Source organism: Parasteatoda tepidariorum, chromosome X1 (genome assembly GCF_043381705.1).
Source record: "Parasteatoda tepidariorum isolate YZ-2023 chromosome X1, CAS_Ptep_4.0, whole genome shotgun sequence".
In the NCBI taxonomy this organism is placed as follows: domain Eukaryota; kingdom Metazoa; phylum Arthropoda; class Arachnida; order Araneae; family Theridiidae; genus Parasteatoda; species Parasteatoda tepidariorum.
Genome location: NC_092214.1, coordinates 24,271,756 through 24,415,934, shown reverse-complemented (window position 1 = coordinate 24,415,934; position 144,179 = coordinate 24,271,756). Strand labels below are relative to the sequence as shown.

The 144,179-nt window shown below is 28.6% G+C and overlaps 2 protein-coding genes and 1 long non-coding RNA gene across 11 annotated transcripts in view; 2 read left to right on the top strand and 1 right to left on the bottom strand.

Moving 5' to 3' along the window:
- Positions 1-26,138, top strand: part of LOC107449700 (zinc finger protein rotund) — a 558,914-nt gene extending 532,776 nt beyond the window's left edge. For 2 of the 5 annotated variants that reach the window (XM_071187671.1, XM_071187675.1), the window contains 4 exons: positions 6,693-6,877; positions 7,104-7,236; positions 19,718-19,915; positions 24,654-25,632. In XM_071187671.1, coding sequence (XP_071043772.1) covers positions 6,693-6,877; positions 7,104-7,236; positions 19,718-19,915; positions 24,654-24,958 — 821 coding nt within the window. In that variant the 3' untranslated portion in view covers positions 24,959-25,632. Of the gene's footprint in view, positions 1-6,692; positions 6,878-7,103; positions 8,438-19,717; positions 19,916-24,653 lie in introns of those variants that run through there. The other 3 variants (XM_071187674.1, XM_071187676.1, XM_043043922.2) reach the window with 3 other exon arrangements.
- A 16,074-nt stretch (positions 26,139-42,212) lies between these two features.
- LOC107447897 (uncharacterized) lies at positions 42,213-89,015 on the bottom strand. Of its 5 annotated transcripts, none has more exons than XM_016062938.3 (8): positions 88,678-89,012; positions 87,009-87,149; positions 78,844-78,934; positions 76,069-76,126; positions 72,261-72,338; positions 68,873-68,980; positions 56,425-56,515; positions 42,213-49,512 (listed from the first exon to the last, which is right to left on the bottom strand). In XM_016062938.3, exons 3-8 carry the CDS (start codon positions 78,892-78,894, stop codon positions 49,446-49,448), a joined length of 453 nt encoding a protein of 150 aa, XP_015918424.1. In that variant the 5' UTR covers positions 78,895-78,934; positions 87,009-87,149; positions 88,678-89,012; the 3' UTR covers positions 42,213-49,445. The 5 variants fall into 5 exon arrangements, with proteins under 5 accessions (XP_015918424.1, XP_042899853.1, XP_015918423.1 ...); XM_043043919.2 differs by lacking the exon at positions 87,009-87,149 and adding an exon at positions 86,054-86,101; XM_016062937.3 differs by lacking the exon at positions 87,009-87,149 and having other exon boundaries at positions 88,678-89,007.
- A 45,535-nt stretch (positions 89,016-134,550) lies between these two features.
- Positions 134,551-144,179, top strand: part of LOC139427062 (uncharacterized) — a 117,114-nt gene continuing 107,485 nt past the window's right edge. The window contains exon 1 of the long non-coding RNA XR_011638220.1: positions 134,551-134,984. This is a non-coding gene — a long non-coding RNA (uncharacterized lncRNA). The remainder of the gene's footprint in view (positions 134,985-144,179) is intronic.

The following is a 144,179-nucleotide window of genomic DNA, read 5'->3' as shown; positions in this document are numbered from 1 at the left end:
TTTTCACGATACTTCGATATTATTTAGATTTTTTCTTTTAATTTACTTAAACATTACTTTAGAATTTTGACTTTAATGATTAATGTCTAAAAATGAACTCTTTAAAATTTATCTCGATTAATTTACGTCTCCCTCTCAATGCGAAACATGATTTGGTTTGTTTCTTATAAGATCTTCTTGAAAAGTTTTCTCTAGACCTGCTGCTGCCATCTGTTATCGTCATGGAGAATTTGAATTTTATTTATATCCTTTTTTTCTTTTTCTTTTTTTTCCCTATCTCAAGAATTTAAATCAATACTGAAATCCCCCAGGTTTCCCATAAACCTCTTGCAAAGTAGGATTAATTAAGGAAAAGTAACTTTTATAAACAGAAATTACTTAATTTTCATTATTGATTATTTACAATTATTCTTTATTTTCTAAAACAATTAAATTTAATAGAATAAAAAGTTATATGCTTTAAATCAAATAATGTACATAGCACTTTAAAAGGTATTTTTGAAACTTTGAGGAAATTGCACTTTATTTTATTCAATTCATTCATTTTTTAGAAGAGAGCTATATTAACATTCTCATTAACTTTTGTTTAATTAAATATATTGCTATTGTTTAATTGGACATAATTTACCAATATTTATGCTTAGTTTATCTTTTTCAATTCATTTTTCATAAGTGTCTGTATTAGGAAAAATTAACTACTTCATACTTTTTTCAGATATTATTGACCTTTTGAACGGAATTCAATTTTGTTTACTTTCATTTGAACTAAAATTGCTTTTACCTATTTAAGTACTTTTAAATTACTTTATGTTAAAATAACCATATTAAGTGCAATTAATTCTTTTGACTTTAAAACATTGCTTGTTAAGAGTTAAATGATATGTATCGAATTATGAGTCTGTTCATTTTGTAAAAAATCAAGATGTCATCAATGAGATATAAAAAGAATTGATTTGCAGATATTTGTTTTAGTAAATTGAATTGTTCTACATTTTATTTAAATATTGTCAATAAATAACTGAAAAGTAAACATGCATGACATTTTAGCTTTTAACACCACATTCAATCTTAAAAATTAGGAGTAATTTAATCTGAAATATACGTAGAGAAAATTTTACTTAATTTATGCACAATACGCTACGCATCTTGTAACAATTTGCAATAAATTCTGATGCAGAAATAAATATATATTTTACGAAAATATATCTGCATAATCGGAATTACGAAAAAACAGAATCATTAGTTTTTATATTATAAATATCTAAACTTTCATATATGAGTTATTAAATATCGAATCCCGAATGTTCTTTTATATTTAAGTTAGCCTAGTCTCCTGAGGGTCCTATCGTGGCGACGGGTCGAACCCTTATCCGAAAACTCCTCCGGGAGTAGGTCGATCACTATTAATCTTGTATTTGAGTTAAGAATATCGATCTCGACTTTTTTATGTTTGAACTATCAATAACTAAAATTATATGCATGATGTGCCTAAATTGACTAAGACATAAATAAGTTCAATTATTTGCAAAATAATTTTAGATTTTTGTAATAATCTGAAAATTTATTAGAGGAAGAGAACGAAAAGTAATAATTATCAACAAAAAAATTTATAAAAAAATTATATTACTTTTTGGTTTCTCTGGTATTTTAATTAACAAAAAAGCCCTTTAAAATCCCCATGATTGTGTTATGGTTCGAATAGCTGTTTAAGGCATTCAAATGCCTAAACATTTCTGAAATTCTGCTGTATTGTTGAAGTTTGCTTTTTGCGTAGAAATTAGGAATCATTAAATGTCTAATAGTGACGCATGCGCAGTTATTTCATATTAAAGTATTTAAACTAAGAAAAATAATAAAATTAAGAAAAATAATACCGCATCCTTCTTTCTTTTTTTTTCCCTCATAACTCAACAACATTACTTTGTGAGAAAAAAAAGACCTGAAATATTGATTTAAAGTTTTGAATTAATCATTGAATTAAAAATATATATATTTTCCTGTATTTCTTGCATCGTATAGAGAAAAATTGCCGAAATAAAACCTCTCCTAAATCATACCACCTCGGATTTCTGAAAAGGCATTGTACAGAAAACGCTCTGGCAGATAAATTACGTAGTTTTTTCAACATAAAGATCCTTGTGGAAGAATCAAGTTGCTTAAATTTAAATTAATCGGTTTTACTAGTTGTCAGAGTAATTTCTGAGCATCCCGTATTCAGAAATTACGCAGACAAGGATATTGCAGAGGATACAGCAGAACTACATTAAAGATTATTTAGTACACCATATACCTGTTACCCAACTTTTTCTGTTATGTTCTACTTGTTTCTTTGCTAGTTAACTGTTGCTTAAAATTTGGAATAACACTTTGTTTAAAACGTAGTTGCCTAAATCGTATCGTTACGAGAACTGAACTGGGCGAGTTTCAAGCCATTTTAGCTCTACTTAACTCAAACTGTAGAAAAATGGGCGAGAACAATTTCGAAATTGACTTTCACCCATTATTATGGCCTGCGTTTAGGATTTCAAATTATTAACTAGTAAATTTTCCAAATATCAAAACTATTTGTTAATTTTCAAAAGTCTTCGCCAAATGCAAATCTTAACAATTTTTTATAATAATTTTTTTCCCCATAGAAAACTATTTTTCGGTAGTTTGTTTCAGGCTTATATTATTTGGACCAAATTCTAATTGGTTATGCTAATTGGTCTCTATCGGTTATTGGTTAGAAAAATTCATTTAAACGTAATTTTGAGGATCGAGTTATATATATATATATATATATTTTCTTTGCAGTGAAAAAAATCATTCGCCAATACTTTCACCAAAACAAATTTTTATTCGCTAAATTTACGATTTTATCGCATTTGGCGAGGTGGCGAATGCTTAGCGCATGTCATGCATTATCAAATTTCTCATCTCGAGATTGAGGCTTAGACTGCATAAATTAAAATATTGTTCAAAGGGGTTTAACTATTCTGATGCGTCATTATTTAATTATTGACTGCAGAAAACCCCAATCTATATTCGATCAATCGGAAAGAAACGATACCACTTAGAAGTCTCAGTTGAACTTTGTAGCTCGTAACATTATTTTCCCTTAACATTTTATTAACTTATATGGTAAAGCTACAAGTGTAACAGTTCAGAAATTTAATATCACATTTCTTATTATGTTATTAAACAATTGTTTTGGGTTATATCTTATTCACTTAATCATAAATACTCAATATATTACGATTTAGGGAGCAGGTCGTATGAATTAGACAGCCAACGTCCTAAATCGTACCACTTGCAGATCTTGCGAAAACAATTATTTTTCCGTACTCAATGCGCAAATATTATTACCAAACAAGCATCATAAATAACTAAATGACTGTATTTTATTTTAAAAGTACTTCAAATGTAACTGTCAGTGATTTGTGACTGATAAAAATTTAAATGTGAAAAGTGGTACGATTTAGTACTTATACTGCAAATTTTTTTAATTTCAAATTTTATGAAGGAAAATGTCGGATTGTTCAACCTCATATATATTTTCTTCTTCTTTTACAATATAAAGTATTATCGTTCATAAATAGAAAATTTCACCTTTCTTTTCGTTTAAACTATTCGAGCGTTTTGTTCAAAACTTGAGTTTTCTCATGTTAAATCACATTATTAAAATATAAATTTTACGCCTTAAACTTTAATTTTTTTTACCCATCGTTACTAAAATAAAAATGAAAAAATAGTTTATGAATTAAAAACACGTTTGAATTAAATTCATAACACGGTTATGAATTAAAATTTTTGCACGTAATTATTTCTTGATGAACGAGTCTTATAGTTTTTTTTTTCGTAAATAATTCCGAACCTATGATTACTTTAAGGCAAAAAGTAAAATAAACATTATTGAGTTCATAATTTAAATAGCTCTCTTGACTAAAATATTCGAACCATATTTTCTAGATTTCCAGCAATATATTTTGAGGATTACAAATCCAAATCCTTCGAGGAAAAAAAAAGAAAGGTAGGAAGAATGACGAAGTACTTTTTTGAGTTTTTGTAGAGTTTTTTTTAACTGAAAATGACCCTCTATGCGCGATTAAAAACTATGAAAACCTTCCACTGTTAGCTCGATTGTAACGGGACTTTAACCCGCTACCAATGGAGCAATTTTAAGCCCCCTGGTTAGTCAATGTACGCAATTCGAACCTGAGTGGCCTGTATCATAAGCGAAAGTCTTTAAATTACCCCAGCCTTTTCAATTTTATTAAATAATCATTTAGGATTAAATTTCCTAAAATATAATAATTTTACAAATCTTATTAAATTAACAAATTCTTACACATCTATGCACTTTTTGAAAGTAGTTGATGGCTATTTTTCTTAACATTATTTTACCTAGCTCTTAACATTATTGAAAAGATAGCCTAAAGTTCAAAGAATTAAAAAAAAAAAGAAAGATCTTTTATTTTAACAATAATCGCTTCTATATCCATTCTATATCCATTAAATATTTTTTCCCCTTCCTCCATTAAATCTTAAATCATGTGATTTCTTAGCTGCTTCTAAATAGTTCTTATGAGTGGAGATTTAGGTTTTTGCAGCGACGACGGACCAAAATCTAAGCAAAGCACCATCATTTAAAATGCCGTCAGGAACAAAAATAGGAGAGCCTTATCGGCAAAAGTGGTGTTTATCCTTCGGAAAAGGTAGGCCTTCGGAAAAAACTTTTTTTTGTTTGAATAGAGAAAGGGACAGGTATAGGCAAGGGGGGTGATGGTATCTGTGCGTCAGCAGCTCTTTCCCTTAGGACAACATCTATTATTCTTTCATAGATTAGCTCGGCACTTTTTGAATTTTTGTGTTTTAATTAAAGCGAGGAGATGAGAAGGAGTGAACGAGATAAAGCGACTTATTCCGCACAAAACCCACCCCCACACATGAAGAAAAGGGAATGAATAGCGGTAGTTCAAAGACAACGATGACGAAAGGATCTGGCGCTATTTGTCCCTTCTCTTTAATTCCCCTGTTAATTACTCCTGATCCTCGCAGGTTTGTAATTACAGAGTAACAGGGGGATGGGAAGGGACTATCCAAAAGGAGACGTGGTGCTAAAATGCAAATCTCCATTATCCTCTAATTAGTTCTATCGGTAGCTTCCCAGAAATCCCCGGCCGGGGATCCTCTTTTCTCTTACTTCTGTCTTCCCCGTACCGTGGGGGTGCAGCTGTTGCTTGCTGACATTTTCTCTGTAGGCAAAATCATATCTCCTAGGCAACCGTGAAAACAATGAAACCGTGTTTGCTTATCCCTTATAAGTTAATACTCTCCAATTAACCTAGTCCGTTGATATTCAACTCTTTCTATCTTCGACGAGGTTTTACCTGGGCTTAAACACCCCCTACAGAACACCCCCTCACTTTAACGTGCCAAGCAATAAAATCCTAACTATCTAAGAAAGGAGCGATGGGAAAGTGTGGTATGTTCTTCGAAGTGGGGGTTATTTGCAAAAGGATGAACTCTACACAAACAACGTTAAGTAGAAAAACCTTTTGGAGTGAATTTTAAAATTGGGATAGACTCAACGAAGCAATACCATGAGCTTAAATCTGCTATACTTTGTCTTTCAATACAAAAACCTTTTGGGGGGAGGCGCTAAATCAATAGATCAGAGTGGTGTTATTTATCAAAGTACCGTTTCCTGCTGCTTTATTGCACACAAACACGCTTTGTGAATAAGACAAATATCTCATTAAATGATTGCTTCCATAGAAGAAAAATCTTTTCATTTTTACAACATCTCCCCTCAATCAACAAACATAATTTAGAAATTTCCCACGATTTTATAACACTATCAAAGAGCATGGTGCTTAATGGAAATCGTCAATGAAAACATTTTTCTAGCAAATCATTTAAAATTCTCTTTCTCGGCCCCTATGAGTTACCGTTTTCTTACGTTTAATTTGTGCACTTACAAATGTTTGAAGATTTGTTTGCGTCTTTTTTCTTCCAGCAGAATAAAATTATAGTCTTACATGCAAGAATTGCTTTATAATTTAATGGAATCCATTTAAAATTCGAACTTTCGATCGACTATGGATGAAAGGACTCCATTGGCTTTATAAAGTAGAATTTTTTTTAGAATATTTTATTCTCGGGTAGGAGGATGTGAGATACTGACTTATTTGTAATAAGAAATTATGAGTCAGTTATTAGTCTTGCGTTGATTTCTATTAAGTCTGAACCTTTTTTCTTCATCATAAGTCGCTGTAGCAAAAGATGAAGAGAATGGCTTAAAAACCAACTTCATTCATTTTTTTCTTCTTGAAGAAACTCATACAGGTTGTTTTTTTTCATCACTTCTGAAACCACCGTGGGCAACTTCTGTTAAAATTCAGTTCCTATTCTTCGGAAAGAGACCCTAATTGTCTGAGAAATGTTTTTCTGGTTCAAAATGTCATCTAGCTTTTGTAAAAGTTCTAAAAATAAATTGGGTTGGTTTTACAGATCTATAATTCGATGATTGGTATGATCTAGTTTAGCAGGATTAAGAAAGTTAAGATCAATAAATGAATTTCTTGGAGCATTGATTTTTGTTTGTAGAATGCATAATGTATTTTTGATATTTTTAAATTGTATTGAAAATTAATTGTAATACAAAAACAAAGCAAATAATACTTAACAAAATATTTATTTAATTGCAGGTGAAAGACCATATAAATGCCATTTACCAGAATGTGGTCGAGCGTTCATACAGTTATCTAATTTACAGCAACATTTAAGGAATCATGACAGTCAAATGGAACGTGCCAAAAATAGGCCTTTTCATTGTAACATCTGTGGGAAGGGCTTTGCTTCAGAAAGTAGTCTTCGAACGCATAGGTCGAAGGTAAGAAATATTAAAGCTAGTCTCTGTTTTTTATATTATTTTTTTAGTCTTAAATTTAGCCCATTTCACAAACTAAACTACTTTTCTACGATTTAACTCAATAAATATTTGATAAATAAAGGAATAACTTATAAACTAATTTTCTGGAGCCAGTTAGCCATTAACTATTCTTTGAAATTCATATATTTTTTTAATTAAGAGTCTAAAATATTAATTTTCTTTTCAGCAACATGCTGCTCTCATCGGCGGAGCTAATTCCCAATCTTGTCCAGTATGTCACAAAATCTGCCTGAACGCAGAAGCCTTGATGGATCACATGCGTACCGCCCACAAGGATCCGAATGCTTCCGGCACTCCAAGTAAGAGAAAACGGGGCCGTACCCGCTTCCGTACTGAAACCATCATCACCTCGACATCCAATTCAATTATAGGGCACACTTCTACCCCTGGCAGTGCTAATTATCCTAGTAGCCCTAGCACCAGTCCTGGTCCTCATCCCAACACCAGTATAGCTATGTCCGCTGCCTCTTTTGGTAGTTCTTTGACGAGTACCACGGCCACTCTGATGTCCCAAATGGGAATAAGCATGGGCCCTTTTGTGGTACCCCAAGTAGTAGGCAGCCACCATCCTGGTCATTCTTTAAGCTCCCATCACCTAAACCATCCCCAAAATCACTTTGCTCATCATCCTTTAGCTGGCAGGACACAACCCTCTTTCCTCAACCTTTAAATGTTTTAATAGCACTATGAATAGTGGATAAAGGCAGCTATAAATATGCGATTATAACTGTTGCTCAGAGCGCTTTACAACTGTTTACAGTCATACCAAAAGTTCCTAAACAACCCAAAGTAGTACGAATAAAAATGTCTTTTCATCCTTTCTTCATTTATATCATTTCTGAACATCACTTTATAATCGTTTTTGATTAATCAATTCCTTAAAAGACATTATTAAACTTTATGGGAGACCCTGGTCTGCATGCATCTTAGACCAGTGTAGTTATTTTTGCACCCAGTAGATGAATTTTGCATTCAGTAATTAGTTGATGCCTGTAACAACAGGTAATATCTGCTGTGTTTGTGACAATTTCATACTTTCTAGAGCCGGAGAACTTTTTATGATTATTTAGTAGACGAATATATTATTTTTTCAATTAACTTAATTGAAAGCTCACATTTAAAAATGTATCTAAGCACCAAAATGTCATTCTCTTTAAAATAAAATATCAGTTTTATAAGAGAAGTAATTTTTTTGTTAGCCATAGCAAAAAAGTGCATGCGTGTCGTACCTTGGATCAGACTCTTTTATACCTTAGCCGAGTATCAGCATTGTAAGTTGAACCGGTCCAAGGTATCTGCAACAGGTTCACTTATCACAAATATATTTTCCTGTGGACTATGCCAAGCACAATATGTAAATTTTTTTATGTTCTGAGTTTTGCTTTAAACTTTTGATATCTTCTTTACCATTAAGTTTATGACTTTATTTATTTTAGCTGCATGAAAAATAAGTTTTAATTGCAAGAATATTCAATCACCTAACAAATATAAGAGAAAAAACTCAAAATGAATATATCCAAGGAATATAAGATCCAATGATCCAAGGTACAACATATGGTGGTCTAAGGTGCAACATCTTGTACCTTGGACCAATTTTTCTTACTTTAAAAACAATTTTTTTAAACTATAAGGCAAAATTCGTTGGCAAAAAATTATATTAATTGACAAACTTAGAATGCATTTCTCACAAAACTTCCAGTTTATTTAAATTACAACTTTCTGCATAAAATAGTGATCTAAAGTACAATTCTCTACGCGACCAATCAACATTGCATGGTGCTTATTTAATCTCCAACTTTAAAGATACAAAACGGAGATTCATCTAAGATCAACATTTTCCTCGACCGTCAACGGTTTTTTAATTATAATATTTTTTTTATTTTTTTAATAGTTAATTTTAAAAAAATCATTCTGTCCATATGTGACTACTTTGTACACATTCATAGTGCTCTCAAAATTTTAAAGGTGTTTTATTTTTCATTCGAGTTTTTCGCTCCCATTACTTTTCATTCATTCATTTTTTTTTCAGTTATTTCATGAATAACTATGAAAGGAATTGCTTTTTTACCGCACTGTTAGAAATTTAAAATTGTTGTGTGTCTAAATTGTAATCGACACATTTTTAATTAACTGCTTATTTATTTACCAATGTAAGGGTACACTAATCAAGAGTTCAAATGTTCTGACTGTTTCTTCGAAATTTGAATACAGGACATTAACTGCCGTACCAAAGTTTTTTTAAAAATTACTTTTCCTTAGTTAGCCCTTGCATTTTCATATTTTATAGAATGTTATGTCTGTTTTGGTTTAAATTTTGACTTGTTTTACTTATAAGTCTCTTGCATTAATGTTGTTAAGAAATTTATTCAAATTATTGTGAATCAAACTTTTTAGAAGTCAAATTTTTAATATTAATGCTGAAATTGTTTTTACATGTCTATATAGTGTGTGTAAGTTTACTTCGTTTTACTGTGCAATAGATTCGATGTTGTTAGTTTTCATGCACAACTTCTTTTGAATTTTGGGACTCATTTGGTCAGTATATCCTCAAATACATAATGTTTTTAATACGATAGCATTTGTTATTTCGTGCACATTTATACAAAATTTATTTGTTTAGTTTGCAATATAGAATTTTGTATATTACGATATTTATTTCAAAGACTAATTCTTTCAATTTAGCTATCTAAAAGAATGGACGGATGTTTTAAAATCGTGTTTTTTGAGTAAATTTGAACAAAAAACTCGCTGTCGAACAACATAGAGAGAAATTGATTTGCTATCTAGGAAAGCAAACAATTTTAACCCCCGACTTTGGTTTAGGACTGTTCGGGGCGATAGTTACATAATTATTTCAAGTTCGTGTTTTACGAATTATTTTCCTAATGACAGCAAAAACTTGTTTGTGGTCTGCTTAATTATTTTCCCTTTATATGTTAATCCACTATTGAATTCATATAATGAAAACCATAGACCTTAGCAAATGTGATACAATAATTTATTACAAAATTTGAGATATTTTACACTTTCGTTATTCAGCTACTTAACTCATCATCATATAGCATATTCTTTCATCTCATGGCTTTAACCGAACAAATATTTTTTGAATAATGCTATTCATTATATTACTTTATTTTTTAATTTTATACATGTTATGCGGAATATTCTTAAACATCAGATTGCGCAAAATTATTTAATGATCATATAAGATTTCAGGTTGCTCAAAATTATTTAATGATCATATAAGACTTTAGGTTGCGCAAAATTATTTAATGATCATATAAGATTTTAGATTGCGCAAAATTATTTAATGATCATATAAGATTTTAGGTTGATCTAATTGAATTTGTTTGGTCCTAACAACCCTCTTTCAATATACTGAAAAGAGAGATATTGGCACATAGTTAAGTTAACTGATCTTGAAGTTCATTCCAGTATGCTAGTATTATTCGGTACTCTGTACCAATCTATACTTAGCTTAATTAGAATTGATACTTTAAAGAAAGCAGCGTTTGGTTAAAAGAAAAAGAAGACGCTTAACTCATTTTTATTTCTAAGTTATTTTTTTCTCGAAATAAAGTATGTCACTTGTGCTGTGTTTTTTTAATTTTATCCAAAAAGGTCGAAATTAATTTCGAATTGAACATCGATGCACAATATTAACAGTTTACAATTCTCAAATTCTCTCTGCATTGTGCTAACCTAAGTCACTGTTGTCAAAAAAGTTTATTTTTTTTAAGTTTTTTTATTGTAGATTTGTTTGTAAGACTAAGGTTGTTACAAGTTTAAAATTTTGAATTTGGCACCTTCTGCAATTTTTTCATTATTCAAGTGCCATTGTCCATCTCTTTAGTTTATATATATATAAATCTAAATCGTTCTTCTCTTCTATGTATCTTAGAATGAACTTCAAGTTTAATTTGATTTGCACAAGTATCAAATACTTATTATCTAAATTCAGTAAATTTTTAAATGCTTGCTTTATTAAAAACTAATAAATTTAGGTCTATGAGAAAACAGTCGTTTCTTATAATTTTATCTGGAATTATTCGATTGCGGTATAAAAATCTAAAGTATCAAATTTTAGTAAGTTTAAAAACAACACTTAGTTTTAAATATATATTTAGAAATATTCCATTTAGTTTAATGTTTTACACCGCAACCATGCTTTTTATACTCGTTTAGTGGCAAGTGAAGATTATAACAAATTTACACGAAGCTTTTGTATATATGTTGTTCTTCCTCGGTTCAATATTTTGTACAGTTTATTTGCTTAATGTGGTTATATTTTTGTGCTTTATGACCAATTTGTAAAGGATGTGACATAAGTAGTATATTTTCAGTTATATAGTGCTTCTTAAGCTTTTGTTTATGTTTTCTTTTTGTATGTCTTTTGTTATAATTTTTGTCCGTATTATTATATTGTTTTATTCATTATTTCTGTTGTGATTTATTTTGCTTGCATGTAAAAGGCTGCTTGATTGATTCCTTGTTAACAGAAATATCTCATAACGTAACAAAGTAATGCTTTATAAATTTCAGCCATTTAAATTTTCTTCAATATTTAATCAATTAAGTCGTTTAATTTTTTTACTTAATTTTATGGAATTGATGAAAATTGTACTGTTTCTGAATTTGATAAAATTATAATTTTTATATAAATTTAAAAACTATTCTCTGGAAGGAATTAATTTTTTTATGCATAAATTGCGCATAATCAGATAATATTTTAGAGATAAATTGCAGAATGGAAATACACATATAAGTAGAAAAATATTTACACAGAAAAGCTTTGCTTAAATTTAAAATAATATTTTTTTAATAATTTTGTAAAAACATTATCTTTTTAATGCAAAATAGATCGCCTAAGAATTTTTTAAAAAAATTTGGTAACGCTTGTTTTTATCGATAGTATTGTAACTCAGAAAATAACTATTGAATTATCTACTTAAATTATGCTGACAAGTTTGGCTAATTTATATCTGGTTCGTATGAAGAAACATCAGTATTTTTTTTTAAGAATAAGTTTTTAAACTCTTCTTAAATATTTCAACTCAATAAAAGTAATAAGATATTTGCGTTCATTAATTTTAATATCTAGGAAATAAAACATAACAAAGATTGAACCGAGATTAGATCTTATTCTAACTGTCTTCTCTGATATGAAAACAGAACAGGCAGTAAAAAATATTTTTTCTATTATATCATCGAAAAATACTATTATCGGTCGCAGATACTTGTATTGCAAACAATATTTGCTTTTTCGGAAGACTTTTAAATCCGAAGCGAATATTTGTTTACTTTTTAATATTAAATCTATTTCAATTTTTGATTTGAAGTCATTATTGGGAAATTTTGTAAGCTTTATTCATCATAGTCGTCCACTAAAAATTAGAATTCTAATTTTTCATACACTGTTAGAATTTTCTTCTAAAATTATGATAAATATAAGCGGCAGCAGTTTGTTGATATAATTGACTGTTAAGTTTACGGCAAGGAACATTTTTTACCTTTACGGTTTCAAAACCATTTACAACTAGTATGGTCAAGAAACCATGAATACAAAGCTGTACTGTTTTATAACCATTTACAACTATCATGGTTTCAAAACCAAAAAAAACTAAATTTAACTGGACATTGAAGCCGTTAAGCAGCTTTATGGTGCTGCCATCTATGCGTAAATAAGAGTATCGTAAGTAATATTTCGCATTAATTTTGCTTAAATTACTCTTTTCTTTACTAAATATTGTGGTTTAACACGTATGCCTGAAACTAATAAATAAAGAGAAACTCCAATAGAAATAACAGTGGCATAAAAATTGTTTAGTATACTCAAAAGTTACTTATAAAAAAAATTTTTATAGTAAAATGTATCCAGCGGAATTACCTTTCGAGTTTACAAAAATAAAATAAAAATTTTATTATGTTAATGATGTTTTTCTACAGAGTTAATTTATTTTATAAATTATTTAGGGATTTGAGTTAAATAATTCATGCTTTTAATTATTTTTTTAATAATTAATCAAATACAAAAATTATTAAATAATAACATAGTTACGAGATACAAGAAATATTTAAAAAAAAGTATACATTGATAAAAAATTAACTTTTGAAAGGAAAAATATTTTTCTCCTTAGCATTACTGGAAACAATTAATTTTAAAATTATATTTTTAAAGAATAGGGATTTAGCTGTTTTTAAACAAATATTGGTGAGTTAAATAGACTCTGTATAAAAATAAATAAAATAAATAATAATGACCGTTTCTAAATTGTGCAAGTCTTTTTTATGTTACCCTATATTAATTTACATGAATATTTTATATTTGTTTCTCTAATAAAAAAAGGTATTTTTTAAAAACTTGCATTTTATGTGGGAATTTTGCTTTCAAAATGCTACTTAGAGTTGTTTTTTTTTAATTTGCGCACAAGTATTTTTGTTATTTGCTTTTGCTTCAAAAATATTAACGAAATTTATAAAGCATTACTTTTTTTATTACATAATCTGCATTTTTTTATTTCTATGATTGCTTATGTTATTTTTTTATATATTATATATTTGTGTGTCCCGATCGGAGTAATATTATTCTCTTTAATGCATGGATTTTATGAATGAAAACTTTTAACTGTTGTTATTTATTTAAATTATCATTTTATTTTGGCAATAAGCAATGACTGTACTGATATGATTGAGAAAAAATTACTGGAATTATAAATAATAATCATTCCACGTAAATGATTTAATTACGACAATGAATCAAAAAGACTATGAAAACTATAAAAACTATGAAGACTCTTCAATTTAATAATTTTGCATTTATATATTTATCTTGTTTAAAATACCTCAATTCGAGTTGGATTCACCAATAAACTCTAAATCAGAGCTACAATTGTTGTTAAAAAAAAAAACAATTTTTCAAATTACTACATTTTGAAATGCAAAAATAGTACAGAGGTAATCTTTTTTCTTTAATTATTATTTTTCTGGTGTAAAAATGGCCAATGTGCACACGAACACCTAATTTACTCAGCGCAAGGTTTCAAAAAAGAAATTATGTAAGCAACTGAAGATTGGCCAAAGCATCTATTTTAGTACCAAGATACGTTATTTTATTTTATTTTTTTTTTTTATTTTTTTTTTTTTGAATGTAATTTGATTTGATTGTAATTGAAATTTTTGGAATAATTCGTTGCAATAAAGTAATTTAAAAAATTTCATTTTATTCTTCTAAATTTATTTTAAATTTTTGTAGTAATTTTTACTGAAGGGCGGATACTTTTTTTAAGATTTCGTCATTAAATTATGTTTTGAATTCGAAGGCAACTTTACATGCCAGGCACCACGAATAATAATAACCCCTTCGGGACACTTTTTTATATTAGTAGTTTATTTACTGCAATAAAAGTTCCTTTTATCATATTTTATGCTCATTAAGATAGTTAACTATATACAAAATCGCAATACTTGAAACACAGGGTACTGATGAATATGACTATTCTTCAGCATTTTAAGAGCATGGGCGAGAAAAATAAATAATTATACTCAAAATAATGAAGAATAATCAAGAAACGATTAAATATTGATATATACACATAACATTCTTCATTAAATATTTTAGTCTCACTAAAAAGCATTATATATATAAATTTGTTTTTAAAAAAAAGAGTGAAAAATTTATTTCTATTGTTACAAACTATCTTTACGGCTGTAAATTCTAGATTAATCTACGTGTGATAGTTATAGTGTTATAGTTTAAAAATGTAATTTTAAATACTGAATAATTCTTAGTACAATTTAATAAATAATTAAAAAGTTATCGATGAATATGGTTTAACTCTCTTAGATTTTCTGTTTTAAATGCAATATTAAAGTTATTTGCAATATTAATCAAGTAAAATTTTAAGTAGCGTTTTTAACTATAACTGAAAATTATTTGTATTCATAAAGATTTTTTAACTATAAATAAGTATGTTTCCACTGCATAACGTTAAACTCATTCTTAAAGACATCTTAGTTTTTTTATTCATTTTAAATTGATTTTTATCATTTAAGTTCAACGAATAATATACAACTTATCAATCAACAAAATCATTAAACTATTAGGCCATAAATTATCCCTTTTTTCACAAATAGCTTAAAAAGCTTGAATCTAATATCAATTAATTTTAAAATCTACTTAAAAGTAAGTTTATATTAACTTAAAATATAGCTAAAATCAAAATTCACTTTAAGTTAAAATTAACTTAAAGTTTAGTAAAAAAAATATAGCTATCATTTCTATAGTTATCATTTCTATATACACTGTGTCCTAAATAAGATTGAATGTTTTAATAATTTATAAAAGGAAAACGGTTAAAGTTAAAATAGCAAATCCTGCAGGGTGTTACATTTTTCTTGCAAAATTTCAGTTTTAGTTTAAAAAAATTTCAACAGATGGCGCAATAATTCAAATCATTAAACAAGCGATCATTAAACTTACAATTAAAAGAAAAACCAATTCAAAATATCATCGCAATTCTTTTGAATCACTTAAATGAGTGAAAATCACATTACAATAGTTTCGAGATGTCCACCAACAAGCACAATTACATGTCGTTACATCAAAACGCAAAGTAACATTACCGTTCATAAAGATGCCATTGTAAGTCCCTTCTGTTGTTTTCAAGGAAACCATAGAAAGAATTTGCAACGCCATCTTTCGGAAAACTTTCGAACTTTAACTAGCCACGTTGGGAGGTAAAATTTATGTCCCGTCAGTTAAATTTTATTCACGATTTTTTTTTAAAATTTAAATCTTAACTGTTATACATTTTTTAAAACCATCAGTCTAATGTAGTACACCCATATATTTATATTATAAAAATAGCTTTACTCGCTTATTCTCCTTTTGAAGATGAGTCATTTTTGTTTACGCATGTATTTTGATATTCTGACGCCAAACATGTTTTGATTGAACAGAATTTTTTCGATTGTATAAAGCAATCTATCTTTGTTATTGCTTTGTGGAGAGCTTTTATTCTTTAGCTTTGAATTGTATCATCTATGGTGGCATTTTTATAAGTTTAAAGTGACTAGAATACTGTTTATTACTTAATAAAGTTGATAGTAAATTGAAGCAAAGTTTCTTTTGTTTTTATTTTAACACAAAATTTTATTTCTCACTCAAACCCTTTGAGGAGCTTTGCCTATTGAGTCCCTTTACCAAAAGAAGTTTTTTTTTTCCCTATACTTACTAACTTGCTTGCATCTCTTTTAGATTCTCAAAATATCTATTGCATATCTTTTCTTCAAATTCGAATAGAATCATTTAAATAAAACGTTCCAACTTAAAATTAATGAATAATTCAATTTAAATTTAAGTAAATGACAACAACAATGCCTACATTTTTACTTTAGTTTATTGCTACAAAATTGTTCATAATTTATTTTCTGTGCTCTTAACTCAAATTGCAACCTATCTAAAACTCCTTGCAGTTTAAATACATTTCTTCTTCATATATTTCAACTTAAAAATAATGAATTCTTCAATTTTGTCTCAACATTTTTAATGACAATTCCTGATTTTTTATTGTATTTTATTATTACAAAACTGTTCATAGTTTGTTTTCTGTGTTTTTAACCCACATTGCAATTGTTCTTAAGCTTTCAATTCAAAATACATTTTTTAGCAATTTTATCATTAGTTAAAAAATTTACAACTAATCCGGAATTGATTTTAAGCTGCAAAGAGTTGGAATTATTTTTAATGTTTTTATTTCATATTTTTCTGATAATAATTAATGTATTGCAATAAATATATATAAATCAAACTTATTTTATAAAATAAGCTTTTAAAGCTTTGTAAATTTAAAAAAAGAAACAAAAAAATGAGCACAACTTTTCTATTTACATCACAATTTTCCTACTTTTTATTACTGTAACATTTTCTTTAAAATCTATTTTAATAAGGTTGTATTCTTCATTTGCAAATGTACTGACTTAGCTAACATTTGCAATAAGCTTATTTCATTAAAGCTTATTATTTTCATTTAAGTTAATCGTGGCATTCCTATATTTTTTCCTATCTTACCGACTTTGGATCTGCTTTTACTGCTACTTACAAAACTCAAAGGGTTTGGATTAAGTATTTGAAACACTGAATAAAGCCAAATGAATAACAATTGCTCTATCTTTTTAAGACATAAGATTATGTATATAATGTAAAGGTTATACTGTATTTATTTAAAGTCTGCTTATGGAGTGCGTGATAGTATATACTGACAAGAGTATTTATCTCCTACATCAATGTCAACGCTGCCTCAGCAGGAAAATACTTTCTTAATACATAAATATTCAGGTGAAAATTTGAGCGAAAAACTTAATTTTTTTAATGATAACAATTTTTTTCAGTAAGCAAGGTTAAATAAAAAAGTACAAAATAATTCAGTGTCTAAAAAATTTAAGAAATAGTAATCGATTATTTCAGAAAATGGTGAAAAGCACTTTAGACATAATTATAAAATTAGTCTAAGAAATATATACAAGTGCATATTTCTTAGTTTTACAAACAATTCGAGCAATTTAAATCAAGAATAAATTTTTCTAAGTTTATTAAAAGTAAGCATAATTAAGAAAAATCAACACCTTTAAATAAGCGACAAGTATTAAATTGTCTATAAAATTTTAAGTTCCTTTCCTAAAGGGTATTTAATTTACATCAGATTCGAATGCATTAAATTATATCTTTAAAACTTACTAACTAAAGGGAACTATGAATGAACAGAACCAATGTGAAGTGTAAAAAGAATTTTTTTTTTTTTAAGCATATTTTGATAGTAAATGAGTGTGAGAACATTGAAAAGTCGCAACTCATAAAAATAAGCATATTATAGCGTTTTTTTTTCTATTATTGCGTATAAATAAGCTTTAGCAAATTTTAGAGAACTTTCTAAAAAATTAAATATAAATGAACGCGTTTTTAATACCCGATTCCCTACAAAACTTTTTAGCTTAGATTCAACAAATGTAGTTTTCGAGGAAAATTAGGGCTTTTGTTTAATATGCAGTCACTTTGATAATAAATTTAAAGCTTTCTTACTGTTAAGCAGTGAGCTACATCATTACTATTCAGGATGTTAAATTTTGAAGCAAATCGGATAAAAAGTGATTAAGCTATCGTGCCAGTCAATTTCAGATATCACGTAAAGAAAGTCCTAGATTATCGGCAGTACGGATATTTATATTTCACATAATTAGTTTCATGAACTAGTTTAAAGTTAGTTTAAACGTGTTAAGTACTTTAGAAACAAATCTAAATGTTTATATATGGCATGTGATACTAATTTTTTTTAGGCACGCCTTTTTTAAGACAATCCTTAAGATGCTTCTCCTCAATAAAAATGATATTATGCTACGAACTTGACCATTTTTTCTGTCTTTTAGATGAAACTATGTGGTTTTGTATGAGCAAAATGTGCTTTATTCATGTATTAAAATGGTCCATCGCGTACAGTTTTTGTAAGAGAAAAGTAGAAAAGCTACGATTGAATTTTCGAATATTTCGTTTCCTAATGCTCCTAGACCCTAAAAAGTTCGGAAAGATAAAGATTTTGTGGCCAAAATCGTCAAGTTGGTGTCGGTTCCACTTTCAATAAGAGTGGCTTGTCTTTGCCTATAGCTTGTAATTGTGTGCTGCTTAAATACAAAAAATCGTCAAGGAAAATATAAATTTTTAAGAAAATGGTCCGTAGTAAAGATAAAAAAAATATTTACATATTCGTAATTTCATGCTAAAAATAAACGAGATATGCATACTTTCTTCTAAAGGATATTTTTCATACTTGAGAATTGCATGAAAAGCGTATTTTCCGAATTTAATGTCAGAATTTCGGTGGTGTAAGTTGAAAGGTAGATAAAATATAACTTTCAATTTTAAAAATGTAATCATTATTATTATTATTTAGTGTTATATTTTAATTAACGAACACGTGAACTAAAACACTCTAAAGGTTTATTTTTATTTCAAATAATCTGGAGGAAATGCTTTAACTGATGTATTCTCAATGGAAAAGCTTATATCCAAGCGAGGTAGGAAAAAAACATCATCACATATTTTACAAATTAATGTGGTTTGTATTTATACGTTGTTAAAATAAATCCTATTTGGCTCATAATATAACAATTTTTACAACATACCAATTACAGTAAATACAATAGTACGTGCTCATTTTTTTATTCCCCTTGAACCATATGCTACAGATTGCATCATTGTCAACAAGCTCAAGAGTATTCCATATCACATTCGTAGCTCAAAAAGGTTCTTACTACATTCGCATTAGGTTAACTACGTATGTCGAAAATTGTATTTACAACAGTTTGCTTTAAACACCAGCATTTTAATATTTCAAAAATTCCATTATTACCTTTGATTTGTGTTTGCAACTTAAAAAATGGAAATTCTAGCGCTTGTTTTGAGTGATGTATTTTGTACTAGAACGTGTAATATTTAAAAAGTTGTTTCACTTTGTACCAATATAGCGAAAGCAGCTGCAGCTTTAATAAAATTATACGTTTTATCCCTTTTATTTCTAAATTAAATCTTATTCTCAAATCATGGTGTACGATTACAGAATTTCGGTGGTTGTAAGGAAAAACTTACTAAGGTTGCAGCAAAATTGGTCCAACTTGAATCAATATTTTTAACAGCCAGGTTTAAAAGGGGAATACTATTAGTGTGCTATTCAAAATAGCACAATAAAAAGAAAGGTAAAAATTTGAGCCAGGCCACTATCTTTGTTATAGCTTCTTTTCTGCACGTTGTAACCCCCACAGGCCGAAGACGTACCACAAGTCATCCGTGTCCTGTATGCGGCAAGACTTACGTGAATGAAGGATCCCTGAGGAAGCATATTGCGGGGCATCCCGAGGCTTCTGGTATGACCACGCCACTTCGAATGTGGCCCTGCACAGTGTGCCAGAGTGTCTTTACACAAGAGTCAGGTACATTACATTTTTTCCTTCATTTCAGAATTAAAAATAAATATGATGTGCGCAGCGTAAATGGAAACAAAAAATCAGAAAAGTTGATTAATATGAATATTTTATGTAGATTTTGTTTAGTCGTTTTTATGTAAATTGCTTTCTATATCATTTTGATATTTTTAAAAATTAATTATGTATCCTGTTAAGTTGATAACCTAAGTTTAGCTCTATAATGATGTCCCAAATTGGTAAAAACAGTTGCACTACCTCATGCACCATAAGTTAATTGTAATTTTGTGGGACTATTGAATTCGCGTATCGTAAGAAGGAGTCTTACACAGGTTTACGTATCTTTTAAAGAAGTTTGAGATAGTTGAGGATTTGGTTAATTTAACTTCATTCTTGAAAGTGGTGTTATATCATCTTATGTATTTTAATATGGCAAGACTGAATACCACTTTGAATGCGGCCTTGTACAGTGCACAATATGCTTGAGTGTCTTAATACAAGAGTAGTCAATTTATAAAGTTAATTTCATAATTTAAGAAAAAGGAAGGAAAATAAACATACAGTACGATAAAAATTTTAATAAAATAAAAATTATGGTATATTTTGTGTGTTAGCAGTTTTTGTGTCTTGAAACTTCCACATTACCTTATTATTTTTTTATAAGAATTAACTTGTCTTAAAGTGCATAGAACGTCTAATAATTGAAGAGTCGGTATAGTAGATCTATAGTAATAATAAATATCTTTAAAAATGTATAGAACGTCTAAAAAAAAGAGGTTAGGAAACTTTAACCTTGTTGCTGAAAGTAAAAAAAAAAAGTAAATTTTTTCCATCGATACTTTTTTTTTATTTAATAAAAGAAAAGATACTGATAAAGGGTGATTTCAGCCATTTTTGTTACAGAGAAATCGTTTTACTGAACTTCCCCTTGCTTTGAGTCCGCTATTGAACTTTTACAAATGGAAACGAATATTAAATATACGAATATAACATAAGAATATAATAAATAAAACAGATAGGCGAATTCTATGGAAACAAATATTAAATATACAAGATATAATAGTCGTATGATATTTAAGCTGACAAATTTAAAATTTTTGAGGCTTGAAGGAACTTTTAAATAACTTAAAGATCCTCTTTATACAGAAAAGTGATTTTATTTTCTACCTACGGAGAATTATATGAACACAATTTTCTTAATTATTATATAACCAACTAAATTTTTGAACCCATTTTATTCATTTAAATATACTCTATTGAATTCTTATTACCAAATTTTAAATTTTACGGTAGTAAGTATTTTTTAAGAACCTTTTTTAATGCTATATTATAACTTCGCGTGAGCAGTGTTGATTGAATTCAACATTTAAAGAGAAATGAAAAAAAAAAGACTATTTAGCATTAAAAATTCTGCTGTTAAGTAAAATTTTTTAAAAGTTCCATATTCTGAAGCGTAGATCTATTAGAAACCTTTTAGTTTCTTTAAAGATTAACTCAAGAGAAGGACAAGTCAAGAGCTTTGATGTGTGTCATAGACAAGTATGCACATTGATCAAAAGAACTTTGTATTGACGAATCTCTATTTTTTATATTTGACAGCGAAAAATTGCATTATTTAAGGTAAACAGCATAAGTTCAAATAAGCAGCATTTAAAGTGATGGATTATGTGATCAGCCGATCTGTAAAGATTGCAGTTAAATTGCACGAAATCAAATAATAGAGATTCTTCAAAATATCATTTTTCCATTTTACATGAATAAAATGCCTCAAAGAGTGTTAGTTCAGCAACATAATGATCCAGAGCACATTTAAAGATTTTTTAAAATATTAATTAGGGTGAAAATGATGATTGCTCTATATAATTAGGTGAGGAGATAATCTTGTGATCAGCTAATCTGTAAATATTGAAAGTAAATTGTACTAAATCTAATAACGGAGCATCTTCAAAATATCATGTTTCTATTTTGGATGAATAAAATGTCTCAAAGAGTGTAAATCCTGCAGCATAACGATCCATAGTACACTTCAAGATATTTAAAATTATTAATTAGAGTGAAAAGGATGATTGTTCTGTAATGACCACTCTTGTGCCTGAACATCAATTCTATAGATAACCTTTAGAACTATCTAGAAATCCAATTTAGAAACAAAACGACAAGTGCCTGAAATTAATGAAGAGTCTCCCCTCTACAAACTGAGAATAGAAAAAGCTGAAAGATGTAAAATAAATAAATAAAATAAGATAAAAAAGTGCCTGACGAATTTTTAAAAGTAAGATATAGGTAAGATAGTTGAAGAATTTCTTGACCTAAGTTTTAAGCCTTCGGGACAATGATGACTTCGAAGTTTCTTACCTGGAAACCTAAGACTAAAAGAAGCCGTTTACATTTTATGAAAATGTGAATGAACCCAACATATCTCTGGTCGACGTTGTTTTCGAAACTCCAACTCCGAGGAAACGACAAAGGAGTTGTTTTAGACATCTTTTATGATTTTTTAGACATTATGTGTTATGTTATGTACAGAACAAAAAAGAAAAACACCTGGAATAACTTTTGATATAATGATCGGATTTTCACGTACTAGAACTTAATTTTAATATTTCGAAGGTATTACCTTAAATATGAAAATTAATAGTGCAGACGATGCTTGAAGTTATGAAATCATATGCAAAAACGTACTTTCTCTTAATAAACATGCATTTTTTCCCCCAACAGATTTGGAATCGTGACTATCAAAATGTCTAGGGTAGCCGCAATCTAGTGAGCTGTTGAAAGTTTCAGCCTCTTAATGTTTATTTCCTTTATTGCGTATTTCAGCATCTCAGATAATTTATATTTTTTAATTTTTATCACTTAACTATTTGACTGATTTCAGACAAATTTTGGATTTTGACATTAAAAATTATATAGATTAAATTGGTGTGAAAATATATGTACTTTCAGATTCATACTATTTTCGATTGTTAGTAAATTAAATAATAAATAATTGTAAGAAAATATCTTTTTGCATATGATTATTTTCGTATAAACAAGTTCGCTGGAATTTTTTTTTTATTCGCTTCATTAGTTCCAGAAATATGGCGAAATACGCAAAGAGAGAATTAACATTAAGAAGCCCAAACATTCAACCTGTTCACCTGTTTAAACTATTGGGACTAATTACGGTCCATATCTTGATGGTCAAAAATCAAAATTTGTCGAAAAAAGTGCATTTTTATTCTGAGAAAGTACGTTATCGTGTCTGATTTTGTAACTTAAAATATTGTGTATATTAACTAATTTGAACCGTAATTAATGTACACTTATTAATTGAATCGAACCATTAAGATTAATTCCTAATGTGTGTAATTCCGATCATTCGATCAAAAGTTTTTCAGAGCGTTAGTTTTTTTTCCATGCTATACATATAGCCCTTTTTTCTCATTATTTCTGATCCCGAACGTTAAGACACAATTCCCAGTAGATCACCGAAGTCAAGCCTCACTGGTAGCAATCAGTGAGCGGATGGGTGATCACTTTGATTAGCCTGCCTTTGGACAGAGGTTGTGCAGTATCGGTTCTCGTTAGACTGTTCTACCACAAAAAGCTTGACTTCGCATGCAAGTCGTCGGGTTACCCAAGTGGGAAAGGCATTCCTTCTGCAGAGGCTCAAAATTGTGATGGCATGTCTTCGGATTATTCTCAGGGAGGTTTCCCAGACTGCCGCCATTGTGCTGCTCTAGTGCGACTACTGCTACTCGGTATTTCTGCTAATAGCAAAGAAAGATAAATAATTTTTCAACTGTTCTCGAATGTATTTTTGAACGTTCTACCCATGATAAAAGTAGGAACTAGAAATGATTTAGAGGCAGATTTTCATTGAAAAAATCTGATGGACAAAGTTACCCTTGTTATGGCAACTTTTCCCTGCAGATTTTAAAATTCTTGTTGAAAAAAGGAATAAAAATATATTTTACTATCATAAATGAACTCTATAAGCCTTCCCTTTAGCCCAAAATATATTTCCTTACCTCCAATTCATAAAAAAAAAAAAAAGAAACCAACGGTTTTTTCCAATAAACCCAATTTTAAATTACTGGAGAGAAAAAACCTTACGGTGTTTTCACTAGCATTTTAAAATTGAGCGAAATAACCTCAGTGGTCAGTATTCATACGTAGGTAAGACAGCGATTAATGCCAACTGAGCATGAGAAAACCTTAGTCTCAAACACTTTGATTATTATATAATATATTTAAGGATAACGAGGGTTTCAGAATTTCTCCGAACTGAGATAAATCTTAGAAGCCAGCTTGCAATGGAATGGAAGGGAATTACATAAATGCAATTATTATTTTTAATTTAATATTGCTTAAAAATAGATAAATAAAATAATCAGAAATATGGCATACAGTTTAAATGCACAAACAATTATACAAGCTAAAATCGCCGAACACACTTGAATAATAATCAAACATGCCTTTCATTTTTTTTTAAGACAAATAATAATAATAAACAGTTTGTTTTTCTTTGAAGTTTTTAACTTCATATCCAGTTAAAGATATCATCAGATCGATTTTAAGAATGTTCTGGCTATTCCCCAAACATATTCAGATTTAATAAGTACTGATTAAATTTTATTAAAATATTGGGCACCAGCCCACCATGGTGATCAAAACCTCGGGATTTGCTGGCCCCTGTACGATGATATTCACAATGCAGATTAACTTACATTTACGCAAAACGTAATCCTTCAAATTTTTTCAGGTCTCTTGCACCACATGGAAAACATGAGGATGGATCCCAAGCATCAATTTGCTGCCCAATACGTCTTGAGTAGGGCGGCCGCCGAGAGACGCCAAAAAGACGTTCCTGGCATGCCTCCACCACTACATGGGGGACCTGGGCCCTCTGGACTTGGATCTTTAGGGCCCATATCTCACATGGGGCAGAATCATCCTGGACTTTCCTCCCCAAGTCACTCCATGGTGGGGCACGGGGGAACTCTCGGTGGAACAGACATGCACGGTGTCCAGCCACTTCCTTTGCTTGGTCCTCACCACGGCCAGTAGCCTGTTCGAAGGGATTTTTAAATCATCCTGCTTGACTCTTCAGTTATATCCTTCACTCATTCGATAACCGTTATGGCGCAGAATCTGCGAACTATCCTAGTCAACGGAACTCCGGCAAATATTTGAAAAGTGCATTTCCTCTTGAGTGCCATCCAGTAAGGATCACTTCAAGTGTAACCAAAAAAATAGGAGCTCTACAGTTACTTATTCACAGAGACCAGGCACTTTGTAAGATGCTCTTAGGCTACAATTTTGAGACAATTTTTGGGATTTTTTTTTCTTTTGGGATATATACAACTAAGGCACGATATTCATGTTATTTCTCTGATATTTTTTGTTTCATCTTTCTACACAGAAGTTACTATTTTAGAGTGTTCTTCTTTCATGTATCTACACAGCCATTTCTTCTGCGCTATTACATGAACAATTTTAAATTGTATTATCGTTCGATCGTTGAAGTATTATCATGAATTTCGTAACCATATTTTATTTAATAAGGTGCTCTCAATTCAAATGTACATGTTTTTGTGTTTTGTACAATAATGCAAATATATTATTGCAGTATGTGCAATGTTTATTCGCTATTCGATTTCCAAATATAAAATTTATATTACTTGTGATTTCAAAATCCAAAATATTTCAATTAGTTATTAGAGATTGAAATACTTAAAAAATCAAATGTTTTTGAACAGAAAATTACTGTTTCTTTTAAGTGTTGTTTTCTTGTAATACTTTATTATAGTTATACTTTATTATAAATTTATTTATGTGATTATAACTAGATTCGTATCATCTAGAATGGGAGGCTTTAAACAAAGGCAGATACCAAATATATTATTTTATACATGTGTATATATATATATTTTTTACAAATCAAATAATTTTTATCTTAAAGTACGTATATGCTTTTAGTTTTTATTTGCTTCGTGATTTTAATTGTTTTTATTTTTATTTGCTTTTTTACATGCTTATACCTTGCATTTACGATTTTAATATCCCATTTTAAGTTAAAAATTGTTTTCTTTATAGTGTTTATTGCATTTATTTTATTAACTAAATCATTTAATTTGAATTATATATACGTTTATTTATATCTAACTATTATTTTCAATAAATGCACTTACCATCATTTGCCGTTGAACCAATAAATTTTTCTGATTAATTAGAAAAATATTGAAAATATGTCTGATTTTATGCAGATACTATTAATTAAATAAGTCAACTATGGCGGTTTGCATCAGCCTCTTCCAGCTTAGAAAATTACAGGGTGAAAAATGTGGCGACATCTTTGGCCACAGTTTTATTGCCAAACTACAGTTCAAAAATTTAGTCGTTTTTTTGTTTCGATTATGCTTTAGCTGTGATATATAATAAATTCTAAATGTTTTGTTTTTAATATTTTTCCCAGTTTTACTTTCATTAAATGCATGGTTTTTGAGAATTTTCATTAAAAATAAGCATTTTTTTATGTTAAAAATAATTTCTTTTACATATTTAAGTGATACAAGGTGCTTATAATCAAAGTTAGCTTATTAAGACTACGTAGAATCCCTACTGGTTGACGGGACGTCCATGAAACTTGGTGTATTCCGTTATATGGACCATGGGAAAGAAGAATCAGCAATACAAAAATCGATTCAAAATTTGACCTCCAGGTGAGAAAAGGGCACACATAAAGATCATGAAGCACATTCCCTTGTACATGAAAAGTGCCATCTGTTGATCAAAATTTGAACTAATTTTATTGTGATTTCTTTTTCCATTGGTTCATCTAATGTATATACCGACTTCCGCCCACCAGAATGGCCATGAAGTAGATCTTAACAAGTTAACTTTAATTATAACCACTGTGTTCAAAAACAAATTTTTAAAAATCATAATGATTAAGTTACATCGTGCCTGAAAGTTTGTGACATATCTGAAACCGTGTTTAACTATAAAATTCAAACATTGCTGTTTAAATTAATCACAAGTTAATTCTCAAAAACTATGCATTCTAGCATATGTTTTATTTTATTTTATTCATCTGTATAACACCGGTTATTCTGAACACTAGCATCATATGTCCAATGTGTTCTGAGAAGATGTATATAAGTGCATGGCACTCTAAATCTGTCACTACGGAATTTATTTTGGAATTTCATTAGTTAATATTTATAAATTTTAACAGTGTATTTATACACAATAATTTTTTGTCTTCTTATAGTTATACTGTCTTTATCTCATGTTTATCATTTACATCAAGTACCAATTTTTTTCATTTATTGATGTTCGGTTATTTCAATTTTTAGTCACTCATATGGCATCATCCTATATGTTGTACCGGGTTCCTAATACAGTAGTATCGAAAACAGATTACTAGTTTCTTGCCTCGCCACGTGAATTGTGAGGATCAATAAGATTTTTGAATTCAACTCTGTCTGGTTCCTTACGACGTTTAAACGAGTTGTATAATTTTATTGCCATGTTGCTATCTTTAAAAATATTTACAGTGCACTTGTAGGGAATATAAGATAAAGAACTATTCTCAATTCGCACAAAATTTAAAATGTTCTAAATATTCAAATACATAGCTATGCAAACTTTTGAGACGATAAATACCGGTGACTGCAAAACTATTTCTTTATTGTTTCATAAGCGTTATATATCTTAATTTACTATCATACGAAAATTTTATGCATTATATTGTCATGATTTTCCGTTAAACTAAAGGCAGTTGTGACATGAGTTTCTGATATAGAGAAAAACTTGATTCCTATGTAATCTGCAATAAAAAAAATCCCGAATTTTTATATAGACTGTAAACATCTGTGCGTTATTTCTTGATGGTATTTATATAATTATGTGTTTGAGTGTTGATAGTGCCATAATTTTTAAGCGATTTTTAACAAATTCACATGTTTTTAAGGAAATGGTTGTTATTTCTGATAACTTAAGTTCCATAAAGTGAATGCATGGTAAAGATTCACTGAAATGGGAATTTATTACTTCGCAAAATTTATTGCCCTTCGATGTCCTGTGCAAAATTTTAAAAAAATAACAAAACGAACTGAATTTTCACTAACCAAAACGAATGTGTTTGCGTAAGCCATTGGTGTCGAGGATCTATTGCGACATTTTAATAACGCCTCTTTAGCGAACATTCCTAGTGTGGTGGTGTTACTGTTTAAGTGAGAATAACCCATCATAGAAAATAATAACAAAATTCTGTCTATATGTATCGACATTGTTAAACCAAATTAAAATTTGTTATTAATGTTTCTTTTTTTGCTCTATATATATTTCGTGGAATTTATAAAAACTATTTTTTTCTTTCTTTCACCCATTTAAATAATGCATATTTCAAATTAAAAATTATATGTTTTAAATTTAAACGGTTTAATTCAATTGTTTTAGGAAAAATAATTTATGCGTTGTTATTTGAATAATTTATTTTCAATTAAAAATAAGCTAGTGTGTAAATGATTGCAAACTCACTTTTTAAAAGCAAACTTAAGAGAAAATACACTTCTAGCTCATAATTTTAACTCTATAGTATCTTCATAACTCAATGGTAAGTAAAGCTTTAAGCAAAATGTTTTCCCAGAAAAATACTTCAAAGCTACAGATGTATCGTTATTAAATTATTTTACGAAATATTTTTTTCTATACTTATTTAATTATGGTGAGTAAATTCAACGTGAAATTAATTAGGCAACTACAAATAAGTTTTCATTCTCATGAAAATAAAAATGAATAATTCAAACATTATCTTTTTCAATAACTTCATATAAAGTAGAGTACAAAAGCGATTTTGAAGTTTGCAATCATATATATCACCTGATAACTTTTACTAATACATTTTGTTTACTTATAATTATTTTACTGATAAGTTTCAATTGCGGATAGCATAAATGAGGTAAGATTCATTTTATTTATAAAGTTATAAAGACTCAGCTATATTTTTGAGGTAAGTAAACAGCAAGGTAAGTTCTGTTGCAGATTTTTTTTTATATTATTCTATATCATTAATAGATATTACGAAAAAATACGCTCATTGATAGTATTATATCACTATTTAATATTATACATTATAGAAACTGAAAATTAGCTTTAGATATATTTCACAAAATTAATATATTGTTTATCAATACATTCATAATAACTTTTGCAACGTTATTTAACTGATGAAAGGCTTAGTGTAAAGCGATGATAAATTTTCATTATTTTTAAATTTTTTAAAAATAAATAACTAATGACTAAATTTTTTCGTTTTCATGAAAGTTTTAAGAAAAAATACGAGCAGGAAGCATAATAGAGATTACAAAAAAAAAAATTTGAGGAAAAGCGAATACTGATAACGTTTGAAATTCGATTAAAAATACTTTTATGAGAAAAATTAATAAAAATTTTTATCTTTTAATGTCCCGATAATGCTTTTATATACTTCGTAATTATAAAATATTATAATTGTAAACCATGATTGATCATAAACCATAAAAGCCATTTGAAAATCTTTAGGTACCAAACGTTAAGAAATTTGAAACTAAATATCGCCTTGATTTTCCCCCCACCCTAGTCTACTACTACAGCCCGTATTGTTTGTCTTTTCATAAATATATACAAATCGAATGTTTTGTTCCTGAACTCTAATTTATTTAAATGTTTTGCTAAAGAAAAGCCAAACAAATATTTAAAATAAAAAAAATTAAAAATTTCAGTTTTTTTATTATTTTTATGTACCATATGTCCTATGTGCCAATTCTTTTTTTAACGATTATTTTTTCTTTTTTTAATTCTTGATAGCAAGATTAACTATTTTTAATGTCCAAAAAGGTTTTTCCGATTATTTTTAATCCCCCAAATTTTTTTTTATCATTAGAACTATTTTTTTTTCTTCTGATAATTCCAACTCACTTCAAAAATTATTCTTACTAGGAAGGATAATCCTATTATCTATGCAAAAATGTTCTTAATAACAAAGAATCTAGCTATCCTGATCTTATTGGTTAAAAATGAAGTAATAAATTTTCAATCTTGGTTTCTATCAGAGTTGCAGTTTGTAGTGACACCATCACACTATGCATCTTCATCAAAGAGGCCAAATCAAATCGCGGCTTTTGAGTAAACCAAGGCAATCGCAGACATAATCGTTGAAGACTATACAGACAATTTGGCTTAATTAATTAGGACTTATGCCATATAAGAGGCAACGCAGGACATCGAAATACATTTAACTGCAGCTCTGAATTTAAAGAAACCAAGATTTACCTATGGCAATCAAAAACGTGAATTTTATTTTAAATATTAATATTGTACTTTGTAATATCAACCATTTCCTCATCTTTTGATATTTACTTTAAATTGTAGTAAGTAGAGATATGTTATTAAAATGTATTGTTTGTAAGTATTACTTTTTGAATGGATTAGTAATGAAATTCTTAACACTTTTGCTGTCCTGTTTTCATTTTCTAATGTACATATATATAATATGATGAATGTTTAACTACGATGCACTGTTTTTTTGGATTTAAAATGATACCTAAAAGAGGATATTCCTAGCATAGTTTTCACTATCATCCTTAAAAATATTGAAACTTTTCCAGTGATTTTTGAAAGGAAAAGTACATTTCTTAAAGCATCATAAAGAGCGCGTAAAACTGTTAGGCAAAAAAGATGCGCTCTATTTTATGGCGTATCTTCTACTTGCTTTCACAGGGTGATTGAAGAGTTATTATTCATGGCAATTCATTAAATAATTCGGTATTGGATTAGTTAAAAGCGATGAGCGAAAAATTGAATTTTTACATTTAGTGAAAAATATATTTCCTATAAAATGTTTAGGATCAATCAATTATTTGATTGATCAATCAGTGTAAATAAGCGCGCAAATATCAATTTCATAAGTACTTCTGAAGAAACTGTTTTGAATTGCTGTGCAATATGTTCTCTTCACGCATGAGCACCTAAAAGCGAAAGCTGATATTTTCCTTATTTGTACGTATTCTAATGCAAATTTGGTAACTTTTATTACATTAAACTAGTCTGAAATAAAATTTAAGTTTATATTAAAAATTATTATAAAAACTGTTAATTTCAGTTGTTAAAAGCTGATTTATTCAGTTATATTAAAAATTGTTATTTTAGATTTAACTTTCTCGTATAATTTATAAAATTCGATCATGAATTGTATTAACTACTAACAATATCTTAAAATTAATAAATGTTATTACGTTAGTTGAATACTATTTTTCTGTAGCTTTATATATGCTTTCCAATTAGCATTTTCACTTAAAAAATGTCTGACTAGAACAACATTGAATTACAGCCAAATTTTGAAATGCACTGTAACCTAAGTTATATCAAAAGTGTATAATAAACTGACTCTGTTTCTTCACGCATTGTGAACTGTTTAATTTTAGACCAATGAATTTCTTAGACATATAATTAAGAATCACGAACTAGAGCTTTATGGTATGTAAATGGATACACCTAAACATATCCATCCTTTACTTTACCAGCAAATTTTATTTCGTTTTTATACGAAAATACAGAAGCATATAGAATATGCACACAGTTTTCGCTTTGAAGTGCAAAATGCTCTTTGCATTAAACTTGCCAAATAAAACAATTATTCCTATTCATTACGACATACATTGTAAAGAGCCGTTTCAGAGAGTTATCAGTAGACTATGTATCTAGATACAATATAGTCTTTAAAGAAAGAAAACAAGTTATCCAAGATCGAAGAATGAACTAGAAAGTCTATGAAGATTTTGTCATTGACTAACCAGAAAGTAATCCTAGTTGAATGTGACAGCAATAGTTGTCAATCGTATGAGAGATTATTTTTATAAGCTCAGCTACTTTTGCGTTTTCTTAGAGTCGTTTTCTATGTGCTATACCGCAGTGTTTGTGTGTTGAAATTTCAGTAATTATATACTGGAATTACCACGGAATCAAAAATCAAAATTCAAAGTTTCTGCCCTTTCTACTCTAGTGTTAAGTTTAAATAATCGTAGTGTCATAGACTTAATCTAGGGTTATAATCTAGAATTACTAAACAAAATTGTGGCGTTTTCTTAAACTGATCGAGTTCTACCGAATGTATTTGAAAATATATTAAGTGAATTGGAAATAAATTGTGAGAAAATTGGAATTGTTCATTTCTGCTCAAAGCAGTTAAAAATTTTGGAAATAGGTTCCTGAACGTGTATATTATAATATTTGTGCTCGTAATGCCCAGTTCATCTTGCAATTGAATACTAAATTGCAAGAGCAATAAAATTTCATTACAATTTTAGCTCTCCCTCTTATTTTTATTTAACGTGCTATTTGTGTTGCTTGCTTAAAAATCCAGTTTAAAACCTGAAATAAGTCCAAGTCAAATCAATGCTTAAAATTTTTAATAAAAAAAAGTATTCTTTAAACATTAATTTTAAAAAAAATATTTAATAACCACCCCCGAAAATGGTGCCCTAAAATTTTTTGATTAAAACATGAAATTTTTCGTTTACTTTTTCTCCTAGTTGTTTCAGTTTCTGAAAGAGGTTTTCAAAATTTTAAAATTTTTATCCATAAGGTTACATATAGTGAATTTTCAAAAAATATTATGTTTGCCATTTACGTATAGTTTACTACAATCTATTTTGCATTAGCTCCCAAATTAGTAATTATGATCAGATAATTTAGCCTTTTGTCATATTGTCTTTTCTATAAACACTTATCCAACCTCTAGATATATGAAATTATTCACTTCTAAATGTTCACCATTTTTTATTAACCACCTTTTTTTAAACTACACTTAGGATGCACAATCTACAGTTGTTAATGTGCTGCCTGAATAAAGTCTATTTCCTGATAATAAAATGATTGAAAACCACAAATCGAACACCAAAAGATTTTTGATTCCTATAAACTATTTGAGAGAATAGTGTTGGAAAATAAATTAAAAAATGTGTTCATAACTGCGTATCAACTTAGGAGAACGTAAAGAACGAGAGTTCTTTCTTCTATTGTGTGATATTAAAGTTGCTCATTATTCCCTATATGGAAATATTTAAATACAATTGTAGGTTAAGAAAGCGATCGAATTATAATAAATATGAAAATAAATCGCTTGAATTGCGCTGCTAGTTTTATAAAACAATATTCGACATATTTTGTACCGTAGAATACTAGGCTAAAAGTGTATTATGAAGATTAAAATTGTCGCTACTGGTGTACTTTTTTTAGCATCCGGTTTAAAATACGGTTTGTCTGCCGTGCCAAAAAGGGGATTTTGGTTTTACTAGGAATTGATTGTGACGAGGACTGATATTTTAGTTGCTGGTATTGGTTGCTTTTAATCCTGCTCATGTTGCTGAAGTTGTTTACCGTAGGTGTTTTAGCGCTCTGCTTCTGTGATTGTTTGATGGGCTATGCAATGTGTAGCAAGTATCTGCTTGCTTAGTCGCCATGCAAATATTGTCTTTCAAAAATTATTTCTTCTTGTGTAACCTTAGTGTATAGTGTCATATTTATTACTAGTGATTAAAATATATTGTATACAAACACACTGCTGTGTAAGCAGAATAAACGTCAATCACATTTTTAAAAAAAAGTACTTTGTCTTGTCATTTAATTCACATGGACAGTACATGCATAGAGACAATAACTGCATAGTGACAATAATTTGGAATAAAACTTAGTGATTTATTTAACCTTTATTATTTTTTAAAAATATTGCGAATTTAAAATTTTCTAAATAATTTTTAATAACAAGATAAATCTACAAGTATTATATAAGCTTCAGTTTTTGACAATTTTTCTGTAAGATTATTTTCTAATAATACTCTTTTTTTTTTTTCAATATTAATTTTTTATATTATTATTTTTATTTAAATATTTGAACACCAAAAGCATTTTTATTATTATATATTTTTTAAAAGTAATTTCATGTTTTCTTTACTGATTGCTTCGATTAGAAATATGCGATAAATGAGAAGGCTTGGGAAGTAGTGTGTAATTAGGCTCTTATATATATGTATATTCTTGTACTGCTTAGATGCAAAGCAATATATATTACATTTTTAGAACTTTTATCTTATGTTCAAGCAGCTTTTTAGATTATAAATGAATAAATAAAAATTTTAACATTTAATTAACCTCTATTGCCAATTCCCTCAGTTACCCTATTTCTTAACTTAGTCATTTTTAATAAAAGAAAAATAATAATGTTTTGAAATTAACATTTCAAGAAACTTTCCCGAGAATAATTTAAGCAGAAATATTCATTTATATTTTCGTAATAAAGGTTTGATATTTTCATTAAATACAATTTTCTACATTGTATTTAAACCATTAATTTACAATAAATATTTGAGAAATGTTAATTAAATCTCACAAAATGTGAGTATATTTTTTATTATATTTTAGTAATTGTAACTTAATAATGTATGGTAAGTTATTGTTATTAATACTAACTGGAATTATGCTTACAGTAGAAAAGAGGAAACAAAATTTTTTATTTTTTTTACATTCATTAAATTGAAGAAAAACATTTCAAAAATTTTTAATGTTTACTTTATGAACTATTTCCATTAAATTCAGTTCAATATAAGAAATAATTATTTTAAATAAAAAATAATAAAAAAAATTAATTCAAAGCATTATTTTTAAAAAATCAATTTATTCAAAGTAAGAGAAGTAATTTTAGGTTCACCTATTTTTATACGTTTTATGTTGCACAAAAACTGTAAAAGAGATCCTAGGAAAAGCTTAGGACTAGCAAAAACTGTGAAAAAGTGTTATGCACTTTTACTAAACTTTTTGATAAATTTAATGAAAATGAGTAATAAGAATGAAAAAATTCCTTTAAAAGATTATAAAAAAAACTTTTATCATTTATTTTAATGATTTTATTAACATAAAGATAAGTCAGTAAGAATTTAGGGTTTCATTACATAATAATAATAAAAAAATTAAGCATGTTGTCCCAATAAATTCACAACTTAGGAGACAAAACAAATATCAAAGAATGAATTATTTTTATTTAGCAAGCTCATGAACTCTCTTAGTTATTTAAAAAATGAAACTGAAAATACATAATGAAGATAAATTTATATATTTTAAAATATGAAACACCATAAAGAGCTTTAAAATTTATACGTTAACTTTTTTGTAACGAATATTTTTAAGATTACGCGATATATTTAACATTATCATGTATGTAACTTAATTTTACAGTAGTCATAAATTTTTAATTTTAATTAACTTGTTATTCATGAATACCTTTAGTATAAAGATTGCAAAGTTATATTTACCAAATGAATAATTAACTGAAGTATTAAATAATATTTCCCTATTATGGAATAATTTTGACATAGGTAAGTGAAATTTTAATACGTTATACAAGAGGAGTCACACATACTTATTAAAGCAAGGTGGCGATTAATTTCAGAGTAAGATATAATTTATTGAAAATAATCAAATTAAAAAAATTATATAAAAGTTGCTTCATGCTTTTATATTTAATTATTATTTTCAATTTTCGCTTAGAGGTTCGATTAAATAAAAAAAAATTATAAGAAGCTAATCTATATATTTTTTTAAATTATCAGGTTGGTAAAAAAGTAAGTTATTTTTTCTTACTCTATTAAAATGGCTATCAGAAAAGTTTTAAGAAACTGATTTTTTTTAACTAAGGCATTATATGAATTTTTAATGACAAAAGTAAAGTTAATGATTTTTTTTCACAGATTAATGTAATTTTTAAATCCATATAATTAATTTATTAAATTATGTCAACGTAAACTTAAAAAAGTTTAATTTATTTTTTCAAATTAAAAAATGGATTTATTTTTACTGCAAATATTCCTATTGTTGGGAAAAAAAACTGTCTAAGAAATAAATTATTTTAGAAATATAACTAATTAAATCAAGAATATAATTTTAGCTTTGAGAATATTACGAAAATAATTTTAGTTAGAAGTCAAAGTTTACTAAATCTTCAACTGAAATTATGTTGGACAAATGTATTGAATAGTTTGTTCCTAGGGCTGGTCAATTAAATTCTTAAAAATATTTTATATGAATTTTGGAATTTCAGATTAGAAATTTCGTTAAAAACTAAAACTATTTATGATAAAAACTGTGAATTAACAGTACTATTCCAAATTTGAATCTGAATTACACCAAATACAAATAAGATACATACATTTTGTTATTTGCACCTCTTAACAATAACTTTTCTTGTCATGTACATAAAATTATTTGCTTGTTAGATTTACATTGATTTTGCGGCACAATTTTTTGCATTTATGTTTTGCAGTTTGACAACTGAACTTGCAAGCAAACATTCATATTTGTTATAGCATATTAGCTAGAAATAGACACTAGCTTTGCTATTTTACATGTGAGTAACATAAAACAACGTAAATAAAAAAAAGTATCTGCGGCTGAGACATGTACAAATAAACAAAACTTAGCTACCTTATTTATTTTATAAGTTATATACATACAAGTTTGAGACTCACGTTCAAACATCTGAAGAGCAAAAATATGCTTTTACTAAGATGCGTTCTTTTTTCTTATTTAAATGAAATTTAGGAATAGATTTTAACATTGAGATCTAAAAAAGCTAGTTATTTTTTATTTAACACTTATGCATTAGTTCTTGCAAAACATTTCATTATAAAAAATTTCTACAATTACCTTTCAACTTAACTTTAACTAACTAAATGTATCACAAAGAAGCCCTTAACTAGACTGTAAATGATCGACATTCTAATACATAATTTGCTTTTATATAGAAAATTATTCCCTTAATATAAACAATATATTCCCCTATTTAATACATTATACAGGCATCTATTTGAAACACTAAGTTCTATAGCAAACACAAAGTTAAAGGTGGTAAATCACAAGCTAGAATGTTTACTATTTCGTGATTGCAAAAGTTCATGCCAGATCAGAATTACATCAAATGAAAGTGTTAGGTGTTTGGTTGAATTGCAGAGAAATATTTTTTTTTACTATCTGCTTCTATGAAGCATTGTGAAAATACTCAACTGAATGTTAATCTCAGAGCTATTGTCTGAATTTGGTCCATCAGACAAGTATCTTTTACAATGAAGCCATGTTGCTCAAGGAACACTGAAAAAATAGGGAAAATAAGAAATAAAACTGAAAAAATAAGAAATAATCTAGCACTGACCACATTGTTTTTGCCCCTTCCAATTTTTATTTGTTCTGTTCTCTGTAAAACATTTAAAAGGGTAAAAATATTAATTCTGAGGAAGAAATAAAAAAAACTTCTTTACAACTTTTTTTAAGAAAAACTTTGGAACTTCTAGAAAGATAAAATTCAAGAACTTGTTAAATGTAGAGGGAGATTTTTGGAAAAAGATGCTAAATGCATTACTGATTAATAAGTAGAACCATTTCTTTTCATGAAAAAAAAAGATAGCGTTTAATTTAAATTTGGAATATGCATGTCATTTTGTTATCATTCAATATGTACAAACCACATGATTTAAGGCATTGCAAGAACTGACGAGTATATTATAATATGCTCCTTCTGAACCTGTAGATTGAGCTGATTTTTTTTAACCTATTAACACTATACAGCTGGTATATTTAATTTATTTCAACAAGTGGTATCCTTTACTTTTTTTAAAACATATTCTTAAGAGAAAGTCCTTTTTTTTAACCATTTAAAAATAATTGGTTTATGATTTGAAAATGTTTTTCATCTTTTTTTATAATTAAAAGAAAACTAAATTAAGCTTTATTTTCATTTAATTACACATCTAAATGTCAGATTTACAAAAAATTGTTTACAATGTCTGTTTGAATGCAAGAAAAGAAAAGGATTATTACAATCATAAAACAACAATGCCAGTAATATTTAACCCTAAATTGTTTATAATAAAAATTCTTGTGACTGTATTTCTTAAAATTTAAACTCTCAAACATGATTTGAGTTGAATGAAATCTCCTAGAAATAAGGAATTTTTTTTCAAACGAAATATCTTTGATGTTTTGATTCAAATTAAAATATGGTAAAATAATTTTTTTGCAAATAATTAATAATTTAAAAGATGTTGAAACAAATGCTCACAACTTTCCATCCGTTAGAAAATTTTATAACAGTCACACACTTTCACATTAATACACTTTTATAACATTCACACACCATTCTTGTTTAATCTTTGGCCATCTCTGTGCGTATACATTTTAAAAATAATACCTAATGGCCATAAACAAAGTTTTATAATTTTAGAAAATGAAATTATGGATTAAAAATAAAAAGTCATAGTAAAAATTTGCTTGAAAATATCAGCATACAAAGCTTATAGTGAAATCATGATAAAAAAAAAATATTAAAAAAGAAGGACACAATATAGATAAATTTTTAATTTATATTCATCAAACTAGAAATTGGATATCAAGAATCTACATTCTAATGAAAAGAGTAAGTTTCTAAGTTTTTTAACATAAATTATAAATGCGCCCCCTTCATTGCACAGCAAACATCAAAGCGATAGCTTAATGTAGAAAAGAATATCTTACATTACTAAGTGCATCAATGCAGCTGTTTATGCAACTATCATCATCCAAATAATAGCAGAGAAAACTTTGGAAATTTCTTGTTCCTTCAGTATATAACTATTCATATCCATTTTATATTTCTTGAAATATAACATGAAAAAAATTATTCGAACGAATTAATTTAAATTGGGAAGTCAGAAAATTAAATTAATACAAATTAATTAAATAGGGTTCATCCTTTTTGAGTAACCAGCATAATGGGTGTCAACAAGTCCTACTTAAAATTCTTGTTTGAATACGCTTCATGAAATGCTATTACACTTTAACTAATTGACTTACTGATATTTTTTGTCAAAGATCATACTTTTGAATAGATATTGTTTAGTTTCTTAAAGGTATATAATATGCCATATCATCTATTGAGAGAAAGGAAGAAGCATTCAGTAAAAGCTATAGCAGTTCAGCCTCTCTCACAATCAGCAATTTAATAACTAACTTGAAACTGCGGCCATCTGTATAAACCAATGAATTACAGAATATATGATAGATTAGGAAGAGAAATGAAATGACTTAAAATATTTTAAAATTCTTATTTCACAAGAATATGGGTTTTGATTGTTAGTAACGTGTGATCTAGAAAAATGTTAAGGATATTCTTATGTTATTACAAGACTTTAATTAAAAGTAATTTGTGCATCAAGCAAAATAAGATCAATTAACAGGTATAAATAGCTACTTAAAAAGTAAGAAAAGCATGCAAAATAAAAAAAATCCAAAGAATGTGTTTGAAAAAAAAATTCAAAAAGCCTGTTTTGTGAGAAGTAAATTGACTGATTTTTTAAGTGTTACTTCATGGGGTAAAACATATCAAATTAAAAATTAATTAATGAGTTATCCTCTGATAAACTAAAATGAAAAATTTAAATTGCTAGTATCTGGCATCAATATTTATCAGTCTATGAAGTTAAATTTTCATTTGATCAGTTAATGATACAAAATATTTTAGCAATGAGGTTATTTTTCAGCCTCCTCTAATATTACATTAAAAAAATTTAAAAGAAAAAAAGTAAGTGATTAAAAAAAAACAGAAAATTTTAGATAAAAATAAGACTTTCATGTTTTAATTAAAGAAAAAATTGTCAACATCCTTAAAAAACAAAGCTTCAAAAAATTGGGAGAGAAAATTTAAAAAACATTCTAAAATTATAAATCTCATCAATCTAGATTTTGGTAATGACGGTAAGTATAAATTCATACATTTCTATATTTTAAGCATAAAACAATAAATTACGATTTAAAATATATAAGATCTAGAGTAAAATGTATAATTAAGTAATTTCTTGCATTAAATTACTAAAACAAAACACTGTCAAGTTTTATGAATAATGAGAAGAAAAAAAAGTCATTACTAGCAATCTCGTACTACATGACTGAACCAAAATCATGACTATTTATGCAGTATAATAAAGTCATGTATTGCAGTTAAACTTGTTGAATTGGTTACATTTAAATTAATTTTTTCAAATAATGCATGTCATTAATGTGATTTTATGTAAATGGCACCAAATGCACACCTGTATTCCATTGGACTCAGTTACTTAAGTTCTTTGCCCCATTTTCTTGCTAAAAAATATAAATTTTATTCTATAAAAATAAATTATATTAAATATGATTCTCTGTTCTGAAGACTTCCAATCTATAATTAATTGAATCTATAATTATCTGTCCAATCTATAATTAATTGAATTCAAAATTGCGGTATCACACTTTAATGTACTATCATACAAAGTAAACACTGATAGCTAAACAGTAGCTATAAATTTACATTTAATTTTTCTACTTACTTAGTCCTTTGATAAGAAATGTTTGCACTTAATGTATGTTCACATTAATAATCATTCGATATTTATGGAAGTTTAATGAAAATTTGACAGCATAGTATGCCATAAAAAGTTACACCCAAAATAAAAATTAGATTTTCATGTACTTCCACTTAAAATGAAATCTATAATAATATGGATAGTAATATAAATGTCTGAATTGTGATCCCTGAAGAATGTATATCATGTGAAATAATACTGTTCACTCAAATGAACAATGCATGGTGTAGTTTATAACTATAGGATTATGTTAATAACCCAGGTTGTTGGAAATCTGCCAAACTAGTAAAAAAATTTAACAGCGGAAAAGTATAAAACATATTAATGTTAAATATTTTAACATTATTTTACTACTTAGACAGTTAGCAATTTCTAAATGAATATAAGAGGAAAAAAAAGCTATAGTCTAAATATAATTTAGGAGAAGTTTTAAGTTAGTGCATTCTATATTTCTCAGATTTCAAAGCCTAGAATTTAAAAAACCAAACTGTTTTTGCCAAAATTTTTGAATTGCTTTCATATATCTTGGCAGGTTACTAGTTACTGGAATATTAACTTGCTGGAATGTAATACCTTAATAATCCAAAATATTGATCACTCATTTGCTGCAATAGGTAAAAATTAAAAGACATAAATATGAAAATATTGAACATTTTCAAAAAGCATTTCGATAAGTTTTTAAGCTATATAGAGGATTTGGACACTACAACAATTCTTTTCAAAATTTTGTTGATTTATAAAAATAATTATCAGTATGTTTTACAGTTCTAGAACAGTAGAGTTGTAATTGTAAATAACTGAACAATATTTTATTATAATAAATAAAAAATATTTTATTGATTATAAATAACTGAATAATATTTTATAAATAATTTTATTATAAAAGTGTTATGATTTCTAGTGCAATAATAATAAATTACTTTTAATAAGCTTTATTGTTGCAGCAAATGAGAGATGCATCCTCATGATAAGTTTTGTTTTCTTTATGATATAAAATTTAAGAACTATATCTTGTTAGTTTGAGTTTGTAAATATAAAATTTTTTATACTACTTTTTGAAATAAAATCTTTGTTTAAAAAGAATTTATGGTCCTTGTTAAATTATAGTTACATTTAAATAAGAATTTATAATTTTATGAAAAAAATTTTGCTTCACAAATATTTTTTTATTTGAAAGTGAGATTTAGAAAAAGCCAATTACAATTATGTAAACATATTACAAAAAAGTAACTCACAGATTATTATACATATTAATTTTATATTAGTGCACAGTAAATAATGTCTAAGAAAAAAAAAATTATAAGCCAAATATAACTAAAAAAAGTAGCAGTTACTACTTTCCTATATAAGAATTTTTTTAAAGTGATTTATCTGTAATAATATAACTTTGTAATTTAAATTTGAACAGTCACGATAAAGTAAGAAATAAATTTGTTTAAATGGAAGACTTGGAGAAACAAGATGATAAGCCACATTTTAAAATTCTTCAAGAGAACATTTTTTGGTGAAAAACAACAATTCTATGCAGGCTAACAATTTCTATATTGACTAACAATTTCAATGTGGGCAAAAAGATGTTTTCGTTTATTGTGCTGTTGTCTAGAATGAATTCTTGAAACTTGTTAAGTATCCTTTTAAAAATAATACTATGAAACAGTTTAATGTAATTAAGTCAATATTGAAAAGAAATTTGGCTTATCAGTATATTACTCCAAGCCTTTGAAGTATTTTCTTCTCTCATCTATGAATTCAGTTATTTCACATAGAATGTAAAATGAATATAAAAATTAGTAGCTCACGATGTTTATAAGGTATTGAAAAAGTAAATATAGACATTAACGCTTTTAATAATATTACACTGATAATATTATGAACTTTAATGAAAAACAAACAGATATACATATATAATGTGATAAAAAAGTGTTAAAACCACTTTTACACATATACAACTTTTCATACATAAAATAGTCTTATATCTGTTTAAGATAACTTTAAATATGTTTTGTGAGTGAAAAATGTATAAGAATGAATGAGATACATGCTGCTATTGAAAGGTTTCTCTCTACTTTGCATCATTCAGATGCCTTTTTTCGTCAACAAGTCACAGCCAGGAATGAGAATTATTTCAATAGCCAAATAAAGGTATTGCAACTAAAATTGCCACAAATCTTATTCCACACAGCATATAAAATCTTTTAAATAAAAACATTTAGACACTATACACTAGTAAAAATAAAAACAAAAAATAAATAATAAAAATTGAAACAAAAACAACAAATACATCAATGTCCAAAAAAATGAAATGTTTAACTCAAGACTGGGCACTTTTATATTAATTTCATAATATAAAATAATCCTTCACAAAAAGCATTATAATATTGATCACTGAAAATTAAATATAAAAAATATTTTGTAAACTTCTTTTAAATAACTTCAAAGTTGTTGCTACCAAAAGTTGAGTCTGATAAAATATTAAAAGAAAAAAAAAAGATGAATTTCTGGATTACTTACATAAAATATTGTACATTTATAATGAATTTTTTAAGCAATATAGAATAAGAATTTCTTTTGAACAACAATTTTGATTTTGAACATCAACTTTTAAAATATTTTTCTTAAAATTGTCAAGATAACACATATAACTTTTAAAATATAGCAGAACATTTTTAGCTAAAAACTTTGCTCAGAACAAAAATAAGGATTTACATGTATAGCCAAGAAATTTTTTATTACATGTTCCATTGATCCTTGTGTTCACCATTGTTAAAAATAACAAAAACAACAATCCAACATGATACTTCACACATATATTTAAAATTAGCTGGATCTTAACATTGTATCTCTAGAAAAAATATGGAATTTAATGAATTGACAGAAAGAAAAAATACAATCATTGACAATGAGTACAAATGAATATAATCCTTTAAGCTAGGGCTAGTCAGGTGAAAAATTAAGACCCCTCTCACTATGGCACTTTCTAGTAGAAATTCATCCCCCACTTAGACAGAGGAAGGTAACCACTTTTAACAGTTATGAAAAGGAAGTGCTTTGTTGTAATTTTGTTAGTCATATTCCTTGGAGAGAACAGTAGCAAAGTTGTAGGGTGCATTTTTGATGAAAGGATGATTTGGTGAGAAGATATTTTGGCATACTTTATGTATCACATATAAAATATAACTTTTTAAAATTAATTTCAATAAAAGCAGTAATATTTCCTTTAATTGTAAAAAGAGCATGCATTTTATAAGTTATTTGAAATTTTACTAATTAAAGAAAAACCAGCATTTTATTGTTTCTGATAGGTCAGAAAAAAACTTACAACTACTACTGCATAGTTATTAAATATCAATTTTACTTCATATTAAACAAGTATTTAACACTACTTGTTTATCAAGAGAAATTTTATCCAATGCTTTTATATGATTTTTTTTCTATTACCAGGCAAAAAACAGGTAAGTTATGGCATGTGAAACTAAAAAAAAAATTTAATCCTTACCTAAGATATTTAAACTGCTTTTCAACAATTACTATACAGAGTTTAAATATGAAAAGAGTATTTACCTAACCTTTAAAATTTAGTTTAGCTAAATACACAATTCTTACGCTAATTTAAGCAATTAAAAAAACAAAAAAATAACAAAAACATTAAAAAAATTTGGAAAAAAACTAAAGCAAATTCTGAACATAGCTAACAATAATATAAGCAGAAAAGCAACAAAATAGAGTCAAATTTGCATCAAAAGATCACATAAATGTAGTCCCATAAGGGATCTCTAAGGAAATATAAATGCCATAAGAATATAAAAGAAATTCACACCCCTCAAAAATCAGCAACTAATAATATAAAACTTAAAACTTTCAGTCAATTTGAATAGAATATAAGCAGGTGCTAAGTCTTTTCTTCCATAATAGGACCTAATTACAGGGGGTTCTTAAGGAAATAACAGGTTTGATGGCAGTCAATGAGCATAAGGGAGAAGAGAATCAATAGTACAATTGCTGATCCAGTGCCACAATGGAAGGAGTTTTTGTGACTGGTATATATGCTGTACTGGCAGTAAGCAAAGGGTAATGTTCCAAAACAAAAAATCCTTGTTTCAGATGTAATTAGGTAAATAAATGTTTCTTTTCATAGAAATTGAATTGGGCATTAACCTGTTAACTTTAAAATTCCAGACTTAAAATATGCATCTATGATATGTATAGATATATAAAAAGAAAGCATTTATGTTTTTAAATCTACTTTTTAATTTTGATTTTGAAACTGAATGTTCACTATTTCGAATTTTTTTTTTTTACTTTCATACTATAGTTACACTCAATGAAGATAAAACAGTATAATAAAATTCAACTAAGTATGAGGTGTTTCAATTGTCATAAAAAAGATTAAGTAACGAAATTCCTTACAAGATAAGAAACAAAATCGAATTGCACAACCCTTTTATAGAAATTTCTCTCTCTATATATATATCTTTGAAAAAAAAAACAGTTAAATCTTTTTAAAGTTCATAAAGGCACTTAAACAGCTCAAACTTCAATAACAGTTTACTAATGCATCTAAACTTGAGCTTATATACATTTAAAACAATATCACAGACAGCAGAGCAAGATTTTTTGTATATTGTAGTTGTAACTTTTAATTTACTTTCCAAATACATAAATTTAATTTAAATTATAAATAAAATTCTGCAAAATGAATCATGCAATTTTAGGTTTTCAAATAAAAGTTTCAATTTTATTATTTTTTCACTGTCTCTCTCTCTCAGGATAAACACATTAAATGCATATAAATCTAGGTTCAAAAGGTAATCATAATAATTTCCAAGTTTTTACCATACTTAGATTTAAATCTGTTATGAATAAAAAGTACAGTAACACTTCTGGCCACTTGATTGTTAATCTCAGCTTTGCTAAAGCTTCAAGTTTGTAGCTTTTCCTTATTATCAAGCAATTTTTTTTTCATATAGTTAATGGAAAAGTAGTACATGGCAGAGAAATCATGGTATAATTTTTCTCAAGAGCTCATCACTTGGAGGATTAAAATAGAAATGTTATATTAAACAAAAACTAACCAAAAATAGTAAGGAAAAAATAAATTTTCAAACACATTATTCAAGCTGTGGACCAAATCTAAATATGATTATGTTCCAAAGAAATGTTCCAATTCTCCCATTTAAATTCATATTTTTAAGGATTAAATAAAATTGAAACTATATCATCTGAATTTAAGAAAACAAATGTTAACAAACATAAAATAACTTCATCCACAAGGAATTCTCCAGAAAGGAATCTGTAATATATTTATTTAACACTCTGGCTATTTTGCAAAAGGTTCCTTTAATTCCATTTCCTGATCAAATAACAAGCAATTTTTTTTTTATGCAGAGAAAACTGCAGGTTGAGATGCAATTTCTTATGTTCTTCAGAAAATAAAAACAATGTTGGAAAAATTTGTTAGCTTTGAAAATCTAGATAACTAAACATTTGCCTAATAAACCGTTAATCTTTGACCTGTGTCAAAGCCTCGGAAAACTTAAATACTTTTAACACTTGCTTTGATTTATTATCACTTTTTTACTTATAAATAAATAAAAATACAACATAAAAATATACAAAAAAAAATATAGGAAATATTAGAGAATACATATTATTCATACACAGTCAACGGGCTAAATAATTTGATACACAGTAACATTTATTTAAGTTTTTTTTTAATAACTAAAGTTAATGAGCAATACCATTCTAGTACTTAGAAATAATAATCAAGCTCACAGAAAATTTTCTGAATGACATTTCTTACAGTTAAAGTTATATTGAAAATATTTTGTATGCTTAGGAAATTAAAATTGTATTTTGTTAATTTCTTATTTTCAGCAAAAATAAGTTGTTTTTTTTTTAAAAAAAAAGAAGATAATGCGTAAAACCGAATTCTAGTGCAATTGCTTAAGCAGAAAATTTGTGTTGTACATGCTGTTCAAAAATCATACAACATTTTAATGTCAACTAATGCAATACAGACTTCGTAACTGGCAAATATATAAGTAACACTACATATTCAATACACTCTGCAAACTTGCACAAAAAAATTTCTCATTTGATAAAAACAATTTTAATTTTATAGAAAAAAAAAATAATTGGCCTGTACAACAAATATATAATAAAGTTATAGGTTCAATAATGTTTGTAAAACATGAGTAAAATCTGAATCAAGTGAGAATATAATTTTTACATTACGTAAAATATCAGGTAGTGGCACACTGAATACAAGACAAGGGAGTCTCCAAAAAAGAATTCGTCATTGAAATATCTAACACTCAGGTGGTTTTGGAAAAGGTAAAATAAGACACCTTATATACTGTTTCTCTATCAAATAATATGAAAAACTTTTTTTTTTTTTTAAATTCAAATAGGATTGCAGATTGAAGTGCAATTTTTGATGCTTTGAGAGAAAAAAATAGTGGATTTGTTGCAGAGTTGAATTGAAGGTAGTGATCTGAAATCAGTTCTGTATGGTTAACCCTAAAGAGTTAGATGCAGGCAACCTTTGTGGTAAAAAACGAGAGCTATTGGGTTATTCTTTCTGATTAATTTTTGCACTAAAATGTAGTTTACACCATTGTTAAAATTTCCCAGAGTTGTTTATATCTATTGCAGAGTTATTCCTTTCTGGATTATTGTATTGATAAAATGGTGCTATAAATTGAATCTCATTCAAAAAGGGCAAATGAAATTATCACCGGGACACCTCAAGGTTGTTATATAACTCATAATTATCCGAAAACTCTGACAGGTTGCTTGTAAAGAGAAGAATATAGAATTTATAAACATAAAATTGCTTAAATTAGAGTTTCATCTATTGCCACAATCAACTTACACAGAGAATATTGAACCCACTAAAATGAGAGGGGCAAAATTAGGATAAGGATGCATTTCTTATTTCCATAAGAAAGGAAAAAAACAAGGGATCCTACTTTTCAATAAACAATAAGTTACAAAATTGTAAATCTAGCAATATTTTCTATGTGACCATAAACAAACTTTAAAGTAATAATATTTTTTTTAAGATTAAGCAAAAAGAAGTCAAGCAGCAGTAGTTTCAGATGGAGAAATAAATGACCCATGAGCAATAAGATGTAAACAGTTATTTATAACATAAAAAAGTCACTGCTACTTAAAACAATACTGTACAATAAATGTCGTAGAAAATGTTGGCATTGGAAGATACACAAAAAAGAATAATAATAAATAAAAACTATGCTTAATTCAAAACAACTAAATGTAAGAGAAATAAAAATTCACATGCCTAAAGACAGGGTGAATCAGAGTAGTTTTGAACTTCTAATATAAAACATGCAAGGAAAAAGGTTTATTTTCTGTGAAAGCATTAGTTAGAAATTTGGGGATTATCTCCCTCTGTTTCATTCACCATATAAGTAGGAGTAACTTGGAACATTAAGTACAATGCATGCAAGCTTCAATTTCAACATATATATACAGTGTGTCCCAAATAAAATGTAACTTATAAAAAGCAAGGAAATAGCGCTACAGCTAGCAGAAATTGGTTGAGAAGGGTTAGTCAGTTAGAACCTGCAGAAAGATGGTGTTGGTTACAACAGATTGGAGCCACTGCTCATTCACCAGCAGCAGCAATGTCTTCCCTTGAAGAGTTTTTTGTGGACTGCCTGATTTTTTAAGGACAGTGACGTCCTCCAAGTTCAGACTTGTCACCCCTGACTATTTTCTATGAAGATACTTAAAAAAATTTGTGAACACATATTGCTTGACAACTATCATGGAACTAAAGACAAAAATTGAGCAAGAGATAAAAAACGTTTCTACTTAAATGTTGGTTGAAGTTTTCGATATTTTGTTCACTGTGCAAACGCTTGTAAAAATACTAACAGAAGTCTTTTTCAACATATCTTGTAATTTATGCTTAAAAAACATCCCCTTTCTCAGTTGTTCATGTTTCTGGGTTGCAATTTATTTGGGTCATACTATATATATATACAAACAGTTGAATTGAAATGAATAATACTGTAAAGGTGTGAATGGAAAATAAAATTATAAAGCAAGTACAATCAATAGAAATATAAATTAATTCATAAAATTTTTTGTTCCTAGTGAAAAGAGGTGTGCTTGAATTTTATCTCTTATTTTTCGGAGAAGGACGATGTTTGTGTATAATTTTTCTGTAAGTTTAAACCTAGACTTAATTGTGTTCTGATTCACTCTGTTAACTTCAAACTCATCACTTCACAATAAAAATAAACTTTATGAATAATGTTATCAACAAATAAAAAGTTATGATTCAGTGTTATTTATTTGGAATTTACTTATTCCAAATAAATAAACATTCAATAATAAATTTTGCTATTTTAATTCTAAAATAGAAATAGTATTATCAGTCCCATGAAACCAATTTTCTTACTGTCTTTCTTAATTCTTTTGCGTACACAAGCAAGAAGATCTCTTTTGAACATTTAGACACTTTAACAGCATTAAACTATGTAGCCATTTCAGGCAAAGCTTTTGTTTTAAATAACTATTTCATTATTTAACACAACTTTATAAAATAACAATTTTAAAGAAAAATTCAAAATTAAGTGCATATTGAGTACACAAAGTTAAGTATAAATTAGTATTGCATTTTAATTACCCTGTAGGGGGTAAAGTTACAATTACACTAAATAATATTTTAAAAAGTAAGAAATACAAATTAATTTATATTTGCACATATCATAACCAACAACAAATATAAATTTATTAATGTATAATATGTATATATGTATATATATATACATATACACACACAAAACAAAAACACACCAAAATAATTTAAAAACAAAAAACAAATAATAAAAAGTACTATATCAATTTCATATATAAATCCAAAAAGTGAAAAATGACACTGACTACAAAATGAATGTAGAAATAAACAGGTGGCAAAAAACTGTGTATGTTTTCTCTAAAATAATATAACTGAAAATTGTGCCATAAAATTTTAGAACGAACAATATCACAAGGGAAAAAGCTCTCTTGCATCAAACATTTGTCTGACACGGGAAACTCTAAGTTTCTGATTCAATGTAGAATCATTTTTTAAAAATAGTTTTCACTTTCTCACTAACTTTCTTTGTTTCAGGTGGTTCAATCGATTTCCTAAAGAGAAAAAAGACGTTAAAAAAATTAAATACAATTAGTAAGTTAGTACAATTAGCAAGTTAGTACAATTAGTAAGTTAGTACAATTAGTAATAGAGGAATATTTCAAAAAATTATCAACTTCAATTCCCCAAGGAAAAATATGGGGCTTATTATCAATAAGTGGGTCCATAAATCTCTTACTATTAAGGAATAATACTAAATCAAAGTTTTTCTAAAGCCATTTAAGATATACCTTACAAAATTAAGCAGCAAAAGAAATTCTTAAACTTTTGAACTGAAACAATCAAGGTGAAGTAACATGGTTTGTGGCATGGTACAAAGGCTAGAAGAAAGTAGCATGGCCAAAATAGAAGAGACAGTGAAGTTAGACTGGCTTTACTTTCTTGGTATGATCTATCAAAATCACAATTTGAGACAATTTTGCAAGAAAATTGCTATCTAGAACAGTAAAACGGTCCTACATGTGGTTAGTTTATTCAGTAAGGGTTGATGAGGATCTCTAGTTTCAGCCATCTAAACATGATAGTTCTTAATTGTTTGCCAAATGAGTAAACAGTTGCATTTGTACCAAATTTGCATTCCGATTCAATTTCTAGATCAGGTATCACTGTTCCCGTAAAGATATTTGTCTTGAATTTTGAGGATTAAACATAAGTTTAAACGCAACTGGCATTTTATAACCCAAAAATATAAAAAATTTTAATTTAACAAAAATTAGGGGCAACTCTGATGCATTTATTCAAAATTTTAAGGCAATTTCTTCTACAGGAAGATATTTAATTTGAAAATATATATATATATCTGTAATGGCTGCGTGGATTGGCCAATTTTGTCGGGTATTACATTTGGAGCTGAAAAAAGTTGAAAAACAAAGCATCATAAATAACAATCACTAACCAACATGAATGATTGCAAACACCAACTATGATTGCCATGATCTACCTCATACCATAAAAATGAAGATTGCAATATTATAGCAAGAGTGCAAAACATAACAAAAAGGATTAAATTCTATTCAACATTCTTAATAAGTATGTTTTTTCCACACCTAGCAGGTTAAGTAAATGATAATGCTCGATAATTAAACACCCATCACAAAAACTACCAACTTTAACTAGTTTTTTAAGAACTTAAACGATAACCATAGTTAAATTATATCACTGATCTGCATTTTAATAAAAATAATAGTAGTTTTCTTGTAATTCAAATTAGTTTAAACTAACTTTACACTAAAGAAACTCGTAATGAAGAAAACGTAAAAGTAAGCCTGTTTTTAATTCATTATCAAGGAATCAAATTATTCATTACAGAGCATTATTGATTTGAGTTTCATTATCCAGGGATGAAAAAGAAAGAATGCTACCCATATGACAAAAATTTCTGTTCCTTTCATCACATCATTTGTATGGTATCTATATTGAATTTTACAATTATAATTGTTATTTCAAATATTCACATATATCACACTATTTGCTTGAGTTCGAAATGTTATTTAATCATCTTCATTGATGACATTTTTATAAGTATATTTTTCCATTTTTAAAGTCAATGAAACTTTCCTTTCAAAATAAAAATAAAACCCAGTTTTTGGATTGGGGAAACTTAATTATATTTTATTACTACAGTCGAATCCCGTTTTTGCGAAATTCGAAATAGCGAAAATTTCAAAGTAACGAATATTTTCCGAATCCCCAAATGTATTTCCATGTGAACAATTTATAAAAAATACCGATATTACGAAATCAATTATCCGATTTAGCGAAGGCGAAAATGAACACCAGGTCTTATTTTCTTTGATGAACAAGACACATTTCTTCAAAAATGTTCTCAGAAATGAAATGTTTTATCACCCTTAAAATACTAATAAGTTTCAAATGTGAAAAACCTGTCAAAAAAAGAATCACTGGAAAGAGACCACCCTGAGTTGACCCTTGCAATGATTCATTCATGTTTTAAGAAGTCAAAATACACATGCTTTTAAAAGAGGGAATTCTATTCAATAGAAAGGGCTTGTCAAGAATGATAGATTAGAAGTGACCACCCTTAGCAGAACAATTCTTTCCTTGAACTACAACAGACTAAATGGGGGGGGGGAGAGCTGTTCGAAGAACTCAAGGTGTAAAAGGGGTGTAGACAAGTTTCAGAAAATTACCAGAGTGGTGTGCAACTTCAATAGGAGAAGGTTAGTTAAATCAGTTTGTCTGCTTTCAACGTTTGCAAGCATTTTGTTTTCCTTCTTAAGCATAATGAGTGGTCAAAAGCGTAAACAATTTTCCATTAAGGAAAAACTGGAAATTATTTCAGAAGTTGATCATGGGATAAAAAAAGCTGATGTTGCGACAAAGTATGGACTATCCCCATCTACTCTATCTACTTTTTTAAAAAATCGAACGAAGTTGGAACAGCAAGTGCAATTAGCATTGATCGGATCACATAGAAAAAAGATACAACTTTCAAATTTTCAAGATGTAGATGCAGCTGTTTTTACATGGTTCCAGGATATTCGCTCCCGAAACATTCCAATTTCCGGGCCCCTCATTCTTGAAAAGGCTTTAGAATTTGCAAGAACTTTTGGAAACGAAAATTTCAAGCAAGTGTTGGTTGATTGAATCGATTCAAGGAACGTTATGGTATTGTTGCAAAGCAAATTTGTGGTGAAGCTAACTCTGTTGATTTAAAAGCTGTGAATGACTGGAAATCAGAAAAAATATCGGATGCAATTAGGTCTTATGATCCTTCTGATGTTTTCAACGCAGACAAAGCGGGAATTTTTTTCCAGTTGTTACCAAACAAAACCTTGGCGTTTACAAAGGATAAATGCATTGGGGGCAAAAATTCAAAACTGCGTTTAACTGCTTTGTTTTGATGCAATATGTCAGGCACTGAAAAGAGAAAAGTTATGGTTATCGGCAAATCTGCCAAACCTAGGTGCCTAAAAAATGTAAATTCACTGCCTTGTGATTATAGATCTAGCCGCAAAGCGTGGATGACGACTGGAATATTTAATGAGTGGTTGGTTAAGTTTGATGAAGATATGAAACGTAAGAAGAAAAAAAATTCTGCTTCTTATTGATAATTGTTCACCACACAATGAGCCACCAAAATTGGAATGTATTCACATCGAATACTTTCCTCCTAATTTTACGTCAATTTTACAACCTCTTGACCAGTGTATAATTAAAGTGGTAAAGGGAAAGNGTTCACCCCACAATGAGCCACCAAAATTGGAATGTATTCACATCGAATACTTTCCTCCTAATTGTACGTCAGTTTCACAACCTCTTGACCAGTGTATAATTAAAGTGGTAAAGGGAAAGTATCGAACACAACTTCTGAGGCGTATGCTTGTGCAAATCGGAAACAAAGAAGCAATTACGAAACCAGATGTAAAGCAAGCAATGGGTATGATTGCTGGAGCATGGAAAGACATTAGCCAAAAAGTCATCTGTAGTGGATGGAAGAAAGCAAATTTAATCTCGGCAATTGACAATGAAACAGTCGATGAAATTAATGATGTTATCATTGATTTGCAGACTTTATGGGAACATGTGACAAAAGAAACATCAGTGCCAAACGAAGTCAGTCCTGACGATTTTCTGACTGCAGATGATGATGCTAGAACATGCGAAGCATTGACAGACAATGATATTGTATGTATGATTCAAGAAAACAAACAAAAATCACTTTCGGACAGCAGCGATGATGAAGAATGTCCTGAAGAAAACAATGTACCTACAGCTTCACAAGCCGTGGCCAATTTGGAAGCTGTAAAGAGATATTTATCGGCATAAAAAAACTTTTCAGATACTTTGTTTGAACATGTGCATAATTTGGAAAATTTTTTAATTTCTACTGGTTCTAAATCATTTGTTCAGAAAAAAATTACTGACTATGTATCTGCCTAATTAGTAAGTGTTAATAAATTCATTGTTTACATTAGTTTTGTGCGCTCTTTTAATATTACATTGATATTTTCCCAAATCTAGATTAAAAATATAATATCAAAACTGTAAATTGATTTTTCATACGAATAGTATAATCCCAATGTAACGAAATAATATTTGTATATGTTGAAAATTCGTAATATCGGTATAACGAATTTTCATTATTGCGTAGAAATAGCTTCGGTCCCATGGAATTCGCTGTATCCGACTGTATCATTATGGAAGATTTTTTAACATGAGGTCTCTGTAAACATGATCTTTATATTCACTTCCAAGTATGAAATCATAAAAATGAATTTTAAATTTTTTTTTCTTCTAACAGAATATCAAGAAAATTAAAGAAAGAGCCCAAGTTCTTTCTTGGCCTCACCTTTATAACATAAATCAAGAGTGAGTGAAATATAATCACCACTCACAAAAGAGAGCCATAATTTGGAAATTTATCAAAAATCCATTCAATTGCTAGAAAAACAATTAGTTACAATTTAAAATGCCTTGGCAGAAGATAAAACTTAATTAACTTATTAAACTTAACTAACTTAATTCACTAATTTAACTAATTAACTTAATAAAACTTATTTTAAATGCACTTTATAATATTAATGAGATATGAATAATATATAATAAACTCTGTCTATTATATATAATTTATATCTCATTAATATTTTGAAGTTTGAACCTATTTTTAGAATAACACTATCAGTTACAAGTGTTTTTCTAAGGAAAAGATTTAATGATCATATTTATTGAACAAAATATTAGAGGACTAAAGAAATATTTTAAAGTTAAATGATATTGGAAGGATAAGAAATGTGTAATACTCATTAATGGCACAACAAGTGGCTTTGTATTTAATTATTTTACTACACTCATTTTCTTAAATAAAAAAATTTTCTATGTTGCTGAAAAAATAGTTTTCTTAGAAAAAATTCATTTTGTTTTTGTTAACTCAATTTTGTCTACCTGTTGGTTATTTAAATTTTCTCTCTATTGCAGGCACATAAACTTTGTGACTTTGAAATAAATGCTATGTCTTATATTCTTTTCTCACCACTTTGGGTAAAAGACTGTTAATAAGCTGTTTAACCACTGGATTTAGCTTTGATACTAATTCACAAAAGTACACCCTTGATGCCGATTGGTGATTATTTTTTTGAGTTTTCTCACCTACACTGTTCAATTTTCCAATCTCCTAAAATTGCTATTTTAACTATTCCAGTATGTTTCAATTTCATCTGTGATTGATATAAAAAAATTGTTTTATTGTTGCTATTAACAAATTGCTAACAAATTAAATATCCTTTTTAGCTTATTTAGTTGCTTTTAGTAGTAATTTTTTATTGAAGATAATGTAACACTTTGACTACGAATTTTAAAAAAAGATTTTTTGTCCCGTTTATTATTCAAAAGGACAAAATAAGTCACAAATAATGCAAATTTAGTATTTGGGATTTTTCTGACAAGCAGTTATCAATTTAGAGGCTGTCCCAGCTGTACTTAATGGTGGGATACATATGTCCGACCTGTAGTGATCAACTTACTATGAGCACATCAATCATTCCGGAAAAATTTGTTTTACAGACTTTTTTTTTTACATGGTATGATACAGGGTATTTGCATAGTCCGAAATTACTCATTGGACAACTCATATTTGTTCTTTTTTCTATGTTCATTTGAGAAAATATGAATGGACATAACAATCCTAATGAAGAATACGAGTCGGATATATCTGTCCCAATGAAGAATACTAGTGGGATATATATGTCCCAGCGCAAAATCACAATGCTATTTCATGCAAGAAACTCTTTAGCGCCATTAAAGTAGCGACATCTAGAGGATATTTGACACATGAAACATGTATACTTGGTTCGACTCTATGACTGGGACATATTACAATGAGTTTCTAATTGCCTTTCAACCAATTAGTAATTTTGAAGCATTTGTTAGGACAACTGAGTCCCATTAGTAGCCAAAGGGTTAAACTGTAAATGCTAACCTTTACAATGAATGAGATTAGCTCTGATGGTAGCACTAAAACTAAACTGCAATGGTTCTACACCATGTTACTCCAATTTTGATGCTTAGATCCCCCCTCCCCCTAGATGGTTCATAAACTGTGTTGCTTAGTGTTTCATGATCAGGCATGGCATTGCAGTTTAAAGTTTCATAAGATAATAACTAAGATGGGAAAAAAGGAACCTTATTATTTTTTTAACAATAGTCATAAGTTATAGCAGATATTACAGTAATTCCAGTAGTTAATCACAATTACAGTAGAGTCAGGTTTATCTAAACCTCTAGTGCTGAAAAACATGAGATAACCAAAGTTGATTTTACTATTTTTATAAGCCCTTTGACTGTTGACTGCTTTAAGTTGAAGCCATAGTTGAGGATTGGATACTTTTACAAGCAATATTGATTTTGTTGGCTGTCAAATATTTTATATTTTCAATATGAAGTGTTCATTCACCAAAGCTTAAGTTATAAAATGGTTATGCATTTGCACTCATAATCTACACCAATAGCATGCGTAGGATGCATATTTGCACCCATAGCAGTCAAAGGTTTAACACTTTTAATCACCAGATTTGTAAGCAATTTTAGAGCTAATTGATTTAAGAATAAATAGAAAATATATTTATGTCAAGGAGCGATGTCACACCACCAACTAAATAGTAATACAAGGGTGAAAGCCTCTTTGTCATACAGGAAATTTGCACAGCTGAGTTACTGGTTCACTTCATTATAATAGTTATTCAATCATCATACACTTTAGCTTTACTTTCTTAGTTGATTTAAAATGTAGATAACAACAAGTGGATAAGTATAATTATTTAAATCTTTAAATTACTTCTGTCTGTTTGATCCCAATAACATAATACTTTTTAAGTGCAAAAAAAAAAACATTAAAATGTGGACAAAAGTTTACATACATGATATTAGAATATTAATTGAAAATTTACCAGTTAACTGCATAATTATGGTCATGATGAAGATTCTTCAAAATCACACGTATGTCTTGTGATTCTTCTGCAGTAGATGAATTACCTAAAACTAAAAATCAATTGTTTTGCATTAATTTAAAATGAAAACTCAAAACTGAAGATGCAAATTTTACATACTTTAAAAAATAAACATGCCAATCAAAGAACACAATTTCTAACTAAGGTTATGATAATAAATAAAGTTGTATAACAGCATCATTTGATAGAATTAAAAGGAAGTTAATATTATATTCTGCTACTAGTAAACATATTTTAAGAAAAGTTCAACAGTTGATGTATATATGGATATATATATTGAGTTTGCAAGCAATTCTTAATTAATATTTACAATTGTTTATGAGTTGGAAATATGAATCATATGACAAATGAAGATTTCAATGAGGTAAAATTGCCAAAAGATTGAATAGACTATAATAGAATTTCAATAAAATAACATTAACATGAAACACTGTAAACAAAGAGAAATAATATCTGAATTATTAATAATGGAGAATAAATTTTGTGTACATTTAGAGGATGTACCACTGTCATATCAAGATTTGAATAGAGCAAGGAGAGGATTTTTTATTTATTGTAAATTTAAGTTTTGCACCGGCAGTTTTGTATTACTTTCACAGAAAAGTGTCTTTTATTTTTATTACAGTTCATAGTTGCAACGAAAAACCCCTAGTTTGTCACTCATTTATGAACCAATTTTTATGTTCAGTGCAATAAGCCTTTGCTAGTGTCATTGCCATAAGCCTGTTCATGGGTGCAAGTTGGAAAAAAGGCCAAGACTGAAAATTTTTTGACTGAAATACCTAACATACACAATACCCCCTCGAAATATGCAAACTATCTAAGAAAGCTTTACCATAATACATCAAGTTTAAATACTGTACAAAAAATATTTATTCTTCTGTCTTTTGATAAAATAACAACAGGACATAAGAAAGTAGACCAATAACGTAGACCTAAAAAATATTTTTAAAGACAGAAAAAAAAATCCGATTTCCGTCTTCGAGTCAGTCTTGTTTCTGTCTTACTTTCGTCCACGAACATTTTCGAAAGACGGAAATCCGTCCTGGGGGGCGGAAGACTTGCATCCATGAGCCTGTTTGAAACCATACTATTTAGAACAAGATATGTAGATTTTCTAATTAGAAGTGTGATGGCTCATAGTAATAAACCTAAAAATACCAGGCTTCTTGAAAAATACTAAAGCTACAGTAGAGAACCATTTATCCGATATCCAGGAAAAAGTTTGCTCGGTTTTCGCACCATTTTAAACTAAAACAATTATGAAAAAAAAAGCAGAAATTGGACTCATCCTTGAGGTTGAGTAGAGGAAAATGTGAGAAAGGGGAGAATTTTTTCCCCCGTTTACCCAGAGAAACGTCATTTCTTCTGAGACCCCGAAGATCCTTAGATTGAGAGGAGGCAGGGAAGGGACGAATTTTTTATTTTCTCCTTTAGGCAGTCAATCAAACTCAAAGGAGTGGCATGCTGATTTCATTTTCTGTTTGATTTACGAGGGGATGAGGGAAATGCATATCAGTGAGCAGAAGATGAAAGAGAAAAATATATTTATCTATTTGACATTGATTAATAAAAATAAAATCTTTTTCTTTAGAATAAATTCTGATCCTTCGGAAGTGCGGTATCATTTGCAAGTTTTTCTTGATGTGGAATCACATCTGCTTTAATTAAAAATCGTGTTTTTAATAAAAAAATAAATAAATGGAGAATTGTTTATTAATTTAAACATACGATTATTTTATGAAGCAGATTGCAGATTTTTCTGATTCCACTACATTTGATTTTTTTTCTTTTCACGATAAAATTTCACACTCAATAAATTAATTATTTTTATTTATAAATTTTATCAATAGGTTTTTTTTTTTTTTAATTTCGTTGATCTTGCCCTATTCCGGGTTTTAATATTTATGCTAGTGCCTCTTTTAACTATCGTTTCGATAATTTTCAAGTGTTGTTTTTATTTAGATTATTAAGTTTTCCTTTTATTTTATCAATTCCCCCCTATAATTAGGTATGAAATATATTGCGTTACTTAATCCTTGGTTTTGTTCATATTAGTTAATTTAGGAATTATAACTATTTTTAAAAAATAAATATGAGAATTTTGTATTTTTTAAACTTGCTTTTTTCTTGTCTAAACATGCAAATTTCATTTATTCTTTTTAAATTTAGGAGTGTCTTTCTTTTTTCTCTTACTTTAAAATGTGTTACACTTTTTCTTTGCAATTCAGGTTCGATAAAACATTCATTTACGACACATTTTGGTAAATCTTTGTTTAATTGTTCCTTTATTACAATTTTCATTACTGTGGAAAAGGATATACCATCAGCGTTAGCACTATGAATAAAGAACTTATTAGCTTTTGAAATGTGATGATTAATTTTTATTCCTAAAATACATTTTACAAAATGATTAAACAAAATGTAAACAATCTAAAAAAAAAAAAAAACCCTTCGACTGTGTGTAATAAATATATAAGTTAAGAAATATGAAAGTAACAATTGTTGAGTACAAAGCTTTATTAAACATTCATTGAATCGCAACATAAATTACTAATTTTATTATCAAAATATGTTTTTAAACATTTCATCTGATTTCATATTCCTGGAATATCATATATTTCTGAAGAATATTGAAAAACTGTTTTAACAGATATGAGTTTATAAATTTTATTATATTTTCAGATATATTGAAATTAATTATCTAACAGAATTTTTGAATTATCTAACAATGTTTGGAATGGAAAATAAAGAATGCTTGCAACATTAAAAATTCTCTATTTCAGATATGAATTCATAACAACTTATTATAATGTACAATGAAAAAGATGTAATAGTTTAATATTAAATTAGAAAAAGATTTGATTAATAACTAAATCAGTATTTTTCTCAAGAGTAGAATTGTTTTTAAATAAATCAGAAACAAATCAGTTTTAGTTAAAATTTTTATATTTTTCTTAGTAAACAATTCCAGTAATTAATGTAGGTGCATTATGTGCACCAGATTCTTGCCTTTGAGGTATGGTATTGTATACTGATTTCTACAATTAAATTGTATCTCTTTCCACCACTGCAAGAGTTTGTTTGCTCATAAACTTTTTCTCCCAGGGAAAGCCTCTTTAATTGGAAATTTAATACAGAACATAGAATTTTATATAGCAGCTATATACTGTATTTATCAAATAAAATGCCAGCCCACAAAGTGGTTTTGTTTTTTAAGCTTGCATGATGTTAGATTCCACTGTTTATATTTTTAACACATCTTTGAAGAAAAATATATTAGAAAATTCAAAGCATATATTGCAGATACACATTTTGGCCTCATAACTTTTTACTGATGTCTATCTTGCCTACGAAACGTAAATTTATTGCATGGCAAACAAGAAGCTGGGACATTGTTGAAATTTTCCTTTTTAAAACTTTAAAGTGGGCTTAAGAAAAATATTTTTTATTTAGACATGTCTGATCTATCTGCAGAGCACTCAGAATCATTTCCCTGAACACAGTCTGAGCGCCTCAACATCAAGGTGTACTTTTCAAAAGAGATGAAAGCTCTAAAAGTACTTGAACAATTTTTCCCTCTTTTGTTAAGAATTTTTGCTAATACACTAGAAGGGTATAAAGAGAGAAAAATTGTTTCTTTTCAAAATGTCCATATCTTGATAAATTTTAGATGCTTTTTCAATATTAAATGTGATAAAAATAAGAATCTAACAAGATTGGAAGAATTTTCACAAGATAAAAAATCAAGAGTAGATATTACAGAGTTATTCATACAAATACACAATTTAGAAATCTTAAAAAATTCTAGATCTAGTTCTAGTTCATTTACGTCGCACTAGAGCTGCACAATAGGCTATTGGCGACGGTCTGGGAAACATCCCTGAGGATGATCCGAAGACATGCCATCACAATTTTGATCCTCTGAGGAGGGAATGGCACCCCCGCTTCGGTAGCCTGACGACCTGCGCGCGAAGTCGAGCACTTTACGATAGCACAGTTTAACGAGGACCGATACCGCGCACCCTCGGTCCATACACAGACTGATCCAAGTGGTCACCCACCCGCACACTGACCACAGCCAGTGATGCTTGACTTCGGTGATCTGATGGGTGTCTTAACGATCAGTCCACTGCGGGACAAAAAAAAATTCTAGAAGTAAGTACACAAAATACAATATAAAATAAAATTCTATTTAACAAAAGTCTGATGAATTTAATCATATGGTTCTAATACATGATGCCTTAGAAAGTCCAAAAACATGAGGATTTTCTAAATCTTTTACTAGCCAGGATAAATAAGAAATGAAACAATATTAGAAAAAGCAAACATGACTGCAACAGATGAAATTTATAAGCAAAAGTGGAAATGGATGGGACATATATCAAGAATGCAAAGAAAAAAATTAATACATGTTTCTTTTTCTTAGGTCTCTGATGGCAGGAGAAAAACCGGAAAACCAAGGAAGACTTGGCCGAGACAAGAGAAGGCAGATATCAAAAAGAAAATTTTAAGGGATTAAAGGAAGTCAAAGACGTGGGGGCATGGAAAAGCAAGCAGGACACTCTGTGCACCAAACAGTGTGAAGAGCCTAAGTAAGTAAAAGAGTAAGAAGTCTTGCTCTATAGATAATTGGTTCCTACTTATTTTTTCCACTTTCTTATTTTTCATCCAAGTATCAATGGCATTGTGGTTCCATTTTATAAACACAAGCTTTGGGTAGTTTCAGAGATAATCCCAGTAAAGAAATTATTATATTTAAAATTATTTTTTACAGTAAATCTTTTTTTTAAAAGAAAATGTCTGCAAATGTAACTTATAGAGGCCAAAGCCTCTTACAGCTTCAGCAGAACTCATAGCAACAGTTCTTGAAATATTCTTTCTTTTCTAAATACTCTTAGGAATAAAATTATTGTTCATGTTTCCAAAAAACTTTTAAATATAATTTCTACTGTCATTCATGTCTATTCAATACCAGAAATGTAAAAGTAAAAGAAAGAAAAACACTGCAGAGGCAGTTAGTCTTTTGCTTCTCTCCAAGGAACAAGGACATTTTCATTTTCCCATCATTCCAGTTCCAAATATTTTACGAAACCTAGCCAATTCTCATCAGATTTGTTATCGCACCTTATTGAATTACCAGAATTCATTAATCTGTTAAATTATGCTATCTATCAACTTTTTGCATGGTAAAAACTTGAACTTTTGTTCTCACTAAAATCAATACATTCAAATTTTTTAAAGCTAAAAGTTTCCTAAAATGTTTTCCCAAGATCCATCATTAGTCTTGAGTATTTAAAAAGCTTTAATTGTTCATTGAATCAAATTTTCCACTCTAATTAAATCTAAATTTCATTCTTGTAATGCTTCCATGAAGAACAAATACAGAGATTGATAAACAAGCCAAACTGCAGTGGTTGATCTTAAACTGCAAGCTGCTTATTGTGGCCTAAAAACACGCCCTACTTTAATGATTCAATTTCCAAGCTGCCCCCAGATCCTGAAAAATTCAACCTGATTTTTGTTTGATAGATGAAAAATTTTATACATTTAATCAATAAAAAACTTAAAATTATTAACTTCGATTTCTTGGATTTAATTATCCAAAACAAACTGAAGACAATAACTTAAACAATGCCAGTCTATAATATTCTAAAAACATTACATCAGGACAGAATGTAATTAGATATTGTTTTAAATAATTGCTGCCAAATATGCTGTTTCAAGTTTTAAAAATTGATTCAGAATCTTGCTTTTGCAATTCAACTAATCTGACAAGGATGATAGGTGCTATTTCTAGATCTTCCACTATAATAAAAATCCTTAAAACTAGCTGCAGACAGTTAAAGCTTTATCAATAATAATGCAAATTTTTAAATCCTTCACTGTTATTTTACATTTCATTTTTTATTTTATTGGTGAAAAATTTTTGATGCTGTTTTCCTTGAATGGAGACCTTTCCTTGAATGGAGACCTTCATATTTAGTCTATTTTTAAACTGTATGCAGGAATAAATATTTTTTATATGTTGGCTCTATGCATTTTTTATTATTCTAGTCAACGACTTTGCAAATCAGACAAATTTTTGACTATTTAAAGTTATTCTGACATAAGTGTGATATTTTGAATTGAATTGTTCATTTATTTTTTTTATTTTTATGGATGCTTGCTGGTTGGCATTTTTTCCGCTCTTAATGAAGTAAGAATGCCTCTGGCTTTTCTTACATAAAATTTACAACAATACTTAATTTTTAATTTAACTTTAACGACTATTAATCTCTCATATTTTTCGGAAAAGTATTGAAATTATTCCTGTGTCCAGCATTCAAGAAGACTAATTTAGTTTTCTTGGTTAAAGCTAATACATTAATGTTTCTTCAGGGTGGCCACTCAAAACAGATTTCAAATTTCCCTGATTTTTCCAGGTTTTCCAGGTAAAAATCTTAAAATTTCCAGGTTTGTGTTTTTTTCCTTTTTTCTTATAAAGTGTAGGATGTGTACAAGAAAAGTGTCTGCATTAAAAAATATCTTATTCAAAATGTCATTTTTTTAAACATATCTTGAAAAAAAAAATTTTTTTTTACAAGATATTTTTTTATTATTTTTTAATGTTCTGGTACAACATTAATTTTTAAAAAATTAAGACGTGGAGAAAATAATATGTTTAGCTTGCAGAATATATTGTTTTTATTGAATAATTTTAATTGTTTTTATTGAATTTAATGTGTTACTTTAAGTAGTATTTGCTCAAAGTGTACCTACAAAATGACAAAATCAGAATAACCAATAAAACCTTGTATAAGTATTGTTTAATATATTTTCATTAAGGAAAAGAAAACCGTTTCAGGTGATTATATATCAATAATTTTTAATAATTACAGTGGCTCCCAAAAGTGCTCACTCACTTATAACTTATATTGAAATAGGAAATAAAAATTCAATAATTAAAATGAATATTTCACAATGGGTATTTGATAATAAGATGTATAATCTATTCTTAGCAAAACTGCACGGAATATTTTAAAAACAAAGCAAAAGTTAATTTTTTAATCAAATAGTAACAAAAATGTTACCCCACGAAAGTCATCGTACATTTAAATGTTTTGGATCTCAGAATTAAAATTATCGTCAATTGCTTTTTTTATTTAATTATTTTTCATTTAATTTTTTATTTCTTTATTAGCAATTTAGTATCAAACCTATAATAGCAAAATTATATTTTAATTTTTGCTTGCTAACTCCGTAATATTTTATTTTATCATTTAAAAATGACTTGTGGTCGTAATAAAATAGACCAAATTTGATTATTTGTCTTCATAAGAGGTAAATCAGTAATGAATATGTTAAATTAGTTTACTGTATTCAATTGAACTGTGCAATATGTGATAAAATGCTTAAAAGAAGGACTTCATATCAGAGATTAAAATTATAAATTTTGTGGAAAAATTCATAAATTTGCAATTGAGTGTTGTAAAAGTTTCTGTAAAAATTTTAAAAAAATATTCTGCACGAATTTCACCTGAAAAAAAAAAAACTAGTTACACGTATTTTCAACCTTTAAAAGCTATTGTAGATGCTAAAGGAAACTCCACTAAATGTTAATTTAACGAAAAATTAGATTTACTAATAGACTGAGTTTTTTCTTTAAAAGTGTATGATGACTTTTGTGGGATAAAGTTTTTGTCACTTTTTGATGATTGATTCCTTAAAAATAAACTTTTCCTTTGTTTTTAAAATATTTCATATTGTCATTTAAAATATTTCAGTTTTGTTAAGATTAGAACACATTTTTTATCATTAAATATACATTCTGAAACATTCATTTTAATTAATGGATAGTCTTATTTCATTGAAAGTCATAAGTGTATCAACACTTTTGTGAATCACTGTAATTACATTTCAATATAAAGCTGTACTGTATACTGCATTATACTGTATTTCATCTTACCAGTGCTTTTTATAAAATTCACTGATCATATTTTCCTTAAACCAATATCTCAAGTCAAATTTTTAAATAATGGTATTTTGAAATAGCATTTTTATTTTAAGAGATTCAGTATAAAAAAATAAATGTCAGAAATGTAAAATTGTCTAATTTTTAGTTCTATACTCTATAGAAGAAACAAAATAGATAAAATTCCTTAAAATTTATACTTTTTTGATTTTTTTTCTTATTTGAAATTAAAACATTTAAAGAATTCCAATCTAAACACACAGTTTTTTAGTTTAGCATAGTTAATTGTTTTTGTTTGAACAACTGGAATCTTGTACAGTGCAGAACTAAAACACTAAGTTTCGTTTTCCTTCTCCTGACTAAACACATATGAATAAAAAAAATTATATTTTATGTATATACATCATTTAATATGTTTCCTATATATTCCTTAGTCATTGTCAGCTTTTTTAGGTAAAAAGAGGAATAGTTTTGAAATATCATCTCTGGAATGCAAGCAACATTTACGAACTTTCGATATTGTGATAACTATACAATTCGAATTTTGAATCAAAAAACTAATATTTACCAACAAAACCGTAAAATTTGATATTAATATATAGTTAGTTCTAAAAAAAAACTTTTTTCAAAATAAAAATATACTATAAAAGGTTAAAATGAAATAGAAAAAATTAGCATTAATGCAAGAATTGTAACAATTTGTCGACAAACATTGCTGTTAGTGATGGGGGGAAATGCGTGATTGGTTGGTTTGCTGAGAATAAATAATTTACAGATTTCTTTGAGTTCAAAAGCTTTCAGAAAAAGAGTGAAATATAAAATCTATCATTATTAAATTATAACCAACTAATTTTTAGAGAATTTAATAAAGTTAAAAATACAAAAACATATTGACTCATTTTGTCAAAATAGAAAAAAATTACCACTCTCAATTGCGAACTATCTTGAAACATTGTGAACAAACCCACGGACAGAATTTAAAAACCGAAGGAAATATCCTAACCCCGTCTTCCACATCCACCATAATCTTTGCCTTTCAAAAATTGCACAGTCCCATAGTCTGCATAGAGATCAAAGGTTTCTACATTTGCTTAGCAACCATGGGAGAATTTTATGTTGTATTCTAGTTTAACAGGGTTATAATGGAGCAAATTTTGATGAAAGCAAAGTAAGTTGATGATATTTCAACTGTTTGGAGATACATTTCCGTCTAAAAAATGTGGGTTTAATGGATGAAACAATTTAAATTAAGAAAATTAGCAAATAATTTAATTTAGTGAAATTAAAAAAAATATGTAGGAAAAAATTTCCAGCCTTTCTTTAAAATTTCCAGGTTTTTATCCATATTTCCCTGATTTTTCCAGGTTTTTTCCAGTATAAAAAAATTCCCTGATAATTCCAGGTTTTCAAGGCTTTCCAGGTGGGTGGCCACCCTGTTCTTTTACATTGTCGCGGATTTCTGTATCTTGTTCTGTTGTTCCTTTAACCTATTCAGAATCTGTTTTAGATTTTTTAGAAAATAGATCTTTAAATTTAGGTGTCTTTTTGCTTTTAATGAAGTCAAAAATAATTACTAGAATAATTTTTTAAATATATAAAATGCTCCAAATTAGTATATAGAGCATACTGTCCTTTTAAATAAATAGAACTTAAGAAGTAAACTTAGGAATTTGAGCATACAGCCCTACAATCAGCAAAAGAAAAATGCTCTTGACTAAAAGAGTGAAGTTAACTACACCACACCAACCTTCATCAAAGTGAAATGGCTAATTCCTTGCCCTCCCCTTACAAAGTGATCAATTTATTCTCCTAACTACAGTAACTGTCAAGACAGACGGAAAACAAGAATTTCCAATGTCATTTCTTCCCACTCCTTCTCAGTGTTTTCACTACAGCGCGAGAATCTCGCATATTTTATTATTTTCTCGCATTAAAAAATTATTACCGCGAGAAATTCGCGAATTCTATAAATCAATTTTAAAATTCGCATTTCTCGCATTTTGGAAAAAGCTTCCAATTACGCCATTTAGAATAAAATCCGTTCCACTTTTCTTCCTTGATCTTTCATTATTTTCAACATCTGGTATTTTGAATAAAAGAAACCTATTTCTCCCATGATACTGGAAGAAAGTGGAAAAAACTGGAAGAAAATGAATGAAAAACATAATATAGAATTTTAAATTCCATGTAACTTATGATAATAATTTATCTTGAACTTTAATTTATTATCCTTATTATCCAAAATAAATACTAACACGTATATCTAGATGAATTATATTTTACTGAAAATTCTGTTTAAAGATAGAATTATCTAAAAAATAAATATTACTTGGTAAAATATTAGTTCAGAAATTACTTTTTTAAAACTTTTTCAATTGTAAAAACCAGTTTTTTACCTTCAATTTATAACATTTATAAATTCTAAGCTAAATACTGTAAAGGTATCAAATTATATAAGAAAAAAAGAAGCTTAGCTTCTAATATAGGAAACAATTTAAGAACTGTTTTCAGAACTGCCTTTGGTTGAAAATTAATATAATGTTTCTAAATATAAGTACAATGAGTAATTTGCAGTATACTATGATGATATATAGTTAGATTACTATATTTTTAAATTTCTTTGTATAGTTATAAATAAAGTTCTTCGACAGTTCTTTTTGTAAGACATTGAAAGAAATCGGGCGCTTTAATTTCTGAAGAAATTCATTAAATTAGTCTTTAAAATTTTTGCTTTCCTTATTTTCATTTATTTTAAAAATGATTTGGTAGTGATTATTTCAACTATTATTTAAACTATATTAAAATTATAAAATGCTTAAAATTTTAATTTAATACTTAATATTTTTTTATTAAAAAGAGTTTCTTGCATTTGAAGAAACTTATTTTAAAGAGGGTGGTTCTTATACTGGTGTCTTCCGTGGTTCTTTTTTTTCACTTAAGTATAAACTTGCCATCCCTGAATGAAAGTAGTGTTTTTCCTTACAAACTGTTCAAGCAGAGCCACAGTAGCTCAGGGAATAGAGCATTCGACTTTCAACGTTCTGAATCAGGTTTGAATCCAGGCACTGGCTGGTCGAAGCGAATTCCATACCCGGTTTGCATTGACTACAGTGTGAATAAAGTATCCACAGTGGTAGACAGATCATGGGTTAGAGTTCCCTTGCCGTCAAGCTAGCCGTGGTAACTGTGTAAAGCAAATGCAGGTTAGTTCCATCAAAAAGTCCTCAATGAGGGCACATCTCTCTCAACAGTTGATCCAGAAGTTCCCTAGTCTTTCTGATTGGGTTCAAAATTACATGACTATGGAGTTGAACATTGGTAGCTGTAAACCCGAAATTGGGTTAGCTGCTCAATGATGATTATAAAACTGTGAAAGCAAGCTGCTCAATGATGATTATAATACTGTGAAAGCAAGCTGTTCAATGATGATTATAAAACTGCGAAAGCAAGCTGCAACCTTAAAATTAAAGTATCATTCCCTACATCAAAGCTCATTGTAAAAAGGTTTAAAGTTGCTGCAGTAGAAAGTGACCAATTAGTATAAGACTTCACGAACCAAGTTCCTGTTCTTGATAGGATGCACGTAGTATGTTCTTCAGGATAAAATGTCAAACAAAGGAGCATAAGAAATTCACTATTCAAGATAGGATATTCATTTAGGTAAGTAATGAAGACTGGCAAACAGTATCAACCAAATTATTACTTTCAAAGAAATTGTTTAAGTTCATGACAATTTTTATATACTCAAAAGAAGGCAAATTGAAGATATTACAATGAAATGGATGATAATTGGGTAGAACATGGTAACAACAAGGAAAATATAGTAAAATTGCTATGAAACATTAGAACAGTGCTCTGAAATTCATTATTTACAATTTAATTCAGGAAGGAAATCTTTACTTTCCCATTTGTAAAACTTGAAAAAAGTGCTTTTGAAGATTGCAGTCAATAATACATACATCATTACTACTATTTACCTTTCAAATTAATGTAATTACTTAAACAACCATAAATGTGATTATATTACATTTGAAACTAAATTAATTCATATCTTATTATTTTCATTCTTCAAAACTTTATAGAGGGATCTCATTTATGTGATTCTCTTGGGCTAATGCATGAGTGATAGATGACTGTAATTTAAAAAACATAAAAAATTTGAGTGACTAACATACAGTGGGCTACAAATCCAGTAACTAAATATTTGAGCCTTGATTGAAGCACTGACATTTCTGTTATTTTTTTTCTTGATGGCTATAATGGGTCATACAAATTTGAACAATTATATTTTTCATTGAACATTTAAACATGAATTTTAATTATTATGAGGGATAAGCTTATTTGCTTCTACAACTGCAATAAATTATGTAAAAAAATTATTACTCTTTTGCCAAACACATATCATATATACATGAAATATATTTAAATATTCACCATTATTTCCAGAAGCAGATAGCATCAGTAAGCCATAAGCAGCATTACGATCTGATTGCGTACTTGAATCATATTTCCTTCCTAAATCAGAGATATCAGATTTCCTTCCTAAGTATGAGAATAAACATTAAAAAAAAACTTAAAATAGCATTCATAAATTGCTACCAGATTTTGCTCAACTAGTAAACAACATAATTTAAATAGAACAATTATGATTTACAATATTTGAAAGGATGCTAATTATTAAAACAAATTGTATATGTATTTCACATTTCACAGTCTGTCTTCATTTAAAAAAGTTTACCTTCAACTACAAATGATAGCCGAGAAGCATACAGGGTGTCTCAGTTAAGCGTTTCAGAACTTCTAAGAGGAGTAGGGAGCATCCTGACGACTCGAAATCATATAGCAATGTGGGGTCGGAAATGCTTCCCAGAAGTGGTGACGTGCACAGAAGCACCATAAAGAAAAGACCGTAAAGTGAAAAATTGCTACAATAATACATTGAAAAAATTATATGGTACATGGGCCAAAGTAAGTGTTCGAAGTTTCTGCCATCGGCTACAATGTACACCTCACATCTCCGGCGCATGGACATTCGAACATTCTGCAATACTCCAGGCATATCTCGCAGGCTACTGTGATTCTTGCAACCAGCATTATCAACAGGGGTGTCATAAACCAATGTTTTCATATTACTCCAGAAATCAAGACATGATAGGTCGTTTGACCGAGGAGGCCATATAATTTTTTCAATGTATTATTATAGCCATTTTTCACATACGGTCTCTTTTTTTTATGGTGCTTCTGTGTACGTCACCGCCTCAGGAAAGCATTTCCGACCCCACATAGCTATAAGATTTCGAGTCGTCAGGATGCCCCCCACCCCTCTTAAAAGTTCTGAAACGCTTAACTGAGACACCCTGTATATTTAATGGCAAAAAAAAAATTTAACTTGGAAAAGTGAAACAAAAGTAGTTATTAAAGCTGATATTTTAGCATCAAATTTATAATTTGAAATGAAGACCTTTTGGATGTAATTGATAACTCAGAAATAATGTATAGATATGATGCAAAACTTAAGTGCAATTTAAAATAGACATTTTTGAATAAATGGATCAACGTTTGCAGGCAGATTTAAAAAATATATATAAGTATTCTAAAGCACATTACTTCTGTTTGAAACAACTCAAAGATGTTTTAGAAACTACTTTATTCGCAAGATTAGATTTCTTTCAGAGGAAATTTTTAGATTTAAATATGAAGGTAAAATTAGAGTTACGAGTTACATTTTTTAGTCACATTAATAATAATGTCTAAAAAGTAACAGCCACAAGAAAAATAGAAAATAGTGATTTAGGAGATAAACTGCAAAAATTGTCATGATCTTGTTTCTCAGGTGCCAAAAGAACCATTAATAACGTTTTTAGAAAGAAGATAATTATTGGTTGAATGCTATGAATATGATATAAACTAAAATTGAAAATCCAGACAGATCTAACACTTTTAATCCCTAAAAAAAGAATACTTCACTCACTATGCTTGCTATTCAAGTGGGCATAATAAATAGTAACTTATGGAAACTGTGAAAGAGATTTTTAAAAAAATAAAGAATTAACTTAAGTAACTGAGTTGGATATTTCTTAGGGGGTAGCAATGAAAGAACTTCTTCAAGACAAAATTCCCCATATTTACTCCTGAAAGTTAGGATATTCTTTGAGCTATGAGAAGATTAAACCTAATCAACAACTATTATAGCAAACATAAAGGAAACTCAAACAGAAAGTAAAATATAGAAATAGTGTTAAAGTATAATAAAAAATGTAAGTACAGTAGAACCTCGATCAACCGAGCTTTGATTAACAGAGGTTTCTGTTAACTGAGGCAATAACAAAGCCTGATTTTTTTTTTACCTTTTTTTTCTCCTCATTTCCAAAATCAACTTGGAAAAAATTCTACGTTGTCCGTGTTACAGGCACTACTTTCCCACAAAATCCCTCAACTTCCAAGAAATATTACATTGTGAGAAGACAACATCCACGAATGCTTTGTCAACAGTGGTCATGTAACCCTATTGAATACCAGTTGATTTCCTTTTTAAATCTTTTTAGCTGTGAAATATAAGTTCATATATGTTTATTTTTATCATTTAAAATATGTTCTATTGTTGTTTAGTTTGAAAGTATCTAAATTCGCAAGCACGGAAGGTTTTTATACATGGTTTCTATTAACCGAGATTTCCAATATCCGAGGTACTAGCGGTCCCAATTAGCTTGGATAATCGAGGTCTTACTGTATGTAAAAAATGTATGTAGTATGTAATGTTAAAGTAAAATAAAAAAATGTATTATTATGCACTTAACTTAACTAAGAACTTTGTATTGTTTTAAAATTGTTATTTCTAGTCATTCAATTTATGGTAAAAAACAAAGTTTCATATCTGAATTATATAACTCTGGAACAAAACATAATATATGCATACAACTCAAGTTTGGAACTTACTTATTAGGACCAAAATAAATTATTATGTTTAACAACGAAGAGTGAAAAACTAAATTTTTAAATTAATATTTTTGAAAACAAATCACTATATGGATTATAAGTCAAAATATTGAAATTGTACAAAAGAATCATATACCACAAAGTTAAATTATAAATAAAATTAAAGATGCTAAAATAAAAAATAACAGACCCTGAAAGTGATACAAAAATTACATTGATTTTGAGATATGGTGAAATATTTAAAAAGTAAAATTAACATCAAGGGATCCAAACTTTGGACCTCTCTCCAGACCAAACTATGAGGACTATGCTTTCCGGATTATAGTCACCCTTATATTTTGGGGGTCAGAAATCCATACAAAAAATAAAAACTTTTCACAGAAAGTACATTTTGTGCCAGATTTTGTAACTAGAAATATCATCTGCACTAATTAATTAGCATATTTGAGATCCCCTCCTTGAGCTATTATAGTAAAATGATAAGATAAGAAATTAAAATTTTTGATGTCATTGATAGATTTAAAAGTTTAAAATGAAAATGAGTATGTCATATTTCTTGAAAAAATTATCAACACTGGACATACATCTTTGTGACATCAAAGAAGGTGGTCTCATAAAATTAGAAAAGTAGTGCAAATTGGAAAGCGAGACAAGCAGAACAAAATTTTTTGAAAAATTTTGAGTACACATCAGTGGATAGTGTGGATAGATAATGGTTAAAGATAATAAATTTCTTAAATTGATAAAATGTATTTTTACCTCTTTTTAACTAAAAATTTATTGCAAGCTTTGAATAGTACATAAAAAGTTTACATTTTCATAGATTCTACATAATGCATTCATTAAAACTTATGTAAGTTTGTGTTCAAACAAAAGAAAAGCTCACCAGAATTTCTTGGAGATGAAAGTTTCAGAAGACTACTTACAACATCTAACTCTGCACTGCTCCTCTTATCTTTATGACCTGTTTCGAGAAAAATTATTTAGTAAAAGAAATTTTAGGAAGCAATTATTTTAATAATTTTTCCAAATATGATAAATCAAACAATTCATTTTTCTAATCAGTGATTTTCACTTAAAATTATTTTTTTATAAACCATTTATTAGACATTTTAGTTTTAAGAAGCAATAAACGAGCAATAGTTAAGAACAGTTCAAAAGGCAATAATTAATAATAAGTTTTATTACATTTGGTTTGGCCACAATAGCATTTTATACTTATTTAAAGCACAACTTTAAACATACTTTTTTCCTAATCAATTTACTGAATTGTATATGGATAAGAGTCAGTATTAGCTATGTGAGAACAATTTCTTCACTATTATGCTTAATGGTATAAACATTTATCCTTTAAATCAGTCTGATAAAACTACATTGCATATTCATATCAAAAAATAGCAATTTAGTAAATTATTATTTAAATTTTTATCATGAATTTAAAATTTTACTCCTTTTCAAATAATGACATGGTAGATTTTGTATTAAGTTATAGATATAGAATTACCAAAATGAGGTTTCTAAAATAAATATCTCACTAAAAATTTTACTTATTTTCCAGAAGTAGTGTTGATCTAATCCTTGGTGGTTTAGTTAGGCTATACCATCTCCAACTCCATGAAGGAAAAGATTTCCAGCATTTCTTAAAAGCTCATGTATAATGCATATCAAGTAAATTGTGCATTTAAGTACATGAGTAGGAAAGGCCTGACCTGCTTTGCACCAATGATACTGGGATTATCTTAATGAATTCAGCAGAATTCAGAATATTTGCTTATTTTTTTATATAAGGGTTCAATTCAAGCATTGAAAATCAGAAGTTTTAAGAAAGATGAGGAAAAAAAAACTTTTCTCCCCATATTTTGGATTTTTTAATTTATAATTTTAAATTTATTTGTAATTTGAAATTTTAAAATTATTTTATAAATAAATAGCTTTTTTTTAAAAAAAAATACACCTTCAAACATTCATTGTTTCATAGTTTTCAGTTTAAATGATACAAAAAACTTCCAAATTGTTTATCAATTAATCATTTTTTTAGTTTACTTTTTTTGAAAAAATTTGTACACAGTGATTGTCTTAGGATGTCTTTAATTATTTTTTATAAACTACACATTTTTCTCTTATTTTGATAATAAGTATTACTCTTGAAAATGCACAGATTAAATAATAAAAAAGGGTAATTTAAAAATTGTTGAGGATCAAATTCAGTTTTTACATAATATTACACATTTGACAAATTTTCACGATGTCACCTTTCAAAACTCAAAGTGCCCTTTTCTCTGAGGAAGAACTCAGACTTTTTTTTATTTCTAGGGAAAACTTTGATTATTATAATCAGAAATATGAAGTATCATCAGCAAGTGCATGCCTTTAAAATGCTGTTACTTTGAAAGGATGTCCCTCTCATGTTTACTTTTGCATTGCAATTTCAACTTTTATATTGATTGTATTCTTATGCACAGAAAATAGAATAAATTATTTTTAATACAGTCAAACCCTGCTATAGTGAACACGGTTTATAGTGAACTCCCGGATATAGTGAACAAAATATTCGATCCCGTGCCTTAGTATACCCGTATAATGTTATATTTTGTGGATATAGTGAACCAAAAAAGTGATGAAATTAGATATAATGAACTTTTTCTGTCATTGACTGATTTCTTTCTTCTTTTTTTTGTAATAATTTTAAAATTTCTACTTCAAAATAAATACATATACTGATTTTTAAAACCATCTATAGAGGGGAAGGTAGCGATAAGCATTTTTTTCTTGTTTGCTTCGTTTATCTTACTTTCTCATCCCTAAACAAATCAAGTAGATGTTTCCAACCCAGGCAGATGATGTCAGTGGGATCAATATGCATTTTCTGTCAGAGGGAAAGAGTAATTATTCATTATTGGTCAAAGGGTTAGACACTAATATGTGTTGATAAGGCCCTCATTTCAACTCCTTTTTGCTCTCAGTTCAGTTAAAAAAAAACCTGCAAGCAAGTGTCTCAAATTTAACTATGGATGGCAGTAAATGTAAAATGTTCTTCATTGATGATAAATGGGCATAATTAGAAAAATTGAAAATGGATGTAATCAAGCTGATATTTGCGGGGAATGTAAACTATCCAAATCTACAGTTTGTAACATATGGAAAAATAGGCAATTAACAATTTCTGCTCATGAAAAAAATTTAAATGGCAGAAAAAAGTTGAGAAAAGCAGATCACAAGGATGTTGAAGAAGCATTCAAAGCCGCCACCATCTTCCAGTATCTGGACAAGTGTAGATGAATTTGCTGAGCGATTTTATGAGACTACTTTTATGTGTTCGTTAGACAGGTTTAAAAAGCGGAATAACAGAAATTCAGGAAAAATTATCTGAGAGTTGGGAAGTATTTCCATATCTGATGTTGAAGATTGCTCATCAGCTAAAGATTACAAATTTTTTTTTTTGTACGCAGGACGAAGAGTAATAAAAAATAACACATTTTTTGCTACTACATAATATTTTTCAGTCATTCATTTGAATAATGTGTAATAAAAGGGAGGAGTTTGGGAGTCATTAGTAAAATTGCCCGCGTAACGGATATAGTGAACTCCCACTTATAGTGAACCGAAATTTCGGTCCCTTGAAGGTTCACTATAGCGGGGTTTGACTGTTATAATAAATATTACAAAGGGAATTAAAAAATAAGATAACTTTGCTTCATAAACTCTCATTTACCAAATCAATAATATATAGGTCTATCAAATATTCTAGAATTGGTTTCGAATGGCCAACCAAATTTTTATGTTTGGCGGTATAAATGTTCATTTTCATACCCTCGTAAGTTAGAACCCAACCTGAAAAAAAAGGAAACTGCTAGATCAAACCATGGGTTTAATTAGCCATCATAGAGGGTTTTTTCATGGAGTTCATCCACATATACAGTACATGGAGAGGAAAAACATTAAAAACTCTCATAAGCTCAGCAGCCTGCCACTCAACATATTTGACATCAGTGTCATGCTTGATGTGAGTTAGGAGCAGAATTTGAATTGACCAGTCTTTACTAGGATTTGAACCTGAGTTGCCTCTGCGAGTTCTCCATCCTTTAGGCCATTGTGGCTTCCAATTAAATATAATCAATTTTGTTCCCATTTAATGCTATTTATACACCCTATATAGCCTCTCATCAATTTTTCTCAAAAATTAAGAACTTAATCATTGTTCAATGAAATTTATGATTAAATATTTATATGTCATGTAAGGAGAAACATTACATACTGAACTGAATTTTTCCATCCTCTTATAATTCAGAGCAATATAATCTTCAATCTATGGTTAACATGACCAAATTAGCACAATATGGTTAACAATACACTTCTGATAATGCTAGTCACAAAGGACACACAAATAATTTCGAATTATCGCTGAACGTAAAAATTAAGACTATTTAAAACTGTTTAACTAAAAAATTCAGAAGCTTTGAAAGTTCTCACAGGAAAAATTTAAATATACAATGTTCATCAAAATCTTGCATATAAAAAGGGATATAGTTACAAGATAATAAAAGTAGGTTACAAGAATCAATAAATTCTTTAATAATAAATCAAATGTTACATTAACTGAACAAAATCAAATTCAGATTCAAATTTTAAATATATATATATATATACATAAATTTTGCTTATATTTATTAAAAAGGATAACTTAAAATGCTTACTAAGTTCTTTGCCAGTTGCTCGCTTGTGCAAGGGTCCTGGGATATTATCTTTCCTTGACTGAAAGAGAATCACGCATTAGAGATATATTAATAAAAAAATTATTAATATTTATTACTTACAATCATATTTCAGAAGGACAAAGAAAGTAAAAATATCCCCATGTAATTAGGATTATATGCAGAGTTGCTATTTTGTACTGTCATTGAACGAGATTTTACAAATGGTAATAAAATAATAACTCAAGAGCCCATTTAAGTGAAAGGCAAGGTTAGACATTGAATTGACATTGTTGATCATGTAAAGCAGTGTTTCCCAAAGTGCGGTACAAGTACCCCCAGGGGTACAGGAACAGTTTAGCGGGGGTACGCATTCTTACGTGAAATATCTTGCAAGAAACGAAACTTCAAAAAGTTTTATTTAAAAACAAAGCTAACAATGAAAATTTACGATTGCGTATTTTCCTATTGGCTATATTTTGCAGAGTTAAAAGTTAATAATTAGTGGTGCCAACAGCCAGTTCTGATTTTAAACTTTTGTGCAATTTTTTAATAGTAAAAAATACATTTATTTTTTTATTGGTGGTACACAGCGTTATGAAAAATTTAGAAAGGGCACACAAAAGTCATAAGTTTGGGAAACACTGATGTAAAGCTACAAGAGACATTTTTTTCATGGAAAATTTTTTCCTAAAGTTTTGCAACATCAAAACTAAAGATCCTCTGGAATTATAAGAAAATACATAAATTTACATTTAATTATTTTGTGAAATAAGAGAGCCATAGCACTGACAACTGTTTTGTGTTTTTCTACATTGACACTATTAAGGCAAAAACACTTACAGTTGACTTTTGCAATGGAGGTCATTAAAAAATCTTTCAAATGAGGCTCTTTTCCCAAACATTGATCAACAAAATTTACATAAGCCAACAGTTAACCTATATCTCATCGATTTCAATGAATATATATTAAAGAGTAGTGTACTTATGTGTAAAATACTTTCGATGCCATCTTAAAATAGTAATAAAAAAAAACGATTAAATGTTGTGTGGGTTTTAAAGTTATTAACTGACTTTGTGAAAAGGGACCCTGTACGAAATTAGCTTTAAGAATAGCATAAATAAAATTAATTCACACATTTATGGTTACTTGTGCATGTCTATATATTCATGCTTAACCCACGGATGGTTCTGAACGTATAAAGTTGTATTGTAACCTGCAGTCTTCTCCGCATAGTAAAACAGATTTTCCATGTCATTAGATAGATAAATAGTGCATTAGGAAGAAACATTCGCCCAATTTTGGCTGTTTCCTAAATGGCCAATGGGCTAAGTTGCCATCTTGAATTTGCTGAGGGGGAGGGGAAGAATGTACATATTGCTGTCCAGCCAAGTGAGATATAGTTTTTTATGCCTTTTTTTACATTTATCTGAAACATGACAGTCTGAAAATAATTTTGTCAGTAGATTCAGGGGTCATTTCAGTGAGCAAAAATATAAACAGACCACCCTCAACAAGATCTGATCATTAGATCTTCACGTTCTAGGACTCACTCTTAGTGGCTCAAGGCAGTGACCTCAAATATGCTAATTATTAAGAGCAGACAATATTTAAAGTTACGAAATTAGACACAAAAATGTACTTTCTCTGAATAAACATGTCTTTCTTTCGACAGATTCCCCCCAAAATTATAGAAGGCAATCTGGGAAACATGGTCCCCATAGTTTGGTCAGGTCAAAGTTTGGACCCCTTAATGTTAATTTTACTTTTTGAGTATTTCACTATATTCTGAGAAAATTGTAAGCAAATCAAAAACTTTTTACACACAATTATAAAACTAGTTTATCCAAAGATAATTCCATGCAAAAAATAAATTTTATCAAATATTTATTATTTTATTTAAGAATGGTTGAATAAATTTAGAATTGTAAGGCATAAAATTTTTTGCATCATTGTAAAGAACATAATTTTGCATGGCAAAATTCAGAATCGGTTGAAAAGATCAAAATCGGTTGAAAAGTTCCTGAGAAATCGAATTTTAAATATCTATTCAATTTCTCAGGAACTATTCAACCAATTTTGCCATGTAAAAGTACATTCTTTAAAATGATGAAAAAAACTGTTTCAACTTACAACTAAACTTTTTTTTCTACCATTATTAAGTAAAACAATAAATATTTACTAAAAAATGTTTTTTGCATGGAATTATCTTTGTATAAACGAATTTTATAATTGGTTGCAAAAAGTTTTCAATTAGATTTAAAAGTTCATTACATCTGGCAAAATATGCAAGTAAAATTAACATTAAGGAGGTCTAAACATAGGAGCGATCGTTTGATCAAACTATTGGGGCTATATTTCCCAGATTGCGACTATCCAATATTTCGGTGGTCAGAAATCCTTCAAAAAAATAATATTCAGAGGAAGTAAATCGGGTTTTTTTTGGTGTACGGTATAACAAATTTTATATGAAAACGTAAAAGGTTAAATGGGATACATCTTATAAAGATTTCAGACCCTTACTTTAAACATTTTTATCAAGAGCTATCATTCAGCCTAAATTTTTGCATCTATCTAGAGAAAGAAACAGAATACTAGTTCACTTTTGTATTTGCACAGTATCCGTGACAGGAAAATCTGCTCATTTTTAAACAACAAAAATGTGGGTTACCTTTTACCCCAAGGTCTTCACATTTTAAACATATCTTTTGAAACAAGAAGCAAATGTTTCAAATTTAAAAAGAAGTAAATATGAAAATAAGTAAATATGAAAATACCCTAGGTTCTGGAGAGCGGTTACGGACTTTAAGGTTTCTTTCCATATTCATTCTCAGGTTCTTCACCAACAAATTAAAAGTTCAAATGTATCTATAAGAACAAAAGATACATTAAAAGAAAAATAGTAAAAAATATTTGTTAAGAAATTATTTAACTTTTTATAACCAGTTTGGGATCACGGTATTATAAAAAATCAGTCTCAAAAATTAATCTTTTGAAACTGACATGAAACTTTTTTGTCTAGATTCAGTATGTAATTGAATAGTCAACTGGAAGTTAAAGAAATAAGATTGCTATATAAATTTTCAAACAATATCAACGAAAAAAAAAAATCTTCTTAGTTTACTATAACCAAGAGAAATTAAATGGATACATTTTATACTACAAATGTCAAAGAGTTAGGTAAAAGAGTAAAAACATTTGAATTTTTTGAAAAATAGTTAAATAAGTACAATCCGAATTTTGTATGAAAAATTTAGTTTTAAATGAAAGTAATAAAACTTAAAATATGCTGGAAAAAAAACATGATTTAAAGTAAAACATGATATAAACTGAGAACAATAACATTTCACTAGGGCATGAAGCATAACTCTTAAATAAAAAATTTTATTAATTAAAGTTTGTTCTCTTTCCCATAGTTTTAAAATTGTATCATTACAAAAGCTTAGTTTTGGAACGAAAAATTTTAAAGCAAAACCAGATTTAAAAAATTAGAGGTAAAGAAATTAAAAAAAAGGGAATATATACACTTTTCTTACTTTGTTTTGGTTTACTTAACAGCTTTTGATTTTTAATGTAACACTCAAATGTTTTCTGTATGTTTGTTCCGTCGTTTTTTTTAAAAATTTTATGTTTTTTTAAATAAAATAGGAAAATTTATGAAAAATATTTTTTAAGTTTTTAATTAAAATTCAATACATAAAAATAAGTAAAAGATGAAGAAACCATTTATACTTTGATAGTTTATAAACTAGATAGTCATTAAGTTTCTTAGTTTCACAAGAATTAGGAAACAATTTTAGGAGCTTTAAAAAAAAATATGTAAAAAAACCATTAATTGCTAAACTTGGTAACTGGGGGACATATTTCTTATAACCTGCAAGATATTTAAAACATATTATTTTGCATTCTAATACTAACCTTTATTAACAAAAACAAATAGTTAAAAAGCAACAAGAAACAATAGTTAATAAAAACAAACAGTTAAAAAGCAAACACTAACATCCGTATTCACCATTGACCCTAACCCTCGGTCAGAATTTAAAACAGGTTTTATGAGAGCAACTCTAGGTTAGAGTCTAAAATTTCATTTCACCGTGTACGTAACTACGAGTTACTCTAACCCAGAGTTAAATAACCTTAACCTGAAGATATTCTCGGTTAGAGTAACCACGGACGCACAGTAGTGTGTGCTTATTTACTTCGCTTTCTTAGTCAGTATTTTTTTTTATTTCTGTTTCTGAATTTTAATTGTTTTGAATTTCGATTCTTTTTTTTGTATTTTTAACCTGAAGATTTCTCTGGTTTGAGCAACCACGGATGCGAAGGAGATTTTTTATTTATTTATGTTTTCAAAAATAACACTTTTGATGTTCAATGAGGTCATTTTTTTTACTTGATGTAACTATAACTAATTTATATTTTATAAGTGCTTATTAATAAAGTGAAAATTAAATAACACCTTTGATGTTCGGTTGCTTTTTTTTTTATGTTCATTGAGATCAATTCTTTTACTACATGTAACTATAATTAATTTATATCGAATAAATGCTTATTAATAAAATGAAAATTAAATTTTCCTGAGTTAATATCTTCTATAGAAGATACTAAAGATATTTCTCAAATTATTATTAACAGTCATTGCAGCACTTAAATAATTTTTCGCTCGAAAAAAAAAATCGTGGATAATACAGATTGCGGCTACAATGATTCAAATGAATAGTGTAAGTAAGAAGATTCTAAATGGTTTAACTAACTTTTATTTAGTTTTTTAAAAGAAAGAAAAACGATCAATACTTGAAAGAAATATAAAATTTAAAGAAGAATATAATTCATTAAATTATTATAGATTTTAATATTAATTATCGAGATAAGATTTTGCCCAAAAATAAAAATAGTTTAGAGATGAACTGGCAAAATAATATGCAATATCTAGATATGAAGATAACGAAAAGAATTTTAAATCCATGAAATAAAACTAGTAATAAAATTAAAAACATATGAATTATTTTAAATATATATTAAAAATTATGCTGAAAAAAATATTACGTAATCAATACAAATTTTGATCTGAGGTAACATTTAAACTACACAATAACATGCATCAAATAACTTTGCAAATCAGGAAATTTAGAAATTTATAACCATAAAATAATCTGCTGAATATTTGAAAAAAATATAATCATTTGGAAGAGATTAATTACTTAAAACTATATGAAGTTAAAATGCTCGTCTTCAGTTGTCATTTTTAATATATAGCCTGACTACTTTATGACATATGGGGCATATATACAACTGATATATTTCCATTTACAATTATCTAAATAATAAAATTTTTAAAGGCATGATCTTTTCTAAATTTTAAAAGTTTTGGAATATTTGTTCCGATTATGACACCCTCTTTGTGGACACTGTTTTGGAGCGTTGCTTTGGAACTTTTCTCACGGGTCTATATGAGTGTTTGTGTTTCCTTTTTATTTCAAGACAATATCAGTTATTGCATAGATCCAGTCATATGTCCCAGCTTCTGATGGCATCTGGATGATATCACCTGATCCCCCTAGCTCAGATTGGTCTCTACTGTTTGAATGCGATCTAGTAAATTAAATAGTAATTAATAGTTCTTGATTTTTAACTGTGTCTAGTCTGACTTTTTGTTGGTAACATTTACTATATTGACCTATCACTTTCATTATTGGCAAAAATGGAAAAGCATTATCTGATGGAACGTGGATCTTTTGAGGGTGAATAACTCATATTGATTTTTCATTTACTTTTGCTTAGTGGTCTGAGATTGCATCCAAAAAAAAAAGCTCATTTTTTTCTCTTCATTATTATTTTACGTGGTTAATATGCACAGGTGTATCAGCCACATTTCTTGATTTTTTTTATCTGGAAACAAATTAGTAATCCTGGGTTAATATTGCAGGCATAACTGGCATCTAACCATTATATTTCTTTGGTCAGGCCATAAAAATATACCATCTTTTTCCCTTCATCACCTTTTGTATCAAAATTATACATATTTGTCGTTTTAACTTATCAAAAATAATTTTGCTATAAAATTCAGGGCCTGAGTTCTTAATGATTTTCTCTTTTCTACATTTAATAGACTCTTTTGCAATATTTCATTAATGCAAATATAATTATTATCATTAGCCAATAAATAACTCTGGTACACAAGGTAGAAGACGTAAAGGTTTTGAGAGAAAAATAAATTTTCTAGGGACCCCTAAAACTTTTATAAAATTAAATTTAATCTAAATTAAATACAGCACCTTCAACTCAGAATGGTCCTTAAACAATTCTATAAGTATGTATGATATTTTTTGACTCAATAGTTTTTCTGTTATGAAAGTAAGAAGTGTATGCATCATAAACTATTTGAAGCAATGATGACCTAATCCCTGCGGCAGAATTTCTTTGGGCTTTCTGCGACAAACCTCTCTAGCACTAATATCCTTCTGCAAGATATTTTTAATAACAAATACACATGTTACTAATTAAATTTAAAGTAATAAAAAAGTTGTGCTAACAGAAACACTATTAGGATAATAAAAAAAATTTACATATAATTTTTTTAAAATGAATATGTAATATTTTTTTTTATTCTAATATCATGAGCAATATTCTCACATTTTGTAAGAGGAAAACACACCAATTATATCTTTTTTCGCATTTCGTAAATCAACATCACATAAAAAATACTAATTGAAAATCATGAAATCCGTAGCAGTAATTACCAGGAAAAAAATAAACGGCAAAATCTGGCGAATCGGACTCTTCAAAAAGGGGGGCAGTAAATAAGTGTTTTGCTTCGAGATTTCGTTGTGGTAGTAAATAATATCATATTAAAAATATGGAATTTTAAAAACTGTGTGGAAATAAATGCCTCCTCCCCCAAGAAAAAACATTAGAATCATTGCTTTGAAAATTAAATATTCATAAGCACGATTTAAATTTCCCACATTGTCAAAAAAATATCGGGACATTAATAAACCATGCGAAAAATCAATATCAATAACTACAGAAAATAAAGTGAAAACACTACAAGGATTTGCAATAGTTTGGCGCAAAATGATTATTTAAGTGCCCAATATAAATGGGAAAAAAACTATGAAATCATCACATTAAAAGTAAATAATTGATATGAGTTTGTTTTTCAAAAATGTGAAAATTCTCAGCAATAACTGTCGAAAGAATGATTGAAATACTGCATGGATTAAACGAGAGTATTGGTGCAAAAGAATGATTTCTTGAATCCGTAATTAGAATTTTGCGTGCCATAATAATATTGGTATACCAAAAAATTCACGAGAATATAAATAATAACAGAGCAATGAAAGACATCAGAATTTCAAAGAAAAAAAAAACTAAAATTCATAGCATTATCAACGATGAAATTATGTGAGGGAATGACAAATCCAATAAAATTTAAAAATAACAGTTAGGCCTTATTGATTTCTGAAATCAATCACATACAATTATATTAATACAAGAAAGCAACATGTAATTATCCACTTTCTCAATGAACTTGTACTTCACTTTAATGAAAATATATCGGAATATTAATAAACCATGAGAAAAATCAATATCAATAACTGTGGAAAATAAAGTCAAAACACGAAAAAACTATAAATCATCACATTAAAAGTAAATAATTGATGAGTTTGTTTTCGTTTTTCAAAAATGTGAAAATTCTTAGGAATAACTGTCGAAAGAACAATTGAAATACTGCATGGATTAAACGAGAGTATTGGTGCAAAACGAGCTTGTCAAAGAAGGATTTCTTGAAACCGCAATTAGAATTTTGCGTGCCATAATAATATTGATATACCAAAAAAATTCATGAGAATATAAATAATAACTGAGCAATGAAAGACATCAGAATTTCGAAAAAACAAAGCAAAAATTCATAGCAATATCAACAAAAAAATTATCAATGATAAATTATGTGGGGGACTGACAAATCTAATAAAATTTAAAAATAACAGTTAGGCCTTATTGATTTCTGAAATCAATCACATACAATTATATTAATACAAGAAAGCAACATGTAATTATCCACTTTCTCAATGAACTTGTACTTTATTTTACTTTATTGAAAATATATTGGGATATTAATAAACCATGAGAAAAATCAATATCAATAACTGCGGAAAATAAAGTCAAAACACTACATGGATTTGCGATAGTATTGGCGTAAAGTGATTATTTAAGTGCCCAATATAAATGGGAAAAAACTATGAAATCATCAGATTAAAAGTAAATAATTGATTGGAGTTTGTTTTCGTTTTTCAAAAATATGAAAATTCTCAGCAATAACTGTCGAAAGAATGATTGAAATACTGCATGGATTAAACGAGAGTATTGGTGCAAAACGAGCTTGTCAAAGAAGGATTTCTTGAATCCGCAATAAGAATTTTGCGTGCCATAATAATATTGGTATACCAAAAAAATTCATGAGAATATAAATAATAACTGAGCAATGAAAGACATCAGAATTTTGAAAAAAAAAAACAAAGCAAAAATGCATAGCAATATCAACAAAAAAATGATCAATGATGAAATTATGTGGGGGAGTGACAAATCTAATAAAATTTAAAAAGAACAGTTAGGCCTTATTGATTTCTGAAATCAATCACATACAATTATATTAATACAAGAAAGCAACATGTAATTATCCACTTTCTCAATGAACTTGTACTTCATTTTACTTTATTGAAAATATATTGGGATATTAATAAACCATGAGAAAAATCAATATCAATAACTGCGGAAAATAAAGTCAAAACACTACATGGATTTGCGATAGTATTGGCGTAAAGTGATTATTTAAGTGCCCAATATAAATGGGAAAAAACTATGAAATCATCAGATTAAAAGTAAATAATTGATTGGAGTTTGTTTTCGTTTTTCAAAAATATGAAAATTCTCAGCAATAACTGTCGAAAGAATGATTGAAATACTGCATGGATTAAACGAGAGTATTGGTGCAAAACGAGCTTGTCAAAAAAGGATTTCTTGAATCCGCAATAAGAATTTTGCGTGCCATAATAATATTGGTATACCAAAAAAATTCATGAGAATATAAATAATAACTGAGCAATGAAAGACATCAGAATTTCGAAAAAACAAAGCAAAAATGCATAGCAATATCAACAAGAAAATGATCAATGATGAAATTATGTGGGGGACTGACAAATCTAATAAAATTTAAAAAGAACAGTTAGGCCTTATTGATTTCTGAAATCAATCACATACAATTATATTAATACAAGAAAGCAACATGTAATTATCCACTTTCTCAATGAACTTGTACTTTATTTTACTTTATTGAAAATATATTGGGATATTAATAAACCATGAGAAAAATCAATATCAATAACTGCGGAAAATAAAGTCAAAACACTACATGGATTTGCGATAGTATTGGCGTAAAGTGATTATTTAAGTGCCCAATATAAATGGGAAAAAACTATGAAATCATCACATTAAAAGTAAATAATTGATTGGAGTTTGCTTTCGTTTTTCAAAAATATGAAAATTCTCAGCAATAACTGTCGAAAGAATGATTGAAATACTGCATGGATTAAACGAGAGTATTGGTGCAAAACAAGCTTGTCAAAGAAGGATTTCTTGAATCCGCAATAAGAATTTTGCGTGCCATAATAATATTGGTATACCAAAAAAATTCATGAGAATATAAATAATAACTGAGCAATGAAAGACATCAGAATTTCGAAAAAACAAAGCAAAAATGCATAGCAATATCAACAAGAAAATGCTCAATGATGAAATTATGTGGGGGACTGACAAATCTAATAAAATTCAAAAATAACAGTTAGGCTTATTGATTTCTGAAATCAATCACATACAATTATATTAATACAAGAAAGCAACATGTAATTATCCACTTTCTCAATGAACTTGCACTTTATTTTACTTTAAAAAGAGACATGAGAGAATAACAAATGTAAAAAATTTTACCTGGTTTGATTCCACAGCAGAGCTTCTTAAGTTGAAGATGAAAACATACTGTAATTTTGTTTTATGATGCCATTTGTTAATTGATAAAGTTTTTATTAAAATATTTTTATTTTAAGAAGATTGCAGGTGGTAATAACATTGTTGTGAGTGAATGATGCAAAAGTTTAAAATAGTGCTGTGGTAATATTTTTATCAGAAATGAAATTTAAAATTGATTTTCGGAATTCTACATTTCAATATATTCTGAAATAAAAAAAGTGAATTTCTAAATTTATTTTCTTTTATTTCAGAAACAATTTTTTCTTTTTTTAAATCAACATTGGGGACAAGTGAGGGAAGTTAGATATTGGTATATTTTAATTACCTAAAATAAATAAAAAATAGAAGTTTGTAATTTTTTTTTTTTTATTCTTTTGTTAGGCTGCATTCTGAAAGACATTTTCCCCCAATTTAATTTTTTTACAGCTAAATGAATTATATTTTGATTACATCATTATTAGGTTCGAATAGAAAATGTCCTCTTTTGTACTTTCAAAGCAAAATATTTACAATACTTCACGAGCAAAAGTAATATATGCAGATTCTGTGTGTAAATATTAGATTGCACCATATCGAAAATTATCCAGTTTCAAGGGGAAACAATTTAGTTGTACAGTGCTATTTTTTGAAATGTTTTTCAGTAAAGGTTGTGATTAAAAATAACAAAAATAATTTTAATTTTTTATAAAATTAAACTGAAAAGAAACACAGATATTATGTTATCCCTTTTGGCGTTAAAATTTGCTTGTTATGACTGATAAATATTTCATTGATAGATACTTCATTGATATATTATCCGATATTGAAAAGGTTGCAATGATTGATAATCACATAATGTAGTTGTATTCATAATTTAGAGCACAATATAATTATACTTCTGATCACTTTAACAACCAAAATACTAAGAAAAACTTACTTATTAAAAATACATTCAAACCAATATAAGAGACCTAAGATAAATTTATATGAGATAGTAGAAGAACAATAGTCTGTCATGCAAAAGGAAATCAGAAGTGTAGAAAGAGCCAGGAAGTATTTAGGTAAAGTCGCTACATACCTACAATGTAAAATAAGAAAACATAAACAACTTATTCTGGGCAAATATTTTCCCTTAAAAGAGTAATGGCTTTTGAAGTAAAAAACCAAATTTGAAGTAAAAGTTGATAGAATTTTAAAAGTAATTGCCAAGATATATATTGCTTTATATTAACTTTTATAGCCATTAATGAAATTAAAAGAACTATATCAAGCATGAATTATAAATTTAATCTATTTTAATGAAACAAATTTATTTGCTCAAATTTAAATTTCTGATTTCAATCTTATTTGCTAAGAAAAATTATCCCTTTCAAACTATATGATTTGAAGCTGTGGAATTTTGCATCCATAAGTTGATAAAAGCTGTGAAACAGTTTTCATTTCTTCTGCCAAATATCCTTTGATATGCTGAGTGCAACCTGCATGTGTAGGGTAATCACATAATCTCGATTATTTTGAATAGTCTATAACTTAAAACTCTTGAAAATCAAATCAGTATGATCGGAATCATCATGAATTTTTTTAAAACCATAACTCAAAATTAGCTTAAAACGAAACTTAATGTTAATTAAAGAGTGGCAGTAATTGCTTATAATGTCAGAAACCACATTCTGGGTAAACGGAATTAACGGAGCCAAAACTTGTTCTAGGGTGCAGTGATGTTGTTTACAATGAAGTTTTATTTTAATCTTATTTTTGAGAAGAATTAAACTTTAATTTTATTTAATAGAAGTGGGCAAGTGAAAAAATAAAGAATAAAAATTTTCGAAAAAATATAGCCTCTTTCTCGCTAATATATATGTGGGTTCTCTTTTTAAAAAATGTAGACCAGGACACAGAATTCTAAATTTGAAGAATCTACATAGGTATTACGCAGTATTATATGATGCTTATTAAGACTAAATTTTAAACCATTTCAGAAATCAGAAGAGAACACTGGTTTGAATTTAAAATTAGTAATTTAAAAGAAGCTTTGTTTCTTGATGACTATAAAAAGAAGAAGAATAAAGCTAATCTTACTTATATGCTCAATGCATTTACTATCTAGATGAATCATAGAAGAAAATAGTATTCAGAATACGCGCGAAGTGAAAAAATAAAGAATAAAAACTTTTGAAAAAAGATAGCCTCTTTCTCGCTAATATATACGTGGCTTCTCTTTTTAAAAAATGTAGACCAGGTCACAGAATTCTAAATTTGAAGAATCTACATAGATATTACGCAGTATTATATGATGCTTATTAAGACTAAATTTTAACCATTTCGAATCAGAACAGAACTCTGGATTGAATTTAAAATTAGTAATTTAAAAGAAGTTTTGTTTCTTGATGGCTATAAAAAGAAGAAGAAAAAAGCGAATCTTACTTATATGCTCAATGCATTTACTATCTAGAGGAATCATAAAAGAAAATAGTATTCAGAATACGCGCGAAGCGTCCTAAACTCAATCCACTCTCAAGAAATTAATATATATTTATATATGTTTAAAAAGAAAACAAGTAGACAATCAAGAAAACATTGTCTTAGAAAATATAAGATATACGTACTCAGTGTTTCATTTCTTCAATGAAGAACAGAATCGGACGCTTTGCTTCGAATATCTGTGTTCTAAAGAAATTCAAAATGTGTAGAATTCTATTGATTGTTGACGTTTCGAAAGATTCAGTGTTATCACAGAAATTGTGCGAAATAGACGCACTAAATCTTTTCAACGTTTAAGTTTGGGTATACTTCAATACAATATCAAATTGTGTTGAATTTATGAACTTAAAACTGTTTCAACTTTTTAATTCGTAATAGAGTTGAAAAACCATATACATCAAATTCTTCAACTTTCTATTTTCGTTCAACTTTTGACAGTTCTCTACTCTACAAGTTTTTTTCAAGTATTTTAGCAGCCGCCGCAGCTCTATCACACTAACCCTACAAAATTGCGGGGCATCTGAAATTTTGGAGCGCCAAGTCTATTATCTCGCCAAGTACTGAGTAAATGTGTTTAGTAAATCAGCTAATGATTTTGGTTAGGAAAAACATAGTAGACTCAGTTTTTCTCTACCACATCATAATTTCTATTAAATAAATTTATTTGACATAATATAATTTCTAAGTTGTAATTATTTAATACTTATAATATTTGTTCTATTATATTTTCAGTTGACGCCATTATTTTTTAATTAAACAATAAACTTCTTGAAATTAGAAACTGCGTTTTATAAAAGATTTTTTAAAAGTGTGAACTGGGCAAACCTTCATACTTTAGAGTAGTTGTACTCACTCTGTTCTGAGGGAATAGTATTTAAACATACACAGCAATAACTTTATGTCTAAAAATATTACAAGTGATTATTGAGTTTAAAGAAGTATCAAGTAGCTATTTACTGATGAAAAATTACAAATCTGAAATAAAATTGATTAAATTAATTTAGTTTGATTCAGTAATTTAAACTATTTGGAGACAATTCAATCATTTTTTTCCCTTGGTCTTAATAATTTCTGATTTATTTATTTTTAAACCGGTGTCTTTTTTCAATTTCCTATTTAACAAGGATATCTGCCAAAATTCTTGATTTAGTCTTTTCTGAATGAAAATTATAACAGATGTGAGTCTTTCTTGATTTTACTTCTAAATCACAGACAGAAACAACACGTCTGCTAGATACTGCGTTACAATCTGGTGAACATCAGATCAATAAATGCCCTAAGATGAAGAAAATAAAAAACTTGCATGGTCAAACCGTTTTTCGCTAATTTTTTCCTTTACATGTGTGATATGTTTAAATTACAATATTGTATTTCCCACACCAAGTTCATTTATTTAGTTAACTTAGGATTTTATTGTTTATTGACCATACATTTTTTTTTATTTTTAACTTTTTGATATTTTAATTATTATTTATTTAAAAATAATAAGGCTTTTAAATTTTTAAAATTGTAAATCGAATCTTCAGACTGCTATGAAACTTGAAGATGGTTTTCAGTAAAAGAAAGGAAACATTTGCATTTAATTTATTTAAAAAAAAGTTATTGTCTATAGATGGGAGTATGCCAGCTTTGATTTACGGCATAGCAGTTTATCAGTTGGGGCTCGAGATATACTTGGAATGGAGAAATAAATTTTAAATTCAAATAACTCCTTACAATTTAAAAATCCATAAACTGACATTTATTTGAAACACTGCATTTTGTGTTTCAAATAGGTATTTTTTTTAAAATAAAAAATTAGATGTTTTTCAATTAAAAGCGAAACTGCTTTCATAAATTTTACATAAAATAAATGTTAAGGACTAATTCTTCAGTATTAGTCCTTATCTTTGATTGAGAAAATTTCAAAATAAAAATTCGCACAGGTAGCATTCCCCAAAAGCAGCTCTGAAGTTGTTAATTAAATTTATTTTTAATCTTTGATGACTTCTGTTGATGCTTCAGCAAGACTGTGATTTCGACAAAAAGAAACATAATTCTTGCGGGGCACAAGAAGAAGGAAGAAAAAACTAGATGAAATGAAAGAGTTTAACATTGACCAATATTATTAACTAATGACTAACAAATGAATAGTTTAATTTAAAACAAATAAAACTTAATATAGTGCAAAAAAGTAAAATATTTTACATTTACTTTTTGTTAAAAAAAATAACTATTTTCGTATTATTTACTGTAATTTTATACGGAATTTTAAATCCGAATACCCTATTTTATTTCATTTTATGACCGTCTTTGAACTGCAAACCAAATTTTTGAGTTTACGTCTACTAATGTTCAACGCCGTAGGTTTGTAATTTTGAACGCAATCCAGAGAACTAGGGATCTCCTGGATCAAGCATTGAGAGAAATTTTGCCTTTGTGGAGGACTTTCTGATGGAACTAACTCGCGTTTGCTTTGCAGGGCGAGAAAAACCAAGAAAACCTTCCAATGTTAGACTGACGGCAAAGGCACTTTAACCCATGTTCCGTCTACCACTAAGGAGATTTCATCTCAGATGGGAGATGGGATCTCAGTGGCGTGGTTATGGGGAGGATTTGGGGGACAAAACTCCTCTGAAATTAAACATTACTTGAATAATGAATTTACGGTAAGTAGGATGTAGATATAAAGAAGTTTTCATTGTTCATTTTTTGTAATTTGAATACTTTATATATACACCGAAGAGCCATTACATTATGACCACTCTGCTAATAACATGTAGAACCACCTTTAGCCCTCAAAACTGCTAGCACCCGTCGTGGCATTGATTCCACAAGATGCTGATAGGTAGTCTGAGATATCTGGTACCAAGCGCTCACCAACTGGTCCTGCAATTCTCTATCATTGCGAGGGGGTAGCGTGGCAGCGAATTTGGTTTTCCAAGTAGGACCACAAATGCTCTATTGGATTAAGGTCAAGTGAATTTGGGGGCCAAGACCTGACTTGAAAGTCAATGGAATGCTCCTCGAACCAATCCATGACGATTTTACCCTTATGGCATGTTGCATTATCCTGTTGGTAAACACCATCCCCCGCAGGAAAAACTGTTGCCATGAATGGGTGAACTATGTTCAAGTAGCTTACAGACGTCAGGGATTGTTCTATGAGGATTATGGGTTCTAATGTGCCCCATGATAACATTGTTCCTGGGTGAGAAACCATGAAAACCTCATGACTCAACAAGCAATTGAAACTAAAATTTTCATATTAGATATCTTTAGAAGCTTTGAATTAGATGATCTTTTCAGAAGAAAATATTTTTACATAAAACTGATTAGATGATTTAAAATAACTAAAGTATCATTGAAATCTGATGAGTATGTTACTTTTTACATAAATGTATTTAAAAAATGAGTAAATAATATTAATCGACTTTAGCGCAACTTTACATTAACAATAAATATTACAGAAGGGTACTGATTCGGGGATTCGAATCACCAACTTGCGACTGATTTCTGATTCGAGTCGCAATTATTTCATTCGAATCAGTTGATTTTATCGGAATAGATTTAAATTATTGTGAACCATAATTTCTTAAATTTTAGTTACTTTTGCTTCATAGTGATGCTATATCATAAATAGTTAAAAATTACTTGTAAAACTCAAGAGATTCTTACACATTTATTATTAAGATTTTTCCTTCCAAAATTTCGTTAAATTCACAAATAAAAAAAAAAAGAATGAATGAAAGTAAAAAAAGGAATTTCTTCGTAGTTTCTTAAAAACCAACACATTTAAAAATATTTAGAGAAATTAACAACATGTATAAGTAATTATATATTAGCTACAAAATATACTCGATTCGAATTACTGATTTTAATCACTAAATTCGAATCACTGATCTGATTCGCATAATACGAATCACAGAACTGAATCAATTGATCTGAATCACTAATTCGAATAGTGATTTGATTCACATGATCACTTTTGATTCGATTCACATGATTCAAATCATTTAACTCACTCACTAATAAAAATAGCTTGAATCATATCAGTGATAGGAATCACTTAATTTTCATAGTTATATGAATCACTTGACTCGAATCACAGAACCAAATCACTTAAATTGAATCACTGATCCAAATTACTTGAATCAAATCGCTGATCCGAAACTTTTTCGAATCATTTTTCTGAATCACCTAATTCGAATCACGAATCAGAATAATATGATTTAAATCACTGATCAGAGTCACTTGATTTGATTTGAATCCCTAATCAGAATCACATGATTTGAACCACTGATCTGAGTTACTTGATTCGAATCACTTGATTTGAATCACTGATCCGATTTACCTGATTTGAATCACTTGAGTTGAATCAGCAGTTTCAATTTCTTGATAATAATCACTGGTTCGAATCACTTAATTCAGTGATCCGACTCTAATTATTTGAATTGGTGATCTGAATCGCTTAATTTGAATAGGGATTTTAATCACTTTGTTAGAATCTCTGATCCGAATTATATGATTTTAATCACTAAACTTGAACCACTTGATTCGAATTACTCATCTGAATCACTTCTTTTGAATCACTGATCCGAATAATTTGTTTCGAGTATTATTTAAACTATTTGATATGAATCACTGATTTAAAACAATGATAAAAATTGTGATTCTAATCAGTCAAGCGAATCAAATTATTTGAATTACTATTCGAATCAAGTTATATGGATGACTGATTTGAACTAGGTTATTTAGGTACCTGATTTAAATCAAGTGATTCATATCAGTGCTTCGGATCACGTGATTCGGATAATTGGACTGAAATGATTTGAATGATCAAATCAAAATGTAAGACACGGATCAGTGATTTGAATTACGTGATTCGAACTAAGTTATTTGAATCATGTTATTCAAATCACGTGATTCAAGTCAGAATATCGAATCATATTATTCAACTATTTGAATCAAGTGACTGAAATTAGTGATTTGATTCAAATGATTCAAATGATATTCGAATAAATTAATTGGGATATGGGATTCGATTAAAGTTATTTGGATCAGTTATTCGAATGTGATTCGGCTCTTTGATTTAAGTCAAGTAAATTAAGATCACTGATTCGAATCAAGGTATTCAAATTGCGATATGATTGATTCGGACCCGTGATTTAGACCAGTGATTCCAGTGATGGCTGGTCGATACGAATACCGCATCTGGCCAGCCCCGACCACGGTGCTGACTTGAAATATCCTCAGTGGTAGACGGATCATGGGTTAGAGTCCCTTTGCCGTCAAGCTTATCGTGGGAGGTTCTCGTGGTCTTCCTCTCCATGTAACGCAAGTGCAGTTTAGTTCCGTCGGAAAAGTACTCCACGAAGGCAAATTTCTCCCAATACTTGATCCAGGAGTTCCCTTGTCTTCTAGATTGGGTTCAAAATTACAAGGCTACGGAGTTGAACATTAGTAGTCGTAAACCCACAAAGTGGGTCGGCTGTTCAACGACGGTTCTAAAACATAAAATAAAAATAGGTTCAAAGGTAGTAGGTATTTCTTTTACAATATAGGTTTTTTTCTACAATATATGTTTTTTTCCCCTTCTTTTTTTACGGCCCACTGAAGCAAAATAGTACCGAAATATATACTAATTAAATGTTTCACATGATCAATATGGTTGACTGGAATGTTCTCATTTTTCTATGTTGCGCACTGTACAAAAATACATTATAAAATGTGTAAAATGGTGAAGAAAAAAATACTATTGAGTAATAAATACCAAATAAAACACACTAATTATCATGCAAAAAAAAAAAAAAAAAAAAANAAAAAAAAAAAAAAAAAAAAAAAAAAAAAAAAAAAAAAAAAAAAAAAAACGATAGAGGAGTGAAAGTGGATGGCTAGAATATATATTTTTAAAAATTTATCATTCAATATTTTTCTGTGATTTATGGCAGATTGACAATACTGTGATGCTGTTTTATTTTTTTTCTCTCATTTTTTTTACCGACCCACCTAAAAAAAATAGTACCGAAGTATATACTAATTAAATGTTTCACATGATATGTATGTTTCTTATTTTTAGAAATTCATTTTAAAAAAATATATCACCATTCTTCTCAACTTAGATATTTACTTAGATACCACCATTCCTCAAAACTTAAATATGTCAGCAATAAATAAGAGAACGGATTGCGAAGCTATTCGAACGAAAATGCGAATCCGATTCCGGGGGTCGGCGATCTTAATGACTAGGGATTGATATTATTTTTTATAATTCTCCAGCTTATCCTAATTTTTAGACGCCTCATTCGTATCAACCTTTCAGTATGAAGGCAAATGCCAAGAATAATTTTAATAATTATGCCTTTTTATGAGAGTAAATTAAGTGATATTAATGCTTACATATATTATAGGAAAAATGTTAAAAAAGTATTTTTATTATAGATACATCACTTTTATATCCTTTTATCAATTTCATTATCAATTATTGATTCGAATGAACAAGTGATTGAATCAGTGATTTGAATCAACAAGTTATTATATTATTAAATGATTTAATTATTAAATGATTCTAAACCCAAGTGAACTAATTTTATGGATTCGAATCACTTTGATTATTTGTTTCGTCCAACTCTATAAAACACATGTAGATGGCAGCACTTAATCTTCTAATCAAAAGACTAGTAATAAATATTTTAATAACTGTAATAGATGGCAGCACTAAGCTTTCTAATTAAAAGATTTGGAATAAATGTTTCAATAACCGTAAATAGATGGCAGCACTAAACTTCTAAAAAAATGATGTGTGCGGCTTAATGAGTTAAATTATTAGATCATTCTTCAATTCATAGAAACACTTTCGTAGAAATTTATCTACCCAAAAATTAAATGGACCATAAAAGTAAAATACAAGTGAATAATTTGTTATGCTTTATATATTCTTTTTTGTTATTAAACTGTCTATAAATAATCAAGATCCAAGGGCTGGGTCCCAGTTAGAGCTAACGTATTAAATATGTTTTAGTACTATACCATGCAAATACATATAAAATTGTACTAGTTTTAAAACAGTTTTACTAGATTTGGAAGATTTGTTAAAATTTTTTTTAAAGATGACAAGGTGGCATTTTTGAGTTTTGCAAATTCAGTCGATCCTTAATGTTTTACACCGGTCGCATGCACATAATAGACATAATAATAATGAACATCATAATGATTTTTATTTTTAAATCTTAGTCCTAAAAAGAGTGTATAATTTTAAGAATTTTCCCTATTTAAATCTGGTGCATTCCCTAAGAGCTTTTTCTCAGCGACATTAAAAACGTAAAATTTTTAATAAGCTGTTAAAAATGGTAGGTGGACATCCGGTCTTTGTCTATGCAAATCCGCTAATTCAATCAAAAGTTCTTAATATGTTCTCATTTTTTTATGTTGCATACTTTACAAAATAACATTGAAAAATGAGTAAAATGATGGAAAAAAACATTATTGAGTAAAAATACCAAATAAAACACACCACATTTTCATGCAAAAGGAAAAAAAAAAAGAAAAAAAAAAAAAAAAAAAAAAAAAAAAAAAAAAAAAAAAAAAAAGGCAGGGAGGCTAATATGTGGACATGGGTCCAAGCTCGAATGTTCTAATTTTTTTATGTTGCTCACTGTACAAAAATATATTAAAAAATATGTAAAATGATAAAGAAAAGAAACATTATTGAGTTATAAATACCAAATAAAACACGCCACATTTTCATGGGAAAAAAAGGGGGCAGAGGAGGCTAGTGTGGACATGGAGTGAATGTGGATGGCTAGAATATATATATATTTTCAATTTATCATTCAATATTTCTCTGTAATTTATGGCAGATTGGCAATACTGTGTTGCAATTTTAGATGACCAGAAACTTAATTGTTAAGAAATCAAAAAAAAAAAAAAANAGGTCTATTATCATAATGTAAATTCCCTGTAAAAAAAAGAAAAAAAAAAGTGTTTTTTATGGTAGGAAAGAAAATTCTGAATTTGATTTTCAATTTCCACTTAAAACTATTTTTACTCTCTGTTTTAAGTCATGGGAGATAACACGTTATAAATGAATATGCTTATTACAAGCATATATAATATCTACTATGGATTTGTCCTTTTTTTATTAGGCGCTAATGAGCTTAATCGAAAAAATAGTGTACTATGAGCATAGTGGAAATTCTTCGGATATTTCAATTTTAAGTTTTCTGTGATAGAAACGTGAGTTAATAACTACCACACCTCCGATTAGTGCATTTTACTGATTTATTAGTACATGAATTACTGAATTTGATGATGCGTGAGCCGCGATTACTTCTTCGTAAGGCACTGAATTGTCATAGAGCAGAACTTAGGTTCGATCACCAGTGGTGGCATGAAGCCAACCCAGCGTCAGATGTTTGAGTTCCACTTTGTCTGGGAAGTAAAGGCGGCTTGTGCACAATGCTGACTACATTTCACGAATTTGTGGAGCTTTAGCTTCCATGCCAAATCTGCCCACAGCGAGCTGCTGCAAGGATGCTTTTTACATTAATTTTGTAAAATATTTAATCAGTTTACAAATTTTTCCACATTTCAAACTATTTTTTTATCAAATTCGATTAATTTTATCCAGTGGAAAAATCAGACAAAACTATTTGATTTAACACACTTTATGATATTCAGTATTTTTAAAGTATTTAATTTATGAACTTTTTTTTTCTCACATTTTGTTAAATTCGTTAAATTCGATTACTTTTTATGCAGTAAAAAACTAATAATTTAACAAATTTTATTACTTTGGATATTCAAAATGTTGATAATATATGGAAATTTATTATTTTTTTTACAACAGTTGTGAATCATGCTCTTTTGAAATTATATGAATGGCTCTGCTCCTAAGCTAGCATTCAATGTTGATTTGTCAAAAACTTTATAAAGCAGAAACAAAATTCGATTAAATTAGTAAAATTATTCCTCTCCACCCCTGCCAAATAAATCCTAAAAGTAGACTTTTAATGTAATAAGTAGACTTCTAATGTCTAATGTAATGAGTAAGTCTTTAAAACATTTTTTTTACTTACTTGGAATGTAGTTCAGTTATAAACATAAATTAAGACTTATTAAGCATTAAAATTAATTGAAATTAACATTTTTGAGATCATTTATTCGAAGCAGTATTTTCAGCTAAAAATTAGCTTTATTTTGATTTACACTTCTTTCATAAGTAAGAATAGAATATATAATAAAATTTATGACTTAAAATGTGCTAATAACAAGATTTTTTTTCATGATTATTTAAAGGTACGCAAACAAATTATCTTACGTGTAATAATTTAAAAAGAGAGAGGAAAAGAGGCTGTTGAAATGTTATATAATTTGGTATCCACACCTCCTTGTCCCCGAAAAAAAAAGCAAATCGCTAGTAGCCTCCTAGGTTTACGTAAAAAATCTCAACACCTCGTATTTTGTTTCGGATTAAAAATAAAAGAAAAATATTTTTTTTTCCTTCTCATATTCTGTTACAAGGTTTTCTGTAATCCTTCACCAAAAATAAAGTAAAAAAGTATACATATTGAAGGGGGTGGGGTCACGAAGGTAAGGGAGAAAAATAATCGCAATCAAATCTGATGAATCAATATTGCTGAAGACGGAATTAGAGATATCAAAACCAGATCGGATCACTCGAGGAAGCAGAAAAAAGTTAAAAGGCATTTATTTCAAACACCTTTAAACCCAATCCGGCAATCAAACAGGTTCTGATGTTTTTGATCCCGCCTTTTTTAAAAAGAATTCCCAAATTTTCGTTGCACTTAACTTTCGACTTTCGAGTAAGTAAATTATTTAAAAATCTATTTGTAATTATAGCAATACAATGCACGTTAAAAGTCAAATAATTTCAAAAAATTTCTTCAACTAGTACTGATAATAAAGAAAGTTTGTCTGAAAATATCCATCAAAGTTGATTTGATCGTGTCGGTGAAATGATCATGTTGGTGGTGAAATGAGCTGTCGGCGAAGTGATCGTGTCAGCGAAATGATCATGTCGGTGAAATGATAGTCTCGACGAAATGTTTTTGGTGGAGCCGTGGTGGCTAAAGGGATAGAGAGCTCACTTCCCTATAAAGTGCCCTGGGTTCGAATCAGAGCGATGCTAATCACATCTAACTGTGAGAGGTTTTCGTGGTTTTCTCTTCATGTAACGCAAACACGGATTAGTTCTATCAAAAAATAAACTCATTTACGAATTTAAGTGTCTCCCAATACTTGATTCGGAAGTTCCCTTGTCTTTTGGAGTGGGTTTAAAATTACAAGGCTACGGATTCGAATATTAACAGTCGTAAACTGAAAAATTGGGTAGACTGTTCAACCATGGTTATAAAATAGAAACAAAATAAAATTGGCTTCGCCGATTTTATCTGTCGGTGAAATGATTGTCATAGATGTCAAAGGAAGTCAAAAATGCACTACTTTTTTAATAAAGGATTTTTTTTTATTTTAGATAAAGTCAAATCACTCGGTGTTACCCCACCAGTGGGGTAACAGAAGGTACACGTGTAACTCTACGGGAGATTTTGAAATACTGCAATTTCGTTGAAAAAGTAGCAGGCGCTTTAAGTTTGTAAGAAAATTTATAAATATTATGTTTGTACAGTGTGCAAAAAAAGAAAAGAAAAAAAGACCACCCTGAATAACTTTTGATCTAATGATCGGATCTTTACGTCTCATTCTTAATGGTTTAAGGGGGGTGACTTCAAATATGCTAATCAATTTGTGCAAGCGATATTTTAAATTATGATGTACGACACAAAAACGAACTTTCTCTGAATAAACATACTTTTTTTTCAACGGATTCAGATTTCAGATACCCCAAAATTAGGAGGTAGCCGCAATGTGGGAAATATGGTCCTCATAGTTTAGTCAGGAGAGTGAGCCAAAGTTTCAACCTCTTAATTTTACTTTTTAAGTATTTCGCTATATCTCGAGAAATTTTTAAGCGAATTGAAGCATTTTTGCATACATTAAAAAAATCGTTTATGCAAATATGATTTAATTGAAAAAATCAACTTTATGAAATATTTATTATTTTATAAATTAATAGTAGAAAAAAAATTTGAATTGTAAGGTACACAATTTTTTACACTATTTTAAAGTTTGTAAATTTTCATGGGAAAATATAAAAGCCTGTCTCAATCTATTTTTTACCTAACTAATCCTTGAAACGCAAAGAAAATATTTAGAATTGAAGACTGATTAGAGAATTAAATCTCGCTTATTAAATATTTTCCTGCAATAAGCAAAAAAATATACATAACAATAGTCAGAATAGTTATTTTTATTTAATCTTTGATTTTGTAGAAATAATTTCTAATAGAATCATTTCTAATAGAAAAATTTCAGTTTAATTTAAAAGTGAACGGAACAAATATAAAGTAAATCATTTAGTTTCAGTCATTACTTTAATTGACTAATTTTTTTTTAAAAATGTGTTAAGGTGTTTTCTTTTCTTAAATTATTTTTATATTTTTATGAGATTTGTTTGTACAATAAATGCCATTTTTAGAAAAGTTAATCGTTTGTTATATAGATGGCGTTAGCGTCACTCAAAACCCGTTATTTCTTTCTCGCGAGGAACTGGAGAAATAAGTTGGAGTAGTGAGTAAATAAATATTCTATTTCAAACTATATTTTTCCGGTTTTGTAAACCCATTAACATTGAACTGTTTTTTATTTATTATTTTACATTTTTATTATTTGATTTGGATGCAACTCTACCACTTGAAAACAGTGAAAAGAAAAAGTGGAGCATTTCAAAATATGTAAACAGGTTAAAATTCTTTTTACTACAAAATATAGGTCTATTATCATAATGTAAATTCCCTGTCAATTTTATTAGACTCATTATAATATTCTATGTAAAATCTTAATTAGCAGGTGATAACGTACAGCTTTATTGTTTTTACGCAATTGAAACTGGTTTTCACTAGTTTGCATTCATGTATCAGTTGGTTAAATTAGACGATATGTAATATAAATTCTACAATTTTATAAATTAGACGATATATTATATAAATATAGAATAATTATTATATCCGGTATTATATTAGTATATTATAATAATTAGACCAAATTATTAGACGCATTGTAGTGTTTTAATAATTACATGTTTTGCACAAGTTTACATGCAATACATTTTCATTTAAACATACATGTAAAGGTTTTTATTGAGGAGATTTTTTATATACTTCCTATTTGTATTTATTTTTAACGTATTGCAATACAACGTTAACCAATTGATAAACGAACGTAAACAAGTGCAAACTGGTTTCAGCATCGTAAAAACAATAATGCTGTTTAGTATCACATGATAATTAAGATTTTACATAGAATCTTATAGTGGGTCTTTGTATCTGTTAAGTTATTTTTGTAATTGATTTAATTTTTTATATTATTTGTGATGAAACAATACTCGTCATATATGCTGATTTTAAATGAAATTGATGCGAAAACACCGTAAGTGTCAATTTTAGGAGAATTGCTCAAAATAAATTGATAAATACTTAAATTGACAAACAAATAAACTTATAAATAAATAAATTGATAGAGAAATAAATTAATTAATAAATTGAAATATATGTGCGAAAATAAGTGTATAAAATGTGTTGTAATGCAATTCCAATTTTAAATCATGCGTGAAATGTGACGATCTAAGAAAATATGCATGAAATACAATTAATAATATAATTCATAAACATTGAAAATCTAAAATTTAAAAATTTAGCTGAAATTTAATGTACCAGTGTTAAACCATTCCAAACTTTTTTTAAATAACAAAGTTTATACTATATTTATATTGTAAAATTCTATAAGTCTTTAGTAACTTAATGCACAAAAAACAATTTTGAATAATCAATCTAATTTTTAACACTATTTTTGAATAAAGTAAACACTGAATTCATTCTTATATTTCCTAAAATTTTAAATTTTAGTTCATATTTGATATTTATTTTTGAGTTTTGTTCTATATTCTTTTCGAAATCATTAGAAATACTGTTTGGATTTTACGAAAAATTTTTGACTCGAAAAACCATATTTCGATCAAATAAGTGTTCCTTGATTGAGAATGGCCTATTTAAATAGCAAAGTAGTTTTTAAATAAAATTTTATAAAAATTTTTTTTGAAGAATTTTTAAATTAAAAAAAATGATAATTGTAAAAATTTTATTTTATTTTATTGCGAGCAGAGAACAGTTGAACCCATTTTCGAGTGTACGACAAACAATGCCTTGTATCCCATAGCCTTGCAATTTTAAATCCAACCCAGAAGACAAAGGAACTCCTGATACGAATGCTGCTACCAGCTCGTACTGACCATAGAGCTGATGCAAAATATTCTCAGTGGCAAACGGAGCATGGGATCTTGTCGTCGGATTAACTGTGGGAGGTTTTCGTGGTTTTTCTCTACATGTAACACCAATGCGGGATAGTTCATCAACGACGGTTAGTTTGTCCCAATGCTTGATTGCCAGGAGTTCCATTGTCTTCTGGGTTGGATTCAAAATTACAAGGCTATGGAGTTGAACATTGATAGTCGTACACTCAGACTTGGGCCGACTGTTCAATGCCAGTTATAAAAAATAAATAAATAACACAAAAAATAGAAAAGGAACTTCTGGATCAAGCAATGGAACAAACTGACTTTCGTGGAGGACTTTTTCATAGAAATAACTTGCATATGCATTACACGGAGAGGGAAACAACGAAAATCGCCCACGTTTAGCCCGACAATACGGGGATTCTAACACATGATCTGTATAATACTGATGATATTTTACACCAGCATTGTGGTCAGTGCGAGACGGGAGCATAATTCTTACCAACTAGCCATCGCACCTGATTCCAGTCTGAGTCACAAATACATAAAATGTTAAAGGATACATGTGCAGCATGTAGATACTGTCTGGAAATTACGAGATGACTCGTAATTTCCAGACGATGAGATGACTCGTTTGACAGACTATACCACAGACAAAGCAAGATTTTTTACTAAAATTCATGAATTCTAAAGTTTTAAACAACTTAGCTGTAAACGTAAAGGAAAATTTCTAGAAAAAATCTTTCCGCGTTTTTCTTTTTCAAGTATTCTATCTTAAAACAACGCACTTTACTTTTATGCAAGACTATACAATCAACAAACAAATTTTTTTTGCCAAAATTCATGAACTGCAAAATTTTAAAAAATTATTAATTTAGCTGTAAACGCAACTAAAAATTTCGAGAAAAAAAATTGGTTCCGGGTTTTACCTTTTCAAGAATTCTCTAAAAGAATAACGAACTTAAGTTGCAAATACTTTATATGAAGTAATAATTAAACAAAGAATTAAAAGAAAACATTAAAATGGCATTTTATTTCAATTTCGTTTAGAATCGAATATTTTAATTTTCAATTTCAAGTACTTTGAGAATGCTTATTCACTCTTTTTAATTATTTAAAAACCAAACAAATCTAAAATTAACCTACAGAACATACACAATGTATTGATGTATTATATCAAAGTCAGTTAAGATATATAACAAAGCAAATACATTATTGACATAGTGTTTTTGATATTTACGTAGTTTTTTAAAATCTCCGCGAAATTTTTTTCCCCTCAATTATTTTCGCTGATTACATTTAAAGACCAGGTTATTTGTCAGAGATTCCATATGAGTAAAAAATATGTTTAAACGGTAAAAATAAGAAAATTCTGTAGATATATTACTTAGTCAACTTTTACAAATAATTTCCAATCATTTTAATGACGAATTTAATCTCTTAATAAAAGATTTTCATTTTGTTGGAAAAACTTCTATTTGAAGAGCTTGCTTTTTATAAATTTATTTATCTATAATGAGAATGTTCGATTTTTATAGAAAGAATTGAAGTATAAAACATCTATGCTTTTTTGGGATTTGAATTTGTTTAATTTCTTTATTTAAGCTTTTCGAAATCTTCTTTCTTCTAAGGAAAGAAAAAAATATTCAATAGACTATGCATGGATATTTATAGAGTTTTCTGTTGTTTACAACTCAAAAGAAATAAGTAATCGACTAATTAATGTTGGTATTCACGTTTTGTTTGGACTATATTATGAAAGTTTCTTATTTCATAAAAGAACTAATTGCTTATTTAAAAACTCGTATGATGTATTTATCTAGTTCTTATTAAAATAAAAAGAAGATGTAAGGTTGTTTATTTTCAGTTTGATCGTAACGAATAAAAGACGATAATTCTCCCTTTAAGCTTATCTAGTTCATTAGTTAGAGCATTTGCAGTTTTTTTCCAAAACTTTAAAGTGCAAAATTCGGAATTATGAAAAACATCGAACATAATTTAAAATTTTCAAATATATTATTGAAAGATCCCTAATTTAATCTTGTGTGATTTCAAATAAGTTTATAAAAACCAAAAAAAAAAAATTATATTTACGTTTATAATTTTTCAAAATTAAAATTAATTTTTAAAATAAAAAAAAGATGTAAGGTTGTTTATTTTCAGTTTGATCGTAACGAATAAAAGAAGATAATATTTATTTTTAGCTTAATTACTTCATTAGTTTGCTCATTTGCAGTTTTTTCAAGAGCCTTAATTTGAAAATATCGGAATTATGATAAACATGGAATATAATTTAAAACTTTCAAATATATTCTTGAAAGATCTCTAATTTAATCTCGTTTGGTTTCAAATAAGTTTATAAAAACAAACAAAAAGCATTACATTTACGTTTATAATTTTTCAAGTTTAAGTATTGGTTTCATGTATTATTTTTTGAAGCTTAGGAGTTTTTTTAGTTTTTTTTCAGTTAAAAATTTGATGAGTCTCTTATGGGTAAATCTGAAAGTATGATATTTGTACGAAGAACATAATTCTAAATTTTCTTTTTAATTTTAAAAATTATGGAGAAAAAAAAGGCAAAAATCAATATACTGACTTCCATAGTTTTTCCAGGTGTATGTGTAAAGATGTTTCAAAGTATCATGTTTTTTTCTCTCGTTTTTTTAAGCATCATTTAGTTTTTTCTCAGTTAAAATTTATTTTTTCATAAGATTCGTAAATCTGAAAGTATGATATAATTCTATATTTTTTCATGATTTCCAGAGTTTTTCAAATATATTCCTTTAAAATTACTTTATTTTCTTGAACTTCAAATGCATATCGAAGAAAAAAGAAAGAAAAACAACTTTGTATTGTCGTTCATAACTTTTAAGGAGTATTATTGATTTCATGTATTATTTCTGAAGTTCAAGTATTTTGTAGCTTTTTTAAGTAAAATTTTAATGTGTTATAAAAAACAAACAAAAAAACATTATACTTACGTTTATAATTTTTATAAATTAAATAAATAGGATATAAGAAGAATATAATTCTGCTTTTACGAATTAATCACAAGTATTCTTTAAAGCATAGTTTTTCTTTCTGAACTTCAAATGTGTTTTTGAAACGATCGATCACTACACACGTTCATACATAATCAGATTCATAATATTTCAAGATGTACTAATGATTTCGTAAATTATTTTTGAAATTTAAAATTTTTAAAATTTTTTTTTAAATATAAAACATTTAATCAAAGTTAATGATTATTGCTTATGTAGTGAAAGTATGACTTATAAAGAATATAATTTTAAATTTTAGTCATGCATCTAAGAATTGATAAAATATATTCCTTAAAAGCCTAACTTTAAAGGCTTAATAAAACAAAATTGAACTGATGTTTATTTTTCTTAGTTTTTCAAGATGTATTGGAACGATCACCTTTTTTAAGAGGATATTTATTGAAATAATTCCAGTTTGGACCATGATGAAATTTTTGAAGATTAAGAAAATTCTTCTTTTTTTTTTTTTTTTTTTTTTTNTTTTTTTTTTTTTTTTTTGCCTTGTTTCTAGATCCCGCAATAGTTGTTCCTGACGATGAAATGATGCTGCCGGTTGTCAAAGCATGGTACTTATTATTTTTAATTTTATTTTTAAAGTCTACAAATCAAGAATCTAGATTCTAATATTAAGATTTATTTTTTCAAATTACGCAGGTCCTTTTACTTTTTTCTTTTAATATCAGTAATTTTTTATGTCTGTCATTTATTTAGCTCCACAATACATTTATACTTTTTAAATTAATATTTTAAATTCTTTTCAAAATTGCATTATCTATATTATACTTTAGAATAAAGAAATATTTCTCTTTTTCTGTTACTTCTAGGATAAAACTGTAAAGCGAAACCTAAAATAACTTTTCCCCAGACATTTGATTCCTAACAGACTCTAATATAGAATAGATGTTTAGCAGTACAATTTTCTCTTAAAGCGAGGTTAAATGAAATGGCGTTTTATTTTCGACGTCAAAAAGCTTTGAACTGAGAAATGTTTTCAGTTTCAAAGAATGATGAGAAAAGAAAATAAACCATCGAATGAAAGCAGTCGAATTCTTTCTGTTAAAGGATGAAATCTTAACTCCCGGGCTTGCCTTCAGCGACCGCTAAGTAATATATCGGACGAAAAATGGATCTTTTGGATCTATAGATGAGTTGAGGGGGTGGGAGCGCAGATGCGTTACTAAAGGAAAGAAATAACAGTAAAATGTAAGAGAGTAAAAAAAGTTACTTTATCAGGAATTGTTGACAATACTAAAACGATAGAAAAGAATGAGAAAAAAATGGCAACAGCACAGAAAGGAAAAAAAAGGAAGAAAAATCATGTTAAAAGCAAGGGAACATGGAGAAACTGTTGGGAGAGACAGCGGTAAGAACCAGTGGATATTCTATCAATAATTGGGCCATCCATCTTAAGGCCAATGCATACTTAGTGGGATTAAAAGACTTCCTCCAACAATAGATTTTCTGTCTTTTGTTTGTTTTTCATGAAGCTCTTGAGTCCATTGTCCATTATTTCTTTTCCTACCATGCCAAAAAGAACACCAGAGATTGAAAGCCCAAAAAGCACTTCACCCCTTGGCAGTTTTTTTTTCTTTTCAAATTTGAAGACGTTAAAAATTTTAGTGTGACGTTTTACTTAAAAACAAAGGGTAGGAGAAAAAAACAACAACTGACATAGTAAAAAATTGTTGTAGATTGAGGAAAAAAGAAATTTTGTTGGCGAGGGAATCTTGCGTGTATATGCGTGGAAATTTTAATGCAATTGTAAATATTATTTAAAAAGAGCCGGTGAAAATGTAAAATTTTTAACTCTTTCTGAATGTTGAAAATTTTCGTTAATGATTCCTTTAAAAACAAAGGATAAAAGAAAAACTGACTTAAACCAAATAAAATATTGGTTAAATAAAAAATAGTTGCTAAAGAGGAAAAAATGAAAATTTCTTGGAGGAAGAATTTTTCGGTTTATGCGAAATAATTTTCTGTCAATCTAAATAATAAAATTTGTCCGTGTCAATGTAAGGTACATTATTTTTGGCTGCATGAATTATACTATGTGTTAAAAGAGAAAATATTCTTATGAAAACTTATGTATTGTAAAAAAAGTTGCAAAATAAACAGTTTTGAGTGATGCATACAAGTAAGTATCTTATGCTGTCCTAGGCATCTCGTTTCACAGTTGCTGTAATAACACTGATAAATCAAATAAACTGGGAGGCTACCCAGCTTCTTATCCCAAGTGGTCTCAGATATGCTCGTTCTGTGACAAATCTGGGATCAAGCTGGCCAGAGAAGAGTGGCAATGTAGTGGAGATTGATGTATATGGTCAAGTATTGTATTATTGTTAAAACATGGCTACTGAGAGACCTGCCAGGAGTGGAAACACATGTGGCAAAAAGATGTCATAAACACATCAATGAGCTGTCATGGCACCCTGGATCGATATTAAGGGTAATCACGTGTGGTATGCAATGGAAACTCATAGCGTCACACCAACTGTAGAAGTTATGTACTGCTGTTTAGTGTAGTCAGGATAAATGGACGACTGTCGTTTCCTCAGTTTGGAGTGGTGTTGCTTTCAACGAGATTGGACTTCAACCGAATGAAACCAGGTAGTCTTAATCCAGATTTATTTTGGACAGTGCGTATGACTATTGCGCATGAGTGTGGAGGCCGATCTCGAGGAGAGCGCCTTAATCCTGCCTGTACGCTCGTGACATCCTTCAGTCAAATGTGTTGCCACTGTGCAGAGCTTTAGTCATGACAGGGGTTACAGCAGCCATGTTTCAACAAGACATTGCTCGGCCACACTCAGCAAGGGTGTCACAGGAACTCTTCTGCCACACTAACACTTTTCTCTGGGCTGCTCGATCCCTAGATTTGTCACCGAACGAGCATATTTGGGACCTTTTGGAGGGGTAAATTGGACAGCTTCCGAGTATAGTCAGCTGAGATTTTTAAATATTTTTTACAGAAATTGTGGAACAAAATGCCGCAAGATAAAGGGCTTGTATGCCTCAATGTCCGACTGTATTACAGGTAGCATCTCCTGCATTCGCGCTAGAGGTGGCCCAAGAGAGTACTAAACCCTTCATCCATTCACATTTTTTCCAGCAATAAAACAGCTTTTGGCTTTCTTTTTAACACTTACTTATATAAACGTTATACACTGATGAGTGTAAAATTTCGTTTCAATCTAACACCTCTTTCTTGGAGTGCTAATTTTTATGGCATATATATATATGCATATAATTCAATTCATTTCATCTCAAATCTTTCATAAATTTGATTAATAATAATCTCCACAAGGCAATCAACATTAACATTAACTTTTTTTTAAATTTTTTTTTCGTACAAAATGCTTTTCAATTTCTCAGGTAAGTTCCTTTCATGACGATGTCTATATTTGATGACGATATTTAGAACAATAAGTTACTGATTAATCTTCTATAATTTGATTTATAATAATCTCCACATTACATTCAATATTGACATAAAAGAAACTATTATGAAAAGCTTTTTAATTTCCCGGGTAGTTCCTTTTATCTCTTTTTCATTGCATCATACAATCCAAACACTTATTATAAAAGCATATCGAACTCTTAAAGAGGGGTGTCGGGCTGATGAAAGAACTCCCGCTTGACTTCAGAGCAAATATGTTTTTCCATAACGCGGGGGTGTCAGTGTTTTACGGAAGAGGGGGTGGAACAAGAATTGATAAGCGGAAATAAAACATGACGAGCATGAAAGCGATAGATGGAGCAAAATATAACGAGCGTTAAGCCTAACTTGACCCAAATTAACCCGCAGTTAAAGTGACTTAGTTTCTTGGGGGGAGTTTTGAAGGGGGAAGTAGTGTAAAGAGAGGGGACGGTCGGATTTTGGGAAATCCAATTGCCTAAATTGGTAGGTCGGTCGGTAGCAATGGAAATCTCCCATTTCTGAATTAAAGGGTCTTGGCCCTCTATGTTATAAAATTAAAGCGTCTATTCGTCAGGACCTCCAATGCGGAAATCTAATTTATCTCGCAATAGAGGAGCGCTATTCGCATGCAAATGAGCTTGCACATACAGTAAGTTGAGGGGAGTTGTATATGCCTATTGTTCGTGTTCTCCGTCAATCAGTTCTCCCACTACTCTCCATCTGTGTATTGCCTTGTAGCTTTCTATCTTGCTTTCTCTTCCCTACTATAATCTCTCCATCATCTATCATTTCAAATGACCTTCATCACTCTCTTGTTTAATCCTTTTCTCTTTCGATTCCAAGAAAATTTATTCTCTTTACAGATGCCAACAATTACAACTTGATGATAGGGTACCTTCATCTTTCTCTTGCTATAACAGCACGCTGTCATTGTTTTCTCGACGCGTTTGCGTTGACGCGTCTCATTCATATGCGCTTTGGTTTAAGGACAGAAAATGATTTAATTTGCGTGTCTTGAAATAGTTGCATGTATACTTGAGATTATTGAAGTCATATATTGTAATATAAAATTTATGATAGTTTGAAAGAATCTTTGGGATGTACGACATTATATATATATATATATATATATATATATATAATTNTAACTTCATCTTTATATATATATATATATATATACATACACACAAATAATAAAATAAAAATTAATATAAACTAAAAAATGGGAAAACCAATAGTCGTTATCAAGACACATCTATTGGTATAAATTAATGCGATATTTCTGAATAAAGAATAATTATCCTACGGTAAAAATTATTCTTTATATGTGTCGATATCGCAAAAAACATATTGTTGAAAAAGAGCATGAAATAAAAGAAAAGAGTAATCAAACTTACCGGCGTGCAGCAAAATGCGGTTTAGGTTTAAAAGTACAAAAATTAAACAGTTAACAAAATTCGCGAAGCCGTTCATGGGTCACATTCACACAGCAGAGAACAACGCCCAGAGAGAAACATCCACGACCTGAGTGGGATTCGAACCCGCAACTATTGGCTTTGTTGTCAAGCACGCTGACCGCTCGGCCACCTAGTCAATGGAAGACATTATATATTGCAAGGAAATGAGTTGATACGTACAATAAGTTCAAGACATAGTTGGCTTATGTTCATGTTCTCCTTTTAATTATTTCATCCTCTACTTTCAATCAGTTTACTGTCTTGCATCTTTTGTTCGAGCTTTCTTCTTTCTACTACAATCTTTCCATCATATATCATTTCAAATGACAGTCATCATACTCTTGCTAAATTCTTTTCTCATTCGATTGGAAGAAAATTTATTCCACGAGTTCTCTTTTCAGACGCCAATTACAACTTGATGATAGGATACCCTCATCTTTCTTTTACAATAACAGCATGCAGCCATTTTTCTCCGAACGAGTCTTCGTTGACGCGTTTTCTTCATATGAGTAAAGGAATTATGCTAGAAAAAAATAGTTATTTAATTTGTGTATCATGAAATAGTTTGATGTAGTCTTGATATTATTGAAATTATAAATTGCAGATTATAATTTATGAGAGTTTGAAATTAATTCTTGGGATAGGTAACATTGCTCATGGGAGGGTAAATTCAATGACTTTGAAGGAATCTTAGGATTATGACATTCTTTATTGCCAGAACCTGAGCTGGTATGCACGATAAGTTCAGGGAAGTTATATGTGTCTTATGTTAGTGCTCTCTTTTAATTAGTTCATCCCAGACTTTTAATCCATGTATTGCCTTGTAGCTGTCTATCTAGCTTTCACTTTTTCTTGTAATAATTTCTCCGTCATCTATTATTTAAGATGTCCTTCACCAATCTCTTGTTTAAACTGTTTCTCTTTCGATTGCAAGAAAATGCCTTCCTCGAGTTTTATTCGTCAGTGCCAACTATTACAACGTGATAGGTTATCGTTATTTTTGTCTTGCAATAAAAACATGCAGTCATTGTTTTCTCGACGCATTTGCATTGACGGGTCTCATTCATACGCGTTATGGTTTGAGGGAAGGAAGAATCATTTCCAGAAAAAAGTTTGATTTCATTTGTGAGTCATGAGGAAGTTTGCTGTATTCTTAAGAATGGTGAAATCGTATACTGCGAAGTAAAATATATTAAAGTTTGAAATAAATTCTTGACCTTGTATATTGCAGGGTAAATTCCATGAAAGTTTGAAGATTTTTAGGATTGTGACACTTTACATTACAAAGTAATGAGTTGGAAGACACAAATAGTAGAGAAAAGATGTATGTATCTAATGCTCACATTCAATGTAAATTAGTTCCTCCACCACTGTCAATCTGTCTTTAGCCTTTCAGCTTTTTGTCTAGCTTTCTCTCTTCAACAATAATCTCTTCATCATTTATTATTCCAAATGACTCTCTTTTTTAATCCCTTTCTCTTCGATTAAAAGAAAATGTAGCTCTGGCTTCTCTTTATAGACGACAACTACTACAACTTGATGATGGAATATCTTCATCTTTATTTTACAATAGCAGCCCGCAGTCATTGTTTTTTTGACCAGTTGACGTTTACGCGCCTTTTTAATACGCTCTACGGTTTAAAGAAAGCAATTATTTACTAAAAATTATATGATTTAATTTGTTTCATGAAAAAATTTGAAATGAATGTTTAAGATTAATGGCACTTTATATTAAACGTAAATTTTTTTTTGTAGTTTGAAATGAAGTCTTGGAATTGATGATATTGCATATTGTAAGGTAAATTTTATGAAAGTTTGTAAAGAATTCTTGGGATTAATAACTTCCAAGAATTCTTGAATGAAAGGTAAGATTTAATGAAGTTGGAATAAATAGTAAGTGATGCTTATAAATCTCTCCAGAAAATATACTCAAGAGTAATAAAGTGCTTTTTAAGCGCTTTATTACTCTTGAGTCAACACTTTTAAAGAGTTTTGTGCTTCAGAAAGAATTGTCATATTTAGCCAAGTAGCATGGATATCAATAAATACCTGCATAACATTAAGTCTGTCAGGAGAGTGTGTCAGTGAAATTTATAGCTCACTAGATAAAATTTTAACTACCCGGTCAGTCAATTCATACATAACCAGGAGCTCGAGTCAGGTTTCTATCAACAATGTAGGCTATTTTTTTTAAACGAATTGAAAAATTTTTGCACACTTTTATAAATTTCAAGTATCCAAAGATAATTCCATGAAAAAAAATGATTTTAAGTAGTTATTAAATATTTTATGTAATAATAGTCAAAAACATTTTAAATTGCAAGGTATAAATTTTTTTCAAAAGCTTCTAAAAAACTGTCATTTTATAAGGCGAAATACAAAATCAATCAAATAGTTCCTCAGAAATCAAATTTTAAGAAAGTTATTATTTAAAATTTGATTTATATGAGGTGATTAATATGAGGGTTATTTTTAAAAAACTTGCACTTTTAATGTTTCATTTCTTTTTTCCTCTCGGTTACTCTTCCATTCTGTTACCTTGTTAGTGATAACTAAATTGACTTCTATTTATTGACTTTTAATTCAGTATTTATTTTCTATTAAATTCATTAAATACAGATAGGTATCAACATTTGTATTCTGTAATTTGCAATGAGAGAACATTTAAAATTTCGCTTTTCTGTCAGCCTTCTCCTATGTAACCTTTTCCCACTCAGTTACGAATCATTTATCTAGCTTTTTTCCCCATATAATTTAACAAAAAGCAATTTTAAGGGTTTACATAGCAAATTTGACTCGAATGTCAGTTGTTTATTGTTTCATATAGCGTATTTTTTTACTTAAACACTTTTGGTAACAGAGTAACATTGGTAACAGAAAAACATTGGTAACAGAGGGGAACATATATTAAAGTTTTATTTTTTTATTTATGTCTCGAAGCCAAAAGTGCACTGCTGTTTAAAATTTTATGGACAAAAAACATTACGATTGCTGCTGAAAAATTTTTAAGTATTAACTCGAAAATTTAATTCTTTCAGAAATTTTTTTCTAAAGGCATCTCTTTCGACTTTATTTGCTCTAAAGTTAGCATAGTATTCCATTAATTTTAAGATTGATCTGTATTTTAAAATAAAAGTAATAAAAATAATAACTTCGACACTGTTTTTCCCATTTAACTTACTTGTATATGAAGAATACGATACTTTCAACCAATAATATAAGTAACGTTAAGAAATATAGTGACTTCGACAATAACCTACTTTGGACTTAGACAGCTGTTATTTTCATTTAACTTACTTACAATTTCAAGAAGACGATACGTTTAACCAGTATTATACGCAACGTAATCATTGTTACTCCAACAACGACCTACGTTTGACTTCGACAGTTGTTATTCCGATTTAACTTAATGTAATTTATTGTAATTTCAAGAATATGGTACTTTTAATCAATAGTATAAGTAACGTATACATTGTAACTTCGACAGCGACCATCTTTTGACCTCCACGGCTGTCACTTCCATTTAACTTACTTATAATTTCAAGAATGCGATACTTTTAACCAATAGTATAAGGAGCGTATACATTGTAACTTAGACAACGACTTACTTTTGACTTCCACAGCTGTCATTCCCAGTTAACTTACTTATGATTTCAAGAATGCGATACTTTTAACCAATAGTATAAGTAGCGTATACATTGTAACTTCGACAACGACCTACTTTTGACTTCCACAGCTGTCATTCCCATTTAACTTACTTATGATTTCAAGAATGCGATACTTTTAACCAATAGTATAAGTAACGTATACATTGTAACTTCGACAACTACCTACTTTTGACTTCCACAGCTGTCATTCCCATTTAACTTACTTATAATTTCAAGAATGCGATACTTTTAACCAATAGTGCAAGTAACGTAAATAGTTAATACATACCAGCTATTCATTAAAATTAATTATGGAAAAAACTAATTAACACGCATTTATCCATTATAAATTTAAATTATTTAAAACAGTGTGAAATTTTTCACACTGCATATAAATTATAAAGTAGTATTTTTAAAAACAAAAATAAAACAATATATGTATAAAAGAGAGTTATAAAATAAAAGAGCGAGCTTAAAGAAGTGACTATTCGTGAGGAAAAGAAACCCTTACATTCGTTGGAGCAATTCTAATTTCGCTTAACGCCGCCTGCTTATCATCGATCTTCATAATAATGGAAAATTGAAATAGAAATCGTAAAAAAAAGAATAAACTAAAAATAAAAGAAGAGTATTCTGTTAAAAAGGGCAAAAAGTATCCAAAACGCCTGCAGTAAACAGTAAGGCGGGTAGTAGGAGGGCACGATTCACATATTAACTACCTCCATTATTGTGTTATATCGGTTGCATTTTATTCTTTCTTCTATCATTAAGTCAGAAGCTAGAGCTGGAAGAAAACGTCAGGCCATGATCCCACGTGGCTTCCGGGGGCCCATGCCTAGAGAATTGCATTAATCTTAAGATTGACTTGTCTTCTTGAATAAAAATATTCTTCAATAAGGGCAAGACGGCGTTACAGTGTAATTGAGTTTCCTCACTTGTAACTTTAGTCACGTCAAACCGAATCATGGAACTCTTGCATTTCATCCCTTCTTGCACTTTTATTTTAGACTTTTGAACGTTCATTTTTTTATTGGGGGGTGGAAGCTAAGAATGGAAGGCTTTTTATTTTCGTAGTGACTTTTAGAGTTAGTAACAAGGAAAGAATAAAAGGAGCTATTTAATCTCTCGCTTCAAAGCACCCACACAGGAATATGGGAACACTACTGTTGTGCGATTTCGGAGGAAGAAAAAAAAGTGTTCTTTTTTATTATTATTTTTTCTTCTTTGGAGGTTTTTCTGATTGTTGTAATACGTTCATCCGGTCACATAAAGCGTTCCTCAGTTTGCCAAAACGAAGCGTTTAAAAATATTAAACAGTCACGAATAAAAATGAAAAGAAATGCATTGCTTTGTATGAATCGCATTTGATGGAATTTTTGAGATGGATTTTTTTTTTTAAATATAAAAAGAAGTCGATGAATTTAGGGGAGAAGATTTTTTTTCATATACTTGAATAAGTTAGTACTTGATAAGTAAATAAAGTTTTTTTCTCGACGCTTAATTGACATGGCAAAAAAAGGAGAAATACTTAAAAAAAAACGTGCATTTTGGTTGTTCAATATTCTCAATTGTCATTTTAATAGTATGAAACAAAGATTCGCCTGTTATCGATTTTAATGAAAAAAAGAAAAGTTGAGAATTCAGCTGTTTATTAATAGAATTTATGTGATTTTAAATGTGAAGAAAAATATCATGTTTTTAAATTCTATGGGTCTGAATTTCGAGTCAATCCAATCTCAATTCTAAAAAATGAACAAAGTTAAATATTTGGAATGTATTCAACCGTTATAACGTTCAAATTTGCTGAAACATTAATACTGCTCTAAGTCTCACCGTATTATAGTTTTTCTTGAACTTGATAACACAATAAAATCCAAGCAAATTGATATTAATACAAAGTTTCAAAAGTTGAAACAAATTTGCACCATGATGTAATATATGGAAACCAATTTTATGGTTTAACCGATCTTTCTGAGATTGAAGAAGAATGCGTATTTGCATTATGTATTTGAACGGACTAAAAGGTATGAAAGTTTGACAAAGAATGCTCAAAATTTGCTCAAAGGCTTGCAGATTTTTTATTATAAGTAATATTGCGCAAATTTGCTCATTGGTGATAATATAGTTCTAAGTCTTTCTATATCATCCCTTTAAAGAGCCATTTTTTAATAATGTTACGTTAAAATATTTTTGAGATTCAGATTGATTTGCGAAAAGAAATTCACTTAGCTCAGAACCTAAACTTAATTTGATTTTCAAAATTATTTTTTGGATAGAAAGATTGATGGAATTTTCAAAATTTTACCTACTGTAAAAAATTAGCCATAAGCTTCTCCTTCGTCGTGAACTTAATCTTATGTGTTTATAAATAAACAAAATTATAAATTTTGTGTTTTTTTTTACTACAAATAAGCTCGTTAAGAAATGATCGAATCAACCAGAGCATATAGAACAAGAGTAAATGCCTTCCAGTGCTCATCTCTCTTCTTGACCTTACGCAAACCTCTATTGTTACCAAATTTATGTAAACAAAACCCTTCATTGATATTTTCTGAAGTTGAAGCAGATGGGACACATAAATCATAGGTGGGAAAATAGCTCTCCATAAGCATTTAGAAATTAATGAAGTTAATGGAGTATATAGTTCCCATTGCCTTATAAAGGCTTAAAATACTTTTTAAACTTGATCACGCGATACAATGGTTCATCTTGAATGGAAGCATGGTCCAAGTTAACACCTTATTAAGGTTGAAGCAAATTTGCACCATATTACGATTTAAGGTACCGATTTTGTTGTTCAACGTTGAATAGGTTTTTTCGAGATTGAAGAGGAAGGCATATTTTCACTATTGGCGGGGCTTTTTTAACAGTACAGTGAAAAAGGGTTAAACTACATTAATTAAAGGCTTAATTAAACTTCATTAAGTTGTAAACAAAAAGTTTACATTTCTGAATTATCATCTTCAACCGTCTCAATGGATCAAAAGTTGAGAAAGTTTGGCAAAGAATGCTTAAAAATATGTTTTCTCCAAAACATTATAGATTTTGTTGAAAAGCTTGTAGTAACGCTTATAAATAGTCATTTCTTAATAAGAATATCTGTACACAATTTTAGAATTAAATGTCAATATCTGCGAATCTTCACAATTGATAGCTTCCGTTCTCATAATGGACAATCCAAACTTCAATGACATTGAGGTGGCAGTAGATATTGATTTTGATTCTAAAATTATATAGATATTCGTGTTAAATAATTGCAACATTTTGGATAATCGTTAATCGATAGACTATAATCGTTTATCTATGATTATTTAGAATTTTTTGAGTATTAATTTTCCAAGAAATAAAAATGAGTTTAGTTTTAGATAACATAAGTAGTTTTAGGGACAGTTTAAACAACTTTGTTCGGTGAATCTTACTCAGTAAAGACTGAGGTGTAATACCTATCCAAATTTATTGCTGAAAAGCACTAAAAACTGTGTGAATGCTTTTTTTATTTCATGTTAATACGGAATCCAGTGTTCGTACACTCTTTAAAGAGTGTAGTTGAATCTTAAACACCAATAACTGATAAAGCTTACACCTAACTCAGATTTTTCTTTTATTCCATTCATGGTTGACAATAAATAACAGGATTTATTGTTGTAGTTGATGAGTGCTCTGTATATTTTTGAAAAATAAATGTAAATTGTGATTTTATTTGCGCTAGAAGTGGTATAATCAATGGCATAATGAGAAATTTACCTTATTATCAACATTATTTCTAAAGATATGAAATCTTTTAATTTTTGATCTATGATGGTGGGTATTAAGCCTAACTAGGCTTAACAATAGACTCCAGTAACAACAGGAAAGCAATTTCTAAGATCGTAGTCGATAATTTGTCAAATAATTTCAATATTCTTGTCGGATTGAGTTGGAATAATAATCACAGCCTATTTAATACAAAATGAATTTCAATCCTCTTCACTGACAGATCAAGAATAATGATTATTATCGATTATTTATTTATTCATTTTTGGTCTATTTGTCTTAATTTCAATCTTCTTGCCAGATTGATTTGACAAACTACTTATATAAACTGTCCCAAAATGCATGTATGTTTTTAGTTGTTTAATAACGGTACTCATGTTCTCTTAAGATTTGTATCTGTTAATTGCATCAAATAATTTTATTTTACTTTGCTCTGATTCCTTTCGGTTTTGTTAAGCTTAGTTCAAACTAGTACTTGATATTCTACCTGTGCTGTGGATATGTTTGGTTATCTAACTTATTTTTGTCTTGTGGCTGCATCACATTTGCGCCGAATCGTTTTTTATTATAACTGTTTTAATTCAGTTTTGTTATTTATCGTTCGCAAGGAAAATTTAGTTCAGTTATTTTAGTTTTGGTTTTTTTTAACAGCGGTGGCATCATAACAATTTTATTTTAAGAAATATTGCATCTATGCATTCTTAGTTAATGGTTCTTAATTTATATTGTATCATAAAAATAACTCTCGCGACTTTTATGTGTATCACATCTGACAGTAATAATAAATTGTATTGTTACTAAATATGGTTAAATAATGGCAGCTACTTTATATTAAGAAGGGGACTCACATACTTGCACCGCAAAACCTGCATCTTTGGAAGCAAATATTGTTTTTCGATTAATCGTTTTGATTTGATTATCGATTTTTGATCGAGTTACACATCCAGATTTATTCTTCAATGTTTCTAACAAATTATAGTCAAGTAATAGACAAAAATGTCAGCCTTTAGAAAAAAAAATACCGAACATTTACTTGAAATTTCCTTAAAAAAAAACTTACCAGCTTTTAAATTAAACAAATTTAGAATTTTTCAAATTTGTACCACGAATCGTCTATTTTTTCAAAATTTATTTTGCATATTCTTGCCACACGATTCAGATTTTAATTTTAGTTTCCTTAGTTCTGTTAGGGAAGACATGACTAAAAATTTAACATAAGAGTAAATTTTTTAAGAATCTAGTTTCACAAATCTTCACCGCTATAATTTCGGGAAACAGCAATGCAATAGAAGACAACAACTCGGATGAGACATTTGGCGAGCATAACCAGAGGGTTAAAAAGGAATTCTGATTCATTTAAATTTTTGAGTTGATGTAATGGGAATTCATAAATTGTTTTGATAAAAATTCTCATTTCGTGAATAATTCATCTGCGGTATCAAATATACAAATTTATGTTTTCATCTTATTTTGATTTCATAAATGGATTCCATTTTCATTTTGATTTTATTAGTTCACAATGACCACATCTTAATAGTTTGATTCAACAAGCTATGAGTTAGATGCTGTTTCATACAATTTACAATATAAAACTAAGAAGAATTGTTTGGTGATCTCTAAGCTTAAATGTTTATCTCTTAGAGATTAACAATTTCAAATAATTGCCAGTCTTCTGCGCATGGTTTCTGAACCACAAGGTCATACAAATTCACCGCAACCATAATGTGGCTCCAAAACTTTGTAAAATAATAACATGCAGATTTACTGCAACTTTAAAACAACTGAATTGAGTGCTGTTTCACTTTAAACTAACTCATAATATCAAGCTTAGATGGTTCTATAATATGGTTCATATTGGCACCGTATTATGGCAACAAAAAATCTTCCCTATAATATCGTGAAACGATCTCCAAAATTTCCAACAATGCAGTGTGTATTGTTTTGATCAAAACTCTTTTATTGCTTTTTCATGCGACTTATTATTTCAGCAACCTAATTAATTTCAGAAGCCAACTGATTAAATAAAATAAAAAAACTTCATTAAAAATTCATTTTTATGTATTTTTAATTATATTGAATGCTGTCTCTTTTTTCCCCCTACACCACTTTTAAAGGAATGAAAAGAAGTATTTTCCATCCATTCGATACATTTGATTATTTGCTTTTAAAGAAAGAATAAACTTGCTCTTTGTATAAAAACATTTTTGTACATCTCTTAATTTTTTGTATCATCCAAGGAGTTGATTAAAGTAAAAACAATAACAAGCCTAAATGCAATGAGCTGATTCATTGATAAAATAAAAGCTGCAGGAAATCAAAAGATGGAAGGTTCCTTCATTAGCAATTCGAAGCACTCGGATATAAAATACTGGAATAAAAATAACGATCTCAACTTCTCAGGAACTAGGAATGAAGGGGGAGGGTAAAGAATCAGAAAGTAGGGGTGGGGGGTTGTGTTGCCCTATAAAACTCGGAGTTGACGCACGACTAGCTTTTTTCTCTGGTTGGAAAAGGAAATAAATAAAATGTTGAAGGTTTAGTTGATCGAGAAAAACGTTGAAAAGAGAAATAAATGTCCACATTTTTCGGAAGTCCAAAATGGTTTTAAATTTTTTGTTCATTCATGTTATTTACTTTAACCCGTTTAGTGGTCACAAAAATTTTTTTCGGCGTTGTAAATGTTTAGTTTAATTTAATTTGTTTGCATTTTAATAGATTATTCGAGTGTTTTGCTGGTTAAAGAATAATTAAATGTGTTACGCTTTCATTAATACTTCGAATAGTTTATATCAAAAAGTGCAAGGCTGAAACGTGTAAACAAATTTTTTAAGAGCAGTTATTTACAAAAAACTATCAGCTACAGATTTTCACGATTTTTATGAAAGTATCAATAGAATCTTATCAGAATATATTTAACTGTAAATTCTGTTATTTTTAATAGGATACTAATAGAATTAATACTAATAGAATTTGACGATATTAATAGAATATACTAATAAGAAATACTGACTAGTAAATAGAAACAATCATTTTCATTGTACTCAGTTTTACTGAGAATTACTTAAAACAACTTTTGGTAAATGGTTAATATAATTTTAATTGATCATCAGGCAAAATGCGAATTTTTAAATATTATTTGTTTCCGAATCTCTTAAACCTATCAGCTATTTTTTCCATTGAAAAATGGGTAAATTAATCATTATAACTATGTTTTTAAGCAGAATCATATTGATTGAATCGAAATACTTTTTCTGGAAACAAATGAGAAAAAAACATGCATATTTTTGAAATTTGAATAATATGTATTTTAATTATTGTGACTATATTTTGAAGTAGAATCATTATGATTGTATTAAAATATTTTTTCTGGTTAAAAATGAGAAATAAAAATATGCATATTTTTTAACTCTATTGATAAAGTGAATAAACAGAAGGAATATGTAATGCAAGTGAATATTTTTTTAAAATCTTATTCAAATTTTGCCCAGAGAAATTTAAATTATACTTGCGTACACTGCATACCTAATCTTTTAAATTGCATCAAACTATCCCGAAATGCTCGTGCTCAAAATAAGAAACGAAGCATTTGATTTTTTTTTAATTACTGAGCAGATATTCAAGTACTAACGTGAATTCTTTATTGACGTAACCTTAAGCATGGGAATTGATAGCTAAAGTTCGAAAACGTTCGAACTGACGAAAACGTTCTGATTAAACGTATTTTCCCCGACAGATTCAGATTCCTTAATTTGGAAAGTTTGGTACTAATAGTTTAATCAGGAGAGTGATAGAAATTGTCCCTCATGTTAACTTTAAATTTTAGTGTACTTCAAAACATCTTTCAAGTTTGGTACTAGTAGTTTAATCAAGAGAGTGATCGAAATTGTCCCCTTATTGCTAATTCTAAATTTTTGTGCATTTCAAAACATCATTCGAGTTGTTCGAGTGAATCAAACAGTTTTTGAACACAATTATGAAAAACTAAGAAAATATCATGCAAAACAAGCCATTTTAAAAATATTTATTACTTTTTTTATCAATTATTGTCACAATTAAAAACTTTTAATGTAGGAATTTTTTTTAAAAAATCACTTAAAATTATGCGATTTTATATGACAGAATCCAAAGATCGAGCAGAATCGGTCAAACAGTTCATGAGAAGGAAATATTTACAAACATGACTTTTGAAAGTTCTTTACTCGGAAGCTATTTATTCAATTTTGATAAAATTCTGTATTTTGTCATTGAAAAATATAAAATTTAAAAAGGTGTAAACGTTTGTAAGCCTAAAATTTTTTAAAACTCATTACGAAAATAAATAATAAAAGCAATTGAATTCAAATATACTTATTTTGAATGATTTACCCACATTTAATTATAGAATATTATATATTTTACGAATTGTACTCATCAATTGTATCATCACATGGTACACGCTTTTGGAATTTAAGGATATTCTTTTAAGAGTATCCTTAAATTTGACAAAGTTCCAATCAAAGTATAAGTTTATCCCAAAAACTTTGGGATTAGAGAGTTCATCGTGTCTAATTAATATTAAGTAACCAAATTTAACAAATTTGATTAAACATTAGGCTCATTTTGAATTGATTATTTTAGATGTGAATAAATTAATATGAATAGTTTTCTATCCAGTGTAGTAAATGATGACTGGTGCTCGCAAAATCTGTCGGGTCACAAAGTCCTCCATGTTCCAATAGCAAATCAATACCTCTGGGGGTACTGAATTGATCGTTCTTTGGTTCAGGTCAAAATTATGATCTGTGGATGAATGAATGGATGTATGAATGGGCCCGTCCTACGAACGGGTGCGACGTATGAGTGTGGCCGAAGTCGAATTCTTGGCCACAGATAGCGCCACTGGAAAGCAAGAACAATCGCACTAATTGCCTGATGGCCTATAACAACAACTACAACAATAGTTTTTAATGTGCAGAAATGAAGCTTTAACACCTCACTGTTTCCCAATAAGATTGACGGCATTGGAAATGAAGAACAACTAAAATGCGATATGGAAATGAAACATCCGTGACCTGACTTAGAATTATATTTGATGGGAGAACAACTTTGGTTAACCCTAAAACCTAAACTGAACTACATGGACTGAAAAGGCATCCCTAAATTAGAAGGAAAAAATTGGATATTTCTACATGATTAAGATTCTATTCACACTGTTTTCACATACCATAAAAATGTGATTTGATTGTAATTAAGTCATAATCTTAAGTCATTATTTGGTTACTTTTTATTAATTATACACAATGAACGTTCTATCCCCAACGTTTTTGGGATAAACTTCTGCTTTAATTACAACTTTTTCAAATTTAAGGATGCTCTTAAAATATTGTTTTTAAATTCCAAAAGCGTGTACCATGTGATGATACAATTGACAAGTACAATTCATGAAATATATAATATTCTATAATTAAATCTGGGTAAATCATTCGAAATAAGTGTATTTGAATCAATTTGCTTATTATTTATTTTTGTAATGAGTTTAAAACTTTTTTAAATTGTAAGGTTTACAAACGTTTACACCTTTTCAATATAATCTATTTATGTTGTTCTAAAATCTCCAAAGTATGCACAATTTATTAGTATTGTTTTGTGTACAATTACAATTGATGTTGTCTTTAGTTACATGCATGTGCGGAAAAAGAATGACACTTTTTTGAATTGATATTTAAATAATTTAAAATCAAAAATGCTACCAAAATCCGATGAACTATAAACAAGTAACATATGATTAAAAATATATTATTAACCAGTATCTTATCTCATAAAATATCTTATTAGCTTATTAGCTAATATAATTATAGCTTAAAACATGTTATCTAAAATAAAGAAACAAATGCAGGGTGTTCCACAACCACCGTCTTCAATCTAACTTTTATAAACTGAGTCAAAAATAAATTCAAAAAACTTTCAAATGAAGGGTTATGTGATAAATAAAAAAACAAAATTATAATTGAAACTATAAATGATTATGATGTGATGACAATAATTTTATTGTGCTTGAAGAAAACGGAAGCTATTGATTGATTTTGGTGCGAGCATGAATAGAGTTTGATAAGATTTCCTCAAATGAGTTTTCAATTTTGTCGTTGAGGTGCAAAATATTTAGATATATATGAGAGAATACTTTGTTATGTTTTACACATTCATTTTTGTCATTAAATTGTTGATAAATAAGAGCGACTCTAGACTGTAATAATTAGAGCTTACGTATTTTGTATGTTTTGATTCAATCTGGACACTATCCCATACTTGGACACCTTTTCTGAAATTAGCGAATTTTTGAAATTTTTTTTTTATCGTTGAAATAACACTTCGGTGGAGTGTGCAAATTTTCTAGATCTGATTTACAATGGTGGCAATGTGCATTGAATAAAATATAAAGAACATGATAATAGTTGCTATGTTCAAATTTTAATTTTAATAAGAGTATTTCGAATTAGAAACCGTTCCCATATTTATCTAAAAGCGATACTAAAAATTATCTTACTATAAAAATATCACATTTGAATAAAGTGTGTTTCATTATTATTTAGCCCTAAGTCCATAATTTCTTTTAATTTTCATGTAATCAATATACAGCGTGACAAGAAATAACTAGGATACAGTTAATACTCTATAATTTTAATGCTTAATAAAATATAACAACTATACTTTCAAATAATCACGAAAACATTTTTATCTATAACACGCAAAAATGTTTACCTTCAAGTTATTAGTTTTGGCTTTAACGTAGAGCTTGAAACTTGTAATGAAGTTTTTTGCTATGTTCCATACCTTATCTACTTATATTTTATCTTATTCTTTACACAGAGTTCTTTAGAAGGGGCATAGTCTTATGAGATGTTGTCCAAACCCTAGTCTTTAAAATTTTCTTCCCTATGCCCACTTGGGCAATGACCTATCATCAATATAGGCACCTGAAAGGCAGATTTGTTGGCCACTCTTTCGGGAGCACCATATTAGGTGGGCCAACGTTGCTCACACAGTATGGACATATAATACAGAGAATAAAAGAACCATGCCTTTCCCGGGATTCGAACCCAGAACCTTTCTGATGCAAGGTCTGCTCCCTGACCCCTACACAGTCCGGCTGCTTAATCTTTAAGATAAATCCAATGAAAAATTCATTGCATTGAAATCTAGTGCATAAGGGGATCATTTTTGTGTTGCAAGTCAGGCAAGGGAAATTATGTGTTTTTAGCTCTTTGCGTTAAAGTAGAATTCTCTTGCTGTTTCATTTCGGATTTTAAAAAATGTTTGAGCCTGAAAAAATGAAACACCATCCAAACTAAGTTTACGGTATAATTGTTGGTTAATACAAAATAAAAACAAGTAGCGATTTCCCACTGGAGAATATCTCACCCCCAACCCTCTACGGATTGCGTCCATTGATGCCATTCAATTACGTAAGAAAGTCCGTTGCTATCTTCCGACCATACTCTATCAATATGACTTTTTGTAATTTTATTCAATTGAGAGCAGTTTCTCATCTATGAAAACCAATTTCGGTTATCGATCAAGCATGATTTTGTTAGAGTGAGTTACTTTCTAAGAGTGAAATGCTATTTTTTAAAAATTATTTCTGTACTTTTCCTGACTGATTTTCACTTACTTGTAAACTTTTTACTCAAAACCCAAAGTTTTCGTTCAATTCACTTTTTTATATCTATTCTTTTTCTTGGGGTGTCACCTTTTTCTTCATTTCCTGTTGTCGGCCTCGAGATTACAAAGCGGGCCATTGTCCGATGTTTCCTACACGGACATATTTTTTTAATCTAAATTGTGTAAAATTTACAGCCACCTCCGGGCAGAAAATTTATCTTAACTACTGAAGAAAAATAAGTGAATATAAAAATGGAAAATAAAAAAGTAATGCAAAGAGTGGGAAGAGTGGCGTCGATTGGCTTTTAAATGTATCTTGTTATTGCAAAGGTAATATTGAATTTTCAATTTCAAAATTCCTTTATTCAAAATGAATTTTGTCTGCTGTAGGAGAGAGGGGGTCAGTGAGGACTTTTTTTACAAATTTGTTAAACTCATTAAGCATTTTTGAACAATATTTTGGACGTTTACGCACACTTTGATTTAGATCTGGAATTACAAATTTGTTTTCTATTATAATTTTTTTTTAAAAATATGGTTGTTTTTTTCACTATTAACCTCACTACACGGAGCTAGTATGAACAAATTATAGAGATAGCGTGGATTTCCAACAATGCAACGTATTCAATAAATGTATTTGATAATAAGATTGTGCTAATTTAAGAAAGTCCCATATAAAAACTGTAATACCTATCCAAAATTACTTTAAAAAATAAAATGAAAGACATCAAAAATTTTTCCCATTCCCTGAAAGCTATACACGGGGCTTACGCTGCGTATATTTTTGGTTGAGAAACGTTTTAGATAGCTTATTGCTACTGCATCGATCTACAAAAAAACAATTTTTAGTTGAATAAATTTAATAACCACTTAACTTGATGGAGAAATGGTCCGAATGGACAATATACGGACTTTGAAATTTTCTTCATTGAAGCAATATAAACAAATCACATAACAGAAGATGGCACCATTCGATTCCTTAGTTCTGTATGACAAAAAATAAAAATATATTAAAATCCTTGCTTCCTTTTTTAATTCACATATATATTGAATAATATTTTAAAATTTTGCTAAAACATCTTTAAATCTTCTTAAAATGGATTAATAAAAAGGTCAAAATATTTTACGAAAAATTTGAAATCACTATATGTAAAGATTTATCCTACGGGCATAATCATTCTAATTTGAAAATAAGTAACATCAAATGTATTACTTTTGTAACCAACTCGTGTTTCTTCTATTTTAAGTTGAATGGGACCAGTTTTTGACGTGCCAATACTAGCCCTAACACCATGTGTCTACACTAGAGCCACAAAGACACGTCTTTGTTTCTAACTAATGCTGATTTATTGAAACTATACAGAGCAAAATTTAATATAAAAATAGCTGAAAAAACAGTATCAATTACAACAAATTATCACCTTTCGTTAAAATTCTAAATATAAATTATGCTACTAAAAGTGTAAAGAGAAAATCTGAAAGTTACTTTTGCACTTAAAAAGCCGTCTGTTACAAATTTCTACTAAAGTATTCACAATGTAATTATGCAACTACACATGGAAGCGTACATCAGTGTTGACAATATGCAATATCTTTCAAAGGAAATTTGATCAATTAATGAAAATGTTATTCAAGATATCCACTCTAACTCCATGTCCACAAAAGATTCTGCAAAAGATTTGGAACAGCCCACTCCTATAGGGAGCCAGTTTGGAATTGAAGAACTAGGGCCACACGCTTGTTTGGTCCAGGCTTCTCACTATCATTACCAATGTTTTGAGACCATTTAAGACAGTTGGAAACTGTCTGTTTAGGCAATTTAAGTAGATTATTAATTTCGCATTGCATCTTACCTTGCATATATAAAGCAAGAGCATCAGAACTTTTCTTAACCCTAGTAGATAACACAGTCAACTTTTATACAGATGTTTGAATGCGTACTGGGATCAATATTTAACATAATTTTAAATACTTTTGTAGTAAATAAAAATATTTGATTTGAAACTCTATCCAAGTCACACTACATTTATTTAAAGAAGTAATTCACAATCAGAGAAGTGTGACTCTCTTAAGAAATCACCAAATTGAGTTTTGTTTTGAGTTAACCCTCTCTGTAGTTGCAAGTGCAGTCACCTATGTTATAAAGCTTCGTGATTTTTGTGTAATTGACACAGTTTCCGGGAATGCTAATTTTCTCGTTTATATGGTAATGAAAACTGCATTCACCATTCAACTTGTGATTGGAATAAGTGTTACCGAAGAAGTGTCCCCCTTTAAAAATTGAGCAATGAATGAAGGATCCCTTAAAAGAGTCGAATTTAAAAATCGAGTGGGAAATAGCAGACACCTCCTATTGTTCCGTGATAAGCAACTCTGTTCGTACCTTTTTCAAAGTTTCTCTTTTTCTTTATATTTAAAATTCTTCTGTTCTCCCCCTATTTTAAATACTCGGTGAGCTCAAATCTAAATTTCAATTGAGTGCATCGTAAGAGTAAAATTGATTTCCACCTTCCCTTTAATAAATCCTTTTTTTTCTTCCTATGCTTGATGAATAGGAAATTGTTCTTGTTTAGAGTAAAAAGGGTTTGCATTTGATTTCCAGAGGCAGTAAAATTTTAACCGAAAATTATTTTGGTTTAAAGAGGCTTAAGGGGTTTCTCACTTTTTTTCGTATGAATTTATTAAGCTTAAAATTAAATTCCTTTTTTTTATGAAAAATTTTAAGAAATTTAAGTTTTTTTAAAAAATATTTTTTCGGTTATTCTCGTCTCTCGTTTCTTCTAACGTTTCTTAATATAGATTTCAGAAGTAGTCGGATAATCTCTTTTTGTTTAGAAGTTTCGTCACTTAGTTTAATAATTAGTCGTTATTAAAATATGAAAATTTTTTAATAATGAAATAGTGATTTTTATTCAATATCAAATAACAGATGAGTGATAAAGAGTATAGCCTTTTCTCAATAATTTTTAAAGTTTAATTTAAAACGAGCAGTTTTAAATACTACACAGTCATACCTCCTATAAGGGACAACCCTAAATAAGGGGCACACTCCTTCTTTTTAAGGGTATTTCCCTTTTAATAGGAGCCTTTATGTGCAAACATATTAATAAGGTACACTTTAATTTAGACACTTAGAAAATGTTTAAAAAAGTAAAATAGAGGTCGAGAAGTACAAATTAAAAATTCAAATGCTTTCTGTCAGTGTATTAATCTCTCTCTTATGAAGACTGCTGAAAAAAAGCAAAGTCATAGTGCAATTAAAGGCAATTTCACATTCAAAGAATTTTCAGTACAGAAAGGAAGAAGATGTCTTCCCATTGAGTAATTGCCTTGACGATACTGTAAGGAACAGAGATTTAAAGAAAAAAATAGCTGTAAAATGATTTGACCATCCAACAACATTGCTAATTCAAAACAATGTCTATGGAGCGAAAATTTCTATCATTTTCAGTAATTGCGCGAGCTGTGATGTTGTATGGAGAGGGGTAGTCTTATAATTGTATTGTTTTCACATGTTATCGAGCATGGCTGCAAAACATCTAAAAGCATAAAGCTGGAAAAAATGTATGCTTTCCTCAAGAAATATTTGACATTAAAAATTTCCTAAGGCACTTTTGAATCTGTGTAAGCTTTGGATACTTAGGGTCAAAAATTAATTGTCAAAATAGTATTTTGTATAAATTTAAGAAAAAGCAGAATAATGTTTGCAAATAAAACCTTTTAAGGGTTGAGAAATATTTTAAATTACAGTTACTTTATAGAAAAACTAATTTTCGTTACATAAAAATCTTATCAGATCCATTTTAGTCTATGGCTCTGAGACATGGGCATTGACAAGTTCTGATGAAATTTGATTTTTAGGAAAGATTTCGGAACCTATTTCAATAGTAATAAAAGAAAATGACTGCTGGGAAAGACGAAACAATGCAAAAATTTTTAAATGCTTTCAGAACCGAGATATCATAAAATATCATGAAATTTCATAAAATATCATAAAATTTATCAATATTAATAGACAAAACTGGGCTGCAAATGTTTTCAGAATATTATAAAACCTGTAATAAGACATGTTTTGGCAAAACCGCAGGGACAAAGAAGAGAATGACTTAAACTGAGATGGATAAATGCATTTGAGAGAAATTTTAGAGTTCTGAAGCCAAGAACTGCAGGGCCATTGTCACCCAGAGGGTAGCTCTGAAATCTCTTCAAGGAAGAACTTTGATGTCGTGCAACTGGTGATGTTAGATTAACATGGTTCAGAAGAGAAAAAGATTAATATCGAAAGATAACTTCAGAAATTAAAAAGCTTTGTTTGAGAGATTTGAAACAGAAATTTATAATAAGTGAAAATGAAGTAATATGCTAAATATAGAAAGTAAATAAAAATATAGATTTTTTATTAAACTGAACATTACAAAACTTTTTACTTTAAAAGAAGTGGAGCTTATAAAATTGATACGGTTGGGTTCAACTGTTTTATTCTCTAAAAAAATCAAATAAAAGCAAAAAGAATTTTGTTAAGTCAGAAGCTGCAGGTCAAAGCGTTACTTGGTTCATTAAAACAAATTTAAACAAAGACGTATCATTATTTTTAAGAGTCTATCTTGCAGAAAAATCAATGGATATGCAACAAGAGTCAGATTGCATAAAAAAGTCAAATAGAATTTGTGAATCTAAATTTTCTACTAAATTATATTTCTGATTTGTATTTCATATGTCCTCTCTAAGGGGCAGCTCTATTTATAGATATTTTAAGGAAAAATTATTGGATATTGAAATATTAATTTGATTATTAAAAGGACAAAAAATCCAGTCTCGAGATTGTCCCGTATTAGGAGGTACTGCTGTATAAATTACGTTTAGGCTTCGAAATACATCAAAATTTTGTAATTTCATTATAAAATATGTTTTAAACACATAACAACTATTCCATTTTGTAAATGAAGTGAAAAAAAGTAATGAGAAGGCCGATCCCGTGATTTCCAAAAGGCGCTAATTTTACGCCTTCGGACTTTTCTCTTATGAAATTATTGATATCTGTGACCTAAAACAGCTAACAGGAATCCAGTGACGCTTTACAAGGTACAAAATGAGCTTTATTAGTGTCTAGTAGTCGGTTGTTTGAACAATGGTGCATGCATTAAAATGAACAGAAATGAGTTTAAACCTTTATTAATATTTCAGCCCCATTAAATTTAGGTAAATTAGTTGCGTAGGACAATTTTTAAATTTTTTTTCCATGAATCTTCGCTTACTTTTTATAATAGAAACAAAAGATCATGTGCACAAAATATTATAATGTGCTCGAAAAATAATTGTTTATTATTATACTATAGTTTAGTTCATTCCTTATTATTATTGATTATTGTTATTAGATATTCGAAAAGTAATTGTAAGACTTAAGGTTAAAAAATTATAAATTAGGTATCGGATATAAGCTTTTTACTGCAACCAATAAAAAGGCTTTTTCAGCAACTTAAATTTACCGTACATTCGCCTATCTGTGCCAAAAAAGCATTTAATTGATTTGATTTGAGATCCGTTTCACGGTCGAAAAGCAAAATCGATATTTTTATTTTATTTTTTTCCCGGAGAGGAATTTTTTCAATAAAAGTGAAAATTGTTGAAGGAGAAAATAACGTGCCGATAGCACACAATAAGATAAGGAACGGCGAAATAGACACGAAAAAGAAAATGTCCGAAGAAGGTGACCAGTTGGCCATGTCTCCTTCCTGCTGTCACCTGAACAAAAAAGTTCACTTGGTTGCCATGGTGATCAGTCCCGGGAGAGTGCAGTTTCAATGATCTATGGCTCATATAGTCCTCTTTTATTCCTCTTCCAAGAGAAGACCAGTGTTCCTTAATGGCCGCCTGGCCTAGTAATCGCTACTTTCCGTGGCTATTTCTAAGAGGACGCTGGACACTGTCATTGGATGCGAGAGATTTGTCTTCGCTGCTGACCCCTTTCCACCCCCACTCCAATCAGACATACACTCTATTTCATTCACCACCCACCCTTCTCGATCCTTGAATTCCTCCCTTGACACATCCCTATGACACTGCATTGTCACAAGGGAGATCGAAGCTCAGAGTGAAACACAGCTTCGCAATCTACCTATTTTCCTCCTCTTCATATTTCACGCATACTTTTTCTTCTCTTGGACACTGGCCTTAATCTTCCACTGACCACTGGAATATCTTCTTTTAAGAAATATTTCCCGATGGGAAGTTGGAAAGGGTTGTGCCTTAGCTTCTTCGGCCAACAAATGATAACTCTTGGGCATTTTATGTGGGACGTTTAGTATCAAAACTAGTTCCATTTATTTCAGGAAATTTTGCTGAGAGTTAAAAAACATCTTTCATCTAGACATCCGAAACTGGGTAAATGTTTTTGGTAAAAAGCCTTTCAATCCTGATTTTTCGAAGATATTTCTTATGTAAATATAATTTTTATTTTCATAGAGATGGCTTAAAAAGGGAAAGGTAAAAAGCTTTATTTAGTTTTTTAAAAAACTTAAAAAAAAAAAAGCTATAAAAACTGAAAGGAAGCAATTTTTAATCACATTCTTTCCAGAAGGTCAGAGAATAAGCATAATACTTGTGAAAAAAAAGAACAAAATAAGCAGAAATTAGGTTTAGCAAAATCAAACCTAGTTGTCTTTTAATGGTTTAACATTTTAAATGATTCTTCATTGTTATTGATTTCTTAGTTCAGCTTCTGATCATTAGCTAAACTGAGGGTTACAATTGAATAAAGTAAAGGTCTTGAAATTATCCAAATCATCCAATTTAATTCTGCATGCTAATATTTCATAAGTATAAAGCAAGTATAGTTAACGAAACCCAGATAAAAAAGAGCTTTCCCCAAAATAAAAAAAATGGAGAGGAAATTGGAAAAGAGAAAGAGAAATACCTTGTACCTGATGGCTAAACAGTTATATGAAAAGAATCAAAAATGAAATTAGAAGAGAACTTTAAAAATCCATGCTGTTTATGGATCCCAATGGGGAGCTCACTGAGGCCAATCTTGATCTGTAACCGAATGTACTTTAATAATTTAATAGAGTATATAGTTGTGATTCTTAGGAAAAATAATTAAGTTTCACTAAAATAAAATTGATGATATTTGTTCATTCGGTTTTCAGTTTCGGAATCGGAAAGTTAAATAGTACTTTTAGTGAAGAATATCTTGTAGACTAGAAGTGGAAGAAAGGATTGAGGATAGTCAGATTCAACCACATTCCATCAGCAGCATTAAAATTACCCATTGTTACCCATACTTAGCTAACTTTTAACTTGTAGGAATCAAAATTAGCAATGACTTAGGCTTAGCAATGACTTACAATTACTGTTTATATGCTATGTGCCAGAGTACAATTAGGCATGTAATTCGCCATTTCAGGAAAAAGAACCATGTTCTTGCTTGATTTTAGTGAATCTGCAGAATGTAAAAATCAGAAATCGCAGTGACTTTGGAGTTCAACGACTATTTACACACAATAGCAAAACAATAGTTGAATCGACAGGAAAATGTGTTATTATTAAGTCAAAGAAAACCTACTTCAAAGAGAAGATGGTTCTCTCGTGCTACAGTTTCACTATCAAGCTTTTAGGTATACTTCTAACAAAGATTTGATACAAAGCTATGGGTATTTTTGTTCACTTCAGCTTCAAAAATGTGATCAGCTAATCTGTGGATTTCGCTTACCATTTCTGTATCACAAGTATCACTCTTACTCGTTTCACAAATTTTTTTAGGGACACTGAGGCAGGCTATAGAAGACGCTTTACATCCATATCTTAATGTCACTGCTTGACAGAGGCTGAGAGTAACATCCGAACCATTATTTTAGGGCAGTATATATGTTATAATCAAGAATAAAATTAGTTTTTTTTAAATAAATTTTCGCTTTTAAATTTTTATGAATCCTGTTTTAGGCTTCTAAAGGTTTGTAGTACTATTTTATGATGATATTTTTACTTTTTTCTGGGATGGCTCACACAATGAGTACTTCCTTCCTGAAGTAACTTTGGTATGCTTCCAAGTTCAATCAAGAGGTTGTTAACATAAGCAAAATGTTTACTTTTTCTATTGAAGGAGAATTTCTGTAGAGCAGGAGCTCCAAAGTTTAAGTTTCAGTTGTATACAGACACTTTTGAAGTCAGCGTTGAAGTAAAATGAATGTAATAATAGACAGTTGATTGTTTAAAATTCCATTATGATCTGCAATTATTTTCCGGTTTTGTGTTTTATTACATACATTCAAAATCAGTCATGTGACCATTTCCTCTTTAGATTTGCAACTCTTACTAGGGTGTACAAATTAGAAGTACTAGTAATAAAAGTAAGGTCATAATTTTCTAACAAACGATATAAATTTCCAGTTCAACTTTGGTTTCTACACATGCAAGTTTTGCCAAAAATAATGCAAATTTTCTTATAAAACTAAATTTTTGCTTCAGATTAGCATTTTCAAAAGAAAAAGATAATACTTTAGTCACGTATGCCTGGTTATTTTAATTCTTTTCGCTATTAATTTAAAAAAAAACATAACAAACATAATATTGTTATGTAGAAGCAGAAAATAAGCGAGCAGAATATTTTGAAATCACGACCTGTGTAATGTTTTAAAATTTTTGCTTGTCGGTATTGCAATTTCAAAATTCGGTCTTCGCAAGCAGGTAAGAATTTAATTTTTCTGAAAATGTGTTCGTCATTTCAATTCCATGTATAATTTCAAATTAACAATATCTGCGATCACTCAAAACTTTAAAATAAATTTAAAACCATAATATGAGAAAATTGCATTGGAAAATATTTTTTCTTTCTGCAAGTAAGCGGTAAGGAAGTGATGACAGCCAAATTAAGCGATGATTCATTTTATAAATATGATATAAATTAATAAAAAATGAATAGATGGACCACTTTAAAAATCGATGTTTAACGAAAAGAATGATAAGAACACTTTTAATAATAATTTATAAAGTTAATCAAAATTAGTAAAGTCTTCTCCAACAGTCAGTTGTCGGTCAAAGGCATCGTGGAGGTTAAGGCTCCTCAATATCGAGACCAACAGGATGAATGAGGTAATATGGTCCACGCTGCAGACAGGCCGTATTTTCTTCCCCTGGTATCCATCGACCTTAATCTTGGAGGATTTCAATCTATCACCGGGTATTGAACCCTAGTCTTTCCGAATCATAGATGAACATTTAACCGCAGTGCCATCACGGCTCATTAAGTTAATTAGTGTGATCAACAGCAAGTTCTAATAACATTTGAAACTCTTGGCCCACGGTAAAGAATATATTCCAACACAAAAATCATAACTCCCAGTAACCCGCAGTCAAAAAGTATTTTTAAAAAAAAATGAAACCAGCTTTATTTAAGGTTAATAAATATTAAACTAAAATAGCAAATTTTAAATATAATGTGCATCGCTGGAAAGCATATTTTAAAAATTATAGCATTTGTAACCCTTTTCAATAGGGCAAATAAAATGTATTTGCAATATAGACAGCGCAATATGCTGCAACCTATCTTCCTAACCAATGTGTTCTGAGACTAAGCTCCAGTCTTACGAGATTCTATTGGCGTTGTTAATACTTTGTCGAAAGTAAGTTTTCTTAGAAATAAACTCTAGTTTTCCTCAGAGTAGCGAAGTTTTATTCGAAAGAGAGCTCTTCCAGGAAGAAGGGGGAAAAAAAAACCTCTTCTAGTTATTCTTGTCTTAAATGGGGCGACTCCGGAAACTTTTTTTCTCCATACTATTCTTTTTCCCTATCCCCAGTGGAGCAGTAGTTAAAGGAGGGTACCACCAGATAGACAGAGAATAAAAGAGAAAGAGTGAAGGTGGATTGAAAACCTCGTCTTTCGATCAGATCGTGTGAGTGAGTTGGCCCTCTTCACCTAGTTAGCATGTGCATCGATTCCCCACAATTCTCAAACTGGGGCTGACTCTGGGACCTTTTCAAGTTTAGAGCCCCTGCGCAGTTCACTAAGAGAGAAGAGAAGCGGTGGGTAAACGGAGAAAGAGTTTACTGTAAAGGACATCTCGAAATTCAATCGTGCCATGATCCTCGTCACTTCGACTTGGCTTTTGCAACTCGTGGATCAGCTATTTAATAAGGTGAGTCTTCTTCAACAATTTATGTTTTTTTTTCTTTTCTCGGCCTTCATCATTTTCTGCATGTTTTTGATACCATGTCTGGTATGGAAAGAGTTCTGCCAACTTTTTATTGGTCAATGAGGATATGAAAAGTTTCGTGACGCAAGAAAGACGCAGGCTTACCCTATATTAATACGCAATATCATGGGCGGCTCGCTATTGGAGGCGCCCCGGTGACAAATCAGAAGGATGCCAGCGGTGGCTGAAGTGAACGCCCCCTTTCAATATGGAATATGGAAGGGGAATATTTCATCGCTCCCCCTCTGCCCCAAGAAATGTACGCGAAAGGGGTGGAAACTTTCTGAATTATTCAAAAATATCTCAGAATCGTTTTGTTCGTCGAGAAAGCCACAACATTAGAGTTAACTTATGACGAAACTGATATAAATCTTATCTCAGTGCCTAGTAATACACATTCTATATTAAATTATAACAAATCAATACGCTGTTTTGAATTGTTATAATTTAATATAGAATTTTAGTTATCTTAAAGAATTATTTAAGCTAACGGAGAAGGTTTCTAATTCTTGGGTTTGTACTTTTTATGAAAATATAAAATGTATTAATTTTGCATTCTAATTTTTCTAATGAACATATTTTTTAAAAATCAAAATTAATTATAATTGAGTTAAGTATAATGAATAAATGACTTAACATAGAGGAAATTTTTCTAAAGAAAAACTTCCGTTGAAAGATTATTTAGAGCTATTTAAAATTAAGAAGAAGGTTTCTAATTCTTACATTTAATTTTTGAGATAAAACTTAAGAAAAAAAATATGCATTTTAATATTTTTGTTTTCTTATTTTATAATCAAAAATTAAGTGTGTGTTTTAATAGTTAAATATTTTAACAATATAAAATAATTAATAGTCAAAATATTTAATCTACAATAAAGATTCATACAAACACAGCACCCGAAATTGATAGTTGAAACACAATAATCTCAAGCAACGAACTTTAATACACTTGATTTCTGTTCAATTATATTTATGTGAAATTGAAAACATAATAGAAAGTTGCTTATAATAAATTTCAGTATAGCAAAAATTGAAAATAAAATAAAGTGTCCAAAAATTATAAATAATACTAACATGAAGTATACATTTCTTTTATGAATATTTTGCTGAATTCTTTTAAGATCATCAAAAGATTTTCAAAAAATTAAATTATGAACTGGTTTTGGTAACAAACCTTGAAAGTAATTGTAATTTTGCTTTTCATTTTACCAGGTTTGCTTATTGGTTTACTCCAATATAGATCATACTATTTATTATATCCTAAAATGTTTTCTCCTCAATAGCGATGACCAATATGATCTGAAATTTTCTAATTAAATCGCTGATTTGTCTAACTTGTATTTCGAACAGGAGCATTTCTTATTAGTCTGTAGTTTTGCCCTTCAAGATGGTTGAAACAGCCACTTATCTAATAATTATTCGCAGTCAGTGTTAGATTTAGACGTATAAGTATTCATAGTCTGTATAATTGTATAAGTATTCGTAGTCTGTATGATTGTATAAGTATGATTGTAGTCTGTGGTAATAAGAAATAAAGATAATTTCCGATGATCCATTTTAGTCAAAGAAAGAATATAGAATTACAGAGCTACCTCCGTGCTTCGGCGGAAGAGTTGCTGTAGTTAATTATTCCAAAAATGAATAATTTCAATAGTTTCATCTAAATTAAGCCATTTAACATCAGACAATAACAACTACAACATATTATAAATCTCTTCGTTGAACATACCTACCAGTTTGGCAAATTAGAGCAGGCTTCTCTATGAATTTTATTTTATTTTATCATCAGCGTTAAACAGCTGATCCACATCAAATTTGCTAGAATCGATGTTTTACTCCTTAACCTTGTAGTTTTGAGCCAAACATTGAAGACAACAAAGCACTTAGTCAAAATTGCCTACGTAAAGGGTTTAACTAACCTGCATTAGCGTTACTTGAAGGGAATAGTCTCGAAGACCACCTACGGTTAGCTCGACGCAAGAGGATTCTAACACATGATTCGCCTACAACTGGGGATATTTCAGGTTAGAACTGTGGTAATTTTAAATGTGGATTAACATATGAATCAACCAGTGTTTATCAGGATTTAAACCTAGGTAATTCCATTGGAAGACGAGCACTTCAGCCTCTAAGCCATGCAATTTTAAGTAGTTATATCATTCTGCTTCGTTTCGCTTGTTTATTTATCTCCTGCGCCCTGTGGATTTTAAGGAATATGTTTTTAATCATTGCAATTTTAGTTTCCGAAGTATTACAACTCTATCTCCCAAACATGCAAAGCACAAAAAAGGTACAGCCCTGATAGCTTTTAATCTAATGACCGCCTTTTCACATATTAAGATGAAATATTCATCATTTAAGTATCAAACTTAAACTATTCAAACTAATTAGTGCTAACAAATGATTAAATTGAGAAAAAAATTAAGACATTTACTTCGCTTCTTTTGTGTCATAGACCAGAAGTTTTAACCAATAAATTAGAAAAAATTAAAACTAACTTCAAAACGTTTTTTTAATTAAGAGAATAGTTTATTCAAGGGAGTAATCAAACGTTTATTTGTAATACATGTATGGAGTTGCAGTTGCTAAAGGTATAGAGTACTCATATCCCAATGAGGTAACATGGTTTATTTTCGATTCGATTATAGTCTGCGAATTTTGGTTTTACATCGCACCGACTACAGTACTGAAGTGAAATAGCTTTACAGGTTTACCGATCATGGGTTCCAATCCCCTAGCCAGTAGGCTAACCACGGTAAGATTTCATTGTTTTCCCCTCCATGTAACGCGGGTGAGTTCTATCAAAAAAGTCCTCCACGTAGACTATTTTATCCCAGTGTTTGATCCAGGAGTTCCCTTGTCTTTAGATTTGGATCCAAAATTGCAAGACGGTAAAGTTGATCCCTGAGCCGAAACATGGGTCTGCTGTTCAGCGAAAGTCATAAAAAAAATTTATGCTGTATTTTAGGATTTTTATATAAAATTATAAAAATCATTTGACAGATTTTTTTCTCACAAAACATGATTTTTGATAATTATTTCTTACTTTTATCTGCAATTCAGCTTGATGAAATTCAAAAATAATAAAATTAATAGTGTTTTTAATAGTACTATAGGAATATTTAATTGTTCCTCAAATTTCGGACACTGGAGCATTTTACAACAGAATTTTTCCTTGTTTGCCTTTTTTTCACTGTGTAAATAATAAAAAAGAAACTTGTTATTTTTAATATATTTTACATTCTATCAGCTGTATTATTCTGAATAGTCCAAAATGAACCGTACCTATTTCTGTAGCATAACTTTAAACATAGCTGCCGTTGTTCCTTTAACATAGAGTAGGCCTATGTTGAGTGTATCAGCACGAGTAACTCCCCATTTCTATTCCATGAGAATCTAAAATCAACGAATTTTATTTTTATTTTATAGCTGGTGTTAAACAGCTGACCCAATTTTGAGTTTACGACTACTAATGTTCAACTCCGTAGCCTTGTGATTTTGAACCCAAAGCTACTTTTTACTTGAATCAAGTATAGGGAGAATTAGCAACCAATTTTCAAAATAAATTAAATGCTAGTGATTTATCTTTACCCATATTCCACAGTATACATTCACAGAGTATGATATTTTAAATAATGGATGTCAAATACTGCAAGAGTATGATTTTTCAAATTGATATATATTCCTTTGAGCCTCATGTACCACCACTATGCTGGCACTTTTTACCAATTTGTATCGATATCGTTTTGGATTTTCCTTCGCAAAGTCTTAAAAAATCGGAGCCAGACTGATAAATTTTCCGGTAATTATAATAATTGTTTTTTTTAACTGAATATTTTTAAAATAAGTAAGTAAATTTTTTACCAGAATCTTCTTCACAATCATGCTTCCATATTTCCCCCACTTTCTATATTATTTATGCACTGCAAAAAAATTTCGTATGAAATTACTGTGAAAAGTACTGGCTACCCAAGTGAATGATTCGCAAAATGCATTTTGGCTTAAAGTTTTAAACCGCAATTCTTTACAGTAATACTCATTTAATTGCAGTGATTCAGTAATTTTATAGTAAATATTGCTTTATGTGTAAAAATGTCGGTTTATCAATTTCTTGTTTAGGATACCTTTACAGTAAAAATGAATTTTAAGGTAAAAAGTATTCGCGCCCTGAGTGCTGGTACTTTTTACCGTCATTTGATCTGGAATTTTTTACAATGTGCTGGAAAGGCGGATAATAGTAAAAAATTTAATTTCTTTCAAAAATAACATTGTAAATATATAATAAAGATTTATTATTTAATTTATCCATGTCATTGCAAAAAATTCTTATGAAGATCAATTCAACATAAAATTTTAATTTTAAAGCTTCTTTTTTACAGCCATAAAAGATATTGAGAATATCAATACAAGTACAAGCATAAATGTAAAGCTTTTCTTTCTATCTTTTTTTTCTTTTACAGCTCAAAAAGTTTTTCGAATATCAAGACAGTTACAGGCATAGAGTGTAATGATAATTTGTTTATTTATTTTTGAATATAGAAAAAATTTCAGATGCTCAATACGACTAAGAAAATAAATTGTTAAAACTTTTTTTATTTATCTTCATTTTTTTAATTTATTTAAGACTTTTCTTATTGTTAAGAATTTTTTTATTATTTTTGCTGGTACGAAAAATTACAAAAAATTAATGCAAATACATGTGCAAAATGTAAAGAAATTTTCGCTATCGCAAAAATTTTAGAATTCAATGCAACTACAAATGTAGATTGTTAATATTTCTTTTTTGTCTTCGTAAAAAGTTTTAAGTGATTAATTCAAGTACAAACATAAAATGCAACTTTTTTTGCTGAGATCCATCGTTTAAGATTTTGGTGTTGCATAACACTCAAAAATAATGTGACAAATTAAATCAGAACAAATTAATTAACGAAAATAAATGTAAAATTTCTACATTTTTGAAATTTTTTTCAATTTAAAAGATATTGTCAAATGAAGGGAAGAGTTCCAAATAAAATTCACATTTAAATAGGTGCATTGATGTTCCATTTCTATAAAAGGTTTTCTATTAAATCGGGAAGAAAAAGAAAAGCATATTGATTAATGTCTCGTTAAAAATAAATCTTTCCAGACAAACAATTTATTTTCATAATTAATGACTCAACTCAGCTGGTATGCAAGAATATTATTCTAATAAAATTCAAACCAACTTTCAAAGTGCTGTTTTTGGTTTAAATTGGCAGATTTCATTAAGCATAAATACTGTCAAAAACTCCATTTTAATTGATTCTAATAATGGAGATGTTGTAGAAATTTTGAAAAATGGTCATTTTCTTTAAAATTGATTACTTTAGAAAGTAATTAAATACGTCAAACTCAGGAAAAAAATGAAATAGAATTTGCTGTTACGCTTTAAAAAGTAGAATTTAAAAGAAATAAGGCTCTAGTCAAGAAAATCATAAATTATTTACGAGCAATGGAAATGATTCTTTAATGACGCTTTAAAACAAATAAAACATGATTTATGTCTAGAAATATACTAATTAAAATCTCAGTATTAATAAAAATTGCTTTTTTATATTATGAATATCGGAAATTTCGAGATAATCTCCAAATAAATTTTGAGATAATTCAGAACGTAAAAAAATAATTAACAAATTTAGTCGAAATTTTTTTAGTTTTTTCATATATTATTGAATGAAAATATGAAAGTATCCACATAATTTGATAAATATTTCTAGATTTATTCATTACTGATAAATAGAACTTATAAGACATTATGTAGTACAAAATAATAGACTGAAACTTAAATATTGATTGAGTGATGTCGATAAAAATGTTTTATTAAATTATGATAAAAAACACAATTACATTAAAGACTTTATTCCTTGTATTTTGCATTTTGAATTCTTGAAAAGTTATATTAATTAAAAAAAGCGTAAATTATATCTGCATGCTCAGAAAATAACGCGGAAATATTTAAGTATTATCGATGAAACTTAAAAGTTTTTTTAAAGATAGATACTTAATGCAAAAAACTTCGAAAGTAAATAAATTGATTAAATCAGTAAAAATGAAAAATTAAAAAAAAATGAACAAAGATTTAAAAAAATAACGAAAAAGCTAAATGATTAAAAAATTGAGTGATTAAAAATTTAATTGATATTAAATTGCAGAAAAATTATAAATTAGCTTAGTTTTACAGAATATAATTGCTTCGACACCTGAAAAATATAAAAGAAATTTTTACGGACATAAAAATAACAGTTTGTGACTAGTTTAATTTTTTTTGAAAAACTAATAAAAAACAATTTTATTACATAAAGATACAGAGTTAGAAAGAATAAAAAAAAAATGAATGACTGAAAAAAATTTTAAATTTATTAAATAGAAATATCAATTAAATGAATTATACCAGAAGAATAAATAATAGAAAAAATAATAAAAATGAATATTTTTATAAAAAGAATAAAAATTATACTGAAAAAAAAATGATTGTTATAGTAAAATTGAAGTAAACAAAACGTAAAATACTAGACGTTAGAACATAAAACACTATAGTGCACTTTAGAATGGATACAATAGCATCAAGTTAGAAAATAGAAAAAAAAATTAATAAAACTTTATAAAAATAAAAGAATTTATACAATGATAGCAAATATAAAAAGATAAAAAATGAAGTAATTTAAAATTAAGTGATAAAAGAATTCTATGATAAAAAATTAAATGACAAAAAATTAAATAATAAGAAATTAAACTATAAAAAATAAATAATACCTACAAATATAAATCTTCACTTAGTAGCAGAAAAACTTAAAATTTGCTTAGTTTTGAAAGAGTAGTATCTAAAATAGATGTCTATTACATTCACATTGAATTCAGAAGAAAGAAAAGGAAAAAAATAATACATTACGGAAAATATATATTTGTGATTAGTTATTCGCTTACTCTACTCATTTTTCATTTCACTAATATTTACAACCATTTATTTAAATACAATAAACAGATTGTGACGGCGTCAAACTACAAAATATACAAATTAAAATCTTAAATATTGTTAAATCATATAAACAATGAAATAAATAATAAAATAAAATAGAAAATGAATATTGTTTTCTAAAAAAATAAATGTAATAAATAATACTAATGTGAAAAAAGAAAATGAGCATAAAATATTACGATAAAATAAATAAATTAAAAATTAATAATTAAGTAAAATAAAAATATTCTCATCAAAACTATACGAAAAAAAGGAAAAGATTTAGACCTGAAAGAGAAAGGCTATTATATTTGTGACTTATTAAATTATAATAAATGTAACCAAATTTTATTCAATTATATTTGTAAAATGTTTTCAATTTTATTTGTAAATGCTTGTACAAATTTTTTTATTATTATTATAGAATTATTTATTATTATTATAATTATTGCTTACTTTTGAATAAAAAACTCACAGCCTAAACTGCAAATGCATTGCAAAAATAATAAATTAACTGACAAAAAGATTTTAGTTTACTTGATTTGCTAAAATATTGCTCATAATCTATTATAATCTATTTACGTCAATGCAGGGAAGGAATATTTACAGAAATTTAATTAGTTTTAACTAATTACAATGTATTAAAATAAAAAATAAAATAAAACAGTTACTTATAGCTAAAACCTAAAATTTATATAAATATATACAAAGGCTAATAATTGGTAAAATAAAACAAAATTAACAAAAATTCAAACTTAAAAAATAAAAATAAAAAATAAAATAAAATCAACAAAATGAAATATAAATAAATAATGAAATAAAAATTATAAAATGAAAAAAAAAGAAAAAAACATGTTGAAATTCGATCAAAATAAATATTTAAATATGAAATCAAAATTAATATTTAAATAAAATTAAAAGAAGTTTTTAAATTTAGAATATATTGTTTAAAATAAAATGAAAACATTATAATCAAAGTAAAGAAAAAAAACCTCCCGTCTATCGCAATTTAAGCAAACATAACTGAACATGAATCTTTTGAAACCATGGATGAGAGAAAAAACCTTCCTGTCAATCTAAACCAACCAGTTTTCTACTCAACTCTAACTTAGCAAGAGGAACTTTTTCACCCCCCTTCCCCCCAAAAAAAACTTTTTTTTCAATAAACATGTATTAAAATAGTTTAAAAAACTTTTTACACTAGTGATTTCTGATCTGGAGCACTTTTACGAATTCTCTTAATTTATTGAAAATTTCTTTTCCCCTTGAGCTTCTTTTGGCAATCTTTCGTAAAACTAAATATTTGTAAACTAAGTTGAGCGCAAAATAGTTTTTAAACAAATTATTTTAGGAATCTCATATTATTGTAATATTATGTTCGTTATAAATAAAAAAAATAATCATAAAAAGTTGTTAAAAATTAAAAAAAAATTGATTTGATTCAATTCAATTCAATGTTCAAAAACTTCAATTTTGAAAGAAAAAAAAATTCCCCTTAAACAAACGACTGTAATAAATGTTAGTGTTGAGTACCATTCCAAGCAAAGTACCATTTTCATTGTAAAACTGGTCAGTAATTTTTTCTGTCAATAAATTGTTGAATTATTAACTGAATTAATTATATGTAATTTATTTAGAATTAAATATGTATTGTTTTTTCACTGCAAAACAAAATATTAATTCTTAAGCGTGTTCCATAAAGAAAAATATATTAATATTAGAAACATAGAAAAGGAAAATAATGTATAAATTATTTAATTATTTGGTTTGGAGAATGTAAATTATTTTGTTTGGTCGAAAATAAATATCGGCGGGTGACGAAATTCGAAAGGGAAGTTCAGGAAATCAGTGGGTCAATGCAAAAACAGTGATTGAATTTGGAAAAGAGTTTTGTTTTAAGAAACCTCCTACACGAAAATAGAAACCAAATACGCAGAAAAGTGAAAAATATAAAGGAAATGTTGTGTTGAATTATCTAAATTAAAAAAAAATATGTTAACATATTTCTCGTATACTTTTTACGCATAAAATCCTTGCAACTTCAAAACTTAGTTTCATCGACTTATTTTTGATTTTATTGAATTAAACATGAATGTATTAGAAACAATACCTCACTAATCTTTATAAGATTAGTCAGAAGTGTAGATAGGTTAAAATGCAAT

Coding starts and splice junctions, on each gene's coding strand:
- LOC107447897 (XM_016062938.3), bottom strand. CDS start 78,894: ATGAATATGGAAAGAAACCTTAAAGTCCGTAACCGCTCTCCAGAACCT. Junction 68,981..72,260: donor TTCATCTCCAAGAAATTCTG/GTGAGCTTTTCT, acceptor TCTCATACTTAG/GAAGGAAATCTGATATCTCT. Junction 49,513..56,424: donor CATAATTATGCAGTTAACTG/GTAAATTTTCAA, acceptor TTTTCTCTTTAG/GAAATCGATTGAACCACCTG.